Genomic DNA, 141,814 nt, shown 5'->3' with positions numbered 1-141,814 from the left:
GCAAAGGAGCTTTCCAGCAAGTGGGAAGAAGATATAAACAGGGGACCTCCCTCTCCCTGCAACAACACACCTTGAAACACCTGAGGAATAAAGGAATGGGGGAGTAGTGATGGTCCCAGGCTAGAGGGATTTCTAGTCTATGTATGAGAACCTGGAAAACCCAAGCTACAGAGCCAAGGCAGCTTGTATCTTAGGAATCTGCCAGCCTGATGTATCACTCAGGGTGAGAATTTGTTAATTCATATCCTACCTATCTAGTGTGTTAAGATCAGTTTGTGGTTTTGTTTATTTACTAGGTAATCTGCTCGGATGTGTTTGCTATTACTTACAATCACTTAAAATCTATCCTTTTGTAGTTAATAAACGTATTTTATGTTTTAATCCAAACCAGTGGATCGGCTTTTCTTTGACTAAGGTGTCTGGGGAATATCTCAGCTTGGTTACCACAAGTGTGCATGAGGGAGACGTGGACTGGGTGTTAAACCCACACAGTGACCACATTTGACCATGGCAGGACGGTCCTGCTCTGGGGTCTGAGGCTGGGAAGCTGGGTGTGTCCCTACCTGTGTGAATGCCGGTGAAAGTGCAAACTTAGAGGTCTTTGCAACTTGTCACAGCAGCACAGTGTGAGAGGGAACCCAGGCTGGTGAGTCAGAGGGCTCAGTGGTACTCCAGTTGCAGGCGGCACCCCAGGGGGAACCTGTCACACCATCCATATCCCATAATTTTCACACCTTTTTTAAAAAATCCCACAACACTGTTTGGTGTCTGCCATCCATCCTTGAGAGAAGCACAGAGCCCTCAGAGTGCTGAACTATTCTCATGACCGATGCAAACACAGGACGCACAATCCTCTTGTATTTGAAGACCTGTAGGAAGTACCGCAACCACAGGGGACATGACAATTTCTTCAAGGAACAGGAGCTGCTAACAGGGAGTTTTGCAAGGGAGTTCTCCAGGTGAAGGAGGAGCACATACAGCATCTGTGGGGTAAGTGACTGTCTGCAGTGTTTGTGTTTGTGTTTGGGGATTACTTGCTGTGTGCTGAGCTTGTGTTTGTCAGTCTGTTTGGTTGGTTTGTTTGAAGGACCGTGTGCTGTAGCTGGCAGTTGGAGGTGGAGCTACTAGGAAGGTTTGAAAGCTAGAAGCCTCTGGTAATTGGCTGAGCCTTAACCAGTGGGCGGGGCATTCACTCAGGCCAGGGCTTTATAAAGCTGTGCACAAGCGACCAGGGAGCTGCTAACGGAGTTTTGCAAGGGAGTTGGGAGGGGGGGTCCCTTGTCGGTCTCATCTGTGACCCATTGGTCCCCTGAACCTATAAACCGAGCCACATCTAAAACCTTTCTGTTTACAGCAGAGCAGAGCTCACAGGGAGCTGTAGACGGGAATTTGAGAGAGTTTGACAGAGGGAGGCTTACAATGGTGAGGAGGACCCGCAACACCTGTGCCAGCACTGCTTCTGTCTCCTCCACCTGCGCCTGTAGCCAGACAGAGCGCCAAAGCATGGATGCTTTTACCCAGATTCTGGTGTGGGCTTGCAAAGACTGTAATTTGCAATTTCCACTTACTGATATCCAGGCTGGGGGTGGCATCCAATGTGAAAGGTGCCTACTGGTGGAATCTCTCAGGCAGCAGGTGGGAGAGCTACAGGAGGAGGTGGCTAGGCTGAGGAACATCCATATCCATGAGCAATACCTGGACAGTATCCATGTGGAGACAGCTGACGTAGCTGTCCCAGTTGACAGGACTACCGACACTCCAGTGGAGGAGGAGATGCCTCAGGGTGCGTCTGACACACCAGTGGAGGAGGAGGCTCAGGGTGGACACAGCCAGCTGGTTACTTCTTGCAGCAGGCAGTGCTCCACCGCTGCTGTGAACCCTCCTGCTGTGGTAAAAGATAACCGTTATGCTCTTCTTGATACAGGAGAGAAGGAATCACCCCCAACAGTTAAGGAGGTGAAGCCTCGTACCCCTAAGGCTGGGAGGTCTGCTGCCACCACTCGTAAGAAACGTAGGGTAGTGGTGGTTGGAGACTCTCTGCTGAGGGGGACGGAGACACCCATCTGTCGCCCTGACCGTTCATCCCGGGAGGTATGCTGCCTGCCAGGGGCCCGTATCCGAGATGTTACAGAGGCATTGTCGAAGATTATCCGGCCTTCTGACTACTATCCCATGCTACTCATCCATGTGGGCACAAATGATACTGCGAGGTGTGACACTGAGCAGATCAAGAGTGACTACAGGGCTCTGGGAGTACGGGTTAAGGAGTTTGGAGCGCAGGTGGTATTCTCTTCGATTCTTCCTGTTGAAGGTAGGGGTCCGGGCAGAGACAGATGCATCGTGGAGGTGAATGCCTGGCTGCGAAGATGGTGTCGCCAGGAGGGCTTTGGCTTCCTCGACCACGGGATGCTATTCGAGGAAGGACTGCTAGGAACAGATGGCATTCACCTTTCGAAGAGGGGAAAGGCCTTATTTGCGCACAGACTGGCTAACCTAGTAAGGAGGGCTTTAAACTAGGTTCGACGGGGACAGGTGAGAAAAGCCCACAGGTAAGTGGGGAACAAGACCTGGGAGATGGGTTGGAAACAGGAGGGAGCACGGGCTATAATGGCAGAGAGGAAGGAGGGTCAGGGCAAAGCTGGGAGGCAAGATCAAACCAGTATCTTAGATGCCTATATACAAATGCAAGAAGTATGGGTAATAAGCAGGAGGAACTGGAAGTGCTAATAAATAAATACAACTATGACATTATTGGCATTACTGAAACTTGGTGGGATAATACACACGACTGGAATGTTGGTGTGGATGGGTATAGTTTGCTCAGGAAGGATAGACAGGGGAAAAAGGGAGGAGGTGTTGCCTTATATATTAAAAATGTACACACTTGGACTGAGGTGGAGATGGACATAGGAGACGGAAGTGTGGAGAGTCTCTGGGTTAGGCTAAAAGGGGTAAAAAACACAGGTGATGTCGTGCTGGGAGTCTACTACAGGCCACCTAATCAGGTGGAAGAGGTGGATGAGGCTTTTTTCAAACAACTAACAAAATCATCCAAAGCCCAAGATTTGGTAGTGATGGGGGACTTCAACTATCCAGATATATGTTGGGAAAATAACACCGCGGGGCACAGACTATCCAATAAGTTCCTGGACTGCATAGCAGACAACTTTTTATTTCAGAAAGTTGAAAAAGCTACTGGGGGGAAGCTGTTCTAGACTTGATTTTAACAAATAGGGAGGAACTTGTTGAGAATTTGAAAGTAGAAGGAAGCTTGGGTGAAAGTGATCATGAAATCATAGAATTTGCAATTCTAAGGAAGGGTAGAAGGGAGTACAGCAAAATAGAGACAATGGATTTCAGGAAGGTGGATTTTGGTAAGCTCAGAGAGCTGATAGGTAAGGTCCCATGGGAATTAAGACTGAGGGGAAAAACAACTGAGGAAACTTGGCAGTTTTTCAAAGGGACACTATTAAGGGCCCAAAAGCAAGTTATTCCGATGGTTAGGAAAGATAGAAAATGTGGCAAAAGACCATCTTGGCTTACCCTTGAGATCTTGCGTGACCTACAAAATAAAAAGACGTCATATAAAAAATGGAAACTAGGTCAGATCACGAAGGATGAATATAGGCAAATAACACAGGAATGCAGAGGCAAGATTAGAAAAGCAAAGGCACAGAATGAACTCAAACTAGCTATGGGAATAAAGGGGAACAAGAAGACTTTTTATCAGAAGCAAGAGGAAGACTAAGGACAGGGTAGGCCCACTGCTCAATGAGGAGGGGGAAACAGTAACGGGAGACTTGGAAATGGCAGAGATGCTTAATGACTTCTTTGTTTCGGTCTTCACTGAGAAGTCTGAAGGAATGTCTAGTATAGTGAATGCTTACGGGAAGAGGGTAGGTTTAGAAGATAAAATAAAAAAAGAGCAAGTAAAAAATCACTTAGAAAAGTTAGATGCCTGCAAGTCACCAGGGCCTGATGAAATGCATCCTAGAATACTCAAGGAGTTAATAGAAGAGGTATCTGAGCCTCTAGCTATTATCTTTGGGAAATCATGGGAGACGGGGGAGATTCCAGAAGACTGGAAGGGGGCAAATATAGTGCCTATCTATAAAAAGGGAAATAAAAACAACCCAGGAAACTACAGACCAGTTAGTTTAACTTCTGTGCCAGGGAAGATAATGGAGCAGGTAATCAAAGAAATCATCTGCAAACACTTGGAAGGTGGTAAGGTGATAGGGAATAGCCAGCATGGATTTGTAAAGAACAAATCATGTCAAACTAATCTGATAGCGTTCTTTGATAGGATAACGAGCCTTGTGGATAAGGGAGAAGCGGTGGATGTGATATACCTAGACTTTAGTAAGGCATTTGATACGGTCTCGCATGATATTCTTATAGATAAACTAGGAAAGTACAATTTAGATGGGGCTACTATAAGGTGGGTGCATAACTGGCTGGATAACCGTACTCAGAGAGTAGTTGTTAATGGCTCCCAATCCTGCTGGAAAGGTATAACAAGTGGGGTTCCGCAGGGGTCTGTTTTGGGACCGGTTCTGTTCAATATCTTCATCAACGATTTAGATGTTGGCATAGAAAGTACGCTTATTAAGTTTGCGGACGATACCAAACTAGGAGGGATTGCAACTGCTTTGGAGGACAGGGTCAAAATTCAAAATGATCTGGACAAATTGGAGAAATGGTCTGAGGTAAACAGGATGAAGTTCAATAAAGATAAATGCAAAGTGCTCCACCTAGGAAGGAACAATCAGTTTCACACATACAGAATGGGAAGAGACTGTCTAGGAAGGAGTATGGCAGAAAGAGATCTAGGGGTCATAGTAGACCACAAGCTTAATATGAGTCAACAGTGTGATACTGTTGCAAAAAAAGCAAACATGATTCTGGGATGCATTAACAGGTGTGTTGTAAACAAGACACGAGAAGTCATTCTTCCGCTTTACTCTGTGCTGGTTAGGCCACAACTGGAGTATTGTGTCCAGTTCTGGGCACTGCATTTCAAGAAAGATGTGGAGAAATTGGAGAGGGTCCGGAGAAGAGCAACAAGAATGATTAAAGGTCTTGAGAACATGACCTATGAAGGAAGGCTGAAGGAATTGGGTTTGTTTAGTTTGGAAAAGAGAAGACTGAGAGGGGACATGATAGCAGTTTTCAGGTATCTAAAAGGGTGTCATCAGGAGGAGGGAGAAAACTTGTTCACCTTAGCCTCCAATGATAGAACAAGAAGCAATGGGCTTAAACTGCAGCAAGGGAGATTTAGGTTGGACATTAGGAAAAAGTTCCTAACTGTAAGGGTAGTTAAACACTGGAATAGATTGCCTAGGGAAGTTGTGGAATCTCCATCTCTGGAGATATTTAAGAGTAGGTTAGATAAATGTCTCTCTGGGATGGTCTAGACAGTATTTGGTCCTGCCATGAGGGCAGGGGACTGGACTCGATGACCTCTCGAGGTCCCTTCCAGTCCTAGAGTCTATGAGTCTATAAGGACAATTTGCTAAAGGATATGGCGAAAATAATTCAAAGTTTTTGGTGGCATTCACAGAGGAGCTGCAGATGATGGAGCACCACTTCTGGGCCCAAGAAATGAGCACTGACTAGGGTGATCACATAGTAATGCAGGTTGGGGATGACGAGCAGCGGCAGCAGAACTTTCGGTGCAAAAGCTCACATTTCTGGACCTGTGTGCCGTGCTTGCCCAAGCCCTGCATTGGAGAGCGGAATTGACAGTGGAGAAGTGAATAGCGATCGTACTATGGAACCTTTCAACGCCAGATTGCTACTGGTCAGTGGGAAATCATTTTGGAGTGGGCAAATCCACAGTGGGGGCCATTGTCATGCAAGCGTGCAGGGCCATTAATCATTTCCACCATGCAGGACTGTGAGTCTCGGCAATGTGCAGGCACATACCAGATGGATTTGCAGCAATGGGGTTCCCGAACATGCTCGAAGGCATGTATATCTCTATTTGGGCACCAGTCCACCTTGCCACGGCGTACCTCAACAGAAAGGACTGTTTTTCTATGATCCTGCAAACATTAGTGGTGTTTCTGATATTAGGGGCTACTTAGGCAGATTTTTGTTTGTTTTTGCAGATAACAATTTAGCAATTAGCTGGCAGGAGCACGGTATCTAATTCCTATATAAAGAAATAAAATTAAATATCAGACCCTCTCAGCTCTAATACTAACATGTTCTGACAGTTTGTGTCAAGTCACTGAAGGGACACTGGTTAGGTTTAAAATTTTAATGTATATTCTTACCCTTTAACACAACAATTGAAACAGTTGTAGAAGAATCTAGATTACGTGCTATAATTCAGCCTACTTACTTTTCGCAGTTCACAAAGCTTGGAATAGATCATTTGCTTGGGGATTGTCCGTTTAGTTTTTTATTTAGTTGGGGATTCGTCCTGATTTAGTTGGAGCTTGGTCCTGCTTTGAGCAGGGGGTTGGACTAGATGTCCTCCTGAAGGCCCCTCCAACCCAGATATTCTATGATTCTATGATTTAACTTTTGGAAACATCCTACTAGGGCAAACCCTGTGAGTTTATACTGCGCCTGCATCTGGGGCTCTAGAAGAGTTACCCCATTACAAATAATAGACCAGATACTGACTTTAAACAGAGTGAAACTGACACTTTCAAGTCACTTGCATAGTGTTGCCAACCCCAAATGCTTAAAAATCATGAGTCAGGCTCACAAAAATCATGAGATTGTTTTAAAAATCATGAGATTATGAACAAATAATAGATTGGGGTTTTTCATTTGCCTTATGCTTTTTGAGCCTTTAGGGTACACTAGGGTCACATTTTGAAGGTTTCTCCACAGCCGTCAGAGCTAGAAACTTCATTTTTCTTTAACAATGAAGGCTGAAATCATCATGTATCTATGTGGCTCCTGGAATTAGGGCTTTAAGGAGAACAAAAATTAACATGAGACTCATGACAAAATCATGAGAGTTGCCAGCACTGCTTTCACTTCTGTTTAAAGGCTAGTTACTTTCCAGAAGGCTCTGAAACACAACACTACAGTGATTGAGTTGCAGTTCTCTGAGGAGAATATTTAAAACCAAACAGCAAGAAAATTTCACATTTTAAAACTGAGAAAAAATGAGTCTTCTGAGGTATATCAGGGCCACTACAGGCAGGAAAGGAAAATGAAGAGACACAGGAGTTCTGAGCAACTCTTCCTCTTGAAAACAAGTTGGAGGGTCAAATCTTCTAGTCCTTAATCAGGTAAAACATCTATTGTCATCAGCGCCTCCACTTATAGATATTAACATGTGTGCAATAACTATACACTTCATATTTATATATCTGAGCCATCTTATCCACAGCTACACATTTCATACACATTGGCTCAGGGACTATATTTTCTGGCATATTCTGAATAGTGTTTGTGTGTCAATGAATAATACAAATCATGACAATAATCATCAACTTTATGGACTCTGTGGATCAGTTTCTGTTCTTTGTTCTGGAATTGGCCTGAATACAGCTGAAACCTTAAGAATTTGAGGCATAATCACACCTGATGCTCATACGACACTTTCTCATTTCTTCCTTTTCTCAAACTCAGAACAAAAAATGACAAAACAAAATGGTTTTCAGATAAACATAAAATTGCACAAGCAGCAAAGAATCCTGTGGCACCAGGTTGCTAGGATTTAATCTAGCAACTCTCCTTGCAACTTTCCCCCAGTAAACTATTAACTTTCGAATGTGAATAATGGGATAAAGAAAAATTGACAAGAAATCAATGTTTTAATACGGAAACAAACACAGCGTTTCAATGTTGCATCAAACAGAAGATTTTGACTGCTGAACCATTGTGCTATGTGACTGTGACTCCAGACCTGTGACTGCTTATGTAAAGAAGATAAGCAATCAGTAAGAAATAGCGTACACGTATGGACATGAAATAAGTGCCCTACATAGAATTTTTCCATTCTTATATTTTGCCAGACCTGTCATTCAATTCATCTCTCCCTTTTTTTATATGGTAAAGTTTGGATTTGGGGTAATTTTTGTATGACCAAGTACAATTTATCAAAATTGAGTAAAAATACAGTATTCTCCAAAATATCATTGATCTATTTTTGTAAAACTGTTCATACTGTTATTTGCCATGAAAGATCTAATTTAATATAAGAATTGCCAGTAACTAGTGATCACTTTAATTTTCTTTACATCTAAAGTCAGAAAAGGAGCCCTTTAATTACCAGCTAAAAACCTGATTGTTTTATATTCATATCTCACACTAATTTGAACTTTTAAAGATTGCTGCTGTATTGTTTTTGATTATGTCCTTTATGAAGCTTGTTAACAGAAACAAATCACTATCTTACTATCAGCAACTTCTAATTCATGGTGTTGTATGTTGAATCCACAGAGGGGAAAGATTCTATATCTTCGTTTTTTTTAAGTGACTGGCACTAAGTGAACTTGACACTATCCATGCTGTAGGTGGCTTCGGGGACCTGGTAAATAACGTCAAGTTCCTAGGATACATAAGGGCTTTCCTAGGCTTTTATAGGTACCCAGAACCTCCTCCCTATGTATTTGACAAGAGAATTCCACCTTTTTCTTCCTTTCTGAAAGCTGTTCTTTTACTGTACGTAAGTTAATAGAACGTGCAATATAAAATTGCACAGCAGCCATTGCTGTACAACTCCACACGGGCAGAACCTGCTACCCCTAAAGGGTTAAGTGGTCTTCTCTCATTTGACTCACTTTCTCTCTCTTTCTTCATCCTTCCTGACCTCCGTGCTGCTTTTCATGCTGGCAGTCATGACATCCTTCCCAATCGCCTGGGACTATTTGCTGAAGTCTCAGAGAACTGGCCTTGTTGGTTTTGCTCCCATCTATCAGAGTCCTCTTTTTTGCAGCATACAGAAGAGAGCTAAGCTGGTCCAGTAGATGGAGAGCTAGCCCTGAGAGCCATGGGTTCTATCCCCCCATGGGCTTTCTGTACGACCTCAGGTCAGTGTCTTAGGGGCAGAGTTTCAAAGATTTTTTGGCATCCAAATATGCAGCTACGCATCTAGTGGGGTTTACAAAGCACGTAACCTTCTAGGCACTTTTGAAAATCCCAATAGGTGCTTAAATACCTTTTAAAATCTGCCCTTTAGTCTGTGTGTGCCTCAGTGCCCCACCTGCACAGTGGGGATAAGAGCACTGCTCAACCTCACTGAGGGGCTATGAGGAGACAGAGGTTGGACATTATAAGGAGCTCAGATACTATGGTGATAGGGCCACATAAGTACCACAGGTAGAGTGGGAACTTCTCTATACCGCTGTTATCCCTTCCCTGGCTTTTGGTCCCTTCTTTTTTCCTAGCCCCCTCACATCTCCCTCTTTTCTGAATGTAACCTTGGCTCAGAGGGCTTGGCTGTATGTCTTCTGAGTCCCCTGAGTTCTGTCTTCAATTCTCCTCTCCCCTCCACCCCATATGCACTGACTCCATGGGTGCTCCAGGGCTGTTGCACCCAGGGGGAAAAATTAGTGGGTGCTCTGCACCCACTGGCAGCTCCCTGCCCCGCCCCGCTCCGCCTCCCCGCTCCAGCTCACCTCCGCCTCCTCCCCTGAGCACACCGCCGTGTCCTGCTTCTCACCCCTCCCTCCCAGCACTTGCACCACGAAACACCTGTTTCGTGCTGCAAGCCTGGGGGGGGGGGGGAACAGGGCGCACTTGGGGGAGGAGGCGGGGCCAAGGGAGGGATTTTGGGTGGGGTCCAATAGGGGCAGGGAGGGGCAGAGTTAGGGCGTGGACTTTGGGGCAGGGGTGGAGTCAGGGCAAGGGCAGGGCCGGGGGCGCGGGCACCCATCAGAGGAAAAAAAGTTGGTGCCTGTGCCCCCTCCACACAAGAGATTCCTGTTTTACAGGTTCAGCTAAGGACTTCCAGATCCTTAATTTAATTACCAGCCCTTTTATGTCTTAATCACCCTGCCTCTGTTTATAACCAAAAGAAAGACTCCCTACCCCAGGGGCTCAAGCTGGGAGCAGCACATCTCCTCTGAGAACACAAATTCCACACTCAGTAAAGAGCTCTGCCTGGGGGCTAGGACCCGTGCCGAAACTCAGGCGGGGGGGGAAGGGGGAGAAACAGAAGCCTCTCCTGCCCCTCCCCCCCAAATGGCACCCCTCAGCTGAGGCCTAAAGCCTTGGCAAGAACTACCCCCTGGTTTGGCAGCATCATAGATATGTTAACTATGGATCTAATAACGACTGCTGTGGAGTTACTTACAGTGAATTGTTACTAAGACTCGTGGATTATTTAACCATAAAACATCACGTGGTACCATGCGTGAAGGATAAACATAACTGGAAAACATTAAATGGTCCTTTCCGCCTCGGAATCTACAAATCTACAACACTGGAGGAAATCCCAGCCAAGAAATAGCAGTTTATCATTTCTTAGGTTAGTAGGTCGAGATGAATACTAGAGGGCAGCCTAGTCTTTAATTAACCTGCTAACGCCCATTAATACTTCCAGTGCCCTATCTTCACTAGTGCTCCCTGGGGCTAGCTAACGGCTGACTAACAGGAGGTTAAAACACTCATGGTTTTGCCTAGTGAAGACAAGGCCTTAGCTTCTGTGCAGTGTCCTTGTACTCCTCATCAGGCAACCCAGCCATCCCTTGATTCTCCCACAGGCTTCCTGCCCCAGACAGCCTCCAGAATCCCTGCTTGTCTCTGAGTTTTTTGCTCTGCATGTTCCAGTTCCCTGCTCCTAGCCCTGCAGCAGTTTTCACTCCTGTGTATTGGCCTCATTGGGGCAACATTTCCATTTCCAGAAGGATCCTGTTTGGCTCAAATCATCCCAGACGCGCCGTTAGCCAGACTGGTTTACTACCCCTTGCCCTCCTGCTTCCCTCTTTGCGCAGGGGGTTCTATGTCCCCAAGATGCAGTTATTGGTCCCTGCAGGAACATCCCAGCCAAAACTCTGGAGTTCAGTTTCCATCATCCAGTTACTTTAGACTTCCAGAAGTCCTCTTAGGGTCCCCTGCCAGTTGGGGGCTGAGGGAAGGGGAGAAAGGATACAGAAACATTATCTCCCACTGAAAGGTGGAACATAGAATATCAGGTTTGGAAGGGACCTCAGGAGGTCATCTAGTCTAACCCCCTGCTCAAAGCAGGGCCAATCCCCAGACAGATTTTTACCCTAGTTCCCTAAATGGCCCCCCTCAAGGATTGAGCTCACAACCTTGGGTTTAAGCAGGCCAATGCTCAAACCACTGAGCTATTCCTCCCCCATAACAGTGATTAACAATAGTTTAGGACAGGAAATGTCTCCAGGTGAGTGGCCTGAGTTGGAGTTTGGCCATGCTCCTGGGGTTAACACAGCCCACTCTTGTGAAAAGTGCACAAGAGTTCAGGACCATGGCTTTACATCTCATTTGAGAAATGGCATCCCCAAAATCACAGTGGCCCCTAGTGCCATTACTTGGTCACTGACTCAGTGGTAGCACCATTCACTGTATTGTCCATTAGGAATCACTATCACCTCTTCAAGCTGCACAACACCCCTGAAGGCCAGGCTGGGACAAAGCTGCAGGGCACCCCTGAATGCCCAGCTGGGACACAACACCCTTGAAGGCCAGCCTGGGACAAAGCCACAGGGAACCCTTGACCAGCAGCCTGGAGAAAACCTGAATTGTGGGAAGGAGGTTGGACCAGCAGCATTGCTCCCAGGGGTCCTTCCTGGATCATTAATGCAGGAGAGAATTTATAACCTGAATCTGCAAATGCAAAGAGATGGGGCAGACAATTCATGTTAGATAGACCCAGGAGATTCTGCAACCATCCTCCTGCTGGAGAAAGACATCAGGGCGAACTTGGCCCAGCCTGCAACTCCCTGTAGTCAATGGGATACATTTGGGCCAGAGTGAATATATGTCAAGAAGGCAAAACCGCTCCTTGAGAGGAGTATGGCAGTGAGCTAGGCCCAGCCTGAGGGCCTCAGAGGCCCCCTCGCCCCACTCTCTCTGCCAAGCTTTGGAAGAGTCTAGCGGGTTCTCTGTGTATGAAATTCCTCTCGCTGTGCCTTCATTACTGGGGCTGGAGGGGTGTTGCAATATTAGCTGCATGCAGCACATTTGCTTCTTGCGGTAAAGCCCCATCAGAGAGAGTTGCACACTGAGTGCTGAGAGCCCCAGTGCTAGGGAATGGGCAGCTCCATCAGACAATCGTAGTATTCCCTGAATCACACACGCAACATGAAGGGCCCATGAGAGTGTTGTGTCCTGAGAGCTCCACAGCTCCAGCTGGACTACATCTCCTAGCTCTCCACCGATCCCCAGCATGTGGGGGTGAGCAGCTCTCAGGATACAAGGAGTGCTTTGCCAACTTATACAAGGCTATTGCATTGAATTGTTTATTGGTGGGAGAAAATTACCTAGAGAGGTGAGGCTTATGGGCCAACAGGCTTCCAAGTCCTCCCTGAATTTGAGTGCTGATGCACAGTCAGTGAGACCAGGGACAGCACATGCACAGGGCTGCGGACAGCTCTGGCACTCAGGCTGGGCTGGCAGAAGCATCCAGCGGAAGGAAGGTTTTGGTATTTCACTAGAAGCGGAGATAGGTCAGAGGCAAATTACTGATTGGAGCTGGCTCACTCGTATTGGCAGGCCCCACCCTTTATAGACACGCGACTCCATCCTCGTGTCCACACCCCATGAGCCCTTTAAAACAAGGGTAGCCAAAGACAATGTATCCCATGTCTGCCCCAAGGAGCGTGGCCGCTGAAGGTTCCAGGACCCAGGCAGCAATGCTCTACCTTGAATTGAGCAACTAGGCCAAGAGTATGACATGCCAGAGACCCAAGGTCTCCACCAGCCACACCATCTATAAAATATGGTGCAGCTGCATTCTTTGCAAACTGGGCAAGACCCTCAGATCCTCTCACCTGTTCCCTCCTGCTCCCTGGGCCTCTCCGCAGATGCTGCTGACTCTGCCTTCCAGTGCTGGAGAATGGCAATGCTGGGTGGAGACTCCCCTACTACGGCTGTCAGGAAGGTCTAACAGCATGGGGGCATTTAGCATGGGTCAGTGCTCCTGCTTTGTGGCCAAATGTCAGCTTCAGTGACCAATTTCTTGTTCTATCAGCACCCAGAGAGCACAGGATTTGCCGTGCTAGGTCACCACAGGGCCCAAAAGCCAGGTATCCTGTCTTCATAACCAGAGGCTTCGAGAAAGGTACCAGAGACCCTGTAGTGTGTAATTATGGAAAAACCTACTCTTTGAGGGAATGTGCCCCCCTATAGTCAGTGGCTGGCTCCTGCCCCATGGAGGTGGTTTTATAGTCCTGGTGTCCATAGGTGCCGACTTCTGCTGGTGCCGGTGGGTGCTCGACGCCCACCCCCCCAGCCCCACTCTGACTCCACCCCTGCCTCACCCCCTCCTGCCCCTGCCCACCCCCATTCCAACCCCTTTCCCGAAGTCCCCACCCCACTCTGCCCCCTCCCTGCCCCTATTCTGACTCCTTCCCCAAATCCCTGCCCCGGCCCCATCTCTTCTCTGCCTCCTCCCCTGAGCGTGCCATGTTCCCGCTCCTCCCCCCGTCCCTCCCAGAGCTTGTTACACAAAGAAACAGCTGTTTTGCAGTGGCAAGTGCTGGGAGGTAGGTGGAGAAGTGGGGATGCAGCATGCTTGGGGAGGAGGCGGAGCAGCGGACAGTTGGGGAGGGAAGCTAATTTTCCCCATGGGTGCTCCAGCCCCGGAGCACCCACGGAGTCAGCGCCTATGCTGGTGTCTCCTGCCCTCTCTAGCTGGTGATGTTCGGATTATCTATATATATGTCTCATCCATTTTTGAATCCCACTAGACATTTGTCCCCCTCAATACCCTGTGGCAGTAAGTTCCACCAGTGAATTATGTGTTGTTAAGAAAGCCTTTCATTGATAAGTCCTGAAAGCCCAAGGCACTGAGGCCACAGTGACTGGCTCATGGCTGCTGTGTGCCCGGTCGGAGGGTCAACGGTGCATCATTCAGGCCGCCTGCCCGCACCCCCGGGTAGAAGTATGGCCGCAGGGGCTCCAAGAAGGTATCACTGAAGGTGTAGATGTGAGAGCTACCGTTCACATTGTAGAAGGACACCTCTCCAGCCTCATAGTCCAGGAGGATGCCGATCTGCCGGGGCTTCACTCTCAGCGTGAGCTCAGTCAGGTGGGAGGTGAGCGCTGCATACTCATTCCCATTGCGCAGCCACACTGTCCAGAAGCCGGTCGCTGGCGAAGGCGTGAATATTCCCTGCCTGCTCACACACTCCTCACAGACCCCCAGAGTCCAGCACGTCTTGTCCCCCACCTCCACCTCCCAGTAGTGCCTCCCGGCTGTGAACCGCTGCTGGCCCAGGATGCAGGTGCACATGTCAAATCGTTCGGGGTTACTGGGGACATCCTGCCTCTTGTCGCCCACCCTCACGCTCCGCCGATCCTGGGACAGGAGCAGGTAGGCGTTGGCTGTGTTGGGGTCCAGAGTCACGTCCACTAGGGACAGAAAGAGAATCACATGGTGCATCCCATTCATGTCTGTTGGTTAGTTGTGTCCTGCCCTTTCCTAGCACCTCCCTCAGAGGTGCTTTATAGACTGGAATGAATCCAGCCCAAGCCCCGGGAGCTGGGTTGGTGTCATTATCCCCGTATGACTGAGGCACAGAGAGGGGGAGAATTGCCCTCAGTCACACAGGGAGTTGGCAGCTAAGGCAGGAGGAGGCCTGACTTTCCATCTCCTAATCTAAGCCGTAGACAACCCTCCCTCACAGATCCAGGAATAGAACTCAGGAGCGCTGACTTCCACCCCCAGCCCTCCCCATTCATACTCACTCCCTGCCCAGAGCCAGGGATAGAACCCAGGAGTGCAGATTCACAGCCCCCACCCCCCATACCCACTAAACCTCACTCCCTGTCCAGAGCTTGGGATAGAACCCAGGAGTGCAGATTCACAGCCCAGGGCCGCCCAGAGGATTCAGGGAGCCTGGGGTGTTCGGGGGGGGGGGTCCACTGCCAAATTGCCACCGAAGACCCAGCACTTCGGTGGTGGGTCCTGGGGCGTAAGGACCCCCTGCCACCGAATTGCCATGGAAGATGCTCTGGGGGCCCAGGCCCCACGAGAGTTTTCCAGAGTCCCCAGAGCAAGTGAAGGACCCCGCTCCAGGGGCCCTGAAAAACTCTTGTGGGGGCCTGGGGCAAATTGCCCCACTTGCCCCCTTCGGGCGGCCCTGTCACAGCCCCCCCCCCATACCCACTAGACCTCACTCCCTGCTCAGAGCTGGGCATAGAACCCAGGAGTCCTAATTTCCAAGGTGTTTCCTAACCACTGTCCTCTTGAATATTCTTCCTAGAAAGCACACTAGGCACTGCCTGTGATTGGCAGGCACTCAGTTCAATGTGTGTAGAAATCACCCCCTTTCCTCCCAACAGCTGGGCCTGTTCCTTTGGCAGAAGGTAAAGAATGTCATTGGATGGTTATAAACATAGCTCTCCACTAGCCATGTGCGGAAAGGTCCATGCCGCTACCTTTGGTACAACTGAAATCTTCTGGGGCCAGGAAACACGATCTGTTCCCACCCTAGTGAACAGAGCTGTCCTCTGTTCTAACTCAAAGCCTCACAAAGTTAAAACGAAACCACCATGATTTGATATCTTTGATGAAATGATACATTGGGTTGACAAAGGTAAATGACTTGGACTTCTGTAAAGCATTTGACTTGATAACACACAACATTTTGATTAAAAACTAGAACAATGTAAACTGAACATGGCCCACGTTAAAGGATTAAAAACTGGTCAACTGATAAATCTCAAAATTTAATTGTAAATGGAGATTCATCAAGCAGCTCTGTTTCTAGTGGGTTTCTGCAAGGATTGATTCTTGACCCCTGTCATAAACATACAGCTAAGGGTAGCATAAAATCCCTCCTTTACCTGTAAGGGGTTAAGAAGCTCAAATAACCTGGTTGGCAAGGACCAATAAGGGGAAAAGATACTTTCAAATCTGTAGGGGAAGGTTTTGTTTGTGATCTCTTTGTTGATCTCTCTCAGACAGAGAGGGAACAGGTCAGGAAAAAAACACCTCCTAAAACCCTACCTGAAATAAGCATCTAAGATTACAAAAATTGTAAGTAACAGCAAAAAAATGTATTAGATTATCTTTTGTTTTAGCTTGTGAATTTTCCCTATGCTAAGAGGTAATTTTATTCCTGTTTTGTACTGGGAAGCAGAATCAGAGGGGAATCCTCTTGGTATTTAAATCTTTTTATTTACCCTGTAAAGTTATCTTCCATCCTGATTTTGCAGGTGTGATTCTTTTACTTTTTAAAAAAATAAAATTCTTCTTTTAAGGACCTAGTTGATTATCAGTGTCCTAAAAACCATGGATTTGGTCTGTGCTCACTTTTTTAACCTAAAAAATGATATGATTCTGAGACAAAGCTGGAGCCAGTAGCGCTGGGAATGATGGAGAAAGGAAGAGAGAGTTGAGCCTGAGCAGCTCAAGCCAACAACCCTTAATCCAATGACTGCTTCGTCTTGAGTAGATGCTTCTGAATAATAAATTCCCTTCCAAACTGAGGTGGCACCTCCTCTCCTCCCTCTACCCCCAGATGATACACAGGAATGGGCCCAGGCTGTCTGGCTGTGACAGGCCCAAGGATCACAGACCTTCAGTGTCTGTGCCAGGCCTGGGGCTCACAGCCCTTCAACCTCTGTGACAGGCTCGGGGCTTGCAGGCCTTCAGCCTCTAGGCTGGGCCTGGAGCTCGCAGCCCTGCAGCGTCTGCACCAGGCCCAGGGCTTGCAGCCCTTCAGCATCTCCACTGGCCTGCAACTCACAGTCCTTCAGCCCAACTCTTTGGGACTCAGCCCCAGCCACTGAAAAGTTGGAATTTCTTTATTAAGCAGAAAGTGGATTAGTGCCCATGACTCAAAAGCAGGCAGGCTGTGTTCTTGGAGCAGGGCTCTTCTCTGCGCAGGTTCAGGCCCTGCCTCACAGTGTCCTTACCTTTCCTGAGTTGGCATTTATATCCTGTAGCCCTGGCCATGTTTCACTGGCCCTCATTTTCCCTAATAAGGGAAGGTTTGCTCCTTCCTCTCTTCCCGAAGCCCTGAGGATTGTCCAGCCCTGCTGAGCTCTCAGTGGTTCCCTGTGACTGCCTTGACCACACAGCCTGTCATGTTTCCCACTTCTGGTTTGGAAGGAACATGTCTGCTAACATACAGCTGGTCTGGGCTTGGCGAGATGCTGGATGAGGCCAGTGCAGAGTCACAAGCAGGGCCGGTGTGTAGTTTCATAATTTCATAGAATTTAACGGGACATTGGATTATCTAGTCTGACTCCTGTATAGCACAGGCTAGACAGTCGTTCCACCCTGACCCCCCTTTCACCTGGACACCCCGACACCCTATTGAGCCCAATGACTTCAATCAGATCAAAGCATTCCAGTCCCCAGGAGACTCCGTTGTTGTGGGCCACAGGCAGAGAAGAGGAGAGACTGAGGTTCTGCCAATGTCCAAGGCCCCTGCTGGGAAATTGATTAGGTAGGATCTGCCCAGATGATCCCAGGAGGTGATCCCTGCTCCCTGCTGCAGAGGAAGGTGAACACTCCCCCCGCCCCACCCATTAGGTCCCTGCCAGTTTGATCTGATTCCTTCTCAATCCCAAATTGCCAAATTGTGACTCTGAGTATATGAGCACAACCCACCAGCCAGGCATCTACACAGCACAGGTGGATTGATTTGTGGGCAGGAGGTCTGTGTTGGGCAGTGAGGGGTCTGTATCTAGGACCTCTGCTGCTGTACAAAGGACACTGTCACGCCTCCTGAACATCGCTGTGTCGCTGAGTGTGGCTCTGATGGGGCTAATCAGCTCTATGTGTCCTGGGTTTAGGAGCTTCTTCTCTAAAAATCCCTGGCTGAGGTAGGTAGGGGAACCCAGATTGGCCCTGGATCTAGGCAAACCATGGTGATTTTGCTCTGATTTTGGGACTTTGTTCAAGCATAAAACTGCAGGCAGATCTAGGAGATACACACAGGGCCTGCAACCAGAGCTGATGAGCTACACATTTGTCTAACACACACACACACACACACACACACACACATACACACACACTCACGTATGCAGTCACACCCACAAGCACACATGCGCTCTCTCTCTCTCACACACATTTGTGTGCTTGGCACTTGTGGTTCTTCTCTGGTCCTGTATTTCCTCTGCACGGCCCATACCCCTTTCATCAACACACTGAATAAACCTGCACCTTAGCATTTTGTTTTGGGGACTCATGCCTTTGACCCAGAGATCCATGAGCCCCAAATCACACAGCCCCATGAGCTCCCCTGTATTCTCTTCCCACAGACTGTGCCATGCCCAGCTCCTGGTTGCCCCCTTTTTATCTTCCCTCCTTTACCTCTGTATTTCTGCAGTGTTTCCCTCAACCTGGGGACCTCATAGGAATCCTGTAGCTCTGTGTGAACAGCCTCTGGCTCCAGAAGTTTCACACTGTGGCTCCTAAGGAGAAGACATTATCTGTTTAGAATACAACAGACAGCCATAGGGACCTCTAACAGGAACACAATGGGGAACTGAAATATGCCTCCTACCTGATCAAGGTGCTTTTCACATCCTAAAGGGGAGAGAAAACACAAAAGCAATTAAAGGTCTGCCTCTTAGTGAGGATTTTTCATGCCAAGCCAGATCTTTGCCCAGCCAGTCCAGCATCCTGCCTCCTCCAAATTCATCTCTCTCTCTCTTCCAGCCTTTGCAGCCCCAGGAAGCCCAAGTCCTCTTCCCTAATGTACAGCGCCTGGGACCCAGATCCTTCATGGTATTTAGGTGCCTAACTCCCACTGATTTCAATGCCTTAAATACCTTGGAGGATCTGGGCCTGGGAACATAAAGAAAAAGCTCAACTTTCATTTTTTAAATCAGTTCAGTTTCTTCTTCTCTTGCAAAGATGCTTGGAAACATACCTGGTAGAAAACAGCCACCAGGGGATGGATGGTGAGTGGTCAGGGTGACACTAAACTTGGAGGAGTAGTAGATACGCTGGAGGGTAGGGATAGGATACAGAGGGACCTAGACAAATTAGAGGACTGGGCCAAAATAAATCTGATGAGCTTCAACAAGGAGAAGTGCAGAGTTCTGTGCTTAGGACGGAAGAATCCCATGCACTGCTACAGACTAGGGACCGAGTGGCTAGGCAGCAGTTCTGCAGAAAAGGACCTAGGGGTTACAGTGGAGGAGAAGCTGGATATGAGTCAGCAGTGTGCCCTTGTTGCCAAGAAGGCTAACCTCATTTGGGCTGTATAAGTAGGGACATTGGCAGCAGATCGAATGATGTGATCATTTCCTTCTATTCGACATTGGTGAGGCCTCATCTGGAGTACTGTGTCCAGTTTTGGGCCCACACTACAAGAGGAATCTGGAAAAATTGGAAAGAGTCCTGCAGAGGGCAACAAAAATGATTAGGGGGCTGGAGCACATGACTTATGAGGAGAAACTGAGGGAACTGGGATTGTTTAGTTCGCAGAAGAGAAGAATGAGGGGGGATTTGATAGCTGCTTTCAACTATCTGAAAGGGGGTTCCCAAGAGATGGATCTAGACTGTTCTCAGTGGTACCCGATGATAGAACAGGGAGCAATGGTCTCAAGTTACAGTGGGGGAGGTTTAGGTTGGATATCAGGAAAAAAATTTTCACTCGGAGAGTGGTGAAGCACTGGAGTGGGTTACCTAGGGAGGTGGTGGAATCTCCTTCCTTAGAGGTTTTTAAGGTCAGGCTTGACAAAGCCCTGGCTGAGATGATTTAGTTGGGAATTGGTCCTGCTTTGAGCAGGGGGTTGGGCTAGATGACCTCCTGAGATCCCTTCCAACCCTGATATTCTATAGTTCTATGATTCTATGGTACCAGCCTTGGGCTCAGGAAATGCAGGTTCAGTTTCTGGCTTGGCCATGCACTCCTTGGGTGAGTGACTGAGTCTCTCTGGCCCTCAGTCTCTGTACAATGGGGATAACAACACTGCCTAGTCCCAGGGTGTGTGAGGATAAATGCATTAAAGACGGGGAGGCTCTGACACCATGGCAGCCACATAAGTGCCACAGAGGGACAGGGCTGTTAACTGCAGCATGAAGCACAGACTTCAGCAACCCAGCTCCCAGCCCTGTCTTGCACAGGGCACCTTATAGACTAACAGACGTTTTGGAGCATGAGCTGCATCCGACGAAGTGGATATTCACCCACGAAAGCTCATGCTTCAAAAGGTCTGTTAGTCTATAAGGTGGCACAGGACTCTTTGCTGTAGTGCCATGCAAGACAGGGCTGGGAGCTGCTTTTACAGATCCAGACTAACATGGCTACCCCTCTGATACTTGCACAGCACTGTGCCTTACTGTGGCTTCAGGAGGTCACGCCTTTCTGAAGCCGGATTTGATCAGGAGGTGGTGGGGGGGGTCTGCAGCGAGCATAGAAAGACTCTCGGGAGTCTCAGGATTTGCAATGGTATTGCTGGAACACAAAGTGTTCCTGACCCTCCCAGCCAATGGCCTCACAGAGTCACTCCGATGCCAAGCAAGCAGGAAGGTCCCTTGGGACTGGCAGGTGCCTGCCTTGAAGTAGCTGAAAACGGTCCATGAGACAGAGGGTGCTACTGAAAATAAAAAGTTCAAAGACCCACAGAGGTCACGGCCAGGAGGGACCATTCTGACCATCCAGGCTGAGCTCCTGCATCACCCAGGTCAGAGGCTCCTCACTGTGACCCCAAAGGGCCTCGGGAGGCTGCTCCAGTGGCTGCTCCCCTTCCCTGTTGCAAACCTTCTCCCAGTGAGAGGTTTCCAGGCTGGGAAGCAGGGAAGTGGGGCAGGAGGACCCTAGCAGAGGGTAGGGGAGTTTGGCAACTGGTACTGGAGGGCAAGTTGCCCACTCCTCCCTCAGTATCAGCAATGGTTTTCTCTTCTCTGTCTCTTTTTAGTCACTCTCTCATTCTCCCCTCTCACTCGCTCACTGCAGAGCCCGGTCAAGAGTAGGTGGCGAGTATGATAAAGTGGGAATTTTTGATAATATTTTTTGGGGCCTTCAAGCAATTAAAAAAATTAATCCTGATTAAGCACATTATTAAACAATAAGAGAATACCATTTATTTAAATATTTGTGGGTGTTTCCTACATTTTCAAATATATTGATTTCAGTTACAACACAGAATACAAGTGCACAGCACTCACTTTATATTTATTTGTATTACAAATATTTGCAGTGTAAAAAACAAAAGAAATAGTATTTTCCTTTCACCTAATACAAGTACTGTAGTGTAATCCCTTTTATCATGAAAGATGAACTTACAAATACAGAAGTATGTACAAAAAAACTGCATTCAAAAATAAAACAATGTAAAACTTTAGAGCCTACAAGTCCACTCAGTTCTACTTCTTGTTCAGTCAATCTCTCAGAGAAACAAGTTTGTTTACATTTGCAGGAAATAATGCTGCCTGCTTCTTGTTTACAATGTCACCTGAAAGTGAGAAGCAGCATTCGCATGGCACTGTTGTAGCCAGTGTCGCAAGATATTTACGTGCTAGATGCACGTAAAGATTCATATGTCCGTTCACGCTTCAACCACCATTCCAGAGGACATGCATCCATGCTGATGACAGGTTCTGCTCGATAATGATCCAAAGCAGTGCAGACTGATACTTGTTCATTTTCATCATCTGAGTCAGATGCCACCAGCAGAAGGTTGATTTTCTTTTTTGATGGCTTGGGTTTTGTAGTTTCTGCATCGGAGTGTTGCTCTTTTAAGACTTCTGAAAGTATGCTCATAGATTTTGGAAGGCACTTCAGATTTTTAAACCTCGGGTCAGGTGCTATAGCTATATTTAGTAATCTCACATTTGGTACTTTCTTTGCATTTTGTCAAATCTGCAGTGAAAGTGTTCTTAAAACGAACAACATGTTCTGGGTCATCATCCAAGACTGCTATAACATGAAGTATATGGCAGAATGCAGGTAAAACAGAGCAGGGGACATACAATTCTCTCCCCTTATCCCCCGAGGAGTTCAGTCACAAATTTAATTAATGCATTATTTTTTTAATGAGCATAGATTGTTTTTAATTAGCATAGAATCATGTCTTCTGGAATGGTGGCTGAAGCATGAAGGTGCATATGAGTGTTTAGTGTATCTGGCATGTAAATACTTTGTAATGCCAGCTACAAAAGTGCCATGCAAATGCTCGTTCTCACTGTCAGGTGATGTAATTAAGAAGTGGGCAGCATTATGAGTGAGTGAGGGAGTGGCGGGGCTGGGAGGACCCGCCTGGGCAGCGGGCGCTGGAAGCAAGGGGCAGCCGGGAGCACCTGATGCCCGGCCCGGCGGGGAGCTGTCTCGCAGGGGTCAAGGCCCCCCACAGCCTGGGGCACTCAGCTGCCCTGGCTCAGGCAGGGGCCGGCCTTGGGCACCCCTGCTGTCCTGCCCTGCAGCTGGGGCAGCCAAGTGCCCCCAGCTGTGGGGGGCTTTGCCCGGGAGGGGCTCCATGGGGTGTGCCTGAGAGTGGGTGTGGGAGCAGCCACCCCTGGTCCATGGCAGGGAGGGGGAGATGCCTGAGGGTGGATGGGGGAGCGGGGGGGTTGGTGGGGCTGTCCCTCAGGCCTGTGTGGGTGTGATAACAGGGCTGCTCCCAGGTCCATGGCAGGGGGAAGGTGTCTGAGGGGGTGTGGGAGCACCCCCCCAGCTCCATGTGAGGAGGGGAGACAAGGAAATCAGGACTTTCTGTCCCAAATCAAATAACTGTCTCTGAGGTGCTTCTCTGAGCAGATTCTTCTAGTCTATTATCTCCGGTAAATATAAACAAACTTGTTTGTCTTAGCAATTGGCTGAACATGAAGTAGCACTCTAACATATCACATTGTTTTGTTTTTGCGTGCAGTTATGTAACAGAAAAAATCTATATTTGTAAACTGCACTTTCATGATCGAGATTGCACTTCAGTACTTGTATGAGCTGAACTGAAAACTACTATTTCTTTTATTTATCATTTTTACAGTGCAAATATTTGTAATAAAAATGATAATATACAATGAGCACTGTACGTTTTGTATTCTGTATTGTAATTGAAATCAATATATTTGAAAATGTAGAAAAACATCCACTAATATTTAATACATTTCAATTGGTATTCTATTGTTTAACAGTGTGGTTAAAACTGCAATTAATCATAATTATTTGTTTTGAGTTAATTGCATGAGTTAACTGTGATTAATCGACAGCCCTACTATTTTTATGAAGCCTTTGTGTGCCTCAGTTTCCACTATGTGTTAATTTGTTACCTAGTGGGTGGGAAAGGACTGCTTGTTCTCAGGGCAGGCTAGGGGACAGAGGTGTGGATGGCTGGGCCTTAATCCCCAATTCAGTGGAGCATCTGAGAAGACAAGGGCAAATCCAGACACCAGAACATTGACACTTGGCAGCCAATGACTCAGAGGGATATGGACCTCCCCATGGTTGCCCGTAGGGAAGCTGAACAACAACCCCCCAGCATGAGACCAAAGGAATGGCATGGTATGGGGTGAGGGATAAGAGCTGGTTTCTGGAAGGAGTCAGGGCTCTCACCTGGAGTCGGACGAAGGCGGTCAGATGTGGGATAGACAGAACTTCAACCATGGGATTCACTACAGCTTGGCTGGGCTCTGGGTTAACCAGAATGGACCATGCTTTACCCTTCACTTCTCTAGGCTACCCTAAAGACTTCCTGGGCTGTGTTCCAGTTAATGAATAAACCGTCCCACTTTGACAATGCTGTCCGAGTGCCACTGCTAATGCTGTGAGATGCATTAGGCCCTAACGAGCACACAAGTCTCCAACAGGGTCTGTCTCAGTTGGACTCGCTGAATGGAGCTCATGGTGTGAAGCAGGAGTGTTGCAGGCCCAGAGGTCCATTCTAAGGAGGCAGTGAAGCCATGTGGTTTGTGCTTGAGGAAGATCAAGACCCTATGGGAGTCTACCACTGAAGGGGTTCCTCCTAGAGACTGTTCCAATGCTGGGGCCATAGCACTGATCCTGTGGATCTGTGTGTGACACTGCTTCCCATATTTTTCATAGTAATATTATGATATGATTGTGTCATAATCATAATGTATTTTATACAAGACAGGGCATGTAAAGTATCACTGGAAAGGTTATGATTTACTGAATATGATTATCCTATTTGTATGCATGTATCATTTTTGTATCTAAAGTTGGGAATATTGACTATACGTCTATACTACAAAGAGTTTGCACCTGGTGAACGCCAACCAGACAGAATGCAATCAATCCGGCTGGATAGCTGGAACAAGTCAGTGGACAATTAAGGAGAACAATTGGTCTTTGAAGATGCTAATATCCCACCTTCCTGAGAAGCTTTCCTGGGCTGCGACAAACCGCCTCTGATTCATGGCTGCTTTGATACTGCAGGATCATGTATTCAAGTCATCCATGATAGGATACCAGTATTTTTCCACTGAGAGGGGTGGGAATCACACTAAAAGACAAAAGATTTCTACCATATGTAAATCCCATTTAAGGCAGGGGAGTGAGATAATCGAGGTTCATCTCCCCACCCAAGATGATTGCTGTAAACACCTAAAACTGACCAGGGGAAGAAAGGACTGAACCCAGGCTCAAGGGTGTCTGGCCTGTGAAAGAAATACCTGGAGTTTTAAGCTGCAAGCAAGAGCAATTTGCCTTCAAGAACCTTTGCAATCTGCCCAAAACAACCTTCAGGGTGAGAATTTGCTAGTTAAAACCAGTGTATTTAGTATATTGAGCTTATCTTGTGTGTTTGTTTCATTTGCTAGGTAATCTGCTTTGATCTGTTTGCTATCCCTTAGAATCCCTTGTTTTCTCTAAAACCAGTCTGTGGAATTCATAACTGGGGTGAGGAGGAAAAAGCTGTGCATCTCTTCCTCCACAATGAGGGAGAGAGTGGATTTCAGTGAGCTGACGCTGGACAGTTCTCTGTGCAGCACAATATGACACAGTTTTGGGTCTATACTCCAGGGGCAGTGTACACTTGAGTGCTGGGCAATTCCTTAGCTGAGCCTTCCCATGCAGAGCTGATCTCAGCACCTGGGTGAATATAGCTGCAGCTGGGGTGTCCCTACCTGTGTGTGTACTGGAAGGGGGCTTGAGAGCCTGTCACAGCAGCATAGAGTAAGGGGAACCCAGGTTAGTGGGACAGGCGGGCTCAGTGGTATCCCAGTTCCATGTGGCACCTGGGGAAAACCTGTCACATCATGAGAGGGGCTCTCACCTTGAGCAGGTCAGCGGCTGGCTGCTGGCATTTCTGCTCGATCTCCGTTATCAGCTGGGCCAGGCTGGAGCTCTGCTCTACCAGGAACGCCGCGTTCTCCTGAAGCTTCTGCAGGGTCTCCTCCTCCTCCTCCTCCAGCCTGCACACGAGGAGCTGCTCTTCCTCTTCCAGAGCCCGACGGCGCTTGGCAAACTGGGCTACAATGACCTCTCTCTGCGCCCTCACCTTGTCCTGCAGGGGCAGAAACCACGGGAGTGGGAGGAGGAACCTCAGTGGGATAAGACCAAATATGACACAGGGCAGTTTGCTGAGAGTTACGGGGTAGTAGGTAGTAGGCTGGTGGGCTGTTTACTGGGGTGATCTAGAGGAGATGGGTTGGGCCTCACAGAATGTTTCCTGGGGATCTAGAGGTGGTGGGTTGGACACAGGCCATTTGCTGGGGGTCTAATGGCTGTGCACTGGGCCCCAGGGTTGCATTTGCTGGGCATCTAAGGGTTGTGGGTTGGGAACCATGGCCCATTTTCTGGGGATTTAAAGGAGAAGGGCTGGGCCCTGTGGGATCTTTTATGCCAGAGGTGGCCGAACTGTGATTCATGAGCCACATGCGGCCCTTTTAATGTTAAAGTGTGGCTCACAGAGCCCCCCATATCCCCCCTCCATTCTCCACCTACCAGACTTCAGGGGGGAGCTTGGGACCTCTGCCTTGTAGCAGGGTGGTGGGGTAGAGGTTTCTGCCCAGCATGGAGTGGGGGGTCTCAGGGCTTCAGCAGGAGTGGGGCTAAAGCCCCAAGCCCCAGCAGGGCCCGTAAGTTTGGTCACCCCTCATTCATGCTATAATATTATGCTCCTAGCACATTGTAACAAACTGCCCCTTTGTCCCTGTTATTGTCCTCCCTTGCCCCTAGGGTGCCCCCCCATTCATTCTGTCATCCCCACTTCTCCCTGCCATCATGCCCCTTAGCGCCACCCCCTATTCTTGAGCTATTAGTGGGGCTGGTGGAAATTCTTTGTGCTAGAGGTTTTCCCACAGAAAATGGCTGTTTGGTCAGCTCCAGCGGGTGTGGCTACACAGGCAGGGGGCAGGAATGGCTCCGGCTTGGCACACAGTTCCTGCGGTTCCAGCTCTGGGCACACAGACTCCTCTGGGCTCTTCTGCACTGGTGTGCCACCTCAGCCCCACAGCAGGGCAGGAGAGAATGGCAGCCGAAGGATAACAGCGCACACTGATTGCACAGCCACGAGCTCCGCAGCCTGACGAACCAGCCAGAGGCAAGGTCTACTCTGCATGGACAGGGGCAATGCATGTCCCCCCATCTCCGACACACACATACGCACACACACACACAGGCACACACACACATTAAGCAACCTGTGGGTGGGACTGAAGGGCTGAGATCTACATTCCCTTCTGTGTTTGCCAACAAGATGCCAATTGATGTCCCTTGCAGAAGTGGGTATTTTTGTGTTGTGGAAAGTTGTCTGCTGGTAAGTGAACTGAGAACCCCCCAAATTCAGTCCATGAGTCCCTAAATAGATCATCAGCCAGCAACAGCTTTCAGTCACTGCTGGATTGGACCTGGAAAGGGGTGAAAGACTCCACATCCCATCAGCAGGCCCTGAGCCATGCAGTCCCCACTGCACTCTGCCATGTGCTCTACAAAGCCCCTCCCAGCTCTGGTGGCTCTGGCTAAGCCTGTCTGGCTGGCCTGGTGCAGCAGTACTTTGGTTCCATGCCATGATAATGGCCAGGAATGCCTCAGGACTCAGGGGCTCCCCTCTCCCCAGGAGCCCAGTCCCTTTCTCCCCCACGCAGTCAGGGCCATGGGCTGCATTAACCCTCATGGGGCTGAGGCTGGGAGTGAGGGGCAGGGCTGTGTTACCAAAATGCTTTTTACTGTTAGCAGGAGGCGGTGTGGACTCCAGGGGGTTCAGTCACCACTCTCCCCTCCTGCCTGGCAGGGCTGGGAAGAAATCCTCAACCAACAAGCCCTCTCCCTCTTCCATTGATATGCAGGAGCTGGGATTGCTGCTCCTTTGAGGATCTTGTGCCTGTCTGTCACTCTCAATGGGCCCTGGCAGAGTCAGGTTGGCATTGTGGTTGCCCATTTCCTCCCTGCCACCATCCCCCCACGCCTGAGCACAGAGATCTGGGCTCTTGGAGTGTAGACGGGGCATGGCAGTGGCGTAGCTGCTTCGGGAAGGGGGAGGGGAGCATTGCCCTCCCCAGCACCAAGCCAGGGAATCAGGCAGAGCCATGCACGATGAAGCTGGGCCCAGCCCCCCCTCGGACAGAGCAGAGCTGGGAGCAAGCCCAGTACAAGAGCTGATCAGACTCTGTGGCAACACAGCACTTCCTGGTCCCTCAGATTGTGCAATGAGCAGAGCTTGCACAACTGCCCTGGCAGGATAGTTTGAAAATGACTCAATCAGGATACTTGGGAAACAGATTCATTTGTGAAATGTGGGAGGCTCCAGCTATAAATAGAGCAGAGGGTGTGGGGGGACACACATGGTCCAAGCAGCCCTAGCACCTTGCCACAGGGGCGCATTATGATAAACTGTTGTGATTGAGCTAAGCTGGCCTCAGGCTGGCAGCAGAGGCTGAGGACTGTGACTACGATGCCATTCTGCTGTATGTTCTTCTCTTGGGAACAGTGCAGCAATGGGGCCCTCCCCTCTGCCATACTTATGTCTTAGTCCCCTGTGGAGGGAATTTTCCATTCGTGCCCCACCAGGATGCTCCATCATAGTCTCAGGGCCTGATTCTGATCTCAGTTATACTGGGAAAAATCAAGAGCCACTGGAGTTAAATTGATGTAAAATCAATGTGAATAAACAATCAGGTCCTCAGTGTGGATGTCCCCCCTCAGCAAATGTGCCAGACCCCCATACTATTGCTTGGGGCCCACAGTCCCATGGCACAAGGGAGGCTGTGGTGGGATCACACTCACGACACCTGCCTTCCACTGGGCAGTTTTCTTCCCCTCTTGAGCCTGGAGCTTTGCAACTTCCCCCGTCATTTGTCTCAAAAGATCCAGAGCTTCCTGCAGTTTCATCTGTGGGGAGAAAACAGGGCTGAATCCTCCCAGTACCCACTTATAATTATAGAATCATAGAATATCAGGGTTGGAAGAGACCTCAGGAGATCATCTAGTCCAATCCCCTGCTCTAAGCAGGACCAATTCCCAACTAAATCATCCTAGCCAGGGCTTTGTCAAGCCAGGCCTTGGAGATTCCACCACCTCCCTAGGTAACCCATTTCACTGGAGGGCTCAAGGAAGGATTCTGAAATGGGGCTCCAATGGCTGCAGAGAACCGCTCACCCTGGGGTCCTTGAGCTGTGGAGCACTGGGCAAGGGCATGGGTCCCTGAAAGGAACCTTCACTCCTATAGCGACCATTGAACTAGTCAGGGGAAGAAGCAGAGAGATCATCACCTCAGGACTGTCAGAGGTGACTGGGCAGGGATCCCGCCCCCCTCTTCTCGGCAGTTCTCCATTCCAATACAAGGGCTCAGGCTCAGTTCCAGGGGACAGCGGTGAGGGGGCAGCCAGCTGGGGCCCAGCTCTGGGTAGGGAGCAGCCAGGTAGGACCCAGCTCCACCGAAGGAGGCAGCAGTGAGGGAGTGGCCAGCCAGAGCTCGGCTCCAGGCTGGGGGCAGCAGTGAAGGGTCAGGTAGATGGGGCTCCCTGCCAGGGGGTGGCAGTGAGGGGGAGGCCAGACAGGACTCACCTCCAGTTAGCAGTGGTGAAGGGGAGGCCAGATGAGGCCCGTCTCCAGGGAGGGGGTCATAGGTGCTGGAACTGCGGGTGCTAGTTGTGGCAGCACCCCGGGCTTAAAGTGGCTTCCATCATATGCAGGATTTACAGTTTGGCTCAATGACTCACTATACAAATTGTTCCAGCATCACTGGAGCGGGGCAGCAGTGAGGGGGAAGATAAGCGAGGCTTGTCTCCGGTGATCAGTGGTGGGGGGCGGCCAGATGGGGCTATCCTCCAGGGGGTAGCAGTGATAGGGAGGCCAGAGCTTGGCTTCACAAGGCAGTGGTAAGGGAGCAGACAGCCAGTGCCCAGCTCTGTGGCAAAAGTGGTGAGGGGCCCAGCTCCAGGGCCAGTAGCAGCGTAGAACCATGTCCTCCATCAGTTTGTTCACACGCTCTTGGTCTGGGTGCCCAACCTGCTCAAGCAGGTGGGGTCGCAGCCTGATAAGCTGTGTTGGGGAGAGAGCCCCTCACAGCCGCTCCTTGGATGCCCTTTCTAGCTGAGAGAGCTCTGTTCATAGGCTCTGGAGGATGGAGAATTTCTCCATGGCTACAGGTGGGACCACCCAACCAGGGCCCAGGGCATGGGTCAGCGACAGGCACCTTCCCTGTCTAAAACCCCAGGCAGGAGCCACAGCCCATTCTCACAAAAGAGCCCAGAACTCAGAAGGCTGGGAATGGGGGTGGAGCACATCCCTCGGGCTTTGCCTGGCAGCCCCAACCCCTCTCATGGCTCTGGCTAGTTGGATGCTTGTCATTGCTCCTACCTTGTAGTCCTGGGCAGCCTCCTCGATGGGGATCACAGTGTGGGAGCGGTGCACCCGGGACTTGTCGCACACAAGGCAAATGGCCTCCCCGTCATCCTCACAGAAGAGTCGCAGCTTCTTGCCATGCTTCTCGCACAGCTTCTCCTTGGGCTCCTTGTCTGGCTGAAGTGCCAGCTGCTCGATGCCCTCCACAATGTTCGCCAGCTGCTTGTTGGGCCTGAACGTGGTCTGCAGGAACCCTGCTCTGCACTGAGGGCAGAAGAACACCTCAGCTGTGGAGCCCTCCCACCTCTCGCAATAGTTGGTGATGCACACACAGCAGAAGTTGTGCCCACAGTCAATGGTCACAGGGTCCCTCAGATACTCCAGGCAGATGGAGCAGGACACTTCGTCTTGGAGCTTCTCCACCAGATTATTTCCTGAGGCCATGGCTGCTGCACTCAGAATATTTCCACTTGCGGTCCGCCAGCCAGTCAACAACAAGAGTTCCTCCTTCCTGCCTTTCTCTAGCAGGGTTGCAGCAGGAGGGGCTAGAACAGGGAGGGACGGACACTGGAGAGTGGAGGAGGGACTGGAGGCTAAAGTGCACTGCAGATTTGTTTTTGATTGCGATTTCCCCCTTGGAAGCCCTCAGTGGGTTTTATTGCTGGGAATTTCCTCTCCAGATTCCCAAAGGCTTCAGAAGGGAAACAGCTGCGGCAATGCATGGAGTTTAGGCTTCGATACTTGTCTAGCCCAGCCAAGAGCAGTTCACCATCCAGACAGCCACAAACCAGATTAATGGGTTTCTGCCTCACCCCAACCCCGATGCCCAGCTCTGCTTGGAGTGCCCTGACACTCCTGCTGCTGGTGCGAGGTGAACCCAATGTTAACCTTGCACTAGGAAAGTGAACCATCTGGAACCGACCCAAGCCAGTGCTCCCACCCCAGCCACACTGGATCAGTTCAAGAACCATTGCAGTTTTGTGTCACATCTGCACTAGTTGTTGCATTATCAACACTCCCTGGATACCTATCCCACAATTACTATCTCAGCTCTCAGACGCAGTGCTTTATGGGAGATTTTGAAAGGCCACTTGTGTGTTGTTGGACAGTAGCAGAATGGCTAGTTGAACTCTTTTAGTTTGTCCCTGTTCACACTGGTACTAAAATAGTCCAGACCAAAGCTGATTAGCCTGAATCTGTCCTTTAGACCTGCTAAAAGTCTCATCTTCTTCAGCCAGTTCTTAGGGTGCTTGGAGCGCTCTCTGTCAGTAAGCTAGTTCACTAGAAGTAGGTCATGCTGCCTTAAACAGCCTGGAGGCTGGTCTGTACTACAGCACTCACAGGGTCAAACACCAGTTTAGCAGCGCCGTTTTTAAAACCAGCTAAAAGTTTCTTCAGCATAGACAGACCCTTAAACTCCAGGCCCTGACATAGAATCATCGAACCATAGGGTTAGAAGGGACCACAAGGGTCATCTTGTCTAACCCCCTGCCAAGATGCAGAATTTAGATCCACCTGCAAATGGTGGGGTTGGGCAGGCTTCATCTTAGACTACAAAGAACTAAAATATTCACTCTTAAGTAGAACTGGTAAAAAAAAAATGATGGGACCGTTTTCCTTTGGAATATGGTGCTTTGACAGAAGCAAAATGTTTCACAGGAACAAGTCAATTTCAGCATATTTTCCAACAGAAGAGTTTTGAAACTATGCAAAAGGAAAATAGGACGTTTTGTTTCGTTCTGAATTTTTCATTTAATCTTGTCTTTTATAATATATTAAATACATTATTAAAGTTAATATATTATAATAAATGTATGTATATATTTAATATAGTCAATATTTTATATCAATGTTCAGACATTCTCAGATAAAAAATGTGTAGATAGGATGCTTTGATGTTTCAAAGTAAAAATATTTCAGAATTTCCATTCTGCTAGATATTTCAAGATTTCAACTTTTTGGCCCAATGCAGGACAAAAAAGTAAATTTCAAGATGTCAGAATTTCCCGTAGGATGGAAATTGTGTGCTCTGTTCGACTCTTATTACAAATTACAAATACCCTGGCACCTAATGCTGATGCTCCCAGATGAATGGCAGTGTAGCTGTCATAACCAGGCAACTACATATTTGGTTCATTTTAAATTGGTGCCTGTCAACACAGTATCTGAGGGTCAAGTATCTGAGTGTTATTTTTCCTGTTTGAAGGCAATCTCTTTTCCCTGTTAGCAAGAACTAGACTTTTTAAAAAATTTAATATAAAGGTGCATGGGTGTTGGTGTTTACACTAGAAAGTTGTACTGCTCGAGCTTTATTAGTATAGTTAAAGCACTACAAAGCAGACACAGATCAGTTTAAAGGTGCTTTATACCACTACTATAGCTATTCCAGTACCGGGAGGAGAATAAGCCAATTTCATGTAAGGCATTTTTATAAAGAATAACTGTGTCTGCAATAGAAGTTGTGCCAGGACAACTAGTTCAATAAAAATAAATAAATAAACACACTCGTAACCAAAATAGTTATGTAAAAAACTGTATATAGACCAGGCCTTTAAATGTTAGAAAACATCATAGTGAAGGTTGCTTGTACTGTTACCCTGAAAACAGAATTTAGGTACCCCCAGAATAACTCACCTATTGCCCCCTCCTGGGTTTACGAGGGGTTCCTTCCTAACAGTTCACCTGTTAACCAATCAGAGACAGCTCCAGACAATAGCACAGGAAGCAGGTGCTTGGGGCGGCCCATGGAAAGGGGTGGCACATCTGGGTCTTCAGCGGCGGGTCCCTCAGTCCACGTGCAGCTCCAGGCACCAGTGCAGCAAGTGCATACCTGGGGCAGCAAGTTGTGGGGGGCGGCCTGCCAGTTGCTGTGAGGGCAGCAGGCAAGCAGCCTTTGGCAGCATTTCTGCAGTTCTGTGGGAAGTCTGCCAATTTGCCACCGAATCCGCATAACCAGCGGACCTCCCGCAGAAACGCAGCTGAAGGCTGCCTAACTACCGTGCTTGGGGCAGCAAAAAGCATAGAGCCACCCCTGCCACAGTCCCTCTCGGAGCGAAGGACCCGCCACTGAATTGCTGCCGAACAATGAAGCAGCGCAGTAGAGCTGCTGCAGAACTGCCGCCGATCACAGCTTTATCTTTTTTTTTTCCTTTCGCTTCGCTGCTTGGGGCGGCAAAAAAACTGGAGCCAGCCCTGTTACCAATCTGTTCTCATTAGGTATGGGTCTCCAGGGTGGCCAAGGTCTCTGTTTCAAAAACTCCCCAGAACAGCTTGGACTTGTTACCCCAAAAGGACGTGGATACGGCCTTCCAATTAATGATTGACTCAAGCAGTGTTCTTTCCGAAACAAGGTACCTTTTATTGGTGCAAACAACAACCCCTGACACATTAATAATCTGAAACACAAATCCCTCACAAGTTAAAGAGCACCCTAAACCATATTGCCTTACAGTTTGAAGAAATGCTAAGCGATGAGCCCAGCTTCAGATCGCCAGTCTTCCACGGGTCACTGACAGCAGTTCTTAGATGTTCTTTAGTCTTACATATATAAATTCCTCTTGCGATCAACACAGCACATACATTCATCTTTATTAATCCCCCCCACACACACACATATATATATACTAACACTATACTATACTGTATCTGTGACTGTAGCTATAACTGGAACTTTCTCTGACAGTGACTATGCTGCACTGTCTCTCCTGCTTGCTCTCTCAGAATCTTCATTCGTCTCAGCTGCCCTCTCAGACCGGCCTCCTCAGCTGTCAGTTATCAGCTGACACACTGACTTTTATACCTTTTTCAATTCTATTTTTAGACACATGACATCCTCCTACTTCTTTACCTTCTTTTGCTAACTATCAATTCTGTTTTTAAACTTTCAACCGTTATTTACCTCACTATGTTATGATCTGCTGAGCCGTTGTTGTTTACCATCTTTGCCCCGCCAATTCTATATTTAGTGCTATGAGACCTGCAGCTTCCATCTAATGGTGGAGTGACTCTTGCTTATTCAAAATGGAAGCCAGAGATATAAAATGAAGTCTGGGGACTTCAAAATGGACTTTCAACCTTAGTGCAGTTCCATTGTGCATATGTATTATGATACAGGCTCACATCTGAGGCCTTTGGGTCAATCCCCTTCCCCTCACAGCATCAGTTTCCTCCTCCAGAAAACCTACCCTGCGGAAAGGGAACATAACCCCCCACAACCCCCCGTGGGTGTTTGGCCCGGAGAGCATAAATCATTTGGGTCATCTGCCCCATCACCGAAACCCTTCTGTCTTTTCCTCACAGGGCCTCTTCCTGTGAGCTCATTGTGGCTCTTTCCTGGCCCTTAACAGATGGGACCAAGGCTGAGCTCCCTGGGATCTCAGTCCAGCCTCAGCACAAGCTGTCCTTATATCTCCCAGAAAGTCTGGTTCCTAGTTACATGCTGCCCCTTGTCATGTGAGCCCTACACTCCTTCTCCCTTCTTTGAGAGGTGGCTAAACCTGGCACAGGTGCAGCTAAGCCCCACCTCCGTAAAGGGCCACCTCATTCTGTGACAATCTGAAATTGAGACCTGTTGGTTTAACATACATTGTTTGCAATCAAAAGTGCTCAGGACACAATGGAAGAGGAAATCCTTTTACTGTATTTAAATTATTCCAACTGCAAGTGAATGACAGAAAATATGTCCAGAATTCTTTCAATAGTAGCAGAAAAATGCCTAGATGCATAGATTTTAAGTCCAGAAAGGATGATTATGACCATCTAGTCTGACCTCCTGTATAACACAGGCCATAGAATGCCACCAAGTGGTTCCTCCATCAAGCCCATAACTTCTGACTGAGGCAGAGCACGTCGTTTGGACAGACATCCACAGGCATTAGAGCCAATTTGGATAACAGAAAATCTTTCATGGAATTAAGGGAAATGGAGATAAAGAAAAACCTATAGAGAGGCTGTGACTGACGTTCAAAAAAAAAAGGCCAGGATAACAAGAGCAAGGGCCCAGGACTGGCTATTAGGAAGACTTGCCATTTTCTATTTCTGGCTTTGATATTGAGTCACTGTGACCACAGATAAGTCACTTCACTGTCTGCCTTAGTTTCCCCAACGAGCAAATGGAGTTCAATGAGATGGATTTTTTATGTCAATTTTACAGGGTGGGAAAATGAGACAGAGATGTAGGCTCTGTCTACACTACAGACCTGTAGTATGTTTGTAAGCAGGTGGCCTCTCTCTCACATTTGGTTCATACTCCAGCTGACATGGTTCCTTAGGATGTGTGTCCCTTACTTCACCCCATGTAAGAGCAGGGCTAGACACCCTTTTCTGGGTGTGCAGGAGGGAACAGGTACTTGGTGCCTGGGGTCTGAACAAGCTCTCAAAAACTACCTGTGATGTTATCTGATTAAAATATGACCAGATACATCATTGTTTCAACCACTGTTATATATTTGTAGCAAATATTGTACAAAGATTGTCAAGTGAGGTATCTATGAAAAAGTTACAATTTGCTGGTTATGATTATACTAGCTCTACGTATGTATCATTTTTGTATGTGAAGTACTGGCTCTATACTTGGATTTCAAATGTTTGCTCCTGGGATAACGCCCACAAGGTAATGCCCAGCAGATCTCAGAGGGACTATTCAAATCAAGTGGCTCATCAAGAAACACTTGGTTGACAATGGCCCATGGGAGATGCCCATCTACACTGAATGGACTGTCATGTAAACGTGCTGTCTGGAGTGTAGGTAATGGCTTCCTGCAATGACTGAGGGAAATTGGGCATGAGAATGTGACTTGCCCATGTGACTCCAAACGCCATCTTGTTGCTGTAATTTTCCACAATAAAAACAAAGGGATGCCCTCCACATGGCAAAAGCTATACAAGGCCCTGGAAACACCTCCATTTGGTCTTCAATCCTGCTTCTTATCTCTGGAGGAACTTTGCTACAAGCTGAAGGTCTAAACAAAGGACTGAATGACCCATCCGAGCTGTGGATGTACTCCAAAGACTCGACTTAAGCCAGCAGTTTATTCCATCATTGCTACAAGCCTGAACCAAGAGCTTTGCCATTACTGTATGTAATTGATTCCTTTAACCAATTTTAACTCTCACTTTTCTTTCTTTTTTTAATGAATAAACCTTTAGATTTCAGATACTAAAGGATTGGCACCGGCATGGATTTTGTGTAAGATCTAAGTTATATATTGACCTGGGTGTGTGGATGGTACTTTTGGGATCAGAAGAACCTATTATTTGGTGATACTGGTTGTGAAGAACCACTCAACTCTGAATACAGGGTTTTTGGTGGTAAAATAAGAACTGGAGTGTCTGAGGAAACTGCCTTTATGTTTTCTTGTTAGCCAGTGTGGTGAAACAGTTAATTTTTGTGCCTGGTTTGGTATATCTTATAAAAGAATAACCACTAGTTTGGGGATGTATTTGCCGATTTCTCAGTAGTTCATCCTGAATTTGGCATCCTCAGTTGTGACCCACTAAGGCATGGTTACACCAACACTTTATTCAATAAACTGGAAGTAAGTATAAATCATTGCTGATAACATTTGTGGATGGAACACAGTCGGGCAAAGTGATAAATAATGTTGAGGACAGGCAGTGATGTAGAGTGATCTTAGATCACTTGATAAGCTGGACCAATTCAAACACAAGTTTTAACAGAGCCAAATGCAAGGTCATTTACCTAGCAACAAAGCATTCAGGCCACACCTATAGAATGGGGGACTGTATCCAGGAAAGCAGTAACTCTGAAAAGATTTAGGGGTCATATTGGGCAAGTCACTCAACATGTACTCCCACTGAGATGCTGTGGTGAACAGGGCTAAAGCCATCATTAGATGTATGAACAGAGTCATGAGTAAGGTAGGGAGGAGATACAGTATCGGCAAAACTGAGATTGGAATAATGCAGCCCAGGGATTTCCCTAGACTCCCCCACTCCCCCTGAATTTCCCCAACACTCCCCCCCCCACACCCCAGTTACATGCAGTGCTGCCAATTTAGTTGTTAATTGGAAATATTAATATACATTTTGAAAGCATATACAGTATATGAGAAAATACTTGTACCTGAGAAAGCATAATGGGTTTGGAAAGTATGACCAAAGACTAGCCTCTTCATACAGCTGTTATTTATGACAATGCTGGCACATTTGTTTTGGCTGTATTGCCTACCTAATAATTTCAAATTATGATTTGTAAGCAAGGTCTGAATGAGCTCTCCCCTGACAGCTAGTGATGAGCCAGGGGTGGGTGGAAAGGCTTCAGGACCAGATTGTGTTCACGTGAACTCACCTAGGTACCCGATAGACAGAGCTGTGCTGCCCAAGTGACCGATTTCGGCTGGTGTTGAGTCACAAATCACTTAAGTATTAAATGTGGGGATCATTAAATGTTGTTCTCCTGATTGTATGAGTAAAAGGCAGCAGAACTGTGCTTACCCTGACTGAATGAGGGGGTCTTCCTCAGTGCTAGGGCTTGCCAGGGCTGAGCCCCGGCACCTCTAGGCTTGGCAGTTCATAGCCCTGGGACCTCTGGGCTTGTCACATCAGTTATGAAAGTAACAAACTTGCTTGAGACATAGCACCACTTTCATTACATATTAAGCACTGGTCAGCCTCCACTAAACTGCACTCCCTAAGCAGAAGGTTTGCATGCCATATCCCAGTGATGAGAGAGAGGGTGGGGCACAGGTGTTTTGCTTGGTGGTGTGGATTCTGCCTAAGTCACAGGCACTATTTGACCTGCCCCTTTCTCCTGTTTAGAGAGAGAGAGCTGATTAGGTTCCATAGAAAGTCTTTTGGTTTGTTAAATGACCACTGGACTGAAATCACTGATAATCAGGTCTAAGTGCTTAGACCTGCTGTAGAACAGTGTTTCTGTGGAAGGGACAGCCCAGCCTGCACTGGCAGCAAGGTTCCCCTACTAAGAGCTGAAATCACTGAGAGCTGGGTGGAAGCTTGAGAGACCGACTCGCAGAGGTCAAGGTGGCAGGTGGCAGCAGAAGGTGACAGTGCAGGGCCATTGGGGATGGAGCGGTAGAGTGAACATTGGCATGACAGAAAACAGCGGCTAGAGCATTGGACTATGTTTTAGTGACTTCACTCCAGAATGCTAGATTTGTGACTGGGAAACTTACATAAATATACGTTTCCTCATAGGACAAGATTTTTAAAATGCATTATTTGCTAAGGTCATTATCTCACATCATCACTATCTAAAGAGGTCATTATCTTGGGGAATTTCTGTACTAAAAGTTTTTTTTATTATAATTATTTTTGTGTAAGAACAGCCATATTGGGTCAGACCAATGGTCCATCTGTCCCAGTATCCTGTCTTCCAAAAGTGACTATTCCAGGTGCTTCAGAGGGAATGAACAGAACAGGGACTCATTGAGTGATCCATCCCCTGTTGTCCACTCTCAGCTTCTGGTGAACAGAAGCTAGGGACATTCAGAGCATGGGGTTGCATCCCTGCCCATCCTGGCTAATAGATATTGGTGGACCTAACCTCCATGAACTTACCTGGTTCTTTTTTGAACCGTGTTATAATTTTGACCTTCACAACATCCCTGGCAAAAAGTTCCATGGGTAACTGTGCACTGTGTGCAGAAATACTTCCTTTTGTTTGCTTTAAACTTGCTGCCTATTAATTTTATTGAGTGACTCCTGGTTCTTGTGTTAAAGTGAAGGAGTAAATAACACTTGCTTATTTATTTTCTCCACATCAGTCAAGATTTTATAAGCCTCTATCATATCCCTTCTTAGTCATCTCTTTTCCAAGGTGAAAAGTCCCAGTCTTTTAAATCACTCCTCATATGGAATCTCTTCCATACTCCTAATAATTTTTGTTGCCCTCCTCTGTATCTTTTCCAATTCCAAAATATCTTTTCTCAGAGGGGGTGACCAGAACTGCACACAGTATTGAAGATATGGGCATATCATGGATTTATATAGTAAAAGTGGAGAAGCTTGGTTTGCCACACTGATCAGCTGAGCCAATACTGACAACCTATATGAAAAGGCTGCAAAACACCATGCCTCTGTACCGCATCAACATGCAGAAAGCCTTATAAGCCAGTCACTGTCAAAGCCAATTTTAGAAGAACTTAATGAGGCTGTTAAGAATGCTGGAGACACAACTCAGTTTATGTGACCCAACATGACTGTTGCATCATACTTTCTATTTAAGCAAGTGATACCACACACTACAAACTGGAGGCCAATGTTAAGTGCATTGTCATTTGTTAATCCTGAAGTTGGACACTGGTTTCAAACAAGACTGGCAAATGCTCGCTATCTTTCTGAAAAAATCAAGAGAGTCCTGTGGCACCTTATAGACTAACAGATGTATTGGAGCATAAGCTTTCGTGGGTGAATACCCACTTCATCAGACACATGCGTGCATTTGACGGACCTGCTGACTTTCTCATGAGTGATTCTTGGCTGTTGTCTTAAAATTACTGCAACCATTATTAATGGCTTTGGAAAGTATCCACCAAGATAGGACAGATCTAAGTAGTGAGGCTGGTGGACTACTTTTGTTATTAAGTTGAGAGAAGACTATCGCCATTCTCTCTCATAAGTTTTGTCACGGAGTGCGGGGAAGTCTGGGCCCTGCAACCCCCACTTCCTGCGATTCACCGTGACTCTCAGCCAGCCAGTAAAACAGAAGGTTTATTAGATGACAGGAACACAGTCCCAAGCAGGGCTTGTAGGTACAACCAGGACCTCTTAGTCTGGGCCCTCTGGGGGGCAAGGATCTTAGACCCCAGACTTGGGGTTCCCTGCCTCTTCTCAGCCAGCCCAAAACTGAAACTAAAAACCTCTTCAGCAGGCTTTCTTCCTTTGTCCAGCTTCTTGGGCAAAGGTGTTGACTCTCCCCATCCCACTGCCTGGCTTAGGTTACAAGCTCAGGTCCTGTCCCTCACCTACAGTCATCACCTGCTCTCCCATCCCCCACACAGACAGTCTCTACTGCATCACATCTCTCCCCCTTTCGAGACTCAACTGCGCAGGGTCACTTTGACCAGTGACCTGGGGAAGTTCAGGGCCCCCTCTCCGGGACAACGCGTCAGCTATCATATTGGCACTTCCCCTCATATGGACCATGTCCATGTCATAATCCTGCAGGAGCAGGCTCCACCTCAGGAGCTTGGCTTTGGCTCCTTTCATCTGGTGCAGCCAGGTCAGGGCAGAGTGGTCGGTGTACAAGATGAAGTGTCACCCAAAGAGATATGGCTTTAGCTTCTTAAGGGCCCATACCACTGCCAGGCATTCCTTCTCCATGGCCGCGTAGTTCTGCTCCCAGGGTAGCAACTTCTTGCTCAGGTACACGATGCGGTGTCTCTCCCCATTTTCATCCTCCTGCATTAGTACTACCCCCAGTCCCGTGTCTGAGGCGTCAGTGAACACCATAAAGGGCTTGTCAAAGTCTGGGTTTTCCAGAACTGGGCCACTGAACAGAGCCTTCTTCAGTGCCTGGAGAGCCTCCTGGCACTCCTTGGTCCAGACCACCTTGTCTGGCTTCCCCTTCTTGCACAGCTCAGTGATGGGGGCGGCTACGGCACTAAAGTGGGGCACCCACCTTTGATAATACCCCACCATCCCAATAAAGGCTTGGACCTGCTATTTAGTTTGGGGAATGGGCCAGTCTCTGATCATCTCCACATTGGCTGGTTCTGGCTTCAGGCAGCCGCTCCCCACCCGATGGCCCAGGTAAGATACTTCAGCCATCTCTACCTTGCACTTCTCAGCCTTTACGGTTAACCCAGCCTCTCAGAGTCAGTCCAGCACTTGTTTAACCTGGGACAAGTCTGGCTAAAGACACAGATGTTGTCAGTATAAGCCACAGTAAAACTCTCCATCCCCCTCAGTAGCTGATACACCAGGCACTGGAAGGTAGCCGCTGCTCCCTTGAGGCCGAAAGGCAGGGTCAGAAACTCGCAGAGCTCCAGAGGGGTAACAAAGGCCGATTTCAGCCTGGCATCTGCATCCAACGGCACTTGCCAGTAGCCCTTGCTAAGATCCATGGTGGTGAGGTACCAAGTGCATCCCCGCTTGTCTAGGAGTTTGTCAGGCCTAGGCATGGGGTAGGCATCAGATATGGTGATGGCATTAAGCTTTCGATAGTCCACACAGAACCGGATCGACCCATCCTTTTTGGGGACCAGCACCACAGGCGAGGCCCAAGGGCTGGAAGATGGCTGAATCACCCCCAAAGCCAGCATGTTCCTGACCTCTCTTTCCAGGTCCTGAGCAGTTTTCCCTGTGACTCGGAAAGGGGAGCATCTTATAGGGGGATGTGACCCGGTCTCCACCCAGTGGACAGTCAAATTAGTGCATCCAGGCTGATTGGAAAATAGCTGTCAGTACAGATGCAGCACCCCTCTGATCTCATCCTGCTGGGCTGGGGTCAGCTGATCAGAGAGGGGAATTGCTTCCAGGCAGGAACCAGGTTTTGTCCCAGAGAATAGATCTACTAAAGGGTCATCTCCCTGCTCCTCTCAATGTCCACACATGGCCAACACCACATTCCCCCTGCCGTAATATGGCTTCATCATATTGACATGATACACCCTGTGGTGGTGTGCCCGGTTCGACAGCTCCACCACATAGTTTACCTCATTTAGCTGCTTGACAACCTTGAAGGGACCTTCCTAGGCAGCCTGGAGTTTGTTTTTCCTCATGGGAATGAGAACCATCACCTGATCCTCAGTGGCGTAGGAGCAGACCCGTGCCGTGTGGTCATACCAGGTTTTCTGCTTCCTTTGGGCTCGGGCCAGATTCTCCCTGGCCAGGCCCATGAACTCGGCAAGTCTTTCCCGGAAGGTAGGGACATACTCCACCACTGACTCTCCATCAGGAGTGGCCTTCCCCTCCCATTTGTTTCTCATCAGGTCTAAGGGCCCCCCTCACCTACCTGCCTTATAACAGTTCGAAAGGCTAAAACCCAGTAGACTCTTGGGGTACTTCCCTGTACGCGAACAGCAGGTGAGGTAAGTACTTGTCCCAATCCTGTGGGTGCTTGTTCATAAAGGTTTTCAGCATCATCTTTAGTGTCCCATTGAACCTCTCCACCAGCCCATTCGACTGGAGGTGATATGCTGAGGCCCAGATGTGGCGGACCCCACATTTCTCCCACAAGCACCAGAGCAGGCTGACATGAAGTTGGACCCTTGGTCTGTCAAGCCTTCCTTGGGGAACCCTACTCGTCTGAAGATGGTTAGCAGCGCATCCGCCACAGAGTCCGCTTCAGTGGAAGCTAAGGGCACTGCCTTGGGGTATCGGGTGGCAAAATCCACCACCATCAAAATGTATTTCTTCCCTGACCAGGTCATCTTACCAAGAGGTCCCACTATGTCCATAGCCACCTTCTGGAAATGTTCTTCTATGATGGGCAAAGGCCTCAAAGCCACCTTCTCCTTGTCCTGGGCCTTCCCCACCCTCTGGCAGGGGTCACAGGAGCGGCAATAGCGTTGGAGCATAGTAAAGACCCCAGGCCAGTAAAAGTTCTATAGCAGCCTCTGCCTGGTGCGCTGGATTCCCTGGTGCCCTGCGAGGGGGATGTCATGGGCCAGCTACAGTAGCCTGCGGCGAAACTTCTGGGGGACCACCACCTGCCTTCTGCTTCCCCATGACTCCATTTTCCTTGGGGGAGCCCATTCTCTGTACAGGAACCCCTTTTCCCACAGGAACCTCTCCATGCAACCTCTCCTCATGGTCTGTACCACACTGAGGTTGGCCAGGTCCCTTACCTTCTGCAAGGAGAGATCTTTCTGCAACCCAGCCTGAAACTCAGCAGCTGGCGTAGGGATGGGGATTGGCCCCCTCTCGCCTGCAGGCTCTGAAGCCTTAGCCTCCCTGAACCGTGTCCCTGGGCACCCCCTCCCTGCCAAGGTAGGGTCCTGCACCTCAGGCAAGGTACTCCCCATGCGGTCAGGGCATAGTGCCCCTTGCCGGCTCTGGCTATGGTTCATGACCAGGGCACCCTGAGGGTTCCCTGGCCAGTCCTCTAGGTTCCCCCCCCATTAACACCTCAGTGGGCAAATGGTGGTGCACCCCCACTTCCTTGGGGCCCTCCTTGGCCCTCCATTTCAAGTGTACCCTCACCACAGGCACCTTGAATGGGGTCCCACTCACCCCCATCAGGGTCAAGTAGGTATTGGGCATCACCCGATCTGAGGCCACCACCTCAGGCCGGGCCATCATCACCTCAGCACCCATATCCCAGTATCCACTGACCTTCCTCCCATCCACCTCCAGGGGAACAAGGCACTTGCTCCGCAGGGACAGCCCCGCTCCCACCTGCAAACTGAGAACCTTGAGTTTGGAGCATCCAACCCCCTAGAGGAACTGGCCTGTGGCCCTCCTCTCTCCTGAGCATTTGACAAGCTGACAGCCCCACTTGGCTGGGAAGCCTGCCCCTCGTCCGGCTGGGACTCTACCAAGTTAACCCGGTGTGGGTTTGGTCTGCTCAGTCTGTCCTTGAGTTTGGGGCACGGGGACTGTATGTGGCCTCTCTGGCCACAGTAATAGCAGCCCATGTCTCGTGGGTCTCCTCAAGCCAGTCGGTTGTCCCTGACGCTGGGTGTTCCTCTTGGGAGGGAGTTCTCCATATTCCCCCTTTGGGAGGTCCCAAGATGACTCTCTCTCTGCACTGGAGAAAGCCTGTTCCTTTGGGACTCCTCCCTGCCACCCCCTGACCAGCTCTTCACAAACTCATCGGCCAGCTGCCCTGCATGTCGCGGGTTCTCTGACTTTTGGTCCCTCAACCACAGCCTCAGGTCGGGTGGGCACCGCTCAGACAGTTGCTCCAGTACCAGCAGTTTGTCTGGGCCCCATCTGCCCACTTGCTGGCATATCCCTCCATGCGGACGGCTAGTTGCAAATATGAGAACTCAAGGGTTTTATACTGACCCCAGAACCTTTCCCGGTACATCTTAGGAGTCAGCCCAAACTTGCGCAGCAGGGCCTGCTTGAATAGTTCGTAGTCCCCTTTCTCTTCCCCTTCCAGTTGATGGTACAATGCCACGGCTTTGGGGTCCAGTAAGAGTGTGAGAACCCGGAGCCTGTCGGCAGGATCAACCTGGTGCAGCTCGCAGGCCGTCTCAAAGGCATCCAGTAAGTTATCCATGTCCTCCCCCTCCGTACACTGGGCCAGGATGCACTTATCAAAGCTCTGCGCAGTCCTGGGCCCCCCCTCACTCACCACAGGCGGGGGCCTGCTGCGCCTCAGCCTTGCCAGCTCTAGTTCATGCTCCCTCTGTCTCTCTTCATGCTCCCTCTGTCTCTCTTTCTCCTCCCAGTCATGTTGCCTCTGTTTCTCACAATCCTCCATCTCTCTCAGTTTTAGCTCTTTCTCCCATTTTAGCTGCTTCCGCTCCACAGATGCTGAGCGTCGCCATGATGATCCCCTTCTGGCCAGCGAGCTTCGCCGGGAAAATCTTCTGCTGCCCAGGGGTGTCACGGTGCCCTCGGTATTCGCTGGGCTCCTCCCTGCCCTTCCCCTAGGCATAGGAAGGGTGGGTCTTGGGAAACCCTCAGCAGCCTGCTGACCACTCCCAGCTGGGACAGACACTGGTGCCTGCGCTGCATCTGCCAGGCTGCTTCCCTCTGAGACAGGGATCAGTTTATTCAAGCAATCTCCCTTCTCCAGCTGGGCAATCAGCTGGTCTTTGGTGAGCATCCCACTTTGCAGCCCTCTCTGCTTGCACAGTTCCACCAGGTTGCCCTTAAGCTGCTTGGCACACATCTTACTGCTGGCAACTCACAGGCCTAGGTGCTCACTGCTCCCCATGGTTTCCAGGGAGCCCCCTAGCGTGTCAGTCCTTGAGGTCACCACCTCTCTGCCAGGGTCGAGCGGCAGACTCCTCCGCCCCTGGGACCACTCGCTTCAATCCCCCAGGGGACCCTGTTACCGCAAAAGTCTTTCTCTCTGGTCACACACTCCCAGGGGCTAATCATCCCCTGAAAGCATCTCTCTCTGACTCTTCAGCACACCTGGTCTCCGTCAATCCCCCTTCATTTTACTGCTCCCCTGTCACTTACTGCAGGAAGCGCTGTCCATAGGGTGCAGTAGGTCCCACCTCTGCCACCAGTTGTCACGGAATGTGGGGGAGTCCAGGCCCTGCAACCCCCACTTCCTGCGATTCACCGTGACTCTCAGCCAGCCAGTAAAACAGAAGGTTTATTAGATGACAGGAACACAGGCCCAAGCAGGGCTTGTAGGTACAACCAGGACCCCTCAGTCAGGTCCCTCTGGGGGGTAAGGATCTTAGAACCCAGACTTGGGGTTCCCTGCCTCTTCCCAGCCAGCCCAAAACTGAAACTAAAAACCTCTTCAGCAGGCTCTCTTCCTTTGTCCAGCTTCCCGGGCAAAGGTGTTGACTCTCCCCACCCCCTGCCTGGCTCAGGTTACAAGCTCAGGTCCTGTCCCTCACCTAAAGTCATCCCCGGCTCTCCCATCCCCCATGCAGACAGTCCCTACTGCTTCACAATGTTATTATTGAAACCACTTGGGTCATTGAACAATGTCATCCAGGCATCTTGCTACAACAGTAGTAGATCTTTGTCCAGCAATAGAAGCTGCCCTTGGATCAATCCGAGATCTCCATTAAAAAGGTACTGGAAGAAGCAAAGACTTCAGTTCAGATGTTGACTAATGACGGTACTTATATCGACTCCTTAAGTGAAGAGGACAAGAAATGTTTGTTAAGCCAGCTGAAGAAGTACACAGACTTGATTCTTACAAATCTACAATAGAGGTTTCTGGATTCTACTCAATCTCTATGTAGCTTTTACAGATGCCTGTCTTATAAAACACCTGCAGTTGAGTGGAGTGAGGCACCATCAGCAATAGGGTTGCTATGTGATCAGGACAGAATAGAGAATTTTGAACACAGAGTGGAATATTATACAATGAATGAATGAAGATTTAACTTCAACTTCTTTATCATCCTTAGTGGTTTGACCCAATCTTTGTGCCATGTTTTCTGGGATGAAAGAAGTAGGAATTCATCTCTTGCTACTTCCAGTCACAATAATTACCGCTGAGCATTCTTTTTCCTCATTGAATAGAAAATTGTGTTCTGAAAGAAGTCTCTTCTGCCTGATCATGAACATATCATGAAGGACTGGAAGTAATGGACACACAAGAAGACACCAAAGAGTGCAAAGTTACAACAAGAAACCAAGAAGAATGTAGATGTAATGCTTCCTAGTAGGCTTCAATAACTTTAATTTTTGTGATGGTTTTAAAACATGAATTAAATCTAATATAATGGTCGTGAAACATTTTTCAGTTTTTACTATGGTGCCATATAGATCACCTTTGCCCTCATGGTCTGATTGGCCCTCACCCCCCCAAATATTCCAACACCCCCCCAATTTCAATTCCTGGGGCAAACACTGTTGCAGCCAGTTTTGATGTCCACATTTTTAAAAGATGTTGAAAAAAATGGAGATAGTGCAGCAAAGAGACATAAAATGTTTTGCGCACTGGAGAAAAATTCCTTCTGGTGAGCCACTCAAACAGTTCAGTCTGTTTAACTTACAAAAAAGAAGATTTAGAGGTGACTTGATTGAAGTGTTTAAGTGCCTTCATGAAGAGAAAATATCAGGCATCAATTGTCTCTTTAATCTAGTAAAGAAAGGCATAACAAGACCCAGTGGCTGGAAGTTGAAAACAGACAAATTCATATTAGAAATAAAGCACAAATATTTAACAGTGAGGATGATTCAACCCTGGAACAAACTACCACGGGAAGTGGTGGATTCTCCATCTCTTAATGTCTTCTAGGGAAGACTACATGTCTTTCTGGACTGTGCTTTGCTCAAAAGCTAACTACTGTGCTATATAGGAGGCCTGTGATATGCAGCAGGTCAGATTAGATAATCTAATGGTCTTTTCTTGCCTTAAAGTCTACAGATCTATAAAAAACTGAGTGTGGCATGAGGAGCAGCCTTTGATGTTTTACTGTGTAGCCTGCTTGATCCTCAGAACCAACAATGAGTGAGGGGGGTGATTCATAGGGAGCAGCTCAAACATCCAGAAGGGCTGGCCAGGGGCAGGACATTAGCCCCGCAGGGGAGGGGTGGGTGTGGCAATATCACAAGGGCATTGGCAGGACCTCAACTTACTGGTCAAAGGTGGTGAGGAGATGGTGAATTCACAGAAAGACCCTGATGTCAGTCAGGTAGGACAGGCATGCAGAGTAGGAGCAATCGTAGAAACTCCTGTGGCTTTGCTGCAGCAAGTCTCCTTCTCAAGGTCTTTCCTTGAGGACTGAGAGAGAATTCAGGTTCACATATGAGACCATGAGGAGGAGCCTCTTTGGAGTTTTCTCCTTTCCTATAACTGATTTTGCTGGAACGCAGATGCTCCTGTTCAGAAGATAAGAGCCTCAGATGCCGGCTGAATTCTAGGCATGGAAAACACTAGGTTTTTTTTCCCCACCTGGGCCTTAGCCCTTTAGAATCACTGGCACTATTGGGGTTTGTCTTTTTTTGTTTCCCTTTTCCTCCTTCACTCCCTCTTTTCTCTTCTTGTCTAGCTTCTTTCCCCTCTTTTCCCTGCTTTCCCCCCTCTGGCGAGGAGGGGGTTGCTCTCCAGCCCTCACCGTGGGAGGCCCTCACAAAGAGGTGGGGGTTGGATAGTGCTCTGACAGTGATCCCCACAGGACAGGCCATCCTTTGGGTCATCTGGTGAGAACCCTCGATGCTGATTGGCTGAGCTGGGGACAATTGCCAGGGAGGAAACTCAGAACCTTTTGTTCTCTTTCAAGACTAAGCAAATAAGCCATGATCAAGCATATGTTTGATTAATTTCGCTGCTTAAGTCCATTAGTTGTCTCTAAGCAGTTCATGATTCTCTCTAATGTTCTAATTCTTCTAAAATAATTGCTGAATAATTACTATGAACAGTGGTTGGTCTGTAGCTCATTTGAGAGCACTTCATTCTGATCATTCAATGTATGAAATTCAAGATGTGATGGTTAGTCTGACACTCAGGACTCCTGGGTCCTATTTCCAACTCTGCCACTGACTGTCTGTGTGACCTAAGACAAGTCACTTCACCTTCCTCAGGCCACGTCTACACTTCCGACTAAATCAGCATTGCTGCAATTGATGCAGTGGTGTTCATTTAGTGGGTCTAGTGAAGACAAGCTAAGTCGATGGCAGAGCACTCTCCCGTTGACATCTGTACTCCACCTCCCCAAGAGGCGAGAGGTAAGTCGGCAGGACAGCATCTCCCTCTGACACAGCATGGTGTAGTCACTGCTGTAACCTAAGTTACATCCACCTCAGTTTCTCCCTCTGTCAATTAGGGATAACAATCCTCTCCTCCCTACCTCATGGCAGGTAGAGGTTGGGGAGCTGAGAAGATCCATCTGAGAGTGTCACTAGTAGCAGTGCATAATATGAGGAATTCTATCACACCAAGTCATATCAGATTTTGACATAATATAATAGCTGAAATAGTCTATTTGTATTTTATTATTTTTAAATCACTAAAAGCAGCAACTACTTAGCACAAACGGAAGCATCTTATTTAATTTTTTTTATCAAAGTTCCTCCCCTTTGTGTGCAATGAGGCAATTTAACACTTCGTGACAAACAGAAGATGCTTTCGTTTTGCAAAAAAAAAAATTTCTGCAAAGAATTTTAATCCAAATCAATACAATTTCAAGAAATAAAGTGGTTTAGTCTTAATGGGATTTTCTGACAGAAAACTGTTTCAATTAAAATTTTTCCACCATCTCAATTCCTGGGTTCCATCCCTGCCTCGGGGGGGGTTGCTATATATTGGTTAGAGCAGGAGTCAAGACTGGTGGTGTCTCTTTCTGGCTCTGCCATTGTCACGCTGTGTGATCTTGAGTAGGTCACTTTTCTTCTCTGTACCTCAGTATCCATATCTGTCCAGTGGGAATGGGACACTTCTCTAACTCCTGGCAGTAGTGAGCCTTGGTGAGATAATAGGTGCTAAAGCCCTTTGTGGAGGAGGAAGGATTGTTTCATGGAATTGAGTGCCAAGGAATTCTAAAATTTGCTAAAATGTCTAGTCAAAAGAAACCAGAAATTGTTGGGGCCAAATTTTAACCATTATTTTTCTTAAAGCCCATTCATGGATGTGATTTCTGCTATTTTAGTCACCTGGGGTTCTTTGCCCGGGGAAGAGAAGAGGTTCCTGGCTCAGATTTTGTGGTCTTAACAAACCAGATGCTATACACTAACTCTCTTCTGAGAGCCTAGGAAAAGAATTTCTTCACATCCATTAACAAGATAGTACCTCTTTTGAAAAAGGGGAACAAAAAGGACTCAGGGACTTACAGACTAGACAGCCTCACTTCGATACCTGGAAAGATGCTGGAACAAATTATTAAACACTTCGTAAGCATTTAGTATTATAAGTTCTGGTAAGCATGGATTTGTCAAGAACAAATCATTCCAAATCAACTCTGTTTCCTTCTTTGAGAGGGTTCTGGTCCAGTGGATGTGGGGAAGCAATAAAAGTGATATATCTTGGTGTTAATAAGGCTTTTGATGATGCAGTCCCACATGACAGTCGCATAGGAAAACTAGGAAAATGTGGCCTACATGAAAATACTATAAGGTGGATGCACAACTGGTTGAAAAAGCCATACTCAAAGAGTAATTATCAATATTTGGCTGTCAAACTGAGAGAGTATCTAGTGGGTTTCTGCAAGGGTCAGACCAGGATCTGGTGATATTCAATATAATGGATAACAGAGTGGAGAGTATCAGAGGGGTAGCCGTGTTAGTCTGGATCTGTAAAAGCAGAAAAGAATCCTGTGGCACCTTATAGACTAACAGACGTTTTGGAGCATGAGCTTTCGTGGGTGAATACCCACTTCCTCAGATGCATGTAGTGGAAATTTCCAGGGGCAGGTATATATATGCTAGCAAGCAAGCTAGAGATAACAAGGTCAGTTCAATCAGGGAGGATGAGGCCCTGTTCTAGCAGTTGAGGTGTGAAAACCAAGAGAGGAGAAACTGGTTCTGTAGTTGGCAAGCCATTCACAGTCTTTGTTCAATCCTGAGCTGATGGTGTCAAATTTGCAGATGAACTGAAGCTCAGCAGTTTCTCTTTGAAGTCTGGTCCTGAAGTTTTTTTGCTGCAGGATGGCCACCTTAAGGTCTGCTATAGTGTGGCCAGGGAGGTTGAAGTGCTCTCCTACAGGTTTTTGTATGTTGCCATTCCTAATATCTGATTTGTGTCCATTTATCCTTTTCCGTAGAGACTGTCCAGTTTGGCCGATGTACATAGCAGAGGGGCATTGCTGGCATATGATGGCATATATTACATTGGTGGATGTGCAGGTGAATGAACCAGTGATGGTGTGGCTGATCTGGTTAGGTCCTGTGATGGTGTCGCTGGTGTAGATATGTGGGCAGAGTTGGCATCGAGGTTTGTTGCATGGATTAGTTCCTGAGCTAGAGTTATTATGGTGCGGTGTGCAGTTACTGGTGAGAATATGTTTCAGGTTGGCAGGTTGTCTGTGGGCAAGGACTGGCCTGCCACCCAAGGCCTGTAAAAGTGTGGAATCATTGTCCAGGATGGGTTGTAGATCCTTGATGATGCGCTGGAGAGGTTTTAGCTGGGGGCTGTATGTGATGGCCAGTGGAGTCCTGTTGGTTTCTTTCTTGGGTTTGTCTTGCAGTAGGAGGTTTCTGGGTACACGTCTGGCTCTGTTGATCTGTTTCCTTATTTCCTCGTGTGGGTATTGTAGTTTTGAGAATGCTTGGTGGAGAGTATGCTTATAAAATTTGCAGATCAAATCAAGCACTTAGGAGCACAGTATTAGAATTCAAAATACCCTTGTTATATTGGAGAATTGGTCTGAAATCAACACGATGGAATTCAATAAAGACAAGTGCAAAGTACTACACTTAGGCAGGCAAAGTCAAATGCAGAACTACAAGATGGACACTAACTGGCTAAGTGGCAGCAGTGCTGAAAAAGATCTTGGGTTCTAGTGGATGACAAACTGAATATGAGTCAACAATGGGATGCAGTTGCAAAAAAGGCTAATATAATTCTGGAGTTTATTAACAGAAATGTTCTATATAAGCCATGGGAGGTAGTTGTCCTGCTCTACTCAGCACTGGGGCAGCCTTGGTTGGAGTACTGTATCCAATCCTGGGTGCCACTCTTTAGGAAAGATGTGGTCAAATTGCAGAGCCCAGTGAAGAGCAACGCAAATGATCAAAGGTTTAGAAAACCTGGCCTCTGAGGAAAGTTTAAAAAACTGAGAATATTTAGTCTTGAGAAAAAAAAACTGAAGGGGCACCTGATAGTCTTCAAATATGTTAGGGGCTTTACAATTGTTCTCCATGTTCACTGACGGAAGGACAAGAAGTAATGGGCTTAATCTGCAGCAAAGGAGAATTAGGTGGGATATTAAGAAAAACTTCCTAAATGACAGGGTAGTTAAGAACTGGAATAGGCTTCAAGGGAGGCTGTGGAAACCCCAACACTGAAGGTGTTTAAGAACAAGGTGGACTAATACCAGTCAATGATGGTCTAGGTTTACTTGATCCTATTTCAGTGCAGGGAGATGGACCTGATGAGCTCATGAGATACCTTCCAGCCCAACATCTCTATGATTCTATAAGATAGGTGTGGGTGGAGGGTTGCCTTCCTTTTGAAAGGACACTCTTATTGGTGTTGAATGTTTGCTTTTTAACCAAACAGTTCCCAAGATCACACTCAACAATAGCTTCACCTTCAATTCACAATGAAAAGCTCCTACCAAACATGATACCAGAAACAATTTATAATAAACTAAATTCAAATATCTCTTTTTAACATTACATCGAACTATAGAATATTGCAGCAACATACAAGACAAGCCATTCAAAAAACACCATTTTGGAGTCTGCCATCGGTCCTAGACAGAATAATTACAGATTGATGGGCAGGAGGAGATGCTCCTTAAAGATTTCTGTGCCTGTCACTTATTGGGAGAAAGCAAAGAGTTCCTAGGAATTTCTTTAACTGGCTGGAACGGTTCATTTACGAAAACAAGCAACTCAGCCCATACATTTATAAACTATTATTCTCCAAGCTCCACATATAGGAAAATAATTATGAGTATTTCTTCAGATTTAGTAAAGGCTCAACCAAGCTTGTAATGACCTAGCACCAGAAACAATTATATAATTGCATGACTAATCATTTCTGCATCTAGAGTGAGGTTTTCGCCCTTCCCCCTTTGAGCTGAGAAGGACAATGGAGGATTGTTGTTTGGGGTAAGAATCCATACTAATTTCCTGCCAAAAGGCAATAACATATCTGGGTTGGTAATCAAGGGATGGAAATTCCTAGTGACCTTCTCCTTCCTTGCATTGTCTCCTGGATTTAGATGCTCAGATGCTAATAGGATTGGAAGTTGTTACAATTTCCTGGTGTCTAGGTGAGGAGGGTCTGAGTCTAGCCTCCTAGGCCCAGAATCCTAGACAATGGAGTGGGAAATGCCTGTTAGCTCATCTCTCTGCCCAGGATGGGCTGATCCAGGGCCACCCAGAGGATTCAGGGGGCCTGGGGTCTTTGGCGGCAGGGATCCCCCACTGCCGAATTGCCGCCAAAGACCTGGCACTTTGGCGGCAGATCCCAGGGCAGAAGGACCCCCCACCACGGGTCTTTGGGGGCACTTCAGAGGTGGGTCCTGGAGTGGAAGGACTCCCCACCGCCAAATTGCCGCCAAAGACCCAGAGTGGCAGAAGCTCCAGGGGTCCAGGCCTCGCGAGAGTTTTCTGCGGCCCCGGAGCGAGTGAAGGACCCCACACCAGGGACCCCAAGAAACTTTTGTGGGGGCCCCTGAGGGACCCGGGGCATATTGCCCCACTTGCCCTGCTCCCGGGCAGCCCTGGGCTGATCCTCCTTGATCCAAACTTTATGGCTCGGCCATTTCTATATACTGGGCTGAACTGAAACTCCAGAGCCAAATCATTCCTCATTCTGGGCAGTGTGTTCTGAGCTTCAGTGGTCCAGTTCTGCTTAGCACTGACAGTGCAGCTTTTCCTGACTGACTCTCCCAGCATTTTACAATAGCAGTTAAGTATTAAATCCCCATTTAACTGCTGGGGACTGAACCATTCAAAGGGGAGGAACTTGCCCAAAGTCGCACAGGTCAGTAGGAAACCCAGCAATGGAACCCAGGAGTCCTGACTCCCAATCCCCTGGTCCAGTCACTACAGCAGAACACACTCCCTGTCAAAGGCCTGGGGACTGGACATGAGGGCCTGGTTGTAACTGCCAGATCTGGGAGGGAGTGTTCCTCAGTGGTTAGTGAAGAGGCCTGGAAATGGGGACTGCTGGGTCCCATCCATGGCTCTGACACTCCATGTGACTCTGGTAGCTTCCCCTCCCCAGACCCATTTCCCATGAACAGGGTTGAGTCCCAGTCCCTACAGCCCAGGGGGTTGAGAGGCTTCATGAATGTGTGTAAAGTTCTGGGATGTCAGGGAAGGCGTTGTCATCCTCGCACCAGGGCAGTGTTCTGGACCCCCAGCTGCTGGCTGAGTTTCTCTGTCCCTTGGCAATAAGACAGACTCTTGTTTTCACAGCCGGTCGATTGCCCAGTGTTAGAGCCCCATGTGGGACTATTTTTTTAATCCCCCTCCTGCATTGTTTCTTGCATTTTTATAGATCCAACCACAAAAACTTTAGATCCCACAAATCCCACAAGAGAGACAGATTCCCCCCAAACGCCTTTTAAAAAAGTGTCAGTTAATATATTATATATATAAATGGAATCCAGACAGTTTTTCCTTGGTAAACTGATGAGAGATTTAGTGTTTTCCCACAGATTACCACACTCTGTTTTTGGCCCACCCAATCTTGCGCACAACAAAGTACATTTTACCTAGTCCCACTATTATGTCAGCAGGTCCTGCAGGACCCATGGGATCCAAGTCCCGCTGCAGGGCTCTGCCCTGTATCAACACCTTGTCTACTGGCTGGGCAGGATAACGCCCCGGGACATGACACACTCCAGCCTGCCTTGGGCTTGGAAAGTGAGGAGGAGGGCGAGGGACAGTTGATGAAAATGAACATCCAACATCCATTGCTCCATCATCTAGATGAGCAGGGCAGTGGCATTTGGGTTTTCTCTGTGGCTTCCCCTTTCTTTCTCCAAGGCTCTGGGCTGCTGGGCAGCTGGCACAGAACTGCCATCTTTGCTGGGGACCTTTACACCTGTCTGTGACATACCAGGGTACAATCTGGACTAATGAGCAGCTGGACCACCTTTGCCCTGCTACCTTGGGTGCCTTACGATGCCTGTCTGAAGGAATTCCCACCTGAACTGCTCACAAACAGCCTCCCAGCATGCTGGTCACACCCAGAGTGTCTGTGTGTAACTGCAACCTGCCGGCCAACCTGGGTTACCTGGCTCTCACCAGCCTCAGGTATACTGCAGGGTGACCTAACACACCCTCAGGCTCAGATTTTTGCCCCCAGAAGTGTATGACCTGTACTGCCCACCCCTCTCCTGGCCAATACAAGTTTATACGGAGTCTTATTTCTTGACTAGAAACAATATGCACATAACTTGCCACTGCAAATGGAGTTTCCCAAACACTTCAATTCAAACACATGGGATTAGATAAAACCAGTTTATTAACTACAAAGAGATTTTAAGTGAGCATAGGTAATGAGACATAAAAGTCAGAAATGGTTACAAGAAAAACAAAGATAAAATGATATTTAACTTAATAAATTGTTAAATTCAAAGCAAAGTTTTCTCACAACATGCTTTCAGCAGCTTTACTGACCAAACTTCTTAACTCAGGAACCCCTTCTCCCAGAATCCAATACCTACTTCCTTTGTTGCTTCCTTTGTTGCTATGAATGTGATGGATAGAAAGGGTTGTTGTCAGGTGTTTGTCCCTCCTTTTTTATAGTTTCAGTCTCCTTCCTGAAAAACATTTCCAGCTGAGAACCAGGAGAAAAAAATCTATGGGAAAGGATGTTCCCTTCTGCTTTTTCCTCACCTGTTCGAGATTCCTTTGTTTCGCTTCCTACTTGACTTTATCTACTGCTTAAATGCAAATTAAGCAGAACACACATTCCTTTGTTTAGGACAGATCTGTTTGCCAATCTCTGTTTGGAACATGTGTTAATAACACCATACAGTGAAATCTTATAACTTCCCATACAATGTTGCCACTAATATTTTATCAGGAAGATACAGATCACCAAGATACCTCACATGGCATACTTTGCACAAAGATTATTACAGTAGTGTGCAGGGTGCGACTACAGAGGTACAACCTGTCGTACTTTCCTATAATGTGTTTGGCCCACAGTCTCTGTTAAGCTGCTCTGTTCAGCGCCTTAGAATTCCTGCAACTGGAAAAGGCCTGCAGAAGGAAGGGCAATACCCTGTCTAAAACTTGTCACTAATGATGCTGTCTCTGGATAGTCTTCTCCATACAAACGTCTAGTCCCTCCCTGACTTTTCCCAAGCTTTTGGCCTAAGTGATATCTGGGGTAGGGAGTTCCACAGTCCCATTATTGCACGTTGCATGGAATAGCATTTCCTCTTATTGGTTTTGAATTCCCCACCTTTTAGTGTAAACAAACAGCCCCTTGTTGTGCTGAAGGACAGAGAGGACAGAAACCCCAGTTCTATGAGGCAGGAGGAGAGAAGCTCCACTCTCCTAGCTGTAGACCAGTCCTGACCTTCTAGACATTTATCCTGTCCCCTCTTGGTGGTCGTCTTTCTCAGGTAACGACCTAGATTCCAGCTCGCTGCAGGGAAAAGCTGGAGTGCACGTGCCCTTTCACGGGGCATGTCTCGCTCCCTCACTACTCTCGCCACATGCTGCCTGGCGCTCTGCATCCAGAGGCCTCAAAGAGAAGCACTGAGCTTGGTGAGGATCACCACCCTCTTCCTAGTCCTCCCTTTCCTGGGGGGAGGGATAGCTCAGTGGTTTGAGCATTGGCCTGCTAAATTCAGGATTGTGAGCTTAATCCTCAAGGGGGCCACTTAGGGATCCGAGGCAAAAATCAGTCCTTGGACCTGCTGGTGAAGGCAGGGGGCTAGACTCAATGAACTTCCAAGGTCCTTTCCAATTTTAGGAGATTGGTATACTTCCTATCATTATAGTCAGGTGAAAACTGAGACACAGGAGCAGTGACAATGTCAGTGGCAGAGGGGCCATTGTCCCTGGCAAGGGCTGCTGGGGGGCTGGCCCTAGCACCATCCACCATGCTGGTTGGGGGATGTAGAACAGTGCAGCCAGTCCCAGGGTTTAAGGGAGATCCAGCTGCCAGCTCTGAGGCTGCACCTGGGAGCACTCCCACTCTGCTGTGGGCTAAAGCCTCTGTCTTTCCCTTGGCAGGCTGTGCCATGGACCCCACCTACCAATCCGCTATCCTCATTGGGATCCAGCTGCTACTGCTGTCTGCTCTGGTACTGCAGGTGCTGGATGAACCTGGCCGAGAGAGCCCCTCATGCCCAGTGCCTGGCAACCAGGAGTTCAGTATTTATAGGGCTAGAAGTTGTGCCCCTAGCACTGCTCAATGGTGCCTGATGCTTGCTCCAAAGCCTCTGGAAGGGGACACTTGCTGCCAGGGCTGGCCTTAGGGAAAATGGTGACTTGGGCAAACTTGTATTTTGGTGCCTCTGGCCCCCAGGGGCTCCCCAGACTCCCCACCCCCTAACTCCTGCACTATGCTCCCTTCACCCCTAATTTCTACACCCCACTCCTGTGCCCACATGGGGAAATTGCCCTGGATGCATGGAGCAGCTGGCATTGCTGCTTGTCCCTCCCATGAACACTGCTCCTCCATGCCCACCCTAGGGGGCTGTGAGAGGGGGAGCAAGGAGTGACATCAGGGCTCCCCACATCCAGGTCACTTTCCCTACCTGGCTGCATAAGGGGTGGGCAAGGCAGGAGAGCAGCAACTGATGATGCTCTCCTCACAGCACAGCCCATGTGGGGAAAGTGACCTGGATAGATGGAGTGCTTGGTGCTGCTCCTTGCTCCCACCCTCACAGCTCCCTGAGGTGGGCATGGGAGGAACATGTCGGGGGGCAAGCAGTGTCTGTGCATCCCCCCCCCCATGTTCCTCCACCAGGGCATCTGGGCACACACACCCCATGCGGTGCTCCCCTGCCAGCTAGGAGCAGCTTCTGACTCTACACTGGCAGCGTGCACCTCTGCACTGCCACACAGCACCCCCTTGACCTTGGCACCCCTGGGTGGTTGTCCAGGTAGCCCACCCCTAAGGTTGGCCCTGCTTGCTGCTATTGTATATGGATGGAACTGAGCCAAAGCCCTGCTCCAGGACTCCCTGAACATTGGGGATGTCTATGGGGGGGGGGGGTGGCATGTTTCCAGCTTCTGCCTGGCCCAACACCTCACTGATACCAGGTTGTAGGTGCTGGCCTGGCCTCTCCTGCTGCTTGGCCACAATGGGAGGGAAAAAAGGGGCCGAATGTTGACAGAAGCGACTGAGTTTGCTTGTATTCTGAATGTGGCTGTGGGGGGAGGAACTAGTGCCCAGCCTGAGCCTGTGAACTTGACATGAGTGGGGGGGCTTCTCCTGGCCTAAGAATGGGTAAAGACATTCCTCTGGTAGCCTAAGTGCAGCTTCTTAAAAAGGTGCCTTTGTATTTACCTCTCAGGCTGAAAACATCCCTGTGCAGGGAGCCTGCTGGCCACTGGAAAGCCTCTCTGCACTCCTTCCTGCCTACAAAGATACTGATCGGGGCTGAACATGTGATGACCCCCAGTCCCTATGGGCTGCCAGCAGGGTTTGCACCTGAGACCTTCCATGTCAAAGCACAGGCTGTTTCACTTAAACTAGATGGAAAACTCTGTTTGGTAGTAGCAGTAGTAGGCTGTTATCCTCTGTGGATCAGACACTAGAGGGTGATGTCAGACACATGTCACATCAGGACTCATAACATTCAAAAACCAGTGGGAGAACACTTCAGCCTCTCTAACCACTCAGTGACAGACTTGAAGGTGGCAATTTTGCAGCAAAAAAACTTCAAAAACAGACTCCAGAGAGAGACTGCTGAACTCGAATTAATATGCAAATTAGATACAATTAACTCAGGGCTTGTCTACATCAGAAAGTTGCAGCGCTGGTGAGGGAGTTACAGCGCTGCAACTTTGAGAGTGTCCACATCTGCAGGGCATCACCAGCGCTGCAACTCCCTGTTTGCAGCGCTGGCCGTACTCCCGTTTTGTCTCGGGTGTAGAGGATCCAGCGCTGGTGATCCAGCGCTGGTAATCCAATGTAGACACTCACCAGCGCTTTTCTTGACCTCCGTGGAAGGAGGAAGCCTCTGGTAATCAAGCTGGTTTCCTTTCCCGGTTTGCTCTCTCGGTCCCGGAGCCAGCCAGCAAACCGCGGGGAAGGAGACCTGCTTGCTCGGGGTTCCGGGACCGAGAGAGCAAACCGGGAACGCCGCGGTTTGCTCTCTCGGTCCCGGAGCCAGCCAGCAAACCGCGGGGAAGGAGACCTGCTTGCTCGGGGTTCCGGGACCGAGAGAGCAAACCGGGAACGCCGCGGTTTGCTCTCTCGGTCCCGGAGCCAGCCAGCAAACCGCGGGGAAGGAGACCTGCTTGCTCGGGGTTCCGGGACCGAGAGAGCAACCGGGAACGCCGCGGTTTGCTCTCTCGGTCCCGGAGCCAGCCAGCAAACCGCGGGGAAGGAGACCTGCTTGCTCGGGGTTCCGGGACCGAGAGAGCAAACCGGGAACGCCGCGGTTTGCTCTCTCGGTCCCGGAGCCACCCAGCAAACCGCAGGGAAGGAGACCTGCTTGCTCGGGGTTCCGGGACCGAGAGAGCAAACCGGGAACGCCGCGGTTTGCTCTCTCGGTCCCGGAGCCAGCCAGCAAACCGCGGGGAAGGAGACCTGCTTGCTCGGGTTCCGGGACCGAGAGAGCAAACCGGGAACGCCGCGGTTTGCTCTCTCGGTCCCGGAGCCAGCCAGCAAACCGCGGGGAAGGAGACCTGCTTGCTCGGGGTTCCGGGACCGAGAGAGCAAACCGCGGCGAAGCTGGTTTCCTTTCCCGGTTTGCTCTCTCGGTCCCGGAACCCCGAGCAAGCAGGTCTCCTTCCCCGCGGTTTGCTGGCTGGCTCCGGGACCGAGAGAGCAAACCGCGGCGTTCCCGGTTTGCTCTCTCGGTCCCGGAACCCCGAGCAAGCAGGTCTCCTTCCCCGCGGTTTGCTGGCTGGCTCCGGGACCGAGAGAGCAAACCGCGGCGTTCCCGGTTTGCTCTCTCGGTCCCGGAACCCCGAGCAAGCAGGTCTCCTTCCCCGCGGTTTGCTGGCTGGCTCCGGGACCGAGAGAGCAAAACCGCGGCGTTCCCGGTTTGCTCTCTCGGTCCCGGAACCCCGAGCAAGCAGGTCTCCTTCCCCGCGGTTTGCTGGCTGGCTCCGGGACCGAGAGAGCAAACCGCGGCGTTCCCGGTTTGCTCTCTCGGTCCCGGAACCCCGAGCAAGCAGGTCTCCTTCCCCGCGGTTTGCTGGCTGGCTCCGGGACCGAGAGAGCAAACCGCGGCGAAGCTGGTTTCCTTTCCCGGTTTGCTCTCTCGGTCCCGGAACCCCCCTTGAAGCCGCCCAACAGCGCTGCAGTGTGGCCACATCTAACACCACTTGCAGCGCTGGTTGCTGTAAGTGTGGCCACTCTGCAGCGCTGGCCCTATACAGCTGTACTAATACAGCTGTAACAACCAGCGCTGCAAAATTTTAGATGTAGACATGGCCTCAGGCCTAAACAGAGACTGGGAATGGTTGGGTCATTACACTAATTGAATCTATTTCCCTATGTTAAGTTCTCCTCACACCTTCTATGGATCATCTTAATTATCACTTCAAAGGTTTTTTTTCTCCTGCTGATGATAGCTCATCTCGATTAGACTCTTCCTGTTTGGTATGCATACTTCCACCTTTTCATGTTCTCTGTATGTGTAAATATCTCCTGTCTGTGTGTTCTATTCTGTGCATCTGAAGAAGTGAGCTGTAGCTCACGAAAGCTCATGCTGAAATAAATTTGTTAGTCTCTAAGGTGCCACACGTACTCCTGTTCTTTTTGCGGATACAGACTAACACGGCTGCTACTCTGAAACCTTTAACAGTCAGGGAGGCTTGTCACTGTGAAGAAGAATGAGGGAAAGACATGATAACGGATTTCAAAAGGTTGACATAAAAGGTTGTTACAAGGAGGAGAGAGAAGAATTGTTCTTCTTAACCTCTGAGGATAGGACAAGAAGCAATGGGCTTAAATTGCAGCAAGGGAGGTTTAGGTCAGACATTAGGAAAAATTTCCTGTCAGGGTGGTTAAGCGCTGGAATAAATTGCCTAGGGAGGCTGTAGAATCTCCATAGATGGCGATTTTTTAAGAAGACGTTAGACAAACAACAGGGATGGTCTAGATAATGCTTAGTCCTGCCATGAGTGCAGGGAACTAGACTAGATGACCTCTCGAGGTCCCTTCCAGTCCTGTGATTCTATGATTCTATGAGGTGTAGTGTAGGATGTCTCTAGTCAAGGCCCTGCCCCTCTCTAACAGGGCTCTGAGACATCTGTTCTGTAGAGGGGCCTTCCCACTCTCAGAGGGAGGGCCAGGATTGTAGCCTTCTCTGACCTATTTGTGAATGACTCTCGGGGTGCACTAGGTCTTATGTCTAGCAGCCCTGCTCTTTGGAGAAACCTGCCCTGGACTCCCGGGAGTGAGGGAGCAGCTCCCTGCCCTAAGCCTTAAGGCTGAGCCTGCCAGACCCCAGCAGGGAGATGGGTCCCCAAGCCAGCTCCTGGGTTGTCTGCTAGTTGCTCGGGGACAGCGCGAGGGCACCTGTCCCTGGTGTTTCGTCTCAATGGAGTGGAATCATGTGTTGTCCATGCCGCATGTGGGACTCCACTCTCGGGGCAAGAGCACTCAAGGCAATCTGGGCCCTAGGTGTACCTCAGCCCTGTTCCCACACAGTGGCCCCACCCCCATGCAGGAGTGATGGTAATGGGCCCCCCTCCTCACAGCAGCCTCCCAGTATTCACCACCAGCTAGCAGGGGTTTCTTTCATGGGGAGGTGGTCCCCAAGCCTCAGTCTGACCCTTCTGGGGCTGCATTTCTGCTGGGCCTTGGATAGGCACCACAGCTCACTAGCAGGAACCATGGTGTGTTGTCAGCCCCCAGTGATGGCCCCTCTAGCCCCCAGCTGCCTGGAGAGCTCTGCTGCACGTCACCGTAGGGACCCAGCCCTGCACTTTCAAACAGGGCTTCTGCCCCAGGGGCTGGGCACTTGGTGCCTCTGAAAACTGGTCAGCTTTTCTCTGGGTGCTTAGTATGGCTTCTTGAGGCACCCGTGCTTCATGTTTGAAGAATGCCCAGGCCCAGCATTGGGCCAGCTGTCCAGGATGGAGCACCGACTGGGGGTGCCCTGGCTAAGGAAATCCTCAGTGAGCTCCTCTGCCACTGACTCCTGGATGTGCCCAGCCAGGTACATGGCATTCATGGCATCCCCCATGCACTACATGGTGCATATAGATCCGCCTGCTCCCAGCGCGATCGCAGCACAGCTGCTGGAGGAGTTACTACAACACTAAGGTCTAGCTCCCATTCTCAGCATGTATCTGACACATCCAGGATGTCTGGAGATGGTGCTCACCAGGCTGGGGGAATCCAGCTGTGGGCAGCTCCTGTTTCCAGTGGCTGTGTTAACAGGGTGGGTCCAGGGATTACTTCGCTGCTGCTAAACAGGACTCTCTCTCTGTACCATACAAAAGTGCTTCAGGAGCCACCAGGGAAAGTCCCTTCAGTTCGAGGCACTGACCAGAGACCAGGCCATGTCTGTGCACAGCCTCAGCTTTGTCCTCTCCGGCCAAGCCAGCGCCCGACAGAACCCACCAGCCTACCGCTTCAGTCAGACACCTTGCAAGCTGTCCCACCAGTCTGCAGTGGTGAGCTGGCTCTCCCCCGTGCAGGGAGCTGGGGCACTGAGTCAGGGACTGAGCCAATGGCAGGGCAACGTGAGGAGGGGGACGAGAGCTCCACACTGCGCTACAAGGGCAGCTCCGCACTGGAGGAGCCTGACCGCACTCAGTTCCTCCCATATGGCAAGCTCTGTTTCTCCTGGAGGAGCAGTGTGGACGTGGATGGTTGGCTGGTTCCTGCGGACTCGCTTATTTTGGGGTCTCCCATCCTGCCAAGCCACTCAAGGGGCCCTGTGCTGGCCATGCAGCCGAGGCGCTGTACGGGGTTGGGAGCATGCTGCTGTCCTGGAGCTCATCCCCCATGACCAACATTTTGACACCACCTTGTAGGCAGCTCCGTGGCAGATCTGCCCAGTCCCAGTGCGCAGGGTGGGTCGGTCCCTGTGCTGGGTGCTTGCCCTGGGCTGAGCATGGACACCAGCTATCCCAGTGCCCAGTCCCCGATGCGTCACCTCTGTGCAACCAGTCTGCTCTGGTTTATCTCCCTGAGAAGTGAGTCCATCTGTGGGGGATTCTGGCCTGAAGAAGAGCAGGAGACCATGTGCCATGAGCCACCCAGGAGGGATTCTGGGCTTGAGGGAATCACACTACCCCTGGGGAAGAGTCCCAAGAGCACTGGCTCCCCAAAGGTGGCTGTGCCCCCAGGAGATCCCAGAGGCTTAGATGGAGCAGGCTGTGAGTGTGCTCGGGGACAGCTGGCAAGGCCAGCACTGCCTGAGGATGGTCTGGGGAGATAGGGTGCAGCTGGGGCTGCCGAGATGGTCTCCTGTGCCGCGGCAGCGCTGGGGCTGACCCCAGGACACTGTGCAAACACGAGGAGTCTGTGGCAGACGTTAAAAAAGAGGCTGCTCATTGGGATCAGTTAAGGGAGGTTCACACCTCTGCCTGGAGACTGAGCTCGGGTGTCACTTGCTCTGAGTGGGGAAAGGGGGGCTGGCTTTCACTAGGCTGGAGGGTGGAAGTGTCCGTGAAACACATCATTGTCACAGCTCACCCAGCATGGTGCCCTTCCTGCAGCCCAGTGCTGTCTCCCTAGCTATTCGTGGAGTCCTGAATCTTGTGGCAGCAGCTGGCTAGCACAGGCCACCAGGTGGTGCAGCCTGGCTGGTTTTTAATAAATATTTTTAAATGGGCAGCCCCTTGCACCCCCCTTGAACTGTCACCAGCAGGCTTGGGGGTCAGGTGCCAACAGCACTGCCTTTAGTGAGCGCCCAGGTCAGAGGGGCTCCTCAGCTGCTCCCAGCCTGCTGCTGCCCTGAGCCCAGCTCTGCTCACCCATAAGAGCCTCCCGGCAGCTGCTGCCCCATTCTCGCTCTGTGGCTGAGCTCAGGTCCTGCTTGCTGCAAGATGCCTGGGCCTTAACTCCACCCTGCTCCCATCACCAGCAGAGCTGAAGGACAAACCTCCTCTCTGGCAATGCCTAAGTCCCAGCCAACTGGCAAGGACCCAGGGAAGGACTAGGTCATGCAGAGACAGGCTCTCCCCGAGCCTTCAGGCTGCTGGCTGATGAGCTAGGCGGCCCAGGGCCTTGCTCCCAGCTGGGAGCCTTGACCTCACACAGCCAGCGAGGACCATGTTATCTGTAGGCAGCCTGCTGCCTATGTACTGGGAGCTGCAGGGCAGCAGAGCTGAGGCAGGAGTTATAAGCCAAGAACCGTCCCCCCTACAGCAGGTGCACAGGCCACCTCCTGGTGTCTCTGGCCCAGAGTGTGCTTGGCTGCACAGTCCAGCTACCCAGCAGGATGCCATTCCTCCTACATGCTACCCCCAGCACAGGCTGTGTTGGGAAGGAGTGGTGTCAGCACATGCCCACGGACCCCTGGGGGAGAGGGAGGCATTCAGTTTGTGTCATGGAGAGGCTGGTGCAGTTGGGTTCCTCTTTCCCCTCCTGCTCTCTGGGGCATTGGCTGCTCTGTCCAGACCTCCCAGAGCCTTGGGCTGAGCCTCCTGTCAGGTACTAACTTAAGGAGGTGACTGAACATTTGGCTGAGGCCTTGGCCAGCCCCCTCAGCACTGGGCCCCCAGAACCTTGCACCCCTGTGCCCCACTGAGCCACAGTGCTGGGCTAGAGCGCCATGCCTGGGGCCCGCCCTGGCTGGCAGTGAGCTGTGTGGCCAGAAATCCCGCCTCTTCTCTCTGCAGCAGCTGGGGGGGAGGGAGATTTTTATTCCTTGCTCCTGGAACTCGAACGAAGTTTCAATCCATCTTGGCAGTGGAGCACAAGCCGCCACCCCATGTGGAGCAGTCAGCACAGGCTCTCCGGCTCCTGCTTCCAATGGGCCCTCTTCTGAAGTCACCACTTGCTAGTCACTAGTGGGCACAGTTGAGCAGGGCCTGGTAACCATGCTACCAGCACACCCCATTTACCCCCCTGTCTACACTAGCATTTAGAGCCAGGCTGGTCGTTCTCCAGCATGGGCTAAGCTGGGCCAGGGAAGCCTGGGCCTGAAGGTATTCTACCTCCTCCAGTTTAGCCGGGGCTTGAGTGCCCGCTGCCTTGTCTGCAGGACTCTGGTACTCTGGCTGGCACAACTTAACCCGCCCCTGCTTCGCCCAGACAGGTCCAGCAGTGGATGCTGTAGCTAGCACCCAGGCTCTCACGTGCCTGGGGGCTGTCCCCCTCTGCAATGGTGCTGGGGGTGCGGGAGGCTATTGAGCAGAAAAGCCGCATTCCCTCCTCCCCCCTTGTTGGCAGCTCCATGCTGGAGATGCTGCTGCAGGACCAGGAAGGAAAACATCCCATGTACAAAAAATACTTCTATTGTCGGCGGTGGGTAAAGCCAGAGTGTCCAGCCCTTCTTCCCTCGGCCCTGCCCCTCCGTGTCTCTCTTCATATCATCATTGGGGCTGGCCTGTTACTGCTCCAGGCTCTAGCCAGCTGACTCCAAGTCTGAGAGGAATGGTCCCCGGTCCTGGCTGGGCAGGCGGTCTGGCACACGGGCTACAGTGGGGTCCCTCTGCAGTGGGGACAGTCGGAATGCATGGCCAGCCCTCTCACAGGAGGTGGAGGGCATGCACAACTGCCCCGTTGCAGCCAGGCAGGGACAATGTGCTGGTGGGCCGAGGAGCACTCCCCTTGGAGGTTCTAGCCTGGCCCCTCCTGCTCCACCCCTGGTCCCAAGCATCAGGACTCGAGGTCCCGGGAAAGCCGTGACAGCTCCTTCTGGTTGTCGATCACTTTCAGGTGCTGGAGGTAGGCCCGGGTGGAGGCAGGACTCCGCCCGCCCAGGGACTGCTCAGAGCCTGCAAGGAAACAGCCCCAGATCAGAGCAGGGGATGGGGTGGGACATTCTTGGCTAATGCCCACAGCTCAGCACAGGCAGCTGTTCCCTCACTGCCCCACACCTTGACACTAGCCCTAGGGCTGCAGTGTTAGCCCAGTGCGAGGTAAGGAGCAGTAAGGGCAGGGACAGCTGGCAGCGCAGCTCATGCCTGGCTCTGTTGGTCTGTGCAAAGAGGGAATTCAAAGCCAGGTCTGCAGGCACATTCTCACAAGTGGGAAAGGCAGGTGGCGGTGCAGCCTCTGTACCCTCTAGGCAGGAACGTGCACAGGACTGGGAGCCAGGAGATCCTGTGTTTGATTCCCACCTGACAGACTGGTGCCAGGACAGTCCCAAGGTCCCAGGGTGAGTCAGTGGCAGAAGCAGCACCTGACTACCTGGCCCATGCGTAACTCCTCTGAACCCAGCAGGGAGAGGAGTGAGTGCAGGAGAGGACTGGGAGGCTGAGGCTGAATGACTGCCAGGCTCCAGCGGCTGCTCCTGTCCCTCTTGGGGCTGTGTCAGGTGGGTAAGTGGGGAGCTGGGCTGCAGTCAAGAAGCCAGCAGAATCGCAGTCAAGCAGAATAGGGCCCTACATGCACAGGGGCTGTGCCCTCAGAACAGGAAGAGAGGGAGCCTCAGGCTATGCCCCACGAGCTGCCCTGGAGACATCTGTTCATGCCCACCAGGCAGGAATGGCATCCTCCTTTACTCCATCCCTTTCACTCTGGGATCTGCGAGTGAGCCAGTGTGGAGTGGGGCTGCTCCTGGGCGAGCAGAGAGGGGTCATTCCCTGAGCAGGAGGGCAGGTGCCCTGGGAGCAGGTGCTGAAGGGGGAGCTGCCAGCTGTGAGTGGGATCACTGCTCTCCCCATTCCCAAGGGAGCACCGAGAATGAGTGTGATGGTGCCACGACTCAACAGAAGGGTGCCACTCCATGGCACAGTGCCAGACACAGCTCCCGCTGGCACAGGGAAGCCGGCCTTTGATTGATGCTGCAAAAGATCCTAGGGTCATTAGTGCAGGGACAACGAGGTCGGGGTGAGGGACTAACGTGAATGGAGAATGAGGGAACCCTGGCTGGAGAGGATGAAAGCAACCAGCCCAGCTCAGGGGTTGGCCAGGTCCCCCATCTATGGCCAGAGGCAGGAGCACCCCGGAATCTCCCCCCAACTGCTGTGGGTGGGCTTCCGCTTACACTCACTCCCTTGGCCTGACATGCTCTCGTTAGCACAGATGTGAGGTGGGAGACCCACTGAGGGACAGCCAGTGGACACGGCCTGCCCACACAAGGCCCCTGGTACAGCTGGACCGGATAGTGGAGCTGTATGACAGGCCATGAATGGGGAAGGGGCAGCACCCCCCCACCCCATGCTCCTACTCATCCTTCCCAGCAGGCTGCCCTCGTGAGGGGTAAGGAAGGTGGGGCTCCGTACAGGTGGAGATCCGCAGGGCCTGGGGGTCCTCCAGCAGCTGGGGGGCACGACTCCGCAGCGGGGAGATGGGAGCTAGGAGGGGAGAACAGAAGAGGATGTTAGGCACTCACAACACATGCTTCCTACCCCCATAAGCCCCCTGCTCCCCTACACCCTCCTCCTCCAACCTCTGCACTCTTGCCCCAACGCATTTCCAACACATCTGTGACCCAACTGGCAGAGGGCACGGGGCTGCAGAGGGTTACAGAGCTCCCCGGTCTGATCTCTGCAGAGGGTGTCATGGGAGGCCTTACTGAAAGCCTGCGTCACATTGGTCATTGCAATCAGTACAGAATGTATGTACAGGTCCTACGCCAGGAGCTATGTGTCTGTACAGCATATTATGCTCTTCAGGTCTGTGAGCTGGGGCTGGGCACCAGAAGATGGTATGTTTCTGCCAGGCAGGAGACGCCTGTCAGGCTGTATGTAAAGTGAGCACTGTACACTTCACAACGAACACCTACTTCCAGTCCAAGCAAAATGCTAATCAAGTGCTTGCAAAGTCTCCAGGGGAGAGTCTAGCCCAGAAACACAAGCAGCGGGGAGGGGAGTACCCTGTTTACAAGTGAAGAAAATGGATGGTTGGAACAGTATCTGAGGGTGCAGAGGTCCCCCAGGGGCAAGCTACCAGCATGTGTGTCCTATGAAGGGAGGATCCCTGCTAAACTTTGGGTGAGCAGGAGGCAGGAGAAGGTCGTTTGAGTTATTTTATATGTAACCCTTTGTTTCCATTAATTCCACACCCTTCTCTGATCTTCGTTAAATTAACTCTGACTTGTTTGTACTACAAGCAATCTCAGTGCTGTGAGCTGTCGAGCGATGGCCCCGTGGTGAAACGGGTAAGCTGGGGGGAAGTTCTGGGAGTGTCCCATGGACTCAGAGGGCCGGGGAGTTGGAGCGTGTCTGTCACTAACCTGCAGGGGGCAGTGGGGCCTGTGTGGGCCGAGGGGGTCATGCTTGTGCTGCCTGTGGCTGGTGGAACCAGGGAGTTGAGCCCAGCAGGCACACAGACCTGGCTTCCAACACTAGGACAGGCAGTGGCAAGGTGCCTAACAGCTCTGGGCACTCCCCTTCTTGTCCCCCAACACCCTCTGCCCTCCTACTCCAATGCCCCCCATCTTCCCTATACGGTGCCTCCCTACCCCCTTCCATGCCTCTGTACCCTCTTCTCTTAAATCCCACTCTATTGGCAGTGCCTACTGGGCTGTTTTGGTAGAACCTCCACCCTGGCTGTAACCCTGCAGGGCAGACCACAGTGCGGAGGGTGGGTGGCAAAGTGCCTGCTCCCACGAGAGCCAGAACTCGACCCACAGGAGGCGCGACCTGCCATGGCCCCCATGCCCCAACTCGCTGCCTGCATGATGCTGGCTGGCAGGTGACCTTCCCCAGGGCTGGGTGCTGGCCCTGCTCACAGGCCCTGGCACGCACTCACCGTACGTGTGGCTCTGGCAGTGGTGGATGAGACGTACGGCCTTGGCCATCATTCGCTGCAGGCAAGACACAGGGTTACTCACTGGCCAGGCAGTGTGGCCCGGTGCGCACACCGTCTCCCTCCCAGGCCAGGTAAAGCTCTTCCCCCTCCCACGACTTCGGAAGCCAAGTGCCTGCGAGGGATGTGGGGCACAGCTGCCTCGTCCAGCACATGCCCTCTGCCAAGAGCCTGTCCCTCAGCCAGGCAACACCAGGAAAGCGCCATGGGGAACAGGGGCAAAATGTGCACAGCAGCCACAACCCCATAGGCTCAGGGATGGGGCACCATGGCAGGGCATCCCCTCTGCTCGGCTGGGGCAGCATTGCAGGATGGGCAGGTGGGGCAAGCCACACCCTGCTGAGGAGCTGCAGTGGGGCGGAAGAGCCCATGGGCTGGGAGTGGGTGAAGGAGATGGTCTCAGCCAGCCCCGTCCAGCCCTTGTGCACAGGCACTCTCAGCACTGTTGTCAGCCGAAGCCCCTCTTCCCGACAGGCCTGTCACAGCACGAGGCCAGGAGCCAGAACACCTGAGTTCTCACTGTGCCTCAGCTTCCTCCCTGGAAAAACGGGGCTCAAGAGCATGAGCCACCTGCTGGGGGAGCCCCAAATGCATTAGTGTCTGTGCAGCACTTCACTTCGCCAGACCCCCCCAGCCGCCGGGGAAGCGGGGCCAGCCGGGAGGGGTGATAGGTTCTGCCTGGCTCACCATCTTCTCAAAGTTGATGAGGTTCTCTGCCAGCGTGCGGTTGCCCTCGTGGATGAAGGTCATGTCTGCAAGGGGAAGCCTCAAAGTCAGTGCCCACCCCCTGTGGCCCCTTCCACAGGCACCAGCTAACACCTCAGACCGTCAACAGAGAGGGGGGTTCTCTGCGGTGGGGAGGCTGCTGACACTGAACCCGTGCTTGGCCCATCCTTCCAATGCTGCTCCGTCCGGCAGGGCTCCCCCCACCTTCCACACCCCAGGGTTGGTAATAGACGTGTGGATTCAGAGCACCCCCAAGGAGCAGCCCGACAGCAGCCAAACCCAGTGTCCACTGGAGGCTTGGCCCCATGGCCAAAGAGATCAGGAGCTTGGGGGGCTGGAGCCAATTGCATACGATTGAATTCCTCAGTCCCTCCACTCTGTGGCATGGAGCCCTGGTCCCCCTGACCTATGAGATGGAGCCCTGGTCCCCCAACCCCACAGGATGGAGCCCCGGTCCCGCAGGACGGGCTCTGTGTCACTGCGAGGCAGTGCAACACTGTCCCCTTCAGTAGCCATACTGCCCTGCCAAGTGAGGAGTCTCCTGAGCTTCTCCAGGGCATGTGCCTGGACTCACTAGCGCCCCACTGCCTGCCCTCCCTGGAATGCTAGTGCCCAGGGGAACTGGCCTCCCTGGGAAGAAGGGGACCCAGTTCCTGCAAACCCACTGTGGGAGGGGGTCACTTCTGGAAACAGAGTTACTGCCCGGCCCTCTCAATTTCAGCTCCTTCGCCCTCCCAGGCTGGAATCCCTGAGCTGTTCCTGTACCTTTGAGAAGGAGGGGCACGAAGGGGATGATGGGCGGGGTCAGTTTGGCAATGGCCAGTCTGTAGACTCTGTGATTCCAGGAGGGGTCCTGGAACGAGAAAGGCATTTCAGAGCAGGAGCCATTTCCTGGCCCCCAAGTAGTGCCTTCACAAGGCCATGGCTGCAGGCTAGGCCCCCAGCAGGCCAGAGCTCAGCTCCCGCAGCCACAAGAGGCCTGTGACTCTCCAGGCCAGTGCAGCCCCTCTCAGCCTGAGGGAGCCCCCCTGCCGGAGGGTCACCTCGCCACCGCTGGGGTGCAGCACAGCCGCTATTTAGCTGTAGCTCTGGGCTGGAAGGGCAGGGGGCCGCTGCAGCCAATTGACGCTGCGGGGGATTTAAGGAGGCAGAAAGTCCTCACCCAGATGACGCTGGGGCCAGCACCCCAGCTCACACCCAGTGTACCTGGGATCATTCGTGACCAGGGGGCTTAGCACAGCTCCTCCTGCAGTGCTCTGACACCACAGAGCAAGGGCCTGAGATGGAGCCTCTAGCACTGCATGTGGGCTGCATGCAGCATGGAAAGGGGGAGGGGTTCCCCTTCCTGCATCAGCTGCACCACTTCCTGCCCCCAAAGGACCCCTCCCCCAGGCACTGCCCCAGCCCCGCATGGCTTAGCTCCCACAGCTGGGTGGGCTGAGCTATGGGAACCTGCCTGGGGGTGTCTCCACCATCTGCAAGAATCATGTGGGGAGGTGAAGGTGCTGGCAAAGGGAGCCAAACTTACCAGCATACGCTCCAGTGCCGAGTGCAGCTTCCTGGTTTTGTGCGGCAGCCTCTGTGTGAGAGACAGAGCAGGTGAGAGCGTCCCCCGAACCCCAGGTGGATCCTCCAGCACCCTGCACCGGGACCCTCTCCTGCTCCTCACACAGGTGCCACGTCTCCTCCCTCATCTTAAATCACAACAGCATGCGTTCTCAGAGCCTCTGCCATGCTGGGAGCTGCATGGAGGCTTGACCCCTCGACTGCCCCTCCACAGCCAGGCCCTGGGCACCCAGAACTGCCTCCATTCCTGGGGGAGTTCCAGGTGTGAAGAAGGCAGGCCCCAGCCCAGAAACTAGATACAAGGATTGTTTCAGCCAGCACTGAGCTGCAGCCACCTTTGGGGTGGAACACAGGGCGTAGGGAAGGGAGTGAAGAAGGAGTCTGTATCTCAATGGGAGGGAGCTGAGCAGGGTGAGCAGCAGTTGGATTTTGGCCAGGACACTCGCATTAACTGAGTCTGGGGCTCTGGTTCGGCCCATCGCCCAGCAAGAGCTGCACTCTGCCTAGGCTGTTAGGAGCTGAGGGCCATGCTATCATTTCCTACGTCCTAGGGCTTGGGTGGATGTCTCAGTCCAATGGCCTGGTGAGCTGGATATGCCAAATGGCCTCTTTCCTGGGACAGGCTCCTCCTCTGCCTGTCAGGGTCCAGCAGGGAGATGCTGATTTACCACTGGAGTTGGTCCCCTGGGGGAAGTTTCCCAGGCTGGATCTGACCTGGAGCAGCAGGGCCTGTGCCTTGGTCTGTACCTCCCAGGTCTTGGCGAGGCGACTCACAGCCGTGTTGCTCAGACCAAACATCACCGCGAAGAAGGAATTCAGGTTCTTCTGCTCCTTGAGGCTGAAATGGAAGATACAGTTATTCGGGGGCTGGGGGCCCGCTCTCAGCCTGGATGACAGAGCTAGCAGAGCAGGGCCCAGCGCCAGGCTGCCTCCATGGAGTGGGCTGGCTTGGGTGCAGCTGGGACTCCTGGAGGACGAGTTCCCTGCCTGCAAGTCACTCACTGTGCAGCCAGCTTAATGAACTTCCTGAGCAGCTGGGCTCGCTTGCCCGGCTCCACACAGAGGCAGACCTCAGTGGCGATCCAGTACTGCAGCTCGTTGAAGCGCCGCATGACGCGCTCCAGGTTCGCCGTGGTCGCGCTGGGAAACGTCTGCTGCCCAAAGATGTAATAGATCAGCTCCACCTTCAAAACACAAGGGCCAGAGTTCAGGGCTGGGACTGGACCCGCATCTCCTGAGAGCCAGCCCAGCGCCTGGCCCACAGCCCCTCTGCTCCGACCCCAGGCTTATTGCTCCAGACATTACCCATTACCTGGTGGACACTGCTGAAGAGGTTCCAGTCGTAATCCGTCAGCTGATTGGCCAAGTCCTTGGAGCTGATGAGGTCCAGGGTCTCTGAGGAGCCAACGGTGGGCCCCAGCTGCTCGGGATGAGGGGTCTGGATAGAGGGGGAGCGAGAATGTCACACGCCCCCATTCCTTAGCCCTGCGTGCTCTGCATGGCCTGTGGGTGAGCCAGGCAGCTCCGGGCCAGAGCCCTGCTCAGCTCAGCGGGGAGCCGGTAGATCTTAGCTGGCTGTGAACGCCCAGGCAGCCAGGCAGACCAGCCACAGAGGCCAGACCTCAAACCATCTACATCAAGTCAAGGTGCGGCTTCTGCCGCTGGGCAGTCCCTGGGGGACACACACTGCTGCCCAGGGCCTGTGTGCTGCAGTGCTGGGCCGGGGGTCTCCACGCCCTGTAACAACCAGTTCCCAGCTCTGAGTGTCTCTGATGACGAGCAGCAGCCCCCAGGTGGTGTGTGCGCTGGACCAGAGCTCGTGGGATGGAGTCTCCAGCCCTGGGCAAAGAGAGGGGCACAAGGCTTGCCTGGCCCCCAGCCTAGAACCCTGCTCCCCCCGCCCAGCCCTCACCAGGGTGTGCAGCTCCTGGACATTCACAACAAAGAGTCTCTCATTCAGGCCCAGGGATGTGTACACGCCGATGGTGTCCATCTGCAGCCCCAGTTTATCTGTGAGAGAGAGAGAGACCCTGTTGGAGAGCTACTCCTGCAGTGGCCACCAGGCGGCGGTGTTTGCACGCACACCAGCCAGCAGGGACCAGCATGTTCCCGGAGGGGGGCAGCCAGCCTCACTGCCCTGGGGCACAGGGGAGACATGGGGCAATCCAAGCCTAGGCAAGACTGGTCCCTCCGGCATCCCTCTTGTCCCCAAGTGAATTCACAGGCCTGTGAGGAAGGCATGCCAACCCCACACACCCATAGAGCCGGCACTGGGCTGCGGCAGGCGGTGCCGCACAATGACAGTGCACCTGGGACCACACTGGCTGCTGCATGGGGCACCCCACTCGCTGCAGCTCAAGAGGGGACAGGCTTGGGGTGTAGGATTGGGAGGTCTCTGGAGGACATGGATCAGCCATCCAGCCTGAGTCTCAGCCCAGCTCTGTCCCCTGAGATGCAGTGTGGTGTCTGGGCCAGGCGGGAGCAGGAGTAGCTCTAGAAAAGCGTCACCCCCTCTGGGTCAGTATGGGCAGAGCGAGCCTCAAGGAAATCCTCGCAGCCTGAGGGGTAGTGTAGAGGGGCAGCTGCAGCATGGGGAGAGGGGCCAGGTGTCGCTGCTGCAGAAAAGGGGTTGGGCAGGTGAACAGGCCTCCAGATGCTTGGCAGACCCAGACACTGCCTAAAGTGAATGCATCCCACTCTCCCAGCCCCATTACTGCCCCCTCTTCACTCCAGCTGCTTCAGGGACACTCTAGCGGGGCAAGGAAATGGTGCCCCAGAGCAGATGGGGGGGGGGTGAGGGGTGGATGTACTGCCCCATTGCGGCTGGAGGGGTAGGGGTGAGGACATGCTGCCCGAGTGCAGCGGGTAGGGGAGGTTGAGGGAGGACGTGATTCCCCCGTGCAGCTGGAGGGAGGAGGGGAGGACATGCTACCCCAGTGCAGCTGGCGGTGGAGGGAAGGGGAGGACATGCTGCCCCAGTGCAGCTGGCAGGGGGAAGTAGAGGGAAAATGTGCTGGCCCAGTGCAGCTGGTGGGGAAGGTGGAGGGAGGATGTGCTGCACCAGTGCAGCTGGCGGGGAGAGGAGGTAGGATGTGCTGCTCCTGTGCAGCTGGAAGCGGGAGGGGGGAGGATGTGGTGCCCCAGTGCAGCTGGCGGGGGGAGTGGGGAGGATGTGCTGCCCCAGTGCAGCTGGAGGCAGGACGTCGGGGGAGGACGTGTTTCCCCAGTGCAGCTGGTGCGAGGGAGGGGGAAAGACATGCTGCCCCAGCACAGCTGGAGGGGAGAGATAGGGGGAAGATGTGCAGCTGGTGGAGGGAGGGGGACAATATCGAGGGAGGACATGATGTCTGACTCATTCCCCTCTATTCAGCACTGGTGAGGCCTCATCGGGAGCACAGTGTCCAGTTTTGGGCCCCACACTACAAGAAGGATGTGGAAAAACTGGAAAGAGTCCAGTGGAGGGCAACAAAAATGATTAGGGGGCTGGAGCACATGACCTACGAGGAGAGGCTGAGGGAACTGAGATTGTTTAGTCTGCAGAAGAGAAGAATGAGGGGGGATTTGATAGCTGCTTTCAACTATCTGAAGGGGGTTTCCAAAGAGGATGGATCTAGACTGTTCTCAGTGGTGGCAGATGACAGAACAAAGAGTAATGGTCTCAAGTTGCAGTGGGGGAGGTGTAGGTTGGATATTAGGAAAACTTTTTCACTAGGAGGGTGGTGAAGCACTGGAATGGGTTACCTAGGGAGGTGGTGGAATCTCCATCGTTAGGAGGTTTTCAAGGACCAGCTTGACAAAGCCCAGGCTGGGATGATTTAGTTGGGGTTGGTCCTGCTTTGAGCAGGGGGTTGGGCTAGATGACCTCCTGAGGTCCCTTCCAACCCTGATATTCTTTGATTCTATGATGTGCTGCCCAAGTGCAGTTGGTGGGAGGAGGCAGGGGGAGGACATGCTACCCCAGTGCAGCTGATGGGGGGACATGGGGAGAGGATGTGCTACCCGAATGCAGCTGGTGGGGGAGAGGTGAAGGGAGGACGTGCTGCCCCACTGCAGCTGGCAGGGGAGGTCGGGGAAGGACGTGCTGCCCCAGTGCAGCTGACAGGGGAGGTCGGGGGAGAACGTGCTGCCCCAGTGCAGGTGGCACGGGAGGTCAGGGGAGAACGTGCTGCCCCAGTGCAGCTGGCGGGAGAGGACATGCTGCCCCAGTGCTGGTGACAGGGGAGGTCGAGGGAGGATGTGCTGCCCCAGTGCTGGTGACAGAGGAGGTCGAGGGAGGATGTGCTGCCCCAGTGCTGGTGACAGGGGAGGTTGGGCGAGGACGTGCTGTCCCAGTGCAGCTGGCAGGGGGAGGAGGAAGAACGTGCTGCCCCAGTGCAGGTGATGGGAGGTTGGGGGAGGACGTGCTGCCCCAGTGCAGGTGACGGGAGGTTGGGGGAGGACGTGCTGCCCCAGTGCAGCTGACAGGGAAGGTCGGGGGAGGATGTGCTGCCCCAGTGCAGCTGGCAGGGGAGGTCGGGGGAGGATGTGCTGCCCCAGTGCAGCTGGCAGGGGAGGTCGGGGGAGGACGTGCTGCCCCAGTGCAGCTAGCAGTGGGAGGGGGAAGAATGTGCTGCCCCAGTGCAGGTGACGGGAAGTTGGAGGAGGACGTGTTGCCTCAGTGCAGCTGGCAGGGGAGGTCAGGGGAGGACGTGCTGCCCCAGTGCTGGTGACAGGGGAGGTCGGGGGAAGACATGCTGCCCCAGTGCAGCTGGCAGGGGGAAGGGAAGAATGTGCTGCCCCAGTGCAGGTGACGAGAGGTCGGGGGAGGATGTGCTGTCCCAGTGCAGCTGGTGGAGGGAGGGGGGAGAATGCACTTCCCAGCTCCCACCGGCACCATGCCACTCACTCACCCCCTGCTGAGTTGACCTTGACCAACATGCACTCGCCATGCGTGCCCTCCTGGCAGGCGAGGGACTGGAGCACGTCGCGCACGGAGGCGTTCACTGGCAGCACCACGGTGAGGCAGGAGTGGTCAGCTCTGTAGATGTCATAGGGCACTGGGGAAGGCAGGGGGCACGTTAGTGAGATCCCCCTGGCCAGGACCCAGCCAGCCAAGGGCACAGGTGACCCAGGATCCTCAGGCAGGGAGCCCCATTTGGGGACAGGTTTGAGCTGTGAACTCCGTGGGAGGCAGACTGGGGCCCCAAGGCACAAGCCCTGCCTCTAGAGTGTGGGGGCCACTGTGTCAGGGAATCTGCACCTCACACACCTCCCAGGGTGACCATGTCTAAAGGGAGGGGCCACACCTCACACCTCCCAGGGTGACTGTGTCTAAGGGGAGGTGTGACACTACCCCAAAGCAACACGCTGGCACCCCCATATCTACCATGGTGATATAATTATGATGTGTTTTGTAAAAAGTCTGCCTTGCGAGGTACTATTTTAAAAGTCTTGATCTGTTAAGCATTAATATCCTGTTGAATTGTCTGTGGTTTTGTTGTATACAAAGTTATGATGTTTTGCTATGTGTGTGTTATTGAAATATGTAGTGAGTTTGGGAACTCCCACAAGCAGCCTTTCAGGTACAACAATGGAGAAGCCAGACAGTGTTGATGGCTCAGTAAAGGGAATCCACTAGAGTTGCCAGTCTGCATTCCAGAGAACAGGAAAAACTTTTGTCCTCCCCATGACACGTGTCCAGGATTCATGGCAGACAGAGTAGCTTCTGAGGCCTGGGAAATGCCAGGGCACCGCTGGTGCACCTGCTATTTAAAGGGGCCGCCTGACATCAGTGCCTCCTAGACCCCCGCAAACCACTCCAGCTAGAGCCATCCAAAGCCTGCACCCTGACCCCCCTCCCATGCCCCAACTCCCTGTCCCAGCTCAGAGCCCCCTCACACACCCAAACTCCCTCCCAGAGCCTGCACCCTGCATCCCTCCTGCACCTGAACTCCTTCCCAGAGTCCACATCTCCCTCCCACACTCCTGGAGATTCCTCTTGCATCCTGAACCCCTCATCCCCGGCCCCACCCCAGAGCCCGCACCCCCAGCCAGAGCGCCCACACCCCACATCCCAGCCTTCTGCCCCAGCCCGGTTTAAGTAAGCGAGGGTGGGGGAGAGTGAGCAACAGAGAAGGGGGGGGGTGGGGCCGGGGGAAAGAGGGCAGGGCAAGGGTGTTTGGTTTTCTGAAATTAGAAAGTTGGCAACCCTAGAATCCACATTACCATTAGCTGTGTACAATGAAGCCTTCTCAAAGGGGGCAGGTAAACAATGGACACTTTTTGATTCACATCATAGCAAAAGATCTTTCCAGCAAGCTGGAGGAACCTATAAATGGGGGAAGTGACATCACATCACTTGTCCTCACTCTCCCCACAACTCAACACTTGGAAACAGGTCTGAAGAAAAAGACTGAATGGAGGAGGTGGTTCCAGGCTGAAGGGATTTCTTGCCCATGCATGGAAGACCTGTGACCTGCTTGTATTTTCTGTCAGGGTGAAACATTGCTTGATTCAAATCCTGTCTAGTTAATAGAACTCAGATTGCGACTTTGTTTTATTTCTTAGGTAACTAACTTTGATCTGTACGCTCACTACTTATAATCACTTAAAATCTATCTGCAGTTAATAAATCTGTTTTATATTTTTTACCTAAAACAGTGTGTTGTTTGAAGTGTCAAGTGAAACATGCACAGGAGCAAGGACAGGTGCACGTTCTCTCCACACTGAGAGAGGGACAGACTGGGTAATACACTTACACCGGTCAGGTTTCTGAGCAGGGTAAGACGGTACAGTTCTGGCATTCTAGGCTGGGGAGCGGGCAGAATTTACCAGAGTTTCTCTGTTGTTGGTTCATGGGTGGCCTATGAAAGCATTCATGTAACTCAGCTGGATGTGTCCCTGCTTGTGAATGTCTGTGTGAGTGCAGGACCTGGAGGGGTTTGCAGCTTGTCACACAATCACAGTGTGAGAGGGAGCCCAAGTTGGCAAGAGAGAGGTCTCAGTAGTACCCTAATTCTGGATGCACCCTTGAGAACGCATCACAGAAGCGCAACATCCCACATACCTACAAGGTGACTGTTTCTAAGGGGAGGGGCTACACCTCACACACCTACAGGGGAGATGTTGCCTCTGCGGATGCCTAAGAAGTCACAGGAGTTTACCTGTAGATCTAGGACCCTAGGGGTGTGTGTGCATCTGTGAAGGGGCAGAAACAGCCTGTGTGGGTGGGAGGGGGCAGAAGAAATCTGTGTGTGTATGTTGTGTGTGAGGGGGCAGAAGCAGTCTTGTGTGTGGTATGGTGAGCAGGCGGAAGTAGTCTGTGTGTGTTTTGTGTGTGTGAGAAGGGACAGAAGCAGTCTCTGTGTGTTGTGTGTGTGAGAGAGAAAGAGGGAGCAGAAGCCGTCTGTGTGTGCGGATGTGAGGGGGCGGAACCAGTGTGTGTGTGTATCTGTGTGTGGGAGAGGAGTCTTTGTATGTGATGTGTGTGTGAGGGGGTCAAAGCAGTGGGGGGGGGGGGGGAGACAGCCTTGTGTGTGAGGGGGCGGAAGCTGTGTGTGTGTGTGTGTGTGTGTGTGTGGTGGGATGAAAGCGTGAAAGCAGTGTGTGTGTGTGTGTAAGGGGTGGAAGCAATGTGTGTGTGAGAGAAGGGGCAGAAGCAGTCTGTGGGGGGGGTGAAAGCAGTGGGGGAGGCAGAAGTAATCGTGTGTGTGTGTGTGTGTGTGTGTGTGTGTGTGTGTGCGCGTGTGTGTGTGAAGTCGTGGAAGCAGTCTGTGCATGTGTATGTGTGTGAGAGAGAGAGGGGAGGTGGAAGCAGTCTGTGTGGGTATGAGTGTGCTGCGCATGTGTGTGGGTGAGGGCGCAGAAGCAGTCTCTTTGTGTGGTGTGTGCACACCCATGTGTGTGACGGGCGGACGCAGAGCTGCTACCTTTGTCCTGGGCTCCGATGGCATAGCTAGTATTCAGCGTGGCATCCTCCAGGCTGGCGATCCAGTTCCCTCTACTCCGAACCTGGGATGGGGGAATGAAGAAGCGTCCGCATGGGCTGCTGAATGGCAGACACTGGCATCTGCCATGCTCACAGCCCAAGGGCACAGCACTTCCATGGAGACCCACAGGGCAGCTCAGGTGAGCCAAGCCCACAAAGCCCTACACAACTGCCCTCAGCCTGTGTCAGGGCCATTCCCCTTCAGGGCGTTTCCTTGGCTCCCTGCCCACCCATCATGCCCTTCGGAGAAGGGCGGCAGGTGCCCCACGGCGCTGCTGGGCTGTCAGTACCTTGAGCTGTGGAGATGCGCTTCCACCACCATTCTCCAGTCTGCAAAGAGGAGAAACACACAGGGGTGAGAGCCCTAGAGCCGGCCCCTCCCGGGTGTGAATCAGCTCCCTGCAGTCACAGCACCCAGGGGGCACCACGTCACCCGGAGCAGAGCCGGCAGCTGTGAGTTCACTTGGGGAGTTCAGCTTGGGGCTCCTCCACCAGAGCACTGAGCCCCAGAGCTTCCTGTGTGTTTAAACCTCTCCTTCTCAGCTGGGAGCCCAGATACCTGGATGGGGAGAGGGTCCGAATGATACTGACTAGTTTCCTCCTCCACAGAGCGTGTCCTCCTGGCACGTCCCAGAGCCCTTAGCCTGCCAAGTCCATCCTGCCGAGCCACGTGAGTTAGCAGCGGGGCTGGGGTAGAAGGCAGACCTCTTGACTCCCCACCCCTACTCTAACCCCACACACCTGCACATCCATCCTAGGAGCCAGGAGTCCAGTGCTCCAGTCACTGCCGCACGGGTTACACCACAGCCTCTCCAGCGTGGCCAAGGCCACATTGCTGGGACTTAGGCCCGTGTGAAGCACAGGCATGGCTCCGGTTACGGCAGAGCTGCCGTGAGAGATGTCCATCTAGGCACAGATGGGGCCTCAGGGGAGTCGGATGTAAGGAGGTGGGGCGGGGCGGTGACTCACGTTCTGTTCCTCCGACGATCCTGTGTCGAGTCCCGGAGCAGGTTGCACAGGCGAGGATCCCGGCTCACAAAATCCGAGAGGTGCTGCAGGACAAAGGGTCTGGAATCACGTCCTCATGGGCTGCATCCCCACTGGCAAGGGACATGCAAGGAACGGTGGCCATGGGTGGCAGGGGACAGAGCTCAGCAGCTCCGAGGTTATTCCCTTGGATGTCAGCCCCCTTGAGCCCGCTGCTTGCCACACTCCCCTACCCATATGCTGCTTAGCTCCTCCCCTGCCACCTCCCCCCAGTACCTGCAGCAGGTTTATGGCACTGTGGTCGGCCTGCAGCAGGGGTCCATAGAGCAGCACCCACTGGCTGACCAGCCTCAGGATCTTCTGTCGCTTGCTGAGGGAGTAGACAGCCTTCTCCTGCTCCGAGCCCTCAGACGGCTCCGCATGGAAAGTGGGGGCCAGTCAAGGAAGCCTCTAGGTCAGTGTATGCTGGGAGCAGTAATAAGGTCAGGCAGCAAGTCTGCAGGGCATGCCCAGGGGCAAGCGGCCCCACTGCAGAGAGGGGCGAGCCCTGCAGTGTGCACCCAGAGAACAGCAGAAGCAATCAGCCCCACAGCACAGGCATGTGGGAAGTGTGCACGGCAGAAGGCCATTGGACCCATGGCATGGGCAGCGGGGGGGACCAGGACGCCCACATTGCTGGCTCTAACAGCACTGCCCTTTTGCTGACAGTCACCCCATTCCACATTCCAGATACACACACACACACACACACACACACACACACACACACACACACACACATGTGTAAGCAGCTCTGTCTAGTCTGTAGCTTGGCGGCTGGGATGCCTTTGCTCTCTGCATACAGCCCCTGTGCAGTGTGCAGCTTGGTGCAGACTGGCCCCAGGCAGCAGGTGCTTTGAGCCAGAGGGATGCAGACTATGGCCATGCTAGAACACTCAGAGCCAGTGTAAGCTGCTCTATGCAGATGGGAGAGATTTCTCCCATCGACTTCATCACTCCACCCCAACGAGTGGCAGCCGCTACACCCCACCTACGCAGCCTGTCCACACCAGCGCTTAGGTCGGTGTAATTTACGTCACTCAAGGGGGTGGTTTGTTCACACCCCTTGGCACTGCAGACATAGCCTTAGACTGAAACCAGCAGGGCCACCTGGGATGGGGGAGCAAATGGGGCAATTTGCCCCAGGTCCCGGGCCCCACAGGGCCCTGCGAGCCGCTCCGGGTTTTCGGCAGCGGGTGCCACCTGGTGAGTACAAGCGCCTCAAGTGGCGGGAAAAAAAAAAAAAGGCGCTATCAGCGGCAATTAGGCTGCTCTAACGCCGCTGCTTCATTCTTTGGTGGCAATCCGGCAGTGGGTCCTTCCCTCCGAGAGGGATCCGCCGCCGAAGACCCGGCCCTGCCCCAGGCCCCCTGAATCCTCTGGGCAGCCCTGGAGACCAGCAAAATGAGCCAGGAGTGAGTGTGGATGGGGTGGCACCACTGGGCCGGTGGGCCCTGAGAATGGGTCTGTCTCTTCAGATAGTGGAGCCCAAGAGCAGAACACACAGGCTGCAGAGCTACAGACCCCCCCCCCCCCGCCCCCAGTGGTGCTCTGGTGTGCTCCTCACAGATTCTGTTTCTCTGTCTTTTGTGGTTAGGAGGAAACCCCCATGACCCACCCCGTCCCCGGCTGCCCTGCGAGGTGCTGGTCCTTGCAGCCCTAACAGGATATTGGTGCAGCAGGGCTCTGCAGAGCTGGGTGGTCGGCATGAACACATTGTAGGTCAGCAGGAAATCCCCAACCAAGGTATCTGAAAAACACCAGCCCAGCATGCGTTAAAGGATCCTCGCCCCAGGCAGGACCCACTGGTTCTGAGCCCAGCAGCAATCCCAGGGCAGGGGGCTCTGAGCCCAGCAGACTCCCACTATCCCCTCAACCATCCAAGTCCCCTGTTCCCAAACCACCTCAGCCCCCTGTACTCCCACCCCGCAACCATCTCAGCTCCCTCAAACCATCCCAGCCCCCATGTCCTACAAGCCCCCAGCCATCCCAGCCCCCTGCGCTCCCACCATGCCCCCAGCCATCCCAGCCCCCTGCGTTGCCTTCAGAGCTGGATGGCTAGAGAGCAGCTGCCACTCTCCAGCTACCCAGCTCTGAAGGCAGCGCCACAGCTGGCAGCAGCACAGAAGTGAGGGTGGCCTGGTATGGTATTGCCACCCTTACTTCTGTGCTGCTGTTGACGGTGGCGCTATCTTCAGAGCTGGATGCCTAGCCAGCAGCCACCGCTCTCCAGCTGCCCAGTTCTGAAGGCAGCGCAGAAGGAAGGATGGCAATAGCCTTGCAATTCCCTTTTGGGTCGGGACCCCCAGTTTGAGAAATGGTGACTTAAGGGCTTTATATGTTTGTAGTTTTAAATACACAGTCATGCTTTGTCACAACACTGACATTTAAGATTTAAATATCCTGAAACCATGAAATTCAATATTTTTAAAATACTACGATCATGAAATATACCAAACTGGACCATGAATTTGGTAATGCCCTAACTATGGGCGTTGTGTGGAGGATGTAAGACAGTCTCTGCTCTATGAACTGCCTGAGTGCAGCACTTCCCTTTAGTGCTGGAGGAGCCTGGCACCATGTCCCAGCTCAGAGAAGCTCTGCATGTGCACATGTGTGTCCCTGAGCATGTATCTGTGTACGTGTATCAATGCACATGTCCGTGCACGTGTGTATCTCTGCGCACGGGCATGTCTGTGCCTGTGTATCTGGGAACGCGTGTATCTGTGTGTGTCTGTGCACATACATCCGTGGGAACGTGTATCTGGGATGCATGTCTGGGCACGTGGCGAGCCCAGCCCAACAAACCCACACATACCCAGGGGATCTGAGAACGTCGCATCCAGCCTCATGGCTTCCAACAAATGCTCCAAGATCTTGTCAGGGGTCCCAGCCATCACGGAGTACCTGGAGGACAGAGCACATCCAGGCATGTCAGATTCCCACAGGGTCATAAGCCTCATTCCCTAGACTTGTGGCTGAGCCACAGCCCACACAGACTCAGCAGAGCCACCAGATGGCCAACTACAGAGATGCCTCTACCTGCCCCACACACGCTCCCAATCTGGCAGCTGGAGCCCACAGCTCAGATGTGTCCCAGCATCCTTTGCAACAAGCACCATGGCTCCTTTGAAATGTTGCAGCTGCCTCCCACAATGGATTCTGGGAGGCCAAGGGGAGCGGAAGCAACAGCTCCCCACCCTGCTGCATCAGACAGCAGGACCCTATCAGAGGGAGGCGATGGGGTGAGGGTGAGAGCTGCATGGGGCAGCCTGGGGTTGCAGTGAGGTCTCCCTGGGAACAACCCAATCTGTCTCAGTGCCGCCTGGGCCCAGGCCTGGCAAGGTTTTGGCCGCAGGGGTAGAAGCCGCTGTACCTACTGCTCCCCGCAGACAGTGACTGGTTGCTGGAGCTGCTCCCCTGCAGGTTCTTCTCCAGCACTAGCACCACCTTCCCGTGCTCTTTCAGCCGCATGGTATTGGCCTCGACATCCTAGAGAATCCAATGTCAGTGCTGCTGCTGAACTTTCCCAGTGAGATGGGTCAGCAGGGGTGGGGTGGGGCTGTGCAAGAACTGGGGCAGGGGCAGGGTTGGGGCACAGCAAGGACTGGGGTGGGGCAGGGGTAAGGCAGAGTAAGGACAAAGGCGGGGCGGGGGACACTACAAGGACTGGGGCAGGGCTAGGGGCAGGACAATGACTGGGGTGGGCGTAGGGCACTGCAAGGACTGAGGCAGGGGCAGGAACAGGGCAGAGCAAGGACTGGGGCCAGAATAGGGCACTGCAAGAACTAGGGCAGAGGCAAGGATTGGGACAGGGGCAGGGCTCGGGGCAGAGCAAGGACTGGGGTGAGGCCAGGGTGGGGCCAGAGGCAGAGAAAAGGCTAGAGCAGGCCAAGGGACAGGGCAAGGATTGGGGCAGAGTGGGGGTGGGGGCAGAAAGTCCACCCCCTTCCTAGGCACCAGGCACCTAGATGCACCAGGTCCCGCCCGTTTCCCCAGTGATTGTTGGTCCCTGCATTGGGATCTGCTCACACTGGTGGCTGCCCTGCCCTGGGACTTGGCTTTTGCAGACTCGTCTCGAGGCAAGTGTCTCCCAGGGCAGAGTGGGGCGGTGGGCGACAGCAGCACAGTGGGCTGGAGAACGAAGTGCCTGGGTACCAGGAAGCCCCAGGCGGAAAGGCACCGAGTCCCGTTCCCTGGTTGTTTCTCTCAGCTGGCCGGCAGAGGGTCCTGGTGACACCCTCATCAGGCCCAGGAGCTCCCTGGATGTGAGTGCTGGTGTGACGAACTGGGAAAGTTCTTAATGTTTTCTCTGAATACTGTATTGGTGCCTCAGTGTCCCCATGGCAGTTCTTAAGTATCTGGCAGAGCAAAGGGCCAGTGCACCTAAATGCCTGGCACTCTGTCTCCTAGCAACTGACGGCCTGGGCCCCTCCCCTGCAAAGGTGCCAGCTGAAAGTGTTGGAGACAAAGGGATCAGGTGACTTCCTGGCCTGGGAAAGGGGCTGAGGAGAGAGGAGGGGCTGGGAGGGGTTGTTAGGCTGGAGCTGGCTGGGGTCAAGGGTGGAGGGCAGACCTGGGGGTCTGGCTCACTGCCGCCCAGAATGGATCCAGCCGGTTCTCTGTACCTACAAGCTCTGTTTTAGACCCTGTTCCTGTCATCGAATAAACCTCTGTGTTACTGGCTGGCTGAGAGTCACGTCTGACTGCAAAGTGGGGGTGCAGAACCCGGTGGCTTCCCCAGGACCCTGCTGGAGTGGACTCGCTGTGGGAAGCGCACGGAGGGGCAGAGGATGCTGAATGCTCCAAGGAGAGACCCAGGAGGTGAAGCTGTGTGAGCTTCTTGCCCTGAACAAGTCTGCTCCAAGAGAGAGGAGGCTCCCCAAAGTCCTGCCTGGCTTGGTGGGGAGCAGTTCCAGAGCATCGCCCGGTGACTCCGTGACAACTGGTGGCAGCGGCGGGACGTACTGCACCCCGTGAATGGCGCTGCTTGCAGTAAGTGACTGGGGAGCAGTAAGACAAAGGAGGGATAATGAGGACCAGGCGTGCTGAAGGCTCAGAGAGGGACGGTTTCAGGGGGCGGTTAACCTCTGGGAGTGTGTGACCAGCGAGAAGGACTGTTGGAGTAACGGGGTCCCCCTGAGGACTGCAACGAGCAGTCTCAGGGGCGGAGGAGCTTGCCGCTCGACCCTGGGAGAGAGAAGGATTTTGCAGTAGCAGGGTTCCCCTGGGGATTGCAGGAGCAGTCCCAGGGGTGGAGGAGTCTGCAGCTCGACCCTGGCAAAGAGGTGGTGATCACGAGAAGGGCTGGCACACCCGGGGTTCTTCCTGGAAACCATGGGGGAGCCAAGAGCACACAGGCCTGTGAGTCCAGAGCCACTTGGGAACGGTGAAGTGATGGCCTATCACCATCTCCTTGAGAAGGACATTGTGATCCTGTGCACAAAGAGAGGGTTACGCATGGGGAAATTGACCAAGGCACAGTTAATCGTGCAGTTGAAGGAGAAGCACCGCTCTGAGGAGCAGATTCCTGACCCTGATGGGGCTACAAGAGGATCTGAGAGCAGCTGGAGCATCAGCCAGGCATCCCCGGGAGTCTGGTCCCCAATCAGACGAGGGTCTTCGCGATTGGGTTCCCCATCAGGGGATCGGAGACGGATGGGATGGGAGCAGGACCGTGAGAGAGAGCAAGAGCCTGAGGAAAAGCTGCAGGAGAAGCAGCAGCAGCATGGACTGGCGATAGTGGAGCGGAGAGACATAGGGGGCTGCCCAGGGGTCAGTGGGGAAACACACCTGGGGTGGCGAGATCCTGGGACAGAGGGAACTGTGGTGGTGCAGCCCCAGATGCTGAGGGACTGTGGGACCTGGGTGAAGTTCCCTGGGGTGAAGCCCCTTGCCCTGCCTATGGCCCAGATCCCTGTGCAGACCCAGGAGGGGTCGGGCTGGCTGGTGGTTGGGGTTCTCCAGGATATCGGCTGGGAGGCCCTGTTGGGGGGTGACTGTCTCCCCATGGGACAGGATCCAGACCCTGCTCCTGTAACGGCCGAGGGTTTGAATTTAAATCCAGGGAACCAATTGGTTAGGATGGAAATGGTCAGTGAAAATGCAAATGACCTGGCTGGCAGTGGGGAGGGGCTGCTGGGCTCAGGATACCTGCCTACCTGTAATCAGCCCCCTGGGGCTGAGTGGGAAGGAGAGATGCTCCCCGCCCCCCTGCACACCGGAGAGGGGGCTCACACTGGCTCTGATGCTGTGACCAGAGCAGAGTGCTCGCTGCCTGTCCCCACTGGGACAGCAAGGGCAGCGCTGAGCACGGGGGGGGGGAAGGGGGGAGCTGAGATCCCAGCTGAGTGGGGGGACACCCGGGCAGGACAGATCAGCTGCCAAACAGGTTTGCCTGGTCCAGACGTGCTGCTGGGAAGTGATTACACAGCAGGGAGGGAGCTACCAGGGACAGAGCTCAGGGGGGCTGTGACCCCAGGCCCAGCCAGCGAGAGGGAGCAGGTCCCACTCCCTGCCTCAGCTGCTGAATCCCAGACCGAGCTGCAGAGGGATCCCTCCTTGGAGAAGCTGAGAGAACTTGCTGGCCACAGCGCTGCAAACCCCCTTGGGGAAGGCTGCAGGGACAGAGTCCTGCAGGAGGAGGGATTCCTGTACCGGAAATGGGCTCCCCAAGGGGAAGTAGAACTGGGGGGAATCGGGAGACAGCTGGTGGTGCCCCAGGAATCCACAGGGTTCTTCCCTTTCGAGCTGCTGGATGGGAGGAGAGTGAGGGGACCCCTGAACCTGAAGAGGGAGGATTGGATGAAGAAGGAGGAAGACCCCTGGGGGGATCTCTTCCCTGAGGTGGGAGACAATCTCCCCATCAGGTGTTCCCCGTTCAGAGTCACTGGGAAAGCAGCCCAGAACCTGGAGAGAGAGGTCAGGGACATGCTGGCTTTAGATGGGATCCAGCCATTTTACAGCCCATGGGCCTCACCCGTGGGGCTGATCCCCAAGCGAGACAGGATGATCTGGTTTTATGGGGGCTATCAGAAGCTTAAAGCCATCACAGTGTCCGATGCCCACCCCATGCCTAGGCCTGGGGAGATTCTAAACAAGCAAAGGGCAATGGAGAACTTGGCCCTGGCAGACACTGATAACATGTGCATCTTTAGCCAGACCTGGGAGGAACAGGTGTTCCAGGTGAAGAGGGGGCTGGGCTGCCTCAAGGAGGTGGGACTGACGGTAAAAGCTGAAAAGTGCAAGGGGGGACGGCAGAGGTGTTGTGTCTGGGCCACAAAGTGGGAAGCAGCTGCCCAAGCCCAGAGCTGGCAAAGGCCAAGATGGGGGCTCTTAACCAAGAGAGCCCGAATTGCAGCCCGGATTGCTGGGAGAAGACCCCATCCCAGTTTGAACCCCAGGGGTATTGGGGTGGCAAAAGGGTTCAAGCCGCATAAACCTTCCCACATGCGGCTTGCAAGTGCCATCAAGCACACCCGACCTAAGGGAGGGAGTAAGACTGGACTGTCCTGGTGTAACTCACAACAAGGGATGGGAGAGATGCTGGGGCATCCATGGGAACCTTGGTGGGTTCAAACTTCCCCAGGTCACTGGCTGGAGTGACCTCGCTCAGTTCGGTCTCGAAGGGGGGAGAGATGTGACGAACTGGGAAAGTTCTTAATGTTTTCTCTGAATACTGTATTGGTGCCTCAGTGTCCCCATGGCAGCTCTTAAGTATCTGGCAGAGCAAAGGGCCAGTGCACCTAAATGCCTGACACTCTGTCTCCTAGCAACTGATGGCCTGGGCCCCTCCTCTGCAAAGGTGCCAGCTGAAAGTGTTGGAGACAAAGGGATCAGGTGACCTCCTGGCCCGGGAAAGGGGCTGAGGAGAGAGGAGGGGCTGGGAGGGGTTGTTAGGCTGGAGTTGGCTGGGGTCAAGGGTGGAGGGCAGACCTGGGGGTCTGGCTCACTGCCCCCCAGAATGGACCCAGCCGAGGGGTCCGGTTCGCTGTATCTACAAGCTCTGTTTTAGATCCTGTTCCTGTCATCGAATAAACCTCTGTGTTACTGGCTGGCTGAGAGTCACGTCTGACTGCAAAGTGGGGGTGCAGAACCCGGTGGCTTCCCCAGGACCCTGCTGGAGTGGACTCGCTGTGGGAAGCGCACGGAGGGGCAGAGGATGCTGAATGCTCCAAGGAGAGACCCAGGAGGTGAAGCTGTGTGAGCTTCTTGCCCTGAACAAGTCTGCTCCAAGGGAGAGGAGGCTCCCCAAAGTCCTGACTGGCTTGGTGGGGAGCAGTTCCAGAGCATCACCCGGTGACTCCGTGACAGCTGGGCCAGAGACAGCCCCAGCCAGCGGAAACCAGACCATGAGACAGAGATGCCTGACCGCACGATGTGGATAATAGAGCAGATGGAGGTGGTTTCCAGGGGGCCTGTGGCTGGAAACGGCTCATCCCAGCCCGGAGGAGAATATCAGCGATGATGGACAGAGCCAAGGAAGTGGGGTCACAGGCAATTAGGCATGCTCCCTGGAGGGCACCATGCATCAGTCCCCATGTGTGACAGAGTGTGAATTTTTCAGAATATTTTGGATGATTGTGTGTGCCTCAGCTTCCCCTACGTGTGCATGGTACAAAGGGCTGGGAGGAGGCCAGGTGACACTATTTGCTTGGGAACAAGGACAAAAGGCCTGAGGAGGGGTCAGGCAGTGGTGTTAAGTGTGGGTTGCTGGAGGGGGAGAAGCTCCTGGCCTAGAACTAAAGAGGGGTTGGAGAGGGCTCTGGCTCTGGTCTGACCCAGCTGGACTTTGCTGTAACTTTCTGTTCTCTGTGTTAACTAAGGACTTTCTACACCAGACTGCTACTAAACCCTCCTGCATTCACACCGCTGGCTGAGTCACTCCAGATTAAGAAAGTTGGGGGTGTCTTGCTCCCTTTGGGTGTGTAAGTCTCCCTCCATGCCCAATCCAGCTGCAGGGAGCTCATGGTGTGAGGCTCCGAAGTTCAGACTCAGGAGGTGGTGAAGCCAAGGAGCTCACCTCAGTGAGAGGGTGTGACCCTAATGGGGCTGATACACTGAAAGATGCCTCCCAGGGACCCGTTCCAGGGCGGTACAAGAGCACCGGCCCTGAGGATCCATGACACCACAGCACCAGGCCCAGGGCACAAGGGCCACACAGCAGGAAACGGACACAGCCTCCTTGCAGCTGGGGCTGCTGCGGATGTGCCTGCAGCGCAGACTCAGCGGGACAGTAAAGAGCTCAGGGGGTCGCCATGTGTCAGCCAGCCCCGCACCTCCCAACAAACCTTCCTGCTACACAGTGTCTCCAGCCCTATCCCCAGCCTGGTACACCATGGACACAGGGCCATGTGGGTCTGGTGATGTGAGATGACCCACAGACCAAAGAGGCAGCAGCAGTCCCGGTGCCCACAGCCTGCTTGGCAGGGGCAGCAGGAAGGGGAACACAGGAGAACTGCCCTCCAGGGGTGGCTGGGCCCCGTGGCTCAGGGTCTGGGCCCACCTTGAGGATGCGGTTGAAGTCTCGCTTGTCCACGCGCAGGAAGTGGCAGTTGTCCTCCCGCAGGATGATGGTGGCGGCTCGGGGGGCATCGTTCACCAGCGCCAGCTGTCCGAAGTCATCACCCTCGTGCAGGGTGGTCACCAGGCCCTGGGGGTGGCAGCTGGGTGAGAAACCAGAGACCTCCACACCATCACCCGCTGGCTGGGGAGCAGGGGATCTGGGAGGCGCTGGGATATAGGGGGAGCACCATGCTGGCCCAGGGGGCACAGGCCCTTCAGCTCCCACCTCCACTTGTTGCTCTCAAGGGGCGTAGCCGAAAGGTCCTGGTTCTGTCCCAGCAGTGGGGCCCAGCTAAAGTGACCAGATATCCCAATATTAGGGGTTTTGTCTTACACAGGCAACTATATCCTCCCCCGTCCTGATTTTTCACACATACTATCTGGTAACCCTAGGCCCAGTGGGCTGCAGGGGGAGGAGCCTGGAGATCCTGGTTCTGTCCCAGAAGTGGGGCCCAGTGGGATTGAAGGGCGAGGAGCCTGGAGGTCCTGGTTTTGTGCCAGCGGTGAAGCCCAGTGGGATTGTAGGGGCAGGGCAGCATGGCGGTCCTGGTTCCGTCCCAGCAGTGGGGCCCAGTGGGATTGTAGGGGCAGGGCAGCGTGGAGGGTGGGGAAGCACATACCTTGCCATGGGTGACCACGTTCACTGAGCCCTTCCAGATAATGTACCACGAGGTGCCTTTGTCTCCTTGGCTGAACACTGCAAAGAAGCCGTGGTTTGTCCAGGGAGCCCAAGTGACTGCAGATGGGGCAGCTCTTGTCAAGGCTCTAGACCGCACATCCCAGCCTCGCAGAGACTCTGCGTTCCAGGGGAGCTGCCCTGCCCAGCCCAGCCCTGCCCTGGGGGGCACGGAGATCTGGGGAGCCCAGGACGAGTACTCTCAGGGCTGGTGCTTTGGCTGGCTCCGTCCCCTAAGCCGTGAGGACCTGTGGGGCAGCACAGCGGGGTCGGGATGTGCCAAACGCTGAATGCCACCGTTTCCAGCCATTCCCATGCTGACTGCCCAGGAACTCAGAGAGTGCAGGGCTCAGGTCCTGCACCCCAGCAAACAGCCCCAGGGCTCCTTCCTTCCCTTCCTGCAGGGCCTGGTGGGCACAAGGGTCCCTGGGATCAGAGCCCTGCGGTGGGTGCCAGGGGAGGTCACTGCCCTCTCTGGTGCTGGTCAGTCTGCTGTGCGGTGCCAGGCAATGGCACACCATGGAGCAGTGCCTGGTGCTGCATCTCCAAGGTATAATTTCCTGGTCAGAGGATGCCAGGCTCCAGGCTGGGTACAGTGGTGCCCCAGGAACCAGACTGGCAGAGTGCAGAACACCCCTCTCTGGGCCCAGGCTGGGAGGAGCACGTGCACAGAGTCACTGGCTGGGGCAGGCTGTGATACTCACACACAGTGCCTGCTTTGGGGTGTGACTCAAACAGTAACACAGAGGCCAGCTCCCGCTTCACCTGCAATGAGAGACACCCCTTAGTGCTGCCCCGGCACAGGGTGAGGGTCGTGGGATGGAGGGGCAGGCGCTGGATGGCACGAGGCCTGGGCTGAATGAGATGAGCATGTTGGGGCACGGTGTCAGTGGGAGGGAGGGTGCGCTTCTGGGCCGGACTTGCCTGGCAGAACTTGGCAGGAGCAACAGCAGGGGCCCAGTGGGTCTCAGTGAGATGCCTGGGGAGTTGGGTAGGGTAACTCCATGGGAACAAGGGGGCGGAGAGTGCTGGGGGTCGGGATGGACAGTCTAGGATACACAGAGAGCAAGAGGTGCTCGTCAGGGGGTGCTTCATGGCTGGAAGGAGGCTGGAGCTGGGTAAAGGCAGTGGGGGTATAGGTGGAGCAGGATTGTAGGTGGGGTGGAAGGCAGCAGGGGTGGTGTGGGAAGGGGAGTGGGGGCTGACGGGGGACAGAGCAGGGGTTGACCGTGGGGAGGGGAGTGGGGGCTGCTGGGGAAAGGAGAATAGGGGCTGGCAGGCAGAGGGGAGTAGGGACTTATGGGGTGGAGGGCAGAGCAGGGGTTGACCATGGGGAGGGGAATAGGGACTGATGGGGGCAGGAGATGGTGGCTGGCAGGTAGAGGGCAGCAGGGCTGGTGAGGGGAGGGACTGGTGAGTGGGGGGGGCAGGGGTTGACCATTGGGTGGGGAATAGGGGCTTGCAGGTGGAGGGCAGCAGGGCTGGTGGGGAGAGGGGCCGGTGAGGGGAGAAGCAGGGGTTGGCCAGGGGGAGGGGAATAGGGACTGATGGGGGCAGGAGATGGCGGCTGGCAGGTAGAGGGCAGCAGGGCTGGTGAGGAGAGGGACTGGTCAGCGGGGGGGGCAGGGGTTGACCACTGGGTGGGGAATAGGGGCTGGCAGGTGGAGGGCAGCAGGGCTGGTGAGGGGAGGGACTGGTGAGTGGGGGGGGCAGGGGTTGACCATTGGGTGGGGAATAGGGGCTTGCAGGTGGAGGGCAGCAGGGCTGGTGGGGAGAGGGGCCGGTGAGGGGAGAAGCAGGGGTTGGCCAGGGGGAGGGGAATAGGGACTGATGGGGGCAGGAGATGGCGGCTGGCAGGTAGAGGGCAGCAGGGCTGGTGAGGAGAGGGACTGGTCAGTGGGGGGGCAGGGGTTGACCATTGGGTGGGGAATAGGGGCTGGCAGGTGGAGGGCAGCAGGGCTGGTGGGGAGAGGGGCCGGTGAGGGGAGGAGCAGGGGTTGACCATGGGGAGGGGAATAGGGACTGATGGGGGGAGGAGATGGCGGCTGGCAGGTAGAGGGCAGCAGGGCTGGTGAGGAGAGGGACTGGTCAGTGGGGGGGCAGGGGTTGACCATTGGGTGGGGAATAGGGGCTGGCAGGTGGAGGGCAGCAGGGCTGGTGGGGAGAGGGGCCGGTGAGGGGAGGAGCAGGGGTTGACCATGGGGAGGGGAATAGGGACTGATGGGGGCAGGAGATGGCGGCTGGCAGGTAGAGGGCAGCAGGGCTGGTGAGGAGAGGGACTGGTGAGTGGGGGGGGCAGGGGTTGACCATTGGGTGGGGAATAGGGGCTGGCAGGTGGAGGGCAGCAGGGCTGGTGAGGAGAGGGGCCGGTGAGGGGAGGAGCAGGAGTTGGCCAGGGGGAGGGGGAGCCAGCACTCACCGAGTGGGAAAGATGAGCCACAGCTTTGATGTGCAGCAGCTCCTCAAAAATGAGCTCCAGCTCGTCCTCCGTGCGCTGGGCAGGGCTGGGGAGATAGTGGTGTTATCCTGGCACTGGCCCTGCCTGGGGCACAGAGCCCCATGCCAGGCATGGCCCCACACAGACGGCAGCCCCCTGAGCTGGGCAACCACCCCCCCATGAGGGCTGCCCCTCCCCCACAACTCAGGCCTGGCCTCATGCGGGGCAGCTCCCCCAGCCCTGGCATGACCTCACATGAGGGCAGCCCCCTGAGCTGGGCCTGGTCCCATGCAGAGGGCAGCCCTTGGCCGGGCAGCAGGGTGGGTCTCTGCAGTCTGGGGGTGTCTGTGGGTCTACGATCTGGAGTTGAGAGCACTGACCACGCACATGGACTCTAGCCTGGCAGGACAATTCCAGGATCCAGGCAGACCACAGAGCCCTTGTTATAATGCAGGGAGATGGCCCACTCAGCGCCCTTTACACCCCACCTGGGGTCTCAGGCCCACTGAGCCCAGCTGCTCTGGTGGCAGCCCAGCCATGGGGGAGGGCGGATCTCTTGGTGACAGCCCAGCCGTGGGGGAGGGCGAGTCTCTTGCTGGGCAGCCCAGCCCTCCCCCAGCCATGGGGGCACATGTGGCATACTCACGGCTTGCGCAGAGCCATGGTGAGCAGCGCATCAGGGCCCAGCTGGGCCAGAAAGGCCAATGCTTCCAATAGCTCCTCGGTGTCCCAGGCACCAGGCTCCAGAGTCAGCTCCCCCTCAGCGAAGCGGTAAAACTGGGCATCCTTGTCCTGGAAATGCCACTCCTGCTTCACTGGGGAAAGAGCCACATAGCAGCATCAGCCTGTGTGCGACACGGTGCATGGCACGAGCCTCGCTGGCAAGGTGCCTGGACCAGGTGACGAGCTGCTGTGAGCTCGTGAGAGGGCAGGGCCAGCGTGAGATGGGTAGGGACACACACCAGGGTTACAGTGGGCACTGTCAGCGTGTGCCATGGGCTGGGGGGCAGGGTGCGCTCAGGCAATTCCCACCTCGCTCTCCTTATCATGGGCAGACACTTGACAGGAGCCTGAATTGGACCCTAGCCCCTGGCCCCACAGCATGAAGCCCAGTCACGGAGCTAGAGTTCGGTGATGGTGTAAGTCTGACACATCCATGCAGCCCCTGGCCCATCCCATGGGCTCCTCACACTCCTGGCAACCCCACTCCACAGGTCCTGGCCCAGCAACTCCACGTGGTTTCCAGCCCCACCCCTGCCAGACCCCATGTGACCTCAGCCTGCCCCACTAGGCTCCTGGCAGTCCCTGGCACATCTCACCCTCCATACCTGGACCAACCCGCAGCCTGCCCTGCCAGGCCCCATGGGGTTCTCAGCCTGCCCTGCCAGATCCCATGTGGCCCCCCAGCCTGTCCCTGTCCCTGGCAGGCCTTAGCCTACCCTTCCCCTCCAGGACTCATGCATTCCCAAGCAGCTCCTGACATATCCCATCCCACCCCACCCAACTGGGTCCTTCCTGACCCACTGCACCTGGCACAACCACCAGCCTCTCCTCTCTGCCTCACGCCATGTGGCCCAGTCCCGCCCCACCCCACCAGGACCCTGGCAGGCGTTGGTACACCCCTCCCTGTTGCATCCTGGCCCACCACACCCAGACAAACACCACATGGTTCTCAGCCCTACCCCGTGCCTGAAGGCCCCATGAATCCCCCAGCCTACCTCATCACATGGCCCCCAGCCTGCCCCACCAGACCCCACACAGCCCCTGGCCTATCCTACCCTGCTGAGTCCTGGCCCACCACAACCTGACAAACTCCACATGGCTCCCAGTCCCACCCTGTGCCCTTGTGCCCCACACAGGCCCTGGCACGCCTAGTCCCCAGCCCAGTCCACCCTGTCACACTCCATATGTTCTCCAGCCTGCTCCTCCCAGCTTGGCCGGAGTCCTGGAAGCACCCAGACCCTTTGTGATTCTCACCATGAGTCAGGACTCCTCCATCCACCAGCACTTGGCAAACCCCAATGGCCTGGCTCCGCGTTTGGATGGACAGCCCTGCACTGAGCAGCCAGTCTACTAGCTCCTTCCCGGAGCAACAATGCCTGAAGGGGAAAAAGGGCGATGGATGGGTGAGACAAGACTAGTGACCTGGGGAATTCAGGGCTGGCATAGTGAGGCAGGAGAAAAGGTGCAAGGAAGGTTTGTGTGGAATATCAGGGCTGTGGGTGGGGATTGAGGGGCACTAGCAGAGCTTGGGGGCAGGGAGAGTGCTGGAGTGGAATAGCAGGGAGGCTGCGAGTGGGGATTGAGCGGCACCAGCAGAGCTGCGAAGGCGGGGACCCAGGGCAGGGATTGCAGGGGCTGGGGTTTAGGATTGAGGGGCACCAGCAGAGCTGAGGAGGGCGGGGGAAATCCAGGGTGGGGATAGCTGAGGCTATGGGTGGGGATTGAGGGGCACCAGCAGAGTTGTGGGGGGGACCCAGGGCGGAAATTGAAGGGGCTGAGGGTCAGATCAAGGGGCTCTGGCAGAGCTGGGAAGGGAGGGACCCAGGGCAGGTACTGCAGGGGCTGTGGGTCGGAGGGCAGGGCTGTGTGGAGGAGGACACTTGCCCTGCATTGTGACTGACATTTAGCGACATTACATTCTCTCAGGTAGGAAGCACCAGGCCTGCAAGGGTCCATGCTTGTCTCTCCCTTTCTGGCTTTGGGGATGGGGCTGTGACGTCCCACCTGTCTGTCCAGGCCTAGCCCCCAGGAGGGTCCATACCCAGGCACACAAGCTGCCTGGCGAGGCTCCCTCACTGGTAGGTACTGCCATGGCCACAGAGCAGGGCCATCCCACCTGTGGTGCCTGAGGTGATACTTGTGATCGCGGATGAGGCCAGGACAGGAGCTCACGAGGTGGCTGAACAGGAGTCTCCCCGCTCTCCAAACCTTCTCTGCATGTGCCTGGGGGACAAACAAGCATCAGCAGCCAAGAAGCTGGGCACAGGACTGGGCACTTCCTCCCTAGCCTTGTCTGTATGAGCCTTTGGCACTGCTTGCTCCATGTTGGCTCTCCCATGCTAAGCAGGGTCACTCCTGCTCACAATTTGAATGGGAAACCGGCAAGATAAAACTACCCCCCAGCTCCCTCTCCCATTGCTGCCCACTGAGCTACCCAGCCAGTGTCCAGGGATGCCATGGGATGCCCTGCAAGCAACAGGCAGCAAGGGCCTTTTGAGTTGCTTTCTTTGCCAAGGGCAGCGAACTGCCTCCAGGTGATGGAGGTGGCTTCCCGAAGCAGGGGCTACCCCACTCACCTGCGTAGGGCTCTGCCCACAGTCTGGGGCTGATTTGCTGTCAGGGAGTGGCGTCTGAAAAGCAACAGGACAGAGACGTTCCTCAGTTAGTGGCAAACAGGGGCCCCTCCACACCCACTCCCTCTGTTTGAGGCACGCAGTGGCACGGGGATCCCTGTTGCTAAAGAGGCCACTGTGAAGGGAAGGGATCATGTGGTGACAGCAGAGCCCTCTCAGTCCTACCCTGCAGGGGAAAGGGGCCTTTCCAGGATGATTCCTGGATTACATTGCAAGCCCCCAGCCTGCAGAAGACCCACTCTGTACTGAGTTTAGAAGGGGATTTGAGCAGATGATGGAACACAGACATGAGGAGGCACAGGGGACAAGCTCAGACGAGCGGATAGAAGCAGGACCAAAGGACTCTGAGGAGGGGCTGCTGGGTGAGGAAAGTGGACGGTGGAAGCATGTGACTAGGAGAACCAGGCAGAGGAAAAGACGGGCCAGCGATGGAGAAACAGAACTCAGGAACAGGTCTGCTGAGTTGGAAAATGAAGATGGAGCACAGCAGGCTGCTGAAGGAGAAAGGGCAAGGAAGAAGAGGTGAGCAGCTTGTCCTGCAGAAGGAGGGGAGGAGTCGATGGAGGCGACACCAAGTATGAGCCCTAGGAGGATTGTAAGAGCGAATACAAATCGAGAGGAATTGCGGCCAGCTGCTGTGGGGGATAGACTGCAGAATCGCACTGTCGCCAGGAAAAGGCAAGTCTATGTGATTGGAGACTCTTTACTGAGAAGAGTAGACAGGCCTGTAACTAGACCTGATCGGGAGAACAGAAGGGTGTGCTGTCTGCCAGGAGCTAAGATACAGGATGTGGACCTGAGGCTGAATACGATCTTAGCGGGAGCGGGAAAGAATCCGTTGATTATCCTTCATGTGGGAACGAATGATACGGCTAGTTACTTGCTGGACTGTATCAAGGAGGACTATGCCAGACTGGGGAAGATGCTCAAAGAAATCGAGGCTCAGGTGATCTTCAGTGGGATTCTGCCGGTTCCTAGAGCGGGGCGACGAAGGAGTGACAAGATTATGGCGATCAACAGATGGCTCAGGGAGTGGTGTTATAAGGAGGGCTTTGGGATGTACGGTCACTGGGAAGCGTTTACGGATAGATGACTGTTCGCTCAGGATGGACTTCATCTAAGCAAGGAGGGAAATAGAATTCTAGGATGGAGGCTCGCCGACCTCATCAAGAGAGCTTTAAACTAGAAAGTTGGGGGAGATGGTTGGGAGATGTTCGTGAGATCTTCACGCTGGAATATAACCTGGAGAGGGAAGTAAACAAAGTGAGAGGGGATACCCTTGCGGTCCCAAGAATTGATCCAAGGAGGAATAGTGGAGTAGAAACCAGAGTAACGGGTGATGCTGGTGGTAGAAGGTCTCTGCACGACGGGGGAAAGAATGTCACTGACGCCAAACGCCGAAAATTAAAAGGTCTGTACACTAATGCGAGGAGCCTAGGCAACAAGATGGAGGAACTGGAGTTACTGGTGCAGGAAGTGAAACCGGATATTATAGGGATAACCGAAACCTGGTGGAATAGTACTCATGACTGGAGCACGGGTATTGAAGGCTATGTGCTGTTTAGAAAAGACAGGAAGAAAGGCAAAGGTGGTGGAGTAGCCTTGTACATCAATGATGAAATTAACTGTAGCGAAATAAGAAGCAATGGAATGGATAAGACAGAGTCTGTCTGGGCAAAAATCACACAGGGTAAAAAAGCAACTAGAGCTTCCCCTGAGATAGTGCTTGGGGTGTGCTATAGACCGCCGGGATCTGATTGGGATATGGATAGAGACCTCTTTAATGTCTTTAATGAAGTAAACACTAAGGGGAAATGTGTGATTATGGGGGACTTCAACTTCCCAGATATAGACTGGAGGACGAGTGCTTGCAAGAATAATAGGGGTCAGATTTTCCTGGATGTGATAGCGGATGGATTTCTTCATCAAGTAGTTGAAGTACCTACGAGAGGAGATGCCATTTTAGATTTGGTGTTGGTGAGCAGTGAGGACCTCGTAGAAGAAATGGTGGTAGGAGACAACCTTGGTTCGAGTGATCATGAGCTGATTCAGTTCAAACTAGATGGAAGGATAAACAAATGTAGATCTGGGATTAGGGTTTTCGACTTCTCGAGGGCTAATTTTAAAGAGTTAAGGAAATTAGTTAGGGAAGTGGATTGGACGGAGGAATTAGTGGATTTAAATGCGGAGGAGGCCTGGAATTACTTTAAGTCGCAGCTGCGGAGACTGTCAGAAGCCTGCATCCCAAGAAAGGGGGAAAAAACCATGGGCAGGAGTTGTAGGCCAAACTGGATGAGCAAGCAACTCAGAGGGGGGATTAGACAAAAGCAGAAAGCTTACAGAGAGTGGAAGAAAGGCAGGATCAGTAAGGTGAGGTCAGAACATGTAGGGATAAAGTGAGGAAGGCTAAAAGCCGCATTGAACTGGACCTTGCAAAGGGAATCAAAACCAATAGCAAAAGGTTCTACAGCCACATAAATAAGAAGAAAACAAAGAAAGAAGAAGTGGGGCCGCTATACACTGAGGTTGGAATGGAGGTTAAGGATAACCTAGGCATGGCCCAACATCTAAACAAGTACTTTGCCTCAGTTTTTAATAAGACTAGTGAGGAATCTAGCGATGATGGAGGGATGATAAACGGGAATGTGGATATGGAAGTGGATATTACCGCAACTGAGGTAGAGGCCGTACTTCAACAGCTCAATGGGACGAAGTCGGAGGGCCCAGACAATCTCCATCCGAGGATATTAAAGGAACTGGCGCGTGAAATTACGAGCCCGTTAGTGAGAATTTTTAAGCAATCGGTAAACTCGGGGGTTGTGCCGTATGACTGGAGGATTGCTAATGTAGTTCCTATTTTTAAGAAAGGGAATAAAAGTGATCCGGGTAATTATAGGCCTGTTAGCTTGACGTCTGTAGTATGTAAGGTCTTGGAAAAAATTTTAAGGGAGAAAGTAGTTAAGGACATAGAGGTCAATGGTAATTGGGACGAATTGCAACACGGATTTACTAAAGGTAGATCGTGTCAAACCAATCTGATCTCCTTCTTTGAGAAGGTGACGGATTACTTAGATAAAGGAAATGCGGTAGATAAAATTTACCTAGATTTCAGTAAGGCGTTCGACACGGTTCCGCACGGGGAACTGTTAGTTAAATTGGAAAAGATGGGGATGAATATGAAAGTTGTAAGGTGGATAAGGAACTGGTTAAAGGGGAGACTCCAGCGGGTCGTATTGAAAGGTGAACTGTCAGGCTGGAAGGAGGTCACTAGTGGAGTCCCTCAAGGATCGGTTTTGGGACCGATCTTATTTAACCTTTTTATTACTGACCTTGGCACAAAGAGCGGGAATGTGCTAATAAAGTTTGCGGATGACACAAAGCTGGGGGGTATTGCTAACACGGAGAAGGACAGGGATACTATTCAGGAAGATCTGAACCACCTTGTAAACTGGAGTAATAGAAATAGGATGAAATACAATAGTGAAAAGTGCAAGGTCATGCACTTAGGAATTAATAATAAGAATTTTGGCTATACGTTGGGGGCGCATCAGTTGGAAGCGACGGAGGAGGAGAAGGACCTTGGGGTACTGGTTGATGGCAGGATGACTATGAGTCGCCAGTGTGATACGGCTGTTAAAAAAGCAAATGCGATTTTGGGATGCATCAGGCGGGGTATTTCCTGCAAGGATAAGGAGGTGTTAGTACCGTTATATAAGGCGTTGGTGAGACCCAATCTGGAATACTGTGTGCAGTTCTGGTGTCCCATGTTCAAGAAGGATGAATTCAAACTGGAACAGGTTCAGAGACGGGCTACAAGGATGATCCGAGGAATGGAAATACTGCCTTATGAAAGGAGACTCAAAGAGTTTAGCTTGTTTAGCCTGGCCAAAAGAAGGCTGAGGGGGGATATGCTTGCTCTATATAAATATATCAGGGGGGTTAACGTTAGAGAGGGAGAGGAATTATTTAAGTTTAGTACTAATGTAGGCACGAGAACGAATGGGTATAAATTGGATATTAGGAAGTTTAGACTTGAAATTAGATGAAGGTTTCTAACCATTAGGGGAGTGAAGTTCTGGAACAGCCTTCCGAGGGAAGTAGTGGGGGCAAAAGACTTTTCTGGCTTTAAGACAAAGCTTGATAAGTATATGGAGGGGATGTTATGATAGGATCGTTAATTTGGGCAATTGATCTTGGATTACCACCAGATAAGTCTGCTCAATGGTCTGCGGGGAGATGTTGGATGGGATGGGAACTGAGTTACTGCAGAGAATTCCTTCTTGGGTGCTGGCTGGTGAGTCTTGCCCACATGCTCAGGGTTTAGCTGATCGCCATATTTGGGGTTGGGAAGGAATTTTCCTCCAGGGCGGATTGGCAGGGGCCCTGGAGGTTTTTCGCCTTCCCCTGCAGCGTGGGGCACGGGTCGCTTGCTGGTGGATTCTCTGCAGCTTGAGGTCTTCAAACCAATTTTGAGGATTTCAATAACTCGGTCCTGGGTTAGGGGTTGTTATAAAATTGGATGGGTGGGGTTCTGTGGCCTGCCTTGTGCAGGAGGTCAGACTAGATGATCATATTGGTCCCTTCTGACCTAGGAGTCTATGAGTCTATACGGTAAACAAGATTGCTCCCTAGCAGTTGTTTGCTGTTTAACAGCTGCCATTTCCCACCTCAACAGCAGTTGCCTGTGTGGTGGGTGCAGTGGGCAGTTCCTTCAGTGTAAAATTCTGACTGGAGAGGGATGGACTGGAACGAGAGTGAAGCATGGGCAGCTGGACACCAGGCCCTTTAGAATCAGCCCGTTGTTACTGGTATCAGATTAGTCGGCCAGCCATCATTGCTTCTTTGCTTAATGTGCTGCTACTGGCAACAGTTTTTGTGAGGGTTTCCCCCACTTAAATACAAGTAATCGGTGGTAACAAGCCCATCCTCATCACACTGCCCAGCCAGCACCTACTTGCTGGGGCAGGGCTATGTACCCCATGGGGTGGAGCATTGGATAGTTAGGTGATTTACCTGAAGAAAACTAGAACTCATGACCTCCTGACCCCAAACACAGTGCACCCAGCATAGGAGCTGGCCCTCTACATGATCACAGCTGGGACAGAGCCTCACTCATTAGCCAGCGTGGGATTCTGTCTGTAGCCCAAGCCAGGTCCCGGCTCTGCTCTCAGCTCAGGGAGCTGCCTGGGGACCTGTGAGCAGGGCTTAGCCAGAGCCTGTATGTGAGGCCTGGCCGCAGAGGAGCTGGAACAATTTGTATAGTGGGGGTGCTGAGAGCCAGTGAACCAAACTGTAAACCCTGTATAGGATGAAAACCACTTCAAGCCAGGGGCAGCACCTCCAGCATCCTTAGTTCCCACACCTATGGGCCTGGCAATATGAAGAAAGTTCCTTTGGCCATGGTTAGAGTTGGGTGGGTTTGGAGCTGCTGCTGGCCAGTCTAGGGGCCCAAGGGACCTCTGGGTCCAAGCCTAGCTTCCGACTGGCTCACAAATGTCTCAGCTGTGCAGGGATCTGGCCAGACTTATCAGCCTCCCGTACATCTCTAGGAAGAAAAAGAAACAGCAGAAAGATCTGTGATACGTCACAGTGCTCAGAACAACAGCTGGGCAGTACACTGCCCCCTTGCAGCAGAACTAATCTCTCTTGTGGGCCAGCTGCTCTGTCCCCCTAGTGTTGGCAGCCTCCAAACCCACCAGGAAGGTAAACCAGGTCACAATACACAGTACTGCTGAGGCCAAGGAATCCCAGCTGAGCCTGGCCTATCCGTCGCGAGCACTGTGGATCAGAGAGTTTCCTCCCATGGCTAAGAATGGAAAGGGCAGGCAATTCTCTGGAGACGAGGCCTCGAGGGAACCCTCAGCATCTCTGTTTTCCAACCCATTGGCCCTGCCCCGGCTCATTCAGCTCTGGAAGGATCTCAGCTGCACAAGAAGCAACTGAAGCAGAGCCCAGCACCAGCCCTCTGATCCTGAGCAAGAGGCATGTGTACCTCGATCCAAGCCCTGCTTTGCTCTCCACTGCCCTGCTGTTCCTCTCCCTGATCCTCTCTCCTCCGATCCCCCACCTCCCACATATATTTATAGTTGCTGGGGTTCAAACTCGAGTGGTGCCTCACCAACATTCGTGGCCTTTCACATACACTTTCCATGAGCATTTGAACATGCAGGCTTCTTTCACGCTAATACGTGCTGAGTGCTGATGTCTCATAGACAAAAGGGACCATCATGATCATCTAATCTGACCTCCTGCACATCGCAGGCCGCAGAACCTCACCCATTCACTCCTGGAATAGACCCTTAGCCTCTGGCTGAGTTACTGAAGTCCTCAAATCACAAATTAAATACTTAAAGTTAGAGAATCCACCATTTATTCTTGTTTAAACCTGCAAGTGACCCGTGACCCATGCTGCAGAGGAAGGCAAAAAAACCCAGGGTCTCTGCCAATCTCATTCACAGAAAGTACATGGCAAATTGCACATTTGATTTTAAAATTTGCAATTTGTAGAAGGTCAGTAAGTTACATGAGACATCCAATCAGACAGCAGAAACAACAGTATATGACTTGTGTCCCTAGCCAATGGAGCACTCATTTTCAATTGTCTATTTGGTTATGGTATTCCCATTATCTGCCCTATGTCACATGATACAGTTTCTGTTCCCTGACTGGCTGATTATGTAACTACAGTAACCAACACACATTGGGTGTTGCAGACTGTGTATTTGTGCAATGTTTATCTGCAGACCTGGAAATCACTGAATAATGTTGAAGGATGAAATCTGTAAGCCACAGCCCCTCTGCCTTGCCTCCAGCACCTGGCCTTGGGTTCAGCTGCTCAGCTTTCCCACAGCAGATCCTTTTCTCACAAATTCTTGTTCAGTGAAAAAAACAATTTTCCATTGAAAAATGTTTCAGTGGTAAATGTCCAAGCAGCCCTGCCTCGAGTCGCATTTGGTTGGGGTGAGGCTAATGGAATTTAGCAGCTGGAAACCAGGAGAGGAGTCGGAACCCATGGTCAACTAGCTCCCTGCCGACTCCCAAGGCTCAACCCACCTCCACTACCACTGGCATGAGACTCATTGTCTGGCCCCTGCTCCTAGCTATACAATAATCCCAGGCAGTCAGCTGGCTCTGCACCCGCCCCAACTCCCTGCCCTGCAGCGTCCCTGCCCTGCAGCGTCCCTGCCCGCCGGTCCTTAGCGAATTCCCTGGCTCTTTAATTGTCTTGGCCCAAGATTCAGGAAACATTTGCTGAGTTATGGTGTATTTGTCACTGGAATGGACTAGAAAGTGTTGTTCCTCGTTGGTCAAAGCAAGCCAGCCAGAGACAGAGCAGGATTGGGTTGTAGAGAACAACCCTGCATGAGCAGGGACATTCTTATCTGCTATATTGGTCTTGTGGTGATGCCTAGGAGGCCCAATGAAATCCATGCTCTGCTGTGCTGGGCGCCATACAGACCCTGAGAGACATTGCCCTGTCATCATCCTGTGGTTCTGAGCACTGCTTGGGCTGGAAAGTGTCAGCATTTGAAGGGTTAAATCTTCACTGAAGTGCTGTGGAAGTGCAGCCTCCCTCCAGACCTGTGTTTGCTCACAAGGGTTTGCTGAGGGACTTAGGACATCAACCAGATAAACAGTATCTGGGGAGCTGGACTCTACAGGAACCAACAGGGCAAGCTGGACTGGGCCCCTTGAGGGTAGTAGGATGACCCAGAGGGGCTGCGCCCAGCCAGACCGAACCAGAAGGGCAGTGCCCAGCCAGACCCAGGATGGCCCAGAGGGGATGACCCAGTCACACTTAGGCATAGAAGCCCCATGCTGCTGAAGGATAGTGTTCTCCATCTGTTTCCATGTGAATATATGGAGAGGAGGGCAGGGCTGCCCAGAGGGGGAGGCAAGTGGGGCAATTTGCCCCAGGCCCCGGGCCCCGCAGGGGCCCCCATGAGAGTTTTTCAGGGGCCCTGGAGCAGGGTCCTTCACTCGCTCCAGGGGCCCCAGAAAACTCTCACGGGGCCTGGGCCCCTGGAGCTCCTTCCACTACGAGTCTTCGGTGGTGGGGGGTCCTTCCGCCCCGGGGCGGACCCCCCGCTGCCGAATTACTGCCAAAGCGGGACCAGCCACCAAAGTGCTGGGTCTTCGGCGGTAATTTGGCAGCAGGGGGAGCCCAGCCGTGGATCTTCGGGGCACTTCGGCGGCGAGTCCTGGAGCAGAAGGGCCCCCCGCAGCCGAATTACCGCCGAAGCAGGGGCCCCCCACTGCCGAAGACCCCAGGCCCCCTGAATCCTCTGGATGGCCCTGGAGGAGGGTCCCTTTGCTGGACAGTTTGTCCCCACTCGAGGGGATTGGTAGGAAGCAATTGGCTCAGCATTCCTCTGCTGTGGGGAGGTCTCACAAATCCTCCCAGCCTTGCACAAGGTCACTCGCCAGAGCGTCCGTTTCCTCCAGCCACCGGTGTGTTTACACAGCAAACATCACAAGTGTGCTGGCTGCCAGGGCAGCAAGGAGCATCGAGGGCACAGTGTGCTCAGCTCACGGCAATGGAGACCCAATGCAGGGTGTCGCAGTCTGAGCTGGCCTCCTAGTACCTACAGGGAGACAGGCCGGACAGGTACTGTGAATGAAGTGGGACCCAGATCTGCAGAGCCAACCCTGCAGTGAATGTTATTAAAGAGGAACACTAGCTGCATTGACATGGTGGTGTTGGGTGGGTGCCAGTGCTCTGGGCAGAAGGCCAAGGTGCCACAGGGGCTTGGATGCTCCTCTGCACCCTGGAGCAAGCACATCGCACCCTGTGTGGACTTGGAGAGGGTCCATGGCAGCCTCTACCTCCAGAACAGCTGGGCTGAAGAAGGGACGGCAGCACCAGAACCCCAGTCCTGCAAGGCAGACACCACAGTGATGGGCAAGGGATACAAAACACACAATAGCACAGTAGTCTCTCCCCAGGCCTCCCCTCAGCCCTGGTCCTGTCCAGCCATTCTGAGCAGCATGGGTGAAGGTCCTCAGTTCATGGAGTAAAGTCCAGAGTTTCAACCTAAACCAGATTGCAGACAAGACCCAGATCCCAGCATGCTGCTCTGACGTGGTCCCAAAGAGGTCTCAGGGCCACAAGGGCATCTCTAGACCCTGGCCTAGCAGGGAGGAAAAAATACGGCCCTCTGAGGGCTGCGTCTGTCAGTGCCAGCTGGTGATGGCAGGGCTCGAATCTATGGGCCCAGTTCACTCCTTAGTGGCAGGAGACTCTCTGGGACACATTCTGTTTGTGCCAATTTACACCAGCAAAGACTTTGTCACTTTTACTCTGAGCCCTGGAGTGACTGCTGCTCCTCCCTGGCAGAGCCACCAGAGCCTGCATTAACAGCACATGATGCCGGCAGCAACGGGGCAAAGCAAAGGCAGCAGGATTAGCCAACCCCACTGCAGTGTGAGTCTGTAGGAGCGAGCATTCCTGGCCCCAGCACTGGCATTCCGGAACCCAGGTGACAACGGTCAGGGCCTGACTCTCGCCTGCTGGAGACCACGTAGTGTCTTCTCCAGCTGGGCAGAGCAGGTGCAAACCACAGTAGGGCCTGAGCTGACATCTCCCCGCCCAGGAAAAAGAGGCACAAGTGCAGAAGGGCAGGTGAATGGACAGTTCTTTGAAACCACAGATCTCTGCAAACATTAACTCAGCATCCTCCTGTTAATGCCACAGGGTTAGTGCCTGGGGCTGCCTGCACAGATCCCTACGTGGTTAGGAGGGAGGGATAGCTCAGTGGTTTGAACATTAGCCTGCTAAACCCACAGTTGTGAGTTCAGTCCTTGAGGGGGTCATTTAGGGAACTGGGGTAAAAATCTGTCTGGGGATTGACCCTGCTTTGAGCAGGGGGTTGAACTAGATGACCTCCTGAGGTCCCTTCCAACCCTGATCGTCTATGAGTACACATTTACTATAAGGTTCAACCCAAACCTGGGACTTGCAGCAGATCCATCCTTACAGCACAGCAAGTTCTGGGAGCCCCCCTTGCCCAGCTGTGACCCCAGTGCTATGGCTGTATGGAGTCTGCACAGGAACAGGCAGGCTCTATGGCTTCCTTCACTCCCAGGAGCATCAGTTGTGGTGTACATGCCAGCAACTTTTCTCCTGCTTGTCACAGGGCCTGTTTGTGCAAGGGATTTATCCAGCCACCACTGTTGCGATATCTGAGCACCTTACAATCTTTAATGCCATGTTTAGGCTGCAAGATAAGAGATCAAAATCCAGAACTTTCATGATAGCATTCTCTAAAATGCTTCCACTTCCGCACGCAGGGCTAGGAACACAGGGTCTCAATGCATGGATGAGATGATGGCATTCAGGGGAGGGATTTAGGTTTAGTAGGAACCTCTTGGGATTGGAGGAGCCTATATAGAACCAGACTTGTGGCATGGAAAATTCAAAAGATCATAGAGGAGTACATCCTTCAGGGGAGGATTTATTAAAGGGGATATTCTATATCCTAGTAAAGAAGAGAGAATAGATATAGTACAGGTAAAAACTGAAGAGAAACAGAAACAAAAAAGACTCCCATCCAATTACATCACACGAGGGCAGACAATTAAATATTGACACATTTTATAAGTACTTGTATACAAATGCTGGAAGTGTAAATATAATAGAACCTCAGAGTTACGAATTCCTCGGGAACAGAGTTTGTCTGTAACTCTGAAATGTTCGTAACTCTGAACAAAACATTACGGTTGTTCTATCCAAAGTTTACAAATGAACACTGACTTCATACTGCTTTGAAACTTTACTATGCAGAAGAAAAATGCTGCTTTTAACCATCTTAATTTAAAGGAAATAAGCACAGAAACGGCAAAGAATCCTGTGGCACCTTATAGACTAACAGATGTTTTGGAGCATGCGCCAAAACGTCTGTTAGTCTACAAGGTGCCACAGGATTCTTTGCTGCTTTTACAGATCCAGATTAACATGGCTACCCCTCTGATACTAAGCACAGAAACAGTTTCCTTACCTTGTCAAACCTTTTTTTAAAACCTTCCCTTTATTTCTAGCAGTTTACCTTTAACACAGTACCGTATTTCAATTTTAAGCAATTTCTCTTGCTTCTTCTTAGCGTTTGTTATCCATGAAAAGAAAACACAATAGTCCATCGATTTCAATGTTCATTCAAATAGAACTGAAAAAAAAATGCTGCAGCAAAATGTACCAGCACTAGTCTTTATAATGACAACAAAAAAAATCCCTATCCAAACTTAACTTTCCTGCATAAATACTACAGGATAAAGTACATAGACTTGAAACAATCTTTAATGGCACTCTGCTTGAGGTTGCTAACACGCTTTTTGGCTGCCAAGGTATGTAGCTCTTAGAAGCATCATTAAGTTCATTGCTGTGGCGTCAGGTTGTTATTCAAGCCATTGCAGACAGTAGCAAAACACTCTTCTGCTTGCATGTATGGGATCCACTTGGCGTTCTCTCCCTCCTTCTTGTCACAGTCTGGTTGTGCTGTTTCTCTTACCAATTCAATCATCTCATGGTGGCTGAGAATAGAGTGTTTGTTCTCATGGTTAATCTGCATTGAGCCAATCCTCCTGTTCTTCCATGGTGATATCCAAAAGCTGTCGCTCTTCAGAAAAAATGAATTGATTTATTTCCATCTGATCCTTGTTTTCCAAATTATCTCCCAGTGTTGTCAATACACTGCCAAAGTGTATCCCATGAGCGTGTCAATACTCCAGGACTCAGCACACATGCAGACAGCATGTTTTGTCAGACGTTTACAAAAATCTATAAGATTCAAATTGCATTGATCCCAGTTATACTCACTATAAAAGGTTTTGCTTGTATCAACATTTCATGTTTTCCAGAATGCCTCAGTTCATTGGCTGAATGATGCAGGTGATGTTTGGTGGTAAAAACAAATACTAAATGCTTCCATCTTCCATCAATAGATTTTCAACAACAGGGTGAGATGGAGCATTACTGATCAGCAGTACAGCTTGGACGGGTACAGGATTTGACATAAGGTAGTCTTTCACAAGTGGAACAAAATGTTCAAAAAAACAGTCAGAGAAAATACCTTTATCATTCTGCAGGGGTGGCTCTAGGTATTTTGCCGCCCCAAGCACGGCAGGCAGGCTGCCTTCGGCGGCTTGCCTTGGGAGATCCCTGGTCCCGCGGATTTGGTGGCATGCCTGCGGGAGATCCACTGAAGCCGTGGGACCAGCGGACCCTCCGCAGGCATGCCATCAAAGGCAGCCTGCCTGCTGCCCTCGTGGCGACCAGCAGAGCACCCCCGATGGCTTGCCGGCCCAGGCACGCGCTTGGCTTGCTGGTGCCTGGAGCTGCCCCTGTCCATCTGTCACAGGCTCTGCACAGGTTACTGCCCTCTCGTCCCTGTGCTCTGTGCTTGGGGTGGTTCAAGAAGGGTCCCAATGCCTCCTTCAGGTGGTTCACCTATGTCTTTTTATTTACAGTGCTTAATACAAAGTCCCGATTCACACAACACCAATCCCCACTCAAACCCTTCCCTGGGCCTACCGGCCCCTGAGGCTTTCTGCTGCTGGTAGAGACAGAACTGCAGTCCCTCTGTCTTCCCCCTGACTCACCTTTCCCCCTCCAGTGAGCCTTTCCCTGGGCTTATATCTCCGCCCAGCCCCCAGCACAGCTGGCTCCACTCAACTCAGCTGATTCCTCTGAGCCTGCCCTCCTTAGAGCCTGCAGCTGAGTTCCTTGCTGAGTGTCTGGGCCTCTGCACTTGGCCGTTCTAGCGGGAAGCCAGGGAGGAGCTATCCCTTTGGCAGGACATCTAAGGGGTTTATAACCCAGCCCTGCCACACCATCCAAGCAGTGCACTGGCTGCAGTAATGGACAGGCAGAGCTGACCTAGCGATGTTTGTAAAGAAGTGAGGTAGAATATTAGGGTTGGAAAAGACCTCAGGAAATCATCTAGTCCAATCCCCTGCCCAATGCATTACCAACACCAACTAAATCATCCCAGCCAAGGCTTTGTCAAGCCAGGCCTTAAAAACCTCTAAGAATGGAGACTCCATCACTTCCCTAGGTAACCCATTCCAGTGCTTCATCACCCTCCTAGTGAAATAGTGTTTCCTAATATCCAACCTACACCTCCCTCACTGCAACTTGAGACCATTACTTCTTGTTCTGTCATCTGCTACCACTGAGAACATCTTCGGAAACCCCCTTCAGGTAATTGAAGGCTTGAATCAAACCCCCCTCACTCTTCTCTTCTGCAGACTAAATAATTCCAGTTCCCTCAGCCTCTCCTCTTAAGTTATGTGCTCCAGCCCCCTAATCATTTTTGTTGCCCTCTGCTGGACTCTCTCCAATTTGTCCACATCCCTTCTGCAGTGGGGGGACCAAAACTGAACACAATACTCCAGGTGTGGCCTCACCAGTGCCAAATAGAGGGGAAGAATCACTTCCCTCAATCTGCTGGCAATGCTCCTAGTAATACAGCCCAATATGCCATTGGCCTTCTTGGCAACAAAGACACACTGCTGAGTCATATCCAGCTTCTCATCCACTGTAATCCCCAGGTCCTTTTCTGCAGAACTACTGCTTAGCTTAGCCAGCCAGGTTTCACACTGTTGTGAATGAATGCCAATGGGAGATGGAAATCCCCGTTTCCGTTAGCAGTAGCCATCAACCTGACCACACCTTTACTGGATTTGAAATTCTTCGCCTGTTTTTCTAAACTGTCTGCCGGAGTCTTGTATGGAAGCAGGAACCAATATAGGTCTGTCTCATTGCAGCTGAACACCTGGTCCCATGTAAATTCATGCTGCTCAATAAATGATTTGAAAGTGGTTTTAAATTCACCAATGGCATTCGAGTCAGCTGTCAGGGACTTTCCTTGCCTCCCGTATTCCATGCCGATTTTTGAACCAACAGAGTCACCCCATGCTTGCTTTAAAATGGTCCTCACTTTTGTCTGGATATATTTCTCAGTGGAGTAACCCTGGCTTTTCTGTAACCATCCCACTGTTTATAGAATTGTCTTCTGATCTCTCTTGTGCAAGCCACAGATGCATTGCCTTATCAAAATCAGCAGCAGTAGCTTCGTGTACAATACACCTGCTTCGCACTGCTCCACTGTCTTTGGCTTCTTTTGCAAATTGTTGTATTTTTCCTGGCTTTTTCAAATATCAGTGGTGGTTGATTTCCCACTATCATATTCTCCTGCTATGTTGCTTAGCCAAAAACCATTGTCGAGGTTTTTTAAATATTTCTAGCTTTGTGTCAATTGAAAGTGTGACATGTTTGTGCTTCCTACTGCTTGCCAGGATGGGTTTCTGTCCTCTGCCCTTTTTTGGAATGAGGAAATATGGCGAGTAGAATCCCCTCCCCTGGTATTGCAGCGGGATGCCCTTTACCACAGCCTTGAGGAGAAGGGAGTTGGCTTCCTGCTGAAGAATCAACTGGTGAGAGGGTGTCAAGTGGGAGGATGATGAGGTGGGAAGGAAAGAAACTCTATGGAGCACCCGTAATGGACGATCTCCAGTACCCAACTGCCTATGGTGATCTTGGCCCAATTGTGGACAAAGAAGGCAAAGCGACTTCTGAAGATGACGGATGGCAAGGTAGCTGGCATTGAAGGTGGCCTGTGGGTCTCAACCCACCTGTCAAAAGTGACCCTTGGCCTGAGGCTGGAAGAGGGTTGAGAAGGTGGCTGGTGCTGGAAAGTGGGGCCTCTGGGATCTCTGTCATTTCTAGGGGAGGTTCAGTAGCCACTGGTAGTAGGGCTGGTAGGCAGTATACTGCCTCTGGTGCTTCCTCTTGGGTGCTGGGGTATAGATTCCTGGGGACCACAGAGTGGAGTCCTTCAGGGAGTGAAGAGGCTCACCCTTTGTGTCATCAAAAAGATTGTCTTCATCGAAAGGGAGGTGACACTTTGGATCTCCCTCGGGAAACCAGAAGACTGAAGCCATGAGTCCTGCTCATCACAAGCCTGGTGGCTATGGAATGAGAAGCAGTGTCAGCTGCATCCACCACGGCCTGAAGGGCCACCTTCACCACCAATTTCCTCTCGTTCACTGAGGCCTGGAACTGGGCATGGTCGTCTGCAGGGAGGCTGTCTGTAAACTCTGTCAGCCTGCTGTACATATTGAAGTCACGCTTAGCTAGCAGAACATGACAGTAGCTATCATAGAATCACAGAATATCAGGGTTGGAAGAGACCTCAGGAGGACATCTAGTCCAATCCCCTACTCAAAGCAGGACCCACACCAACTAAATCATTCCAGACAGGGCTTTGCCAAGCTGCGCCTTAAAAACCTCTAAGAATGGAGATTCCACTCCCCCTCCCCCCACCCCCAAGTAACTCATTCCAGTGCTTCACTACCCTCCTAGTGAAAAAGTGTTTCCTAATATCCAACTTAGACCTCCCCCACTGCAACTTGAGATCATTGCTTCTTGTTCTGTCATCTGCTACCACTGAGAACAGCCTAGCACATCCTCTTTGGAACTATGTGGAACTGTAGTTCTGTTGAGGAGGATTTGGAGTGGCGTTGATCTGCACTGCCCCTTATACCATCAAGTAGGAGCATGAGGAGACATATTGTGCATGGGTGGGTCAATGGACACTGCTTGGAAAAACTTCTAGACTCAAGTGGATGGCACAATAGGTACCTTCACTCAAAGAAAAAGGGGTAGATAATAAAACAGAAAATATCATAATGCTACTCTATAAATTCATGATACACCCACACCTTGAATACAGCTTGTAGTTCTGGTCTTTTCATCTCAAGAGAGATCTATTAGAATTGGAAAAGGTATAGAGAAGAGCAAGAAAAATTATTAAGGTTATGTAACAGCATCCATATGAGGAGAGATTAAAAAGACCGAGACTGTCCAGTTTGGAAAAGAGATGACCAAGCGGGGATATGATAAAGGGCTATAAAATCATGATTGGTGTGAAGAAAGTGAATAAGGAAGTGTTATTTACCCCCTTCACATAAGACGAGAACCAGGAGTCACCCAATGAAATTAACAGCCAGCAAGTTTAAAACTAACATAGGAAATACTTCTTCACATAACACCCAGTCAACCTGTGGAACTCATTGCCAAGGGATGTTGTGAAGACCAAAAGTATAAATGGGTTCAAAAAAGAATGAGATAGGTTCATGGATGATAGGGCCATCAGTGGCTATTAGCCAAGATGGGCAAGGACACAACCCCATGCTCTGAATGTCCGTAAATCTCTGATTGTCAGAAGCTGGGATTGGACAACAGGGAATGGATCCCTCAATAATTGCCTTGTTCTGTTCATTTCCGCTGAAGCATTTGGCACCGGCTGCTGTCAGAGGCAGGCAACTGGGCTAGGTGGACCATAGGCCTGATCCAGTGTGACCATTCTTATGTTCTTATCCTGGCATCCTGCGTGTGGCAGGGCAATTGTCCCAGCTTTACAGATGGGAACTGAGGGCCAGACAGAGTAAGTGGCTTACCCAAGGTCACATGGGGAATCTGTGAGAGAGCAGTGACCTGAACCCAGGCTAGTACCCTGACCACTGGACCATTCTTCCATGCAGAGGCCTGTGTGAATAGATGAAGCCTCCTTCCAATCCAGCCTCAGAAAGACCCAGGCAGGATGTGCACAGAGAGAGTGTTTTCTTTCCAGTGGCACAGACTGGCTGGGCTCCTCCACGGTGCAGCGACTGTGGACACAGGTTGTGTTCTCGTCCATCCTCCCAGTTAAGGGCAAGAGCCTAGGCAGGGACACATGCAGTTTGGAGATGAATGCAAGGCTGAGCAGATGGTGTCGACAGGAGGGCTTCGTCTTCCTCTCATGGGCTGCTGTTCTGAGAAGGAGGTCTGCTGGGAAGAATCATAGAATCATAGACTTTAAGGTCAGAAGAGACCATTATGATCGTCTAGTCTGACCTCCTGCACAATCAGGCCACAGAATCTCACCCATCCACTTGTGTATCAAACCCCTATCCTATGTCTGAGCTGCTGAAGTCCTCAAATTGTGGTTTAAAGACTTAAAGGTGCAGAGAATCCTCCAGCAAGTGACCTGTGCCTCACTCTGCAGAGGAAGGCGAAAACCCCCTAGGGCTTCTGCCCATCTGCACTGGAGGAAAATTCCTTCCAAACCCCAAATATGGCCATCAGTTAAACCCTGAGCATGCGGGCAAGACTCACCAGTCAGCACCCAGGAAAGAATTCTCTGTAGTAACTCAGATCCCACCCCATCTAAGATCCCATCACAGGCCATTGGGCATACTTACCTCTAATAGTCAAAGATCACTAATTGCCAAAATTAGGCTATCCCATCATACCGTCCCTTCCATAAACTTATCGAACTTAGTCTTAAAGCCAGATCTGTCTTTTGTCCCCACTGCAAAGAAGGGCAAGAGGGGAAGTGGAAGGGGAAGAGCATCTTCACGCACCAATTCACCAACCCAGTGAGGAGGGCTTTGAACTAGGTTCAAAGGGGACAGGTGACAAAAGCCCACAGGTTAGCATTAAAAAAGGCAACCTTAACAAAGGGCTATGTGTTGGGGCTCTGTGCATTTCTGTCACGTCAGAACTGCTACTGCTATGACCACACGCAGTACAACCTGTACTGGTCAATGTCAAGTACTGGGCAGAGGTTAATTATCCTGGAAACCTCAGGAAGTGCCAGTGGCTTTGGGCCGATGAGCGCCTGATGAGGGTAGTGGAACCCTTGATGGAGGAAATGCCATCAAAAGGCGGATGGGCAAATTCACTCACTGTTTTTGCCAACGACATCCACACGTGACAGATTGGTTATCAGCCACAGCTGAAGAGCCCAATCTAGGAGCAGAGCCCCGAAAGGCAGGCTAGTGGAAGATCTCGTCTGCACTGGCAACTCCTGCAATGTAACTGGTTCTAAATGTATCGACTCCCATCCTTCCTTTGATCCAAAACAGTGAAGAAGTCGAGAAGGCGATGCTGACACCTGAGCAAAGCAGCATCTCCATATCAACTGCCGAAGTTATTGTAGTCACATCACATGGAGAGGACACTCCATCCTTGCTGGCAACATGGACACAACACAGAAGGTGGCAGTTACGGGTTATAAGCTCTCACTTGATTGGCATAGAGGATGGCACCATGGGGCAACTTCGATGGTGGGCTGAATCTCTGTGTTCCATTGGTCAGCCACTGCCCACCACAAAGCCGGGCAGTCCCGGATAGTTAGGTGCTGACCCGCCACCATCTGTCTGCCTCATGAGGTGCATGGGGCTAGACCAAAAGTTGAAAGGGAGATGAAACTTTGCATCTGGCAAAAATAAGAAACCAAGAACTTTCTGGCTTGGAAGCTGGAATGTCAGGAAGCTGGAATGACAGATGATGACAACCTACAATACACAAGCAGCATATGGAAGTCAGCTTTGCTAGACCGTGAGCTATACAAACTCAGTGTTGACATTGCAGCAGTCCAGGAAACAAGACTTGCAGATGCTGGTTCTGTCCAAGAGGCCAATTACACCTTCTTTTGGCAAGGTAAAAGCAGCAAAGAAAATCATCTGCACGGTGTCAGTTTTGCTGTGAGAAAGAAATGGATAAAGCTCCTAGAAACACCTGTTGGGAAGTGAGAGGGTATCATCTCACTTAAACTTCAGACAACCATCGGCTCTATAGACATCATTAGTGCTTATGCACCAACACTCAAACCTAGCCCCAAGAAGGAGGATACATTTTACGTTTGCCTCAAGTCATGAAAAGAATATCATCAACTGAGCAACTTTTCCTCCTCGGTGACTTCAATGCAAGAGTTGGTGCAGACAACTCATGGCCAGATTGCCAAGGACATTTTGGCATTGGCAAGATGAAGGAGAATGGCCAACAACTTCTTGAATTCTGTGCCCAAAACCAAACGTGCATTACCAATTCATATTTTACAGGAAAAGATTGTCATAAAGTGTTATGGTGACATCCACGATCAGGCCACTGGCACCAATTAGACATTGTTATCAACAGGAGGAAAGGCCTCCCCTTAGTGCAGAACAGTTCCACAGTGCTGATTGTGACACTAACCACTCCCTGATTATTAGCAAAGTGAAGATTACAGCCAAGAAGCTACATAGAGCAAAACCTAGAAGCAAGCCCAAAATCAACACTATTAACACCAAAAAACAGAGGAAATGCCAGGAGTTTGTGAAGGCTTTTGAACTTGGCATGCAAAGTCACTACCAGAGAAGGCAGAGGAATTCTGGGGAGATTTTAAAAAGAACTAGTTTGAAGAAAATGAAGCAGAACTGTTACCTCTCATCAACATTAAGAACACAGCCTATCTGGAATACAACAAGAAGCCAACACTGAGCACCAAAGTGAGACTTCGACATGCAAAAAACAAAGTACAGAGAACAAACATAGGCTGTGCAAATCATTACTGGACCAAGCTCTGTGAAGGGATACAGACAGCCTCGGACACAGGAAACCTCAAAGTCATACATGATGGCCTGAAGAAAGCTCCAGGCCCCACTGTAAACAAGGTTGTCCCTCTCAAATCGCACAGCAGTGAAATCATTACAGATAAAAGCAAGCAGTTGTCTTATTGGGTTGAATACTATCCAGAGCTATACACACAAGAAAGAAACATCACCAATGACTCACTGGCCAAATAACAACCCTACAGGTCATGCCAGAGCTAGATTTGGAGCCCACTGCAGACGAGCTAAGCAAAGCCATTGATTTGCTATCAAATGGCAAGGCTCCCAGAAAAGACAGCATTCCAATGGAAATCCTCAAGTGCGGGGGAAAAAAAAAAAGGTAAAAAACGTGCTAATCAGGGAATTCTATTCACTGATGATGCTGCCCTCATAACCCATGATGACGATCTACTACAAGAACTCATGGACTGCCTTTCAAGTGCCTGTCAGGCATTTGCTCTCACCATCAGCATTAAGAAAACAGTTGTATTAGGACTGAGGGTTCCACAAGATCCTCCAATTACCTTAAATGCAAACCAGATAGAAGTAGTCCAAAAGTTCAGTTATTTAGGTCCTACAGTGACCACCAACTCTCCCTGGATGAAGAACTAGATGTTTGCACTGGAAAGCCGCCACTACCTTTAGCAGACTAACTAAATGAGCATGGAACAACTCAAAGCTTACCACGAACACTAAGATGCTAGTTGTCATGGAGTCCCCGGGCGATGCTCTGGAACTGCTCTCCACAAAGCCAGTCAGGACTTTGGGGAGCCTCCTCTCCCTTGGAGCAGACTTGTTCAGGGCAAGAAGCTCACACGTCTTCACCTCCTGGGTCTCTTCTTGGAGCATTCAGCATCCTCTGCCCCTCCGTGTGCTTCCCACAGCGAGTCTGCCCCAGCGGGGTCCTGGGGAAGCCACAGGGTCCTGCACCCCCACTTCACAGTCAGACATGACTCTCAGCCAGCCAGTAAAACAGAGGTTTATTTGATGACAGGAACAGGGTCTAAAACAGAGCTTGTAGATACAGCGAACCGGACCCCTCGGCCGGGTCCATTCTGGGGGGCAGTGAGCCAGACCCCCACATCTGCACTTCACTCCTCGTCCCCAGCCAGCTCCAGACTAACCACCCCCTCCTACCCCTCCTCCACTGCTCAGTTCCTTTCCCGGGCCAGGAGGTCACCTGATTCCTTTGTCTCCAACACCTTCAGTTGGCACCTTTGCAGAGGAGGGGCCCAGGCCATCAGTTGCTAGGAGACAGAGTGTCAGGCATTTAGGTGCACTGGCCCTTTGCTCTGCCAGATACTTAAGAACTGCCATGGGGACACTGAGGCACCAACACAGTATTTAGAGAAAACATTAAGAACATTCCTAGTTCATCACACTAGTGTACCAAGCTTGCATCCTCAGCATTCTCATGCTCCATCAGTGTGCCACCTAAGAGGCTCACTCTTCTTCCAGGGTAAGTCATGCAGTTTCACTGCCTCCATAGGCTGGACCTCTGTGCTCTCAGCACCCCTGCTTCACACCGTGAGCTCTGTTCAGCAAGTTCTCCTGAGACAGACCCCTGGAGACATGTACAATCATAGGGAGCAGTGCACCTCCTTCATCAGCATTTGCAGTGACACTCAGCCAGCGTTGTAAAGAAGAAGAGTTTATTAGTCAATTGGAGCACAGCATAAGAATCGTTGGTTAGCACAGAGAAAAGAAAGATACACCATAGTTCATCCCGGTCAGCACAGAGCCCAAAGCCCTGTCCCTTTTACCTCTTTTTATCCCATATGAGGTATGCTCAGCAGCCAACCCTTAACCACTCCTTGGTACCTCTTCGGTCCTTAGCTTTCCAGCTGGGCTAACACTGCTTGGCTTGCTGCAGAAAGGTGGGCCACCACGGTGGTTGGTTGCTAGGTATCAAAGTCCCAGTGACTGGATTTGCCATTGTCTTCTCCAAAGCTCTATTGATATGGCGCCTAAGGTCCAGACAGCTAGAAGCCATTCGCACCAGAGTCTCTGACCGGCTGCAGAGAGCAAACAACCCTTTCTACCCTCTAGGATAACCCTGCAGCAGGGAAAACTGAGGCACATATAGGATTCATAAAAATATTACCGTAATCATTCCCACTTCATCAGTGCCACACTATAGAAAAGAGATGGAGCAATGCAGAGCAACAGAAATGATCAAAGGTTTAGAAAACCTGACCTCTGAGGAAAGGTTAAATACCTGGGTCTGTTTAGTCTTGAGAAAAGAAGACTGAGGAGGGGCCTGATAACAGTCATCAAATCAGTTAAGGGATGTTATAAAGAGGACAATAATCAGTTGTTCTCGACGTGCACTGGCAAGAAAGAACAGGCTCAGATGGTAGGGAACAATGTTAGGAAAAGCTTCCTGACTGTAAGGGGAGTTAAGCTCTGAACTAGGCTCCCAAGGGAGGTCGTGGAATCCCCATCACTGGAGGTTTTTAAGGACAGTTGGACAAACATCTGTTCGGGATGGTCGAGGTTTACTTGGTCCTGCCTCAGCACAGGGGCTGGACTTGGCCTCTCAAGATCCCTTCCAGCGCCACATTTCTAGGACTTTATTGATTCTGTGGGTGATGGACCCTGGGGAGGGGCTACCATTTGCAGGGGCACTGATTTGTGAGCTGCTCAGTATAAGGTGCTGCATGGGCATCGCTCCTAGGTACAGGTATGAAGGGCTAATCACACACCAGCAGGAAGCCAAGGGCCCCAGGAATGCTGCTGGAAGTCAGGCACTCCCCTGGAAGGGGAGCAGGCAGAGAACTCCAGTGCAGACAGGCGAGGCCCCACTAGCTTTGGGGAGGGTCAGAAAATGGCATCTGGACGATCTGAGCAGCAAGCAAGATCAGCACTGATGCTGACTGGGCAAAGCGCACTGAAGCAACAGCAAGAGCTAGGTACCTGCATCCCAGCGTAGGGACAGTCCCTGCCTGCGACCTGTCCTGGGGCTAGGAGGAGTCAGTCTGTAGTGAGAGGGAGAGGCCCGTCCTGGGGATGGGGGGAGTCAGACTGTAGTGAGGGGGAGGAGGGCCCTTTTGACCATTTGTTGTGAGCTCTGCAGGTGACCAGCTCACAGCTGTGCCAGAGCCCTGTGTACTATTTGAGCATCTCCTCTCTTGTGTTTGAAGATGGGACTGCTTGGACTCAATGGAGAACCCTTGTTTCTGTTCAGTGGTTACCAGTGCTGTGATCACTGATGAACTGGACTAAGGCTTAGACCTGGGATGCGAACACTGCTGCAGTGAAAAACAATGAAGAGGCAGCAGCACAGGGCTGGTTCCCCACTATCCAGTGAAATCACTAAGAGCTGGCCTAAATGGGGAGCCTCAAAATGCAGCATTGCAGAAGTGGCAGTGAGCATCAAGCAGTGGCAGAGACAATAGTGGCAGAGGTAGCAGTGAGTGGCCAGTGGTGGAAGTGGGACAGTTGCAGAGTCGGCAGCAGCAGTGGAGGTCAAAGACAACCAGTTGTGAGTGGGGAGCAGCTGAGGGAAAAGGGAGTGGCATGTTAAAGGGCCATTTGTTTGGACTCTCACATCATAAGGTGGGAAACTGAGGCAAAGGACACCCCCCAACATACTCCGCAATGAGCATTTGCTTATGGTTATGTGCTTTTGAATGTGGCTGTGATGATTTGCCAAATTAATGTTGGATTTCCTTTCCCTGTTTTAATACAAGATTTCTTTTGTTGTACCCAGACTTGTGAGTGGGGAAGTATTGCCTCTTAGGCCTTGTCTACACAACACAGTTTTATCGACAAAAGGCAGCTTTTGCCGACAAAGCAGGGGAGGTGTAAGCACGACAAAGCTACTTTTGGCAGCAAAACAGCAGAGTTTGTGCTAACAAAATAAAACCACCTCGAGAAGAGGCATAGAATTTATTGCAGCAAAGTTAGAGTGACAACACGTCAGTGTAGATGCTGCCATTCATTATGTCTACATAACTGGCCTCGCCCAGTATCCCACAATTCCCGCCGTGACAGTTCTGCTCACCGCTGGAAGCTTTGATATTGCTCAGTGTGGAAAGATCACAGAGCAGCTGAAGATGCTGCTCCTGGCAGCTGAGGAGGCTGTGGGAGAACTTGGAGGGAATCAAAGAAATGGGAATGTGGAATCCTGCTCTTCCCAGCACTAGGAATACAGCAGCAAGCAGAGAGAATGGGCTGCTGCTGTAGGGCAGGGGGGAGACCGCTGTGCTGTGCAGAGCTGAGGGCTGATGTAGCGGGGAGCCGGGCCCATGTTCCAGATTAATGTTTGGGCTTATATTCTCAGATCCACTCCAGGCCCTGTGCTTTGAGGGGAGGCGGAGTCCACGGCAGCCTGGGGGAATAGCGGGGGGCCTCGCACTAGCAGCAGCAAGCAACCCAGCCTCAGTCTGCCCTGGTCTACCCCCACCTCTTCCTGCCCCTGCCCCACCTCCCATTCCACCCTTTTCCCCCACGTCCCCGCCCTGCTTCTTTTCGGCTTCTGCCCCCTACCTGAAGTGAGGCTGGGAGCTGGCGGGGTGGTGCGGAGTGGGGTGGCCTGGGGCCAGGTTGCTCACTGCTGCCAGAGCCCCTGCTAACCTCCCACGCCATCATGGACCCTGTGTCTCCCTGAAGCGCAGAGGCCCCCAAAGCATGGTCCCGAGGTGGTTGCCCTGGTCTGTCTTATGGATGGGACAGCTCTGCGGACTTGTACAGGACACCACCAAAAATTGTATAAACCTGGTGCACATGCGCACGTGCACACATGGTCCTTGTCACATACTCTCCCGCTCTTTCACCCTCCCTCCCCAACATATGTTTCAGTTGAAAAGCAGCTGGCACCAATCTAGTAGGATGCCCATGGAACAATGGGATTGAGAAACCTACTTAAGAATGGCCATACTGAGTCAGACCAAAGGTCCATCTAGCCCAGTGTCTTCTAACAGTGACCAGTGCCAGGTGCCCCAGGGAGAATGACCAGAACAGATAATCATCCCCCTGTCACCCATTCCCAGCTTCTGGCAAACAGAGGCTAGGGACACCATCCCTGCCCATACTGGCTAATAACCATTAATGGACCTGTCCTCCATGAACTTTTTTGAATCCTGTTATGGTCTTGGCCTTCACAATATTCTCTAGCAAGGAGTTCCACAGGCTGACTGTGCATCGTGTGAAAAAAAATACTTCCTTTCGTTTGTCTTAAACCTGCTGCCTATTAATTTCATTTGGTGACCCCTAGTTCTCGTGTTATGAGATGGAGGAAATAGCACTTCTTTATTCCCTTTCTCCACACCAGTCATGATTTTATAGATTTCTAACATATCCCCCCTTAATCATCTCTTTTCCAAGCTGAAAAGTCCCAGTCTTATTAACCTCTTCTCATACAGAAGCTGTTCCATACCCCTAATCATTTTTGTTGCCCTTTTCTGAACCTTTTCCAATTCCAATATATCTTTTTTTTTAGATGGGGCAACCACATCTTCATGCAGTATTCAAGATGAGGGCATATCATAGATTTATATACAGGCAACATATTTTCTGTCTTATTATCTATCCCTTTCTTAATGATTATCAACATTCTGTTTGCTTTTTTGCCGCTGCATATTGAGTGGATTTTTCCAGAGAACTAGCCACAATGACTCCAAGATCTTTCTTGAATGGTAACAGCTAATGTAGACCCCATCATTTTATATATATAGTTGGGATGTTTTCCAATGTTTTCCAACTTTGCATTTATCAACACTGAATTTCATCTGACATTTTGTTGCCCAGTCACCAACTTCTGTAGTGCTTTGCAGTCTGGTTGGGATTTCACTGTCTTGAGTATAGAATCATAGAATATCAGGATTGGAAGGGACCTCAGGAGGTCATCTAGTCCAATCCCCTGCTCAGAGTAGTTTTGTATCATCTGCAAATTTTGCCACCTCACTGTTTACCCCTTTTTCCAGATCGTTCATGAATATATTGAATAGCACAGTCCCAGTACAGACCCCTGGTGGACACCACTATATCTCTCTATTCTGAAAACTGACCATTTATTCTACCCTTTGTTTCCTACTTTTTAACCAGTTACCAGCCCATGAGAGGGCCTTCCCTCTTATCCCATGACAGCTTACTGTGCTTAAGAGCCTTTGGTGAGGGACTTTGACAAAGGCTTTCTGAAAAGCTAAGTACACTATATCCACTGGATTCCCCCGTCCACATGCTTGTTGACCCTTCTCAAAGAATTCTAGTAGATTGGTGAGCCATGATTTCCCTTTACATAAACCACGTTGACTCTTCCCCAACAAATTATGTTCATCTATGTGTCTGACAGTTTTGTTCTCTACTATAGTTTCAACCAGTTTGCCCAGTACTGAAGTCAGGTTTACCGGCCTGTAATTGCCAGGATCACCTCTAGAGCCCTTTTTAAAAATTGGCGTCACATTAGTTATCCTCCAGTCATTTGGTACAGAGCTGATTTAAATGATAGGTTACAAACTTCAATTAGTAGTTGTGCAATTTCACATTTGAGTTCCTTCAGAACTCTTGGGTGATACCATCTGGTCCTGGTGACTTATTCCTGTTTAGTTTATCAATTTGTTCCAAAACCTCCTCTAATGACAACTTAATCTGGGACACTTCCTCAGATTTATCACCTAAAAAGAATGGCTCAGGTTTGGGAATCTCCCTCACATCCTCAGCCATGAAGACCAATGCAAAGAATTAATTTAGTTTCACCACTACAGCCTTATTGTCCTGGAGTGCTCCTTTGGGATCTCGATCATGCAGTGGCCCCACTGGTTGTTTAGCAGGCTTCCTGCTTCTGATGTACTTAAAAAAAATTATTACTTTTTGAGTCTTTGGCTAGCTGTTCTTCACATTCTTTTTGGCCTTCCTACTTATATTTTTACACTTCACTTGCCAGAGTTTGTGCTCCTTTCTATTTTCCTCACTAAGATTTAACTTCCACTTTTTAAAGATGCGTTTTTGTCTCTCACTCCATCATGTGATGCTGTACCTGCCCCATGAGGCATTGTAAACCTTTCCCAAAGCACTCTGCAGCCAGTTGCACAGCGAGATCGCTATCCATAGTGCACTGATCTCTGTATCAATGCAAGATGTGCTAGTGGGGGTACACTCTGCCGACACAAGGAGCATAGTGTGGAGATGCAACAGCAGTTTAATTAAAGCAGCATAACTTTTGTTGACAAAACTCTGTAGTGTAGCCTTGGCCTTAGAGATGCCCGCAGGTGGGGTTTAATTTTCTCAGATTTCTGGGTGGAGGCTCAAACCGGTTCTGTTCTGTATTGTTAGGCGGAACTTCTAGATATTGAACCCAACCCTTGTAGTTGCCAGGTTGTAGTTGCCAACACCACCTGACAGAAGGGTTACGTTCCAAGCTGACAAATAATCAAAGACCTTACACAATGTGCACAGTGCAAAGCAACGTAAAGCTGCAGTACTGAAGTAACTGCATTTCTGCACAAATGTGCAGATTCTGAGGTTGGAAGGACTGTAGTGACCAGCCCCTGTGAGCTGTCATTCCCTCCCTCCCCCGTCCATCTCAGAGAATCTAACTCTGGCATAGGTGCCAACTCTGTGGGTGCTCTGCACCCACCGGCAGCCAAACTCCCCTCATCCCCTGCCCTGGCCCTGCCTCCTCCCTTGAGCGCACCACGTCCCTGCTCCTCCGCCTACCTCCCAGCGCGTCCCGCCACCCTGCCGCCTAACAGCTGTTTGGCGGCACTTTGGACTTTCCAGGAGGGAGGGGGAGGAGCGGGAATGTGCTGTGCTTGGGGTGGGGTGGGGTGGAGAAGAGGCAGGGCAGGCACTTGAGGTAAGGGGGTGGAATGGGGGCAGGGCGAGGGCGGTGCAGAGGCAGGAAAGGGTTGGGGCCGAGGGGAGGTGTCAGGCAACCATCGGGCAAAGGGGAAGTCAGCGCCTATGAACCCAGGGGTCCCTGCTCTCAGCCCAGCACTTCTGGCTGAAGTAACATGGACTGAGCAGATGACATTTTCTAGCCTGGTGAGCTCGGGATAGCTCAATGCTAGGAGCCCCCACGTATGTCTACATTGCACATGGGAGTGAGCTTCCCAGCCTGGGTAGACAGCCACACGCTAGCTCTGTTTGAGCTAGTGCACTCGAAACAGCAGTGTGGACACTGCGGCATGGGTTAGCCGACTGAGCCAAGCCTGCCTGACCCCTGGGTCCGTATGCGAGTGACTAACCTGTGCCAGCACCTATGCCACACCATCCACACTGCTGTTTTCAGTGTGGTATCTCAGGCAGAGCTAGCATGTGTCTGTTACCCAGGCTCAGGGCTCACGCGCAGCTGCAGTAGAGACAGACCCTCTGTGTTTGAACAAACCAGGCACAACACAGCTGCCCAACCCTGGCTACACGATGCATCCAAACGACCCTCAGGTTATAATGGGCTCAAAGGACAGCACCGCACACACCCTGCATCCCATATAACCAGTATGAGGAGCAAACTGGAAAGAGCAGAGAAAGGAGAGTCAATCCCAAGTTCCCATGGCAACCCTGCAACAACTTCAGACAGTGGCTTCAATCTTTGCACAATCGGTTCTTGGTCTCTGCTGGGTCACATCATCCACTGAACCAGTGACAAGGATTTATCTGCTTTTCACTCACCAGAGGGGTGGAGGAAGAGATTCCTGCTCTATAACCAGCCTGAGCAGTTGCTTCAGTTTGCCTGATTCTCATCTTGTAAAGACAAACAGCCGGCATGATCCCCAGCTGGTGTAAGGCCTCCTAGCTCCACTGTCCTGACTAGACTTTACTTATTTACATTAGCTGAGGAGAGTCTGGCCCAATGGAAAACCAGCATAAGAAAGAAATGACTCAGTCAGCTCATGAACTCAGCAGCATGGACCTGGTACATCACCAGGGAACTAGAGCTGAAGGACTTTGAATGCCTGCTCTAGCCCATGGATTTCTGCACAAACAGAATAGGACTCGGAGGTTCCTCACGCCTCCAGTCTAAATGGAGAGCTTGGGATTCTGCTAATGCTAAAGGAGTGTTCCACCTTTTCTTGGTGGTAACTTCCAACAGGAGAGTGAAACTGACCTGGCACCCTGAACGTTGAGACTAAGCAGCATTTCAGCCACTAGGGCTGGACCTCAGGCCATGAAGTGAAATATCCCTGGCACTCATTATGTCTCAGCTACCAGATTCTGACATGGGCAGCAAGTCATGCATATCATCAATAATTCTGCCCTTTGGTGCTTTTCATTCTGGCCTGTAGCACAGTCCTCGCACTGCTTACACATCCCAGCCAATCAGTTCAATAGAGCTTTGTCGGCATTTTACTGATTCCCAGGTGGCCGGTAGTTTTAACTTGTAACTCAAAGATGAAGCTCCTCCACTTGCCTTCATGGCAGCTTTATACGAGTCCCAGGTGGGGTTTCTCCTTCTCTTTGTTGTGTCTCAAGAGTCCCAGCTGGCCTGAATTTCTCCTGCTTGGTGCAGCCATTCACACCTGTGCAAAGTGAGTATGAAATGCAGGTGCTGGTGAAAGTGAGAGGATAGTTGTGTTCCGGGGGTGGTTTACACCTGCTGTACACAGATGTAAGTGACAGGGCAGGGGATAATTAGATCCATAGGTGCACAAATCATAGAGCTCACCACTCCTGCTCTCCTCAGTCCTGGGACGACTGGGAACCAGACCAGTCCCCATGCATAACTGAGAAAAGCCCTTAGGTTGATGGAGCCAAAATTTGAACCAGGGACCAGCACAGTGTATTGGCCCCCTGGCCATGCTCTCTCCAGTGCCAGCATGGAGCCTGGCAGTGAAGGGATCTCTATGCAGCACTGTGTCATTGAAAGATCCCCTTAGGACTGAGTGATCCTCTTGGATCCAGATTCACTCAACCTCACCGGCCAGAATCTGTGCTGCCACTGCACCACAGTGCAGGATCTGGCCCATTGGTCCTGCAGCCTGTAGAGTGGTGTTGGGAAGAAGGACTCAGCTCCAAGGAACTCAACTCTGTCTCTGGTATCCTTCTGTCTGGCTGCAAACAATGCTACCGGACATTTACTCTCCTCATTGTGAAGTTCTCAAATACTCCACTTCTGTGGGGCTGAAGGGTGCACTTCAGAAGCAGTAGTGAAAGTGATAAAGTGATCTCCTAGTTCTCTGATTTACCAGATGTGGGCAAGCCCCTTGGCAGTGCAGCTAGGATGCAGATGTTTTCACTGTCCTGTCCCTAAGCAGGGCTTGCAGTCAGACTCCACACATGGTCATCTCCACAAGGCATCGGAGCTTCTGGAAGAAGGAGGAAATGATGTGAGTGCAAAGCCAGTTATCCCGTGGGGCCTTGAGTCGCTCCCAAGTTGCATAGATGATTTGAAAGCTACATTCTTCCTCAAAAAGGAAATGACAAGAGGACTTGTGGCCAAGAGATCTCCTCATGTGACAACACTATGTCCCTCTTCAGCTCCGACTGGTACAAATACTCTCTCTCTCGTCCTCCTGGTTTCCAGGAGTGCTGACCACGGCAGTGGGGTCAGAAGATATGTCAGCTGGTGAAGGAAGCACTGAGTGAGTTTGTGACGAACTGGGAAAGTTCTTAATGTTTTCTCTGAATACTGTGTTGGTGCCTCAGTGTTCCCATGGCAGTTCTTAAGTATCTGGCAGAGCAAAAGGTCAGTGCACCTAAATGCCTGACACTCTGTCTCTTAGCAACTGATGGCCTGGGCCCCTCCTCTGCAAAGGTGCCAGCTGAAGGTGTTGGAGACAAAGGGATCAGGTGACCTCCTGGCCCGGGAAAGGGCCTGAGAAGAGAGGAGGGGCTGGGAGGGGTGGTTAGTCTGGAGCTGGCTGGGGTCAAGGGTGGAGGGCAGACCTGGGGGTCTGGCTCACTGCCCCCAGAATGGACCCAGCTGTATCTACAAGCTCTGTTTTAGACCCTGTTCCTGTCATCGAATAAACCTCTGTTTTACTGGCTGGCTAAGAGTCACGTCTGACTGCAAAGTGGGGGTGCAGGACCCGGTGGCTTCCCCAGGACCCCGCTGGGGTGGACTCGCTGTGGGAAGCGCCCGGAGGGGCAGAGGATGCTGAATGCTCCAAGGAGAGACCCAGGAGGTGAAGCTGTGTGAGCTTCTTGCCCTGAACAAGTCTGCTCCAAGAGAGAGGAGGCTCCCCAAAGTCCTGCCTGGCTTGGTGGGGAGGAGTTCCAGAGCATCGCCCGGTGACTCTGTGACAGAGTTCAACTGCTGGAAAGCATTTTCCCATCCTTTGGCTCACGTCCAGAGATGTCCCTCTTCAGAGAGATAACCCAAAGTGCTGGCACTGTACAGAATGGGCAGTAATAGGGACAGGATGCCGCAGATCCATCAACCCCCTGTGCTTGGCAGTGAAAGTGTTCCCCATTTAGCTTGATCTGTGCATCCTTTATGCCTGGTGATGGCACAGCCCACTTCTTTTCAGAAAAGTTCACGTTTCCTGGAGGTGTAGTTTGAGACTCACTGCCAGCTGTATGTCAGTTACTGAAAGTGGGAGAGTCCCTCTTGACCAGCAGCATCTAGAACTACACCCACTCCTGTCTCAGGAAGCTGCAGGGAGCCTGCAGATTCCCCAAGACACTAACCAACAGCCACAGTCCTTGCCTGGTAGTAAGCACTTCCTGTGCTCAGTAAGCCAGCTCCAGGGACAACACTTTGTTTGGCATCAGTGTTTTATTTGACTTTTAAATAACTATTTTATAATGCTGCACCTAGAGCCTGAAGGTGTGTGGCCATTACAGATGAAGTGCAGCAGGTTCATAGGTGAGCTACGGTGATGATGTGTGTGAGGAGATTGTTGGCCCCTTACTAAAACTTAGTGGGGCGGGGTTGGTTGGCCATCACAAATCCATGGGTCCAGATCTAATGCATCTGAGGGTGCTGAGGGAGTTGGTTGATGTGATTGCACAGCCACCGGCTGTTATCTCTGAAAACTCATGATGATTGGGGTAAGTCCTGGATGATTGGAAAAAGGCAAATATAGTGACCATCTTTAAAAAAGAGAAGGACAATCTGGGGAACTACAGACCGGTCAGCCTCACCTCAGTCCCTGGAAAAATCATGGAGAAGGTCCTCAAGGAATCCATTTGAAGCACTTAGAGGAGAGGAAAGTGATCAGAAACAGTCAACATGAATTCACCAAGGGCAAGTAATGCCTGACCAACCTGATTGCCTTCTATGATGAGATAACTGGCTCTGTGGATATGGGGAAAGCGATGGATGTGATATATCTTTGATTTAAGCAAAGCTTTTGATAGGATCTCCCACAGCATTCTTGCCAGCAAGTTTAAAAAGTATGGATTGGATGAATGGACTATAAGGTGGATAGAAAGCTGGCTAGATAGCTGGGCTCAAACAGGTAGTGATCAACAGCTCAATGTCTAGTTGGCAGCCGGTATTGAGCAGTGTCTCTCAGGAGTTGGTCCTGGGGCTGGTTTTGTTCAACATTTTCATTAATTATCTGGATGATGGGATGGAGTGCATCCTCAGCAACTTCGAGGATGACAGTAAGATGAGGGGAGAGATAGATACACAGGAGGGTAGGGATAGGGTCCAGAGTGACCTAGAAAATTAGAGGACTGGGCCAAAAGAAATCTGATGAGGTTCAACAAGTACAAGTGCAGAGTCCTGCACTTAGGGTGGAAGAATCTCATGCACTGCTACAGGCTGGGAACCAACTGGCTAAGCAGCAGTTCTGCAGAAAAGGACTTGGGGATTATAGTGGACGAGAAGCTAGATATGAGTCAACAGTGTGTCCCTTGTTGTCAAGACGGCTAATGGCATATTTTACTGCATTAGTAGGAGCATTGCCAGCAGATTGAGGGAAGTGATTCTTCCCCTCTACTTGGCACTGGTGAGGCCACACCTGGAGTATAGCATCCAGTTTTGGTCCCCCCCACTACAGAAGGGATGTGGACAAATTGGAGAGAGTCCAGCGAGGGGTAACAATAATGATTAGGGGGCTAGGGCATATGAGAGACTGAGGAAACTGGGGTTATTTAGTCTGCAGAAGAGAAGAGTGAGGGGGGATTTGATAGCAGCCTTCAGCTACCTGAAGAGGGTTTCCAAAGAGGATGGAGTGTGGCTGTTCTCACTGGGGGCAGATGACGGAACAAGAAACAATGGTCTCAAGTTGCAGTGGGGGAGGTCTAGGTTGGCTATTAGGAAAAACTATTTCACTAGGAGGGTGGTGAACAGGGCCGGCTCCAGCTTTTTTGCCGCCCCACTCAGTGAAGCGAAAAAAGAAAGAAAAAAAAAAAAGGATGATCGGCAGCACTTCGGCAGCAGCTCAGTAGCACTGCTTCATTCTTCTGCAGCGATTCGATGGCAGGTCTTTTGCTCCCAGGGACTGAGGGAGCTGCTGCTAAATTGCTGCCAAAGACCCAGACATGCTACCCCTTTCCATTGGCTGCCCCAAGCACCTGCTTCCTTCGCTGGTGCCTGGAGCTGGCCCTGGTGGTGAAGCACCGGAATGGGTTACCTAGGGAGGTGGTGGAATCTCAATCCTCAGAGGTTTTTAAAGCCCAGCTTGACATAGCCCTGCCGGGGATGATTTAGTTGGGGTTGGTCCTGGTTTGAGCAGGTGTTTGGACTAGAACCTCCTGAAGTCCCTTCCAACCCTGATATTCTATAATCTTCCAGTACCAAAAGGAAGGCGAAGGGTCAATGGGAAGCCAGGACCCTGAGACTGACAATCCCTAGGGCAATGGGGAGAGATCAACGGTCCAAGTCAGCCTGACTGACAGGGCAGGCAGGCTATTGAGGCAGTCAGGAGGCTGTCCTCTGTGTGAACTGGAATTGCCTGGACCAGAGCAGCGCTGAGCTAAGGAGAGAGCGGAAGCCTGAGCTGAGCTGGGGAGCAGAGCTGCGCCGGCCAGACAAGCAGCCCAGAGAGCTGAGCTGGAGGCAGAGTACAGCTGGGGCTGGAGCAATCTGGAACCGGGTGCAGTGAGCAGCTGGGGAGAGCAAGGGGGAACCCTGGGCAGTGGGCCCAGTGCAGGGAGATGCCCCCAGCCAAAAGGCCTTGCAGGCCAGACTTGGGGGGTGGGGGAGGGCAGGGATAGTAACCCCAATTGTGGGGGGCCACACTGGGAAGAAGGTCCTACCACCTAGAGCCTGAAGGTGTGTGGCCATCGCCAGAGTGAGTGACCAACCTGCGGGCACCCCTGCAGTGCAGCCAGGCCTGGGCAGGAAGCCTGGGACATGTGACATTCCAGAGATGTCCCCATGCAGAGTTGCCAACCCTCCCGGTTTCACTGGGAGTCTCCTGGAATCAGGCCCTCTCTCCTACTGAAGCCAAACTGGGAGATTTTAGGCACTAAAAGTCTGCTGGCGCAGTGGGACTAAGGCAGGCTCCCTGCCTGCCCTGGCCCCGCACTGCTCCTGGAAGGACCGACACATCTCTGTGGCCCCTCAACATTGTTATTTTTACATAATCTCATGACTGTAAAGCCAATCTCATGATTTTGGTGAGCCTGGCTCATGATTTTGAACATCTGGGGTTGGCAATACTTGGAAAGTAACTTTAAAGTGTCAGTTTCCCTCCTGTTTAAAGTGAATGTCTGGTCTATTATTTGTATGGGGTAGCACCCCTAGAGCCCCAAGCAGGTGCAATATAAACTCATGGGGCCTTGCCCTAGTAGGATGTTTCCAAAAGTTAAACGATCTATTCCAAGCTTTGTGAACTGCTAAAAAAAGTGACAGAAAGTCATCTAGATTTTTCTACAATTATTTCAACTATTGTAATCAAGAGGTAGTAACAAGGTAAGAATATACGTTACAATTTGAAATCTAACCAGTGTCCCTTCAGTGACTTGACACAAGCTGTCAGAACATGTTAGTATTAGAGCTGAGTGGGTCTAATATTTATTTAATTTTCTTTCCTTATATAGGAATTAGATACAGTGCTTCTCTCAGCTTATTTCTAAGTTATTAACTGCAAAAACAACTGGAGTTTTCAGGTGCCTACATAGTCCCTAGAATCATGATTAAAGTTGCCCCTCCCTTCCAAATCTGAAATGGTGCCTCTGCAACTGCACTGAAATAACCAGCCAAGCTGGGGTGGGATTCCACTGCAGGAGCAGGCTCTGCACCCACAACCCCACCAAGCGCATTCTCTGACCATCCCCACTGCAAATCACTGCAATCAGCATCAGTGCCAGCTTCATCCCTCACTATTTGCTGAAGCACAGAGGCTTCCAGCTGCAACTACACTTCCTGATGCCGCAGGCCCATGTGTGGCATGACAGCATTGGTTCTGCTGACTCAGCCTGAGCAGCATCGTGTGCCAGTAACTTTAAGAGCAGAGCAGGTGTGGCCTGGAACATCCTGATGACTCAAATTGTTATCTGTGATCATCCAACGTGCCTCCCATCTGCCAGAGGCATTGCAGGTGGCGGCTGCAATACAGGCCTAGCTTCTGTGCAGTTTGCGCCATGTTGGAGTCCCCCAGCCATGCCCAGGCTCCAGATCCTTGTTGGAACATATGGTGGAGGGGACTACTGAGGGGAACTCAGGCTCTCACCATCCCCCTGGGGCAAGGCCATCTTCACACTTGTGACCTTCTCCCACGGCCATAGGCACCAACTCCAACTCACAAAAAAATAGGGGGTGCTCAGCACCCACCAGCCAGAGCTGTTCAGCAGGGCCACCCATTAGCTGGAGGCACTTGCGGAAGGGCAGAGAGCAGCAATCAGCGGGCAGGCAGCCTCAGCGGGGGGACAGAACAGGTGTGGAAAGAGGTGATGCAAGGGTGGGGCCTTGGGGGAGGAGGTGGAGTGGGATGGGGCCTCAAGGCAGAGTGGGGGGTGGCACACCCACTGGGAAAAATAAAAGTCAGTGCCTGTGCCCACAGCAGCCCTCCCATGCCAGAGCTGTCCAGGCCTGCAGGGGCAGTAAACAGGGCCCTGCAAAGGGAGAAGTGACGTACTCCTGCCCCAGAGCAGAGTGGGTGACCATACATCTCATTTTGGCAGGGACAGTCCCTTTTTTAGGCCCTGTCACAGCCATCCTGACTTTTTTGACAAAACTGGGCATTTGTCCCATTTGTTCTTGCCAACTGATCATCCCTAGCGGGACGTGGAGGAACATGTGGGGGGAGGGTGCTGGAGGCTAGGGACTGGCTCTATGTGTGGGCGGGCAGCAGGGAGGCTCAGACCACTGGTCCCATGTGGTGAGCCTCACATCCGCCTGGGGGAGTGGTGGCCTCAGGCCAGCCCAGGGTTGTCCCATTTTCCCTTTGGGAAAATATGGTCACCCTAAGCCAGGGGTGGCCAACCTGAGCCTGAGAAGGATCCAGAATTTACCAATGTACATTGCCAAACAGTAATACACCAGCAGCTCCCCTGCCTTGCTCCCAGCACCTCACGCCCACCAGCAGCCCCACCAATCAGCATCTCCTGCTCCCTCCCGATCAGCTGTTTCATGGCATGCAGGTGGCTCTGCAGGGGAGAAGCAAGGGCACTGCAGGCTATGGGGAGGGGGTGGGAAGGGATGGAGTGGGGGCAGGGTCTGGGGCAGAGCCAGGGGTTGAGCAGTGAGCACCCCCTGGCACATTGGAATGTTGGCACCTGTAACTCCAGCCCCAGAGTCGGCGCCTATACAAGGAGCCGCATATTAACTTCTGAAGAGCCGCAGGTTGGCCACCCCGCCCTAAACAGATGGGAGCTGGGAGTGCTTGGAACTGTGCTGGCCCTACGCGGGGCTGAGTTGTGGGGCACAGTCTGGCCCCAAGGGGGGGGAACAGTTATTCACACCATGCGAAGAAGGCAGTGCTCAGCCATGTGCACTTTGGGTTCGGGTTCACTTCAAGAACTCCTCTGAACCCGGCTCAGAGGTGAGGCCATTGTGTAGCTCCTCAGGGGCCCTGATGCACTCATTCACCAATGTCTCTAGTTGCTAATGCAAAGGTCCCCAAACTGATAGTGCCACCCAACCCAGCTCTGCCCTGCCCCCAGCTCTGCTTCAGCTCCACCTTGCCCCCAGCCACAGCTCCCAGCCCTGTGCCAGACCCTGTCCCCAGCCTCAGCGCGATTCCGGCCCCAATCACAGTCCAGCTGTGGCTCTGCTCCTGCCCTCAGCCTTGGCCCCTGGATGTGACTCCAGCCCTAGACATAGATTCAGACCCATCCCCATTCCCAGCTGCAGCTCCAGTCTAGGCCCCCTTACCCCAGCCATGCCCCCCCACCCTACAGCCACAGCCCCATGGTCCTGGCTGTAGGGGGCTGCAGACAGGGGGTGGGGTAGGCACGACCCTCAAATTTTGGGGACTGCTGTACTAGCTTTTCCTTGCTGAATATCGGTGTATCCTGTAAAAATACCACCTTTCATCTACTGCCAGCTGGGGCCACGTGTGCTGAGCAAACCAGGGCCTGAAGTAGAGCTGAAGGGACCTGTCAGACCTGTTTTATGTGTTGTATTAGACAAGCCTGGAGTGAGCTTCTAACATTAACCCAGAGAGAGCAAGAGGGACCCCCAGCCTGCGGGGGGGAGGTTGGGTTCCCACTGGCTATGCACTGGCCTCCTCATTAATTTCTTGGTGCTCACCCACCTTGTCTCTCATGCTAATGACAGTGGCAGTTCCGGCAGCTGAGCCGCACACAGCACAGGCACGGGGTCTGTGGGCAGGCACTGGGCTAGGCAGAATCTGGAGCTCACTTCAAAATTGTATTGTAAGTTCAAACTGCACATAGAAACATCATTTAGGGCAGTGGTTCTCAACCTATTTACCACTGTGGGCCACATATGTGGTCCACAATGTGTTATGTGGGCCGCATCCAATACTATTTCTATGGCTCTGAGGATGTCATATGGGCTGCAGCTCTGTGCTGATTGGGCCACAAGAGGCCTGTGGGCTGCAGGTTGAGAACCACTCATTTAGAGGAAGGAGAAAACAGCTTCATGGCCCTTTCCCATCTCCAGGGTCTGCAATGAACTCCAGGGTGGGTGAGCAGCTCCTGGCCCATCTAGTCCTTTGCAAGGACAGTGCTGGAGGGACTAAGAGGCCCCATCCCCTATCTGGTCCCCTACCACCCATGGCCACTTCACCACATCCCCTCCAGTTCCATTGTCGGAGGGAAGAATCGCTCTGACCTTCTCCAGACCCAACCTCCATGGAGAGCAACACACACCAACTCTCACCCCACCTGTTAGACCCCAGTGCTCAACCCCGGGATGGGGACCTGAAATTGGGTCACCAGAATGTTTCAAGGAGTCACATGACAGCTCCGGTGGCTCCTGTCCCACACGGCTGGCTGGGCACAGCTCCCTGCTCCAGACACTGCAACCTCTGGGCTCCCAGCACCAATCAGGTTTGGCCAGCCGTGATAATGACAGGAGCCCGGGTAGGCCAAATGTGGGTGAGTGGCACTGCCACTCCATGAGCTAGGTCACAACTCCACTCACACACATTTGGTCCAGTCAGGAGGGCAGGGTCAAATCTGAGCCGTGCTGCAGCCCCAGAGATCACAATGCCTGGAGCCGAGAGCCAAGCCCAGCTGGCCCCACAGCACAGTAGCTGCAGGAGCCGCCACTGTGGGGTGAGTCCCAGGCAGGACCCAACCCCCCAAGGGGGGCAGGATCTCACTGAAACCATCCCAGGGCCTCCACCCCCCGACTATTTACTGGGTCATGACAGACCATCAACACTGACAAATGGGTCCTGAGCCCCAGAAGGTTGAGAACCATTGTGTTAGACTGTGATGGGGGTGCCGAAAGGACAGGAGCAAGGGAGAGAGAGATAGAGTAAGCAGCAGGCAGATGTGGGGGAGAGGGTTTACAGGACCCTCCAATTAATGATGTCAAAAGGCAAGTATAATTACCCAAAGAACCTTTCCTTTCTTCTTGCCCTCCCCCGCCTGGCCTATGGCTGGGGCCCACAAATGCTGCATCAATGAATGCAGCAAAAACTGTGCCCACCCCTCCAGTGAGCCATGGGGAACCCGCAAATAGGAGCCTTGCTGTTTCGGCTCAGTGGGGAAGGGGGAGAAGGTTTGTGGAGAGTGAAAAACTGAGTTTTTTTTAAATGTTTTACAAGGTCTGGGGGACCCCAGCTCTACCTCTCATCCCCCACCTGGCCTGGGCAAGGCACGTGGGAATATGGCCCCAAACACCCCCATGCTCAGCAGCTCCCCAAACCCTCCAGCTCTCCCAAGCCTCCGAGTCGACCTCTGGGTACCAAGACTGTCACTCCCTGTGCAAACATTCCTGAACCTCGTGACGGGTTTATGGAGCAGGAAACACACATGTAATTATGAAGCAAATGTTTACAAATAAGAGGCAGGCCTGTGGCCGGGCAGGAGTTGCCCAGGTGGCAGCTAGAACGATAAGGAGCAGCAGCTAAACTCCTGGGGTCAGCTCTCGACAAACACAGAGCAATGTCCTGCCTTGCACTAGTCTGTTCATCAGAAGGCCACTAGTGCTTCAGAAACACCCCCTCCTGTGAGACTGGAAAGCATTATCCTCATGTTAGAGATGGGGAAACTGAGGCACAGAGAGGCCACATGTCTTCCCCAAAGGCACGTAGCCATGGAACCCAGAAGTCCTGGCTGCCAGACCCTGATCTAATCACTCCCTCATTCCCAAACCAGCTGAAACCATTTTAAAGAGAAGAGCGACTAACACACTTTCCAGCATGGGTTTTCACATAACTCAGCACTAGCACTAAAACCAGAGAAACTTTTCAAGATTCAGAAATGTGTTCACCAGACCAGTGCCCGGCAGCCACCTGGAATCCAGTGAGGAACAAGGAAAGGAACCGGGCGCTTTAATTCACAGAAGTGTTTGGGATCCAGGATTTTCTCATTATTTAACCAGCTCTAGAACTGTCCCCCGTTCACTCTTGTAATATTCCCAGCGAGTGGTTTCCCTGGACACTCAAAGGGACCTTTGTGTCCAAAGCAGGTTTGTGCTGCGCTCCTTTTGCTGTCATAGCACTTTCTAAACACTCCTACTCAGTGCCTGGGTGCTCCAGTGCCACCTGCCCAGCCGGCCCTGCCTCGCCACCGCCCAGCCGGTCCTGCCACCACCCACCCAGCCGGCCCTGCCTCGCCACCGCCCAGCCGGTCCTGCCACCACCCATGCCCAGGGCCGGTGCCACCATTTAGGCGACCTAGGCAGTCGCCTAAGGCACTGGCATTTGGAGGGGGTGCCATTTTCTTCGGCAGCAACCGCAGTGGCCGGATTTTCAGCCGCCCCAATCGCCGCCAGCATTTAGGCGGAGGGAGCTGGGGCAGGAGAGCATGGGGAGGGCTGCCTGCAGCAAGTAAGGGGAGGGTGGCACACAGGGGAACTCCCCGCCCCAGCTCACCCCTGCCCCGCCTCCTCCCTGAGCACGTCGTGGCCGCTTCACTTTTCCCGCCTCCCAGGCCTGCGGCACCAATCAGCTTAGGTGCCACAAGCCTGGAAGGCGGGAGAAGTGAAGCAGCGATGGTGTGCTCGGGGTGCTCATGTGTAGAGCAGGGGTGAGCTGGGGCAGGGGGGATGTCTCAGGGCGGAGGGTGGGGGTGGGGAGCTGCCACAAGGGGGCACCTCAGGGTGGAGGGTGGGAACGGCTGCGGGGGGGGGGCGCCTCAGGGAGGGGTGTGATGGGAGGGGAGGGCGCAAGGCGGAAGTTTCACCTAGGGCATGAAACATCCTTGCACCGGCCCTGCCCGTGCCCCAGCTTTCTGGGGCACTGCTGCTCTGCTTGCCTCTCACTCCCTCCCTGACTTGCTGAGCATCCCCACCTGGCCCCTGCACAATTTGTCCCAGCATCTCAGCTGCTGTCTCCAGGCAGTTTCCTAAGGAGTTGTCCTTTTCCATCTTCCTGCTGCCTGGCTGCAAGGGCCTCGAGATCCTGTCTGTCTCCAGAAATCCGGCAGCTCTGGGCACCTGGCCAAGCCCTGGGACCACGGCTCTGCTCTCGCGCTGGCCTTTGTTTGGGATCCCAGGGACAACAACAAAGCTATTTCAGTCCTTAAGGCTCTTGTGAAGTCCCTCGCCCTTCCGCAGCCTCAAACAGGATGGCAAGAAACCAGCATCAGGCCCACCCATGCAGGGTGCCTTCCTCTGCAGCTCTGGGCCATGGGGTCCTCCCCAGAACCTTCAGCCAGGCCTCCGCACCACTCCGGGAGCTGTATACAATCCCAGAGTTCAGGGACTCCAGGCCATGGCAAAATACATGTGGGGAATCTCAGACCCCCAGAGCCTGACAGGATGCTCTGAAGTGACTTCCCCTTCTCACTCCCCACAATGACATGCATTGAAACCCTGGCACAGAAAAGCACACAGCCTGCAAACACCCAAAGCTGCAAAAGCTGGCTGAAAGCGAGGGCAAGACTGTGGTGTTTACCCAGAGCTGCAAGGGCAGCTCCAAAGGGATGGGTCTCCCAGAGCAACAGAGAACACAGGGGAAGCTGCCTGTTCCCATGCCAGGCCCAGCCAGCTCCTCAGGCTGCATGGCTGCCTTCTCCCCCTGCCACCTCTGCATTTGCAGCAGTGTGTGCCCTGGGGTGCTGTAGGCTTTAGCCCTTGTGCGGGGTGGGGAAAGGCCAGGCACAGTTTTGTCCTAAATGAAGGGCAGACCCTTCCCTTCACTTAGGCTGGGCAACTTGCTGGAGGTTTAAGGAAATAAGACTCTGGCACCATCCCTTTGGGGTGACATCCCTGCAGCCCTGAATGTGCAGTCCAGACCCGAGGGGTTGAGATCAGTGTCAGGACAAGGACCTTCCAGTGATTTCCCACTGACACTAGAAATTCCCAGGTCACATCCATTTTGCCAGAATCAACCTAGTTTGAAGTTTATTTTTCATCTCTTTGCGTGTGCAATTGGGGGGGGGGGAGAATATACCTTTTTAATTTGTCATTTTCATTTTTTCCCCCTTATTTTCTTTTAGGAACACAGGACGGCATCATCAAGTCCAGTCCCTTGCTATCACAGGTAACCCCGCTAGATCAGCCCCTTCACAAACTTATCAAGCACCATCTCCCCCACACGCACTCCCTTTTACCATTCTGCCCCCACCCAGGCATTTTCAGGGGTGGACAGTGAATGATTTTAAGAACATAAAAACAGACATACTGAGTCAGATCTATGTTCCATCTTGCCCAGTATCCTGTGTTCCCACAGTGACCAGTGCCAGATGCTTCAGAGGGAATGAACAGAAGAGGGCAATTATCAAGGGATCAGTCCCCCGTTGTCCACTCCCAGTTTCTAGCAGTCAGAGATTGAGGGACACCCAGAGCATGGGGTTGTGTCCCTGAATATCTGGGCTAATAGCCACTGATGGACCTGTCCCCCCTGAACTTATCTCACTCTTTTTAAACCCACTTATACTTCCTTCACAACCTCCCTGGCAACGAGTTCCCCAGGTTCAGTGTGTGTTGTGTGAAGAAGGACTCTCGTTTGTTTTAAACCTGTTGCCTATTAATTTCATTGGATGACCCCTAGTTCACATGTTATGTGAAGGGGTAAATAACACTTTCTTATTTACTTTCTCTATACCAGTCATCTTATAGACCTCTCTCATATCCCCCCCCTTAGTCGTGTCTTTTCCAAAGTGAATAGTCCCAGTCTTTTTACTGTCTCCTCAGATGGAAACTGTTCCATATCCCTAATCATGTTTGTTGTGCTTCTCTGTACCCACTCCATGTTAATATCCCTTTTCTGAGATGGGACAACCAGAACTACACACAGTATTCAAGGTGTGAGTGTACCATGAATTTCTACAGAGGCAATATGATATTTACTGTCTTATTATCTATCCCTTTCCCAGGGCCGGCTCTACAGTTCTCGCCACCCCAAGCAGCGCGCCAAATTGCCGCCGGATGGCTGGGGCAGTCCGTGTGCCCTTAGGGCGGCAGGTGTGTTTCCACGGCAGCGGCAATTCGGCGGCAGCTTCTATGTTTAGCTGAAGCCGCTGGGGACAGCTAAACATACAAGCTGCCACTGAATTGCCGCCGCCACCATGGAAACGCGCCTGCCGCCCTAAGGGCGCATGGACTGCCTCCGCTGTCCGGAGGGGCAATTCGGCGCGCTGCTTGGGGCGGTGAAAACACACGGACTACCGCTCCCTGCAGATTGCCACCCCAAGTACCAGCTTGGAATGCTGGTGCCTGGAGCCGACCCTGGTCCTTTCCTAATGGTTCCTAACATTCTATTCGCTTTTTTGACTGCCGCTGCACACCGAGCAGATGTTTTCAGAGAACTATCCACAATGACTCCAAAATCTCTTTCTTGAGTGGGAACAGCTAATTTAGACACATCATTTTGCATATATTTTCTAAAAGATCTTGGGGATGGGGAAGTAAAGGAAACAAGAAACAAAAATATTTTAAAATTGCTTTTAAAAAAAAAAATCACAAAAAGGACAATTTTCCACAAAAAAGAATTCTATTTGAAAAAATAGCCATTTTTCAATGAAAAACTTGTGGTTTGAAAAAGGTCACCAGCTCTTACTTAGACACCACTGGAGGAGGAACCTTAAGCAAAGAAATCCAGACATGGATACACTTGAGAGATGGGCCAGTTAACAGTGCACTTGTTCTGAGCATCCCTGATATCTACAGCCTTCCAGGCCACCATGAATGCAGCCCCTAACTCCCCATAGTCACTGTGCTCAGGCTAGCACCTGACATGCCAGGTGGCGACACACTGCCCCAGCTGACTCATTGTTAGAGCTGTGGGATCCAGTTCTCGTGTACACCAGGAATGCCACCTGCACAGGGGTTCTCCCTGTCAGAGTACAGCCCTGGTCCCAGCCACTGGCATGGAGGGACCTGCCAGGAATGAGGAGGGTGGAGAAAGGGTGAACTTCACTATAGCTATTCTCTGCTCTCCAGGACACAAAGAGGATAATAGGAGGCACAGCATAAATTAGAGCAATTTTAATTTAAGGGGGAAGAAGTAGAAACTCAAGGGAAATCCTGTCCATGAAACGTTTTTGTGGCAGAGACAGTGGGGGTTATTTGCTGGTGCGGAGACTGGCGTAGAGGTGTTTCCTGTTCACATGCTCAGGGCTTAAATCTAATCTGAGACATGGTCAAGTAGATTGTTTAAACACTCGGTACAGCCGCTGTGCACTGAAGCACAATAGCACAGGTCTGATTTCATGCCTCAGTGAGAGCTGAACCTGGAGAACAAGCTGGGGCAATCGCCTGGGAAATGCTTTCGCTAACAGCCGAGGCCATGTCTGCTGAGGTGTCCCTTGCCCTGCCCCAAATCATCCTACACGAAAGAAGCAGCAGGGAGTGAGTACCAGGCTGCCCTCCCAGCCAAGCCCAGGGCCTAGGCCACTTGGGGACTCGCTCATGGAGATCAGACTGTCTTTGGAAATGTCAGTGCAGTCCTGTGCTGAAAAGTGACACCTCAGGACTCCTTGCTTAGATGTACACGGGAAGGCTGTTTTCTCTGACTGCCGACCCTGCAGCCCCATCCTGGGACCAGAGAGTCATGCCAGGAATCTTCCCTTGGCTCTGCCATCACCAGGAATTAAGGTTCTGCAGGCTAAGTTCTGTCCTCAGAGACTCCCGTGCATCCCCCTCCTCCCCATACTGCTGGCTTGGCATATCGCAGACCTGGTTATGGTGCTGGACAGACCTCCACACACACCTCCCTGGAGTTGGGGCTCTGCAGGACTACTAGGAATAGCAAGCACAAGAGTCCCCCTGAATCTGACAGACATGAGGAGCTGCTTCAGTGGGAACACTTTGCTGAGAAGGGGCCGTTTACATGGGAAAGCACCAAACCTGGCTGAGTGATCCCATGCATGGTTGACCTTTCATACATGATCACTCTGCAGGCTCCCTCCCTGAGGTTTTATTCCCTTTGCTCCCAGCACACGTTGTCTCCTGATGGCTTCCCATCAGCCTCGTGCCATCCCCAGCCCACATGATCTGCCCTCAGGCACCAATCCTGAGACCCCAACACACTATGAAGGATGAAGCAGAAGTGCAATGGAAACCGCCACAAATTACTGTTGACTCCAGATTTGGAGGCCCCCTCTGTGCGCTGAGTTTGCTGGGTCTTAGCTGGGTTCCTAGCTGGTTGTCACTAATAAAAACTGATACTAACCGGCCCCCTCGCTGGCTGTCTCAGCAGAGGGGCCAAGCCCTGACTGGGCCACGGAGACTAACTCCCTTCTCCCTTCTGGATTGGGGCCAGTTCCCATTGCCTGGCCCTGGAGAAGTCAGGTGCAGCCATGCAAAGCGAGTGCCATGTGGATGTAAAATACAAATTAGAATGTGCGCGGGCAGCGTAAATGGCTTCCCAAACTGCAGGACAACACAGAATCACACCCCAGGGAAGGATTCATGGGTAGAGCCAGTCTACCCAACTGCAGCCCTTGTGTCTGTTCTGGGGAGGAGTGGGGGAAGGATGGGTGCAGAGGTGGCATTCCTGCACCTTTCCCATTTAACTCTGCCCCATTAGGCTGGCCTAGGAATCCCAGGAGAATATCACAGTCAAACACATCTCAGAGGATCCAGGCTGCTTACGCCCCAGAAACCACAATTGCCCATAGAATCCTTGGGAACTGCTTTCCACTGTTTGACACCAAGCACTTGCCAATGTCCAGGTCAATTTGCTCCGCTAGTCAGTTACGGAGTAAGTTATTGCTACAGCAGTGGCCCAAGGTATGAAACAAAGCCTTGCTCCAACCTGACTAACCTTCATTCCTCAGTGCCAGCTCCCTGCGCCCAGCGCCTGTCACAAGCCACCCCCTCCCCGCCCTTCCCCACTAGCAGAGCCCTGCTAGCACCTTGGCACGGATATCTGCAGCTCTCACAAACACCACGCAAGGCAACACGAAGCAGCTTCAGTAGTTACCCATCGGATGCCCTGTATCCTGGGCAGGCTGCCCGCCTCGCCCTCCAGCTGGATCTGGTAGCTGTAGCTCCGGAACAAGTGCATCTTCTTCAAGAGCAGGTAGAGCAGATGCCCTTCAGCAGCGGGGGCTCCAAGCCCACCTGAAGGCGCTGGCAAGTCCTCGAGGAGAGGTCCGACATGCCACCTGCCCTGCCTGCCCCAGGCCACCTGCGTGCAGAGAGAAACCCTTGGCGTTCAGCCGGGGCCCGGGGGAGGCTCTGGCCAAACCCTCCAGGCTTTCCGCTTTCTCCGCCCTCCACCTCCCCAGCATGAATCGCAGCCAGCAGCAAACTCGCTGCGTGTCCCGTCCCCTCTCGGCGCGTCACCCACCTGCATGTCCCGCGGCTGAGCCTGGCGTGGGGTCTGGTTCCGGCAGGTGTCTCGCCGGCTGCCCCAGCCCGTAGGGCGGTGCCAGGAAAAGCTGGACTCCCGCCTTTTGGGTCGGGGTGCTTAGGACCCCGGAGATGCCCTGGGCAAAGCCATGGCTCCTGGGCACCAGTGGGGAGCCGGGATCCTGCTCCCTGAGCCCTGCCTCCGGCTGGAGACACGCTCCGTGCCGGGCTGCTGCGCCTCCCCTCCGCGGGGAACTGGGAGCGAGCGCAGGAGACGCTCCACCGCTTGGCACAGGACCCGAAACTCCTCAGCTGGAAAAGCCTCTAGCCCGGGCTGCGAGCGCCACGCCCCCGGAGCGGCGCACACCAAGCCCGTGTAAACCCTCCCGCGCGGCGCGGCGCGCCTAGGGACCGGGTGCTGGGGACAGGCTGAGCGGGCCGGGGGCGGGAGCCTCGGCCTTGGCCCCATCTCCGGGCCAGGGATTCCCCTTCCGCGCCAGGGGTGGGGAGCGGGGCTGCCCCCTGGCTCGTCCAGGGGGGTGGGGAGGACGCCGCGCCCCTCTTTCTCCTGGGCTCGGGGTGGGAGCCTCGCCCTAAACTTTGCGCAGGTGAAATTCCGACCCGCACTTAAAAGCAGCCGGAGCTGCACGTGCCCTGCAGGATACACAATGACCCCAGAGCCATTCCCATTGTTCCCTCTCCATTTTTTGACCAGGAAAATTTTTTAAAAGCCTTTTCAGCCAAAGCGAACCTTTATCCGGGTCACGACGTTCCTGTATTCCGGTAAATCAACAAAACCCTGAAATTAATAACAACACTTTTCAAAGCCCAGAAACTTTGTTGCCATTTTTCCATTAATTTTTTTCTGGAAATTTAAAAACAAGATGTCCAGCGTCCCATG

At 52.1% G+C, this 141,814-nt stretch overlaps 2 protein-coding genes across 4 annotated transcripts; both read right to left on the bottom strand.

The window, feature by feature from the left end:
* Positions 1-13,663: 13,663 nt before the first annotated feature.
* LOC115642592 (E3 ubiquitin-protein ligase TRIM39-like) lies at positions 13,664-30,291 on the bottom strand. Its single transcript, XM_030546236.1, has 6 exons — positions 29,829-30,291; positions 28,263-28,358; positions 25,303-25,533; positions 18,624-18,646; positions 18,431-18,531; positions 13,664-14,511 (listed from the first exon to the last, which is right to left on the bottom strand). The coding sequence occupies exons 1-6, from the start codon at positions 30,255-30,257 to the stop codon at positions 13,967-13,969; spliced, it is 1,425 nt and encodes a 474-aa protein (XP_030402096.1). The 5' UTR covers positions 30,258-30,291; the 3' UTR covers positions 13,664-13,966.
* Positions 30,292-64,579: 34,288 nt separating this feature from the next.
* On the bottom strand, positions 64,580-141,217 carry RAPGEF3 (Rap guanine nucleotide exchange factor 3). 3 transcript variants are annotated; one of them, XM_030546233.1, is made up of 28 exons: positions 140,912-141,217; positions 140,543-140,749; positions 95,289-95,342; positions 94,829-94,935; positions 93,967-94,088; positions 92,636-92,804; positions 91,972-92,056; positions 90,257-90,317; positions 89,497-89,573; positions 88,818-88,964; positions 82,689-82,804; positions 82,131-82,219; positions 80,984-81,062; positions 79,550-79,700; positions 79,256-79,338; positions 78,577-78,616; positions 78,228-78,309; positions 75,210-75,356; positions 72,233-72,330; positions 71,633-71,758; positions 71,323-71,504; positions 71,068-71,158; positions 70,283-70,333; positions 69,520-69,607; positions 68,716-68,780; positions 67,972-68,026; positions 66,501-66,572; positions 64,580-65,048 (listed from the first exon to the last, which is right to left on the bottom strand). In XM_030546233.1, exons 1-28 carry the CDS (start codon positions 140,915-140,917, stop codon positions 64,930-64,932), a joined length of 2,769 nt encoding a protein of 922 aa, XP_030402093.1. In that variant the 5' UTR covers positions 140,918-141,217; the 3' UTR covers positions 64,580-64,929. The 3 variants fall into 3 exon arrangements, with proteins under 3 accessions (XP_030402093.1, XP_030402095.1, XP_030402094.1); XM_030546235.1 differs by lacking the exons at positions 93,967-94,088; positions 95,289-95,342; positions 140,543-140,749; positions 140,912-141,217 and having other exon boundaries at positions 92,636-92,796; positions 94,829-94,888; XM_030546234.1 differs by lacking the exons at positions 94,829-94,935; positions 95,289-95,342; positions 140,543-140,749; positions 140,912-141,217 and having other exon boundaries at positions 92,636-92,796; positions 93,967-94,026.
* Between the last annotated feature and the right edge of the window lie 597 nt (positions 141,218-141,814).

The sequence above is a fragment of the Gopherus evgoodei genome, unplaced genomic scaffold (assembly GCF_007399415.2).
Source record: "Gopherus evgoodei ecotype Sinaloan lineage unplaced genomic scaffold, rGopEvg1_v1.p scaffold_42_arrow_ctg1, whole genome shotgun sequence".
NCBI classification, from domain to species: Eukaryota; Metazoa; Chordata; order Testudines; family Testudinidae; genus Gopherus; species Gopherus evgoodei.
Note: the sequence above shows the minus strand (reverse complement) of the source record. Positions and strands in the feature narration are given on the sequence as shown.

Excerpts from the sequence above, each read along its gene's own strand:
- LOC115642592 (XM_030546236.1), bottom strand. The coding sequence starts at position 30,257 with ATGGCCTCAGGAAATAATCTGGTGGAGAAGCTCCAAGACGAAGTGTCC. Across the intron at positions 28,359-29,828 it reads AGGCTGCCCAGGACTACAAG|ATGAAACTGCAGGAAGCTCT; the intron begins GTAGGAGCAATG and ends TTCTCCCCACAG. Across the intron at positions 14,512-18,430 it reads AACACTGCAGAAATACAGAG|TGGACGTGACTCTGGACCCC; the intron begins GTAAAGGAGGGA and ends TTCTGTCCCTAG.
- RAPGEF3 (XM_030546233.1), bottom strand. Across the intron at positions 95,343-140,542 it reads GGATACAGGGCATCCGATGG|ACGCCACTCCCTGACAGCAA; the intron begins GTAACTACTGAA and ends GTTGCTTTTCAG. Across the intron at positions 75,357-78,227 it reads CATCGGAGCCCAGGACAAAG|TGCCCTATGACATCTACAGA; the intron begins GTAGCAGCTCTG and ends TGCCTTCCCCAG.